The sequence below is a fragment of the Bombus pascuorum genome, unplaced genomic scaffold (genome assembly GCF_905332965.1).
Source record: "Bombus pascuorum unplaced genomic scaffold, iyBomPasc1.1, whole genome shotgun sequence".
Taxonomy (NCBI): Eukaryota; Metazoa; Arthropoda; class Insecta; order Hymenoptera; family Apidae; genus Bombus; species Bombus pascuorum.
This window is the reverse complement of record NW_026869742.1, coordinates 237,693-381,871: the sequence shown is the minus strand read 5'-3', so window position 1 is coordinate 381,871 and position 144,179 is coordinate 237,693. Positions and strand designations below refer to the sequence as shown.

The 144,179-nt window shown below is 34.4% G+C and overlaps 16 protein-coding genes across 16 annotated transcripts; 14 read left to right on the top strand and 2 right to left on the bottom strand.

Moving 5' to 3' along the window:
* Nucleotides 1-24,555: 24,555 nt before the first annotated feature.
* Nucleotides 24,556-58,644, bottom strand: LOC132915756 (uncharacterized). Its single transcript, XM_060975565.1, has 7 exons — nucleotides 58,466-58,644; nucleotides 58,212-58,381; nucleotides 27,526-27,624; nucleotides 26,858-27,454; nucleotides 26,115-26,815; nucleotides 25,361-25,585; nucleotides 24,556-25,273 (listed from the first exon to the last, which is right to left on the bottom strand). Exons 1-6 carry the CDS (start codon nucleotides 58,642-58,644, stop codon nucleotides 25,418-25,420), a joined length of 1,914 nt encoding a protein of 637 aa, XP_060831548.1. The 3' UTR covers nucleotides 24,556-25,273; nucleotides 25,361-25,417.
* An 11,421-nt stretch (nucleotides 58,645-70,065) lies between these two features.
* Nucleotides 70,066-70,726, top strand: LOC132915762 (uncharacterized). Its single transcript, XM_060975572.1, has 2 exons — nucleotides 70,066-70,248; nucleotides 70,367-70,726. Exons 1-2 carry the CDS (start codon nucleotides 70,191-70,193, stop codon nucleotides 70,708-70,710), a joined length of 402 nt encoding a protein of 133 aa, XP_060831555.1. The 5' UTR covers nucleotides 70,066-70,190; the 3' UTR covers nucleotides 70,711-70,726.
* An 850-nt stretch (nucleotides 70,727-71,576) lies between these two features.
* Nucleotides 71,577-75,422, top strand: LOC132915761 (sterol regulatory element-binding protein 2-like). Its single transcript, XM_060975571.1, has 4 exons — nucleotides 71,577-71,759; nucleotides 71,878-72,185; nucleotides 74,621-74,776; nucleotides 74,854-75,422. Exons 1-4 carry the CDS (start codon nucleotides 71,702-71,704, stop codon nucleotides 75,205-75,207), a joined length of 876 nt encoding a protein of 291 aa, XP_060831554.1. The 5' UTR covers nucleotides 71,577-71,701; the 3' UTR covers nucleotides 75,208-75,422.
* Nucleotides 75,423-77,387: 1,965 nt separating this feature from the next.
* LOC132915775 (sterol regulatory element-binding protein 2-like) lies at nucleotides 77,388-78,209 on the top strand. The gene is made up of 2 exons (XM_060975582.1): nucleotides 77,388-77,568; nucleotides 77,646-78,209. Exons 1-2 carry the CDS (start codon nucleotides 77,449-77,451, stop codon nucleotides 77,997-77,999), a joined length of 474 nt encoding a protein of 157 aa, XP_060831565.1. The 5' UTR covers nucleotides 77,388-77,448; the 3' UTR covers nucleotides 78,000-78,209.
* Nucleotides 78,210-80,179: 1,970 nt separating this feature from the next.
* Nucleotides 80,180-81,001, top strand: LOC132915776 (sterol regulatory element-binding protein 2-like). Its single transcript, XM_060975584.1, has 2 exons — nucleotides 80,180-80,360; nucleotides 80,438-81,001. Exons 1-2 carry the CDS (start codon nucleotides 80,241-80,243, stop codon nucleotides 80,789-80,791), a joined length of 474 nt encoding a protein of 157 aa, XP_060831567.1. The 5' UTR covers nucleotides 80,180-80,240; the 3' UTR covers nucleotides 80,792-81,001.
* A 1,970-nt stretch (nucleotides 81,002-82,971) lies between these two features.
* LOC132915772 (sterol regulatory element-binding protein 2-like) lies at nucleotides 82,972-83,793 on the top strand. Its single transcript, XM_060975579.1, has 2 exons — nucleotides 82,972-83,152; nucleotides 83,230-83,793. Exons 1-2 carry the CDS (start codon nucleotides 83,033-83,035, stop codon nucleotides 83,581-83,583), a joined length of 474 nt encoding a protein of 157 aa, XP_060831562.1. The 5' UTR covers nucleotides 82,972-83,032; the 3' UTR covers nucleotides 83,584-83,793.
* A 1,710-nt stretch (nucleotides 83,794-85,503) lies between these two features.
* LOC132915774 (sterol regulatory element-binding protein 2-like) lies at nucleotides 85,504-86,325 on the top strand. Its single transcript, XM_060975581.1, has 2 exons — nucleotides 85,504-85,684; nucleotides 85,762-86,325. Exons 1-2 carry the CDS (start codon nucleotides 85,565-85,567, stop codon nucleotides 86,113-86,115), a joined length of 474 nt encoding a protein of 157 aa, XP_060831564.1. The 5' UTR covers nucleotides 85,504-85,564; the 3' UTR covers nucleotides 86,116-86,325.
* A 1,710-nt stretch (nucleotides 86,326-88,035) lies between these two features.
* On the top strand, nucleotides 88,036-88,857 carry LOC132915773 (sterol regulatory element-binding protein 2-like). The gene is made up of 2 exons (XM_060975580.1): nucleotides 88,036-88,216; nucleotides 88,294-88,857. The coding sequence occupies exons 1-2, from the start codon at nucleotides 88,097-88,099 to the stop codon at nucleotides 88,645-88,647; spliced, it is 474 nt and encodes a 157-aa protein (XP_060831563.1). The 5' UTR covers nucleotides 88,036-88,096; the 3' UTR covers nucleotides 88,648-88,857.
* Nucleotides 88,858-90,827: 1,970 nt separating this feature from the next.
* LOC132915766 (sterol regulatory element-binding protein 2-like) lies at nucleotides 90,828-91,646 on the top strand. The gene is made up of 2 exons (XM_060975575.1): nucleotides 90,828-91,008; nucleotides 91,086-91,646. Exons 1-2 carry the CDS (start codon nucleotides 90,889-90,891, stop codon nucleotides 91,437-91,439), a joined length of 474 nt encoding a protein of 157 aa, XP_060831558.1. The 5' UTR covers nucleotides 90,828-90,888; the 3' UTR covers nucleotides 91,440-91,646.
* Nucleotides 91,647-92,118: 472 nt separating this feature from the next.
* Nucleotides 92,119-95,173, top strand: LOC132915760 (sterol regulatory element-binding protein 2-like). The gene is made up of 4 exons (XM_060975570.1): nucleotides 92,119-92,301; nucleotides 92,420-92,727; nucleotides 94,376-94,531; nucleotides 94,609-95,173. Exons 1-4 carry the CDS (start codon nucleotides 92,244-92,246, stop codon nucleotides 94,960-94,962), a joined length of 876 nt encoding a protein of 291 aa, XP_060831553.1. The 5' UTR covers nucleotides 92,119-92,243; the 3' UTR covers nucleotides 94,963-95,173.
* A 2,852-nt stretch (nucleotides 95,174-98,025) lies between these two features.
* LOC132915771 (sterol regulatory element-binding protein 2-like) lies at nucleotides 98,026-98,848 on the top strand. The gene is made up of 2 exons (XM_060975578.1): nucleotides 98,026-98,207; nucleotides 98,285-98,848. Exons 1-2 carry the CDS (start codon nucleotides 98,088-98,090, stop codon nucleotides 98,636-98,638), a joined length of 474 nt encoding a protein of 157 aa, XP_060831561.1. The 5' UTR covers nucleotides 98,026-98,087; the 3' UTR covers nucleotides 98,639-98,848.
* A 1,518-nt stretch (nucleotides 98,849-100,366) lies between these two features.
* On the top strand, nucleotides 100,367-101,377 carry LOC132915764 (sterol regulatory element-binding protein 2-like). Its single transcript, XM_060975574.1, has 2 exons — nucleotides 100,367-100,739; nucleotides 100,817-101,377. Exons 1-2 carry the CDS (start codon nucleotides 100,620-100,622, stop codon nucleotides 101,168-101,170), a joined length of 474 nt encoding a protein of 157 aa, XP_060831557.1. The 5' UTR covers nucleotides 100,367-100,619; the 3' UTR covers nucleotides 101,171-101,377.
* Nucleotides 101,378-101,815: 438 nt separating this feature from the next.
* LOC132915755 (uncharacterized) lies at nucleotides 101,816-102,509 on the top strand. The gene is made up of 2 exons (XM_060975564.1): nucleotides 101,816-102,032; nucleotides 102,151-102,509. Exons 1-2 carry the CDS (start codon nucleotides 101,816-101,818, stop codon nucleotides 102,492-102,494), a joined length of 561 nt encoding a protein of 186 aa, XP_060831547.1. The 3' UTR covers nucleotides 102,495-102,509.
* Nucleotides 102,510-110,086: 7,577 nt separating this feature from the next.
* LOC132915778 (putative serine protease K12H4.7) lies at nucleotides 110,087-112,504 on the bottom strand. The gene is made up of 8 exons (XM_060975585.1): nucleotides 112,347-112,504; nucleotides 112,077-112,277; nucleotides 111,768-112,003; nucleotides 111,552-111,687; nucleotides 111,168-111,481; nucleotides 110,961-111,093; nucleotides 110,707-110,876; nucleotides 110,087-110,634 (listed from the first exon to the last, which is right to left on the bottom strand). The coding sequence occupies exons 2-8, from the start codon at nucleotides 112,205-112,207 to the stop codon at nucleotides 110,525-110,527; spliced, it is 1,230 nt and encodes a 409-aa protein (XP_060831568.1). The 5' UTR covers nucleotides 112,208-112,277; nucleotides 112,347-112,504; the 3' UTR covers nucleotides 110,087-110,524.
* A 2,948-nt stretch (nucleotides 112,505-115,452) lies between these two features.
* On the top strand, nucleotides 115,453-116,742 carry LOC132915754 (uncharacterized). Its single transcript, XM_060975563.1, has one exon. The coding sequence runs from the start codon at nucleotides 115,453-115,455 to the stop codon at nucleotides 116,740-116,742; it is 1,290 nt and encodes a 429-aa protein (XP_060831546.1).
* A 156-nt stretch (nucleotides 116,743-116,898) lies between these two features.
* Nucleotides 116,899-120,672, top strand: LOC132915753 (uncharacterized). Its single transcript, XM_060975562.1, has one exon. The coding sequence runs from the start codon at nucleotides 116,899-116,901 to the stop codon at nucleotides 120,670-120,672; it is 3,774 nt and encodes a 1,257-aa protein (XP_060831545.1).
* The last annotated feature ends 23,507 nt before the right edge of the window (nucleotides 120,673-144,179 follow it).

The window sequence follows — 144,179 nt, the reverse complement described above, 5'->3', positions numbered from 1 at the left end:
AGTTTAGTTTAGTTTAGTTTAGTTTAGTTTAACACCGAATTTATTGATAACACGATATTATACTGACATTATTATTCTGTTGGAAATAGTTCTTAAAATGTAGATATTGATAAATAGAGTAACATTAAAAACACTAGTTATTATTATTAAACAAATATATTATTAGTAATTATAGTAATACTAGTACACACACACACACACACACACACACACACACACACACACACACATGTATATGTACACATTATTACATTTTTAATATACCATTTTGCGAATGAAAAAGCTATTTACAAAAAAATACTCGTAATAAATAAAATCTTCGAAAATTTACCTAGAGATTTCATGGAATACATGTATACACACGCCCATCATTGCATTCTTAGTACACGGTTCTGCAAAGGCAAAACGCTATTTACAAAACGATATTCGTAGAAAATAAAATTATCAAAAATTCATCTACGCATTTCGTAGAATACATGTATACACACGCACACTGGTGCATTCTTAGTACACGATTTTGCAAAGGTAAAAGCTATTTGCAGAAAAATATTTGTAATAAATAAATTCTTCAAAAATTCATCTACGGATTTCATAGAACACATGTATACACACGCGCACTAGTGCATTCTTAGTACACGATTTTGCAAAGGTAAAAGCTATTTGCAGAAAAATATTCGTAATAAATAAAATCTTCAAAAATTTATCTAAATATTTCATAGAATAGTTTAATAAGAAGGAGTCGAATATACATTAAAATACGAAGTATTTCCTCCGTCGTTGATATCTAATTTGCTATCCCGTAGTCCCGTAATTGCCTCGACGCGCGTACCTGGCATTTTTCCCTTCGAATAAAATTTAAAGGCGAACAGCAATGGTGAACGTCGCGCGAAAAGCCAAAGAATGTAATCCATGTTACACGAAGTGATCGTGCAGGAAACGTACAGGATTTTGCGTGATCCCTTAGCTGTGTACGGAAAAACAAGTTCAGTTAACAGCTATTCCCGAGTATTGAAATCTAAAAGAATTCAGTTAGACATTCGATGCCATCATAACCACTCTTTAAATTCATAAGATAAATAAAAAATAACGTATAAATTTAATTTTATATCCTAATAAACAAGAAATATAGATATAGGTATGATATTTATGCAAATGAAATATGCAAAGTATGTCGGAAAGATATTTGATATATGTTTATGTTATCGAATATTATCTAGAATATTTTGTTCAGATTTGCAATTATCAATTGACGACGTTTACATCTATTAAGATATATCCAACGTCTACCTATCTTTTAAAATATTCGTTTATAGAAAGAATTTCCCGTACATGTTTCTTCACTAAAAAGGGAACGCCCAATAGGCCTCATAAAAAATATAATCTAGCAAACACGATGTTGGCACCCTGCGAGGGTAGCTACCCTCAAGCTATATTTTATTTTTATCCTTTTTTTTTTACCAACAAGTTGTAATATTTTACCAAATATCCTTCTGGACAAATTGAAAAAACCAAAATAAAATAAGATAAAATAGAAAAAAAAAACATGTTTCTTGTTTGCCATACAATTTACGTTGCAGATTATGATGCTATGAATTTGATCAAATAGAACTGTCCTGATTCGAAACAAACCCACGGCACGTTATTTCTAACCAAACACTACAAATCGCAAAAAATGTATGATTTCATTTGGTCTGTATCATTTTATATATCTTGAACTATATATAATTTGATGAAATAAATAATTCATGCAATTACGTGATGATATGGAAGTATATCCTCTTACAGTACTTTTACAGGTTTTATTCAATTCTCTTAATCGATATTTCCGATACGGTTTCGAAATGAACGAACGCGCTAATTGTATGCAATTTACAAAGCAGAACTTTAAAGTCCACTCGTACGATTACCTGCCCGGTGAATTATTCTGTTATTTCATTCTGTTTGAAACGCGCGAGCCGAAAGAAAAAAAACATCGTCGACGGGAAAATCAAGTTTCTGCGATGTTTCCCTCCCTTTCTTCTCTGCGAATCACGATAATGTGTTATGAAACGCAACATCCAGTAAAGCCAGGAAAGGGAAAGCCAGGAAAGGGGAAGCCAGGGTAACCTTATCCGATACTATAATTTGAATTTGATTATTTGAATATTTTATTATTTGAATTTTTGATTATAAAATCGAAACGCAGTATCGAACGTGAAAGATTAAGCTGTAATCGGTTTGGATCGTTTGATCCTCCTTTTGAAAATGTGCCCCCGCGAGAAAGGAAATCATTACTTTGAAATTCTGTCAGTCGCCAGACTTTATTTGATTTTAATTTAGCATGCACTCATCGTGTCGTTCAGCTTGCAATTATTTTCGTACCGAGTGTGATAAAATACGTAACGTAATTGTAAAAGACGACGAATGCTCTCGAGAGACTAAAGGCGTAGGATGGAACTAAGTTTTCGAACATAGTCTTCTTCTTTTTTTTTCTTTTTCTTTTTTTTTCTATTTTATTTTATTTTATTTTGGTTTTTTCAATTTGTCCCGAAGCATATTTGGTAAAGTATTATTTATGATGTTTTAGTGATTAGGGAAAAAAAAGGAAATATAGCCTGTGGGTAGCTACCCTTAGCGGGGTGCCATCTCCGTGTTTGCCAGGTTATAAAGTTTATGGAACATACAGTGGCTTACAAAAATGGATTTATGAATACATTACGTGTTATACGAAATTTTTTGAAATTTAGTCAGCCCTGAAAGAAGATAAATCTTTTCTAAATTATCCGATTTTAAGAGAAGAGGATATTTCCTTCATTTCATACTTTCATTTCATACTTTCATTTCAGACTTTCATAAATTATATTTATACTCTTTCCTACGAACTGAAAATATCTCAAAGCTTTAAAATCTCACATTTCTTCTTCCATGTTATCTCGAGATATAGTATGATGTAAATAAAGTCGTGGAGCTTTACGTGCAACTAATTGCGTTGATCGTATTCGTATTTTACTTATTTATACATATGAACGTTTTTAAATTAACGTAGAAACCAGCGCAACCTTTATGATAATATAAATATACTTTTTTTCAGTAATAACGTGATAGACTTTCCTGAATTATAAATTAAATTATTTAATTATAAGTAATATTTAATATATATTTATTACTATTTTAATAAAATTATGACTTTCAATGCCGAGTTGCTCAACATCGAAATACATTCTCATTTTTGATCGTGTTCAAAGTATAACTCGTACTTCGTTATTCGAGATATTTCAATATCTCGTTATACGTTAAACGTAACATTTTCAACATTTCAGCTTTATAATTTTACATTGAAATATACTAAATAGAGTAATAAAAAGCGTTCTATATTTCACTTAACAGAGTAATAAAAGTCGATGCATCATATAAATGCACGTCTGTACGTCTTAATAGTCCCTGCATTCTGCAAAGTTCATGCATCACATACTATTCATCATGTCCGAGCAATTACTTCCTGCTTATATCTTACCCATCGATCCTTTCGATAGAAGAATGTTTGATATCAAAGAGCTACCTATATTCGGTATAATTAAGCAATTAAATAGAAAATTCTATTACAATTTAACGAAAAAAAAAAAAAAAAAAAAAAAGAAAAAAATACAGAAAAATACAGAAAAATAAATACAGAATTATAAAGATACGAGAGACAAGCTAGGATAATTCAACCAATTCTGCCTCGAAGAATAGATCGATCGAGGATAATTGATAGGCACGTCACGGTCTCTACGTTTCTTCTTAACAATCTATCTATTTAAGGTGCAGTGAGATGAAAGTCTATGTACTCGTACAGTGATTTATGAAAGTACTGAAATATTTATCACAGACGATTTCGACTACGTTGTATCTACAAATATTGTTGTACAAAAGTTTTGAAAATTAATGTTGCAATATAATACTACAATTGTAAATGAAAAATATATAGATATGTGAGTTACAAGAAATTTATTGTTAACACACATATTTAGGTTAAAAAATTGAGCACAGCACGAGCAGTTGTTTAAACGTAATATTTACGTGTCGCCGCGCCAAACAGCGAAGCTTATTAACAATATGAATAATTGACCGCACGAACATATCAATGTACCATTTGCGAAATGCACGTTTGCAATTGTCTTGTAGCTTCTATGTAGGTATGTTTCAAATTTTACCAACAATGGTATCATGACTGTAATCATTTATGTTTCAATGTTTCGTTATAGTATTGTAATATTTTATAACAAACATCAGCGTAAGAAGTATTTGTATAGTAATTAATTTCAGCAAAACTATCGTAGAACATCGTTTATTAATAAGAAATATAACGGATTCGATATTGAACATATTCTTACAAGCCTTTAAAATAATTATCATAACAGAAAGAGCGATGTATCTATGTATTCTGTGAAAATGTTAACAAATATTTAAAAAATTCTACAAACATGTACGTAATAAATATTACCTTGTATTTGAGCAAACGAAATTTATTAATTTTAGCTTCGTTCCGCTAAAATTAATTAATTTTTTACTATAATTAATTTAATTAATTTTAAATGTTGGTTTTATTCCGCTAAAATTAATTAATTTTAAATGCTAGCTTTATTCCGCTAAAATTAATTGATTGTAACTTTATTCCGGTAAAATTATTTTATTATTTAGTCGGTTTGTCCTTCGATTTTGTTACGGTTTAAAACCGCCGTAGTATTGAATTTATCAAATTAAAAAGGACTTATAATAATAATCTGAAATATCTTTTCGTTCTTCTCATGTAAGCTCTTTGAATTATTTCTTGACCTGAATCGGATGCAAGATAACAATCCAAAGCAATAATACTATTGATACGTAAGCGTTCAACTTGTTAGGAAACATTTAAAACCACCTACGCAATAGTTAAACAAAAGACGTTATTGGAAATATACGAGACCGCTTGAAAGAAAAAATACCTATATTTCCAGGAACCCATATTTTACAAAGAAATGATTTAGAGAGAGAGAGAGAGCTCTTTTCGAAGAACGGAAAAATATTTCGCGTATTTATTCGTCAATTTGATAAATTCAATGCCAGTTTTTAGATATTTTTTAATATTTTCACAAGGAACATAGATATCTTATGTTCTGTTTTCTGCAAATTATTGTGCAGACTCCTAAAACTATATACATATTTTTTTAGTTATTAAAATTTCCTTAATAAGCGATATTCTACATTTTCTTTTCAAATCAATTACTGTACAAATATTTTTTACTTTGGCTGTATTCCATTCGCTTCCTACGTTCGATTGCACGTGTAGTATTGCCTTTGATATCCTTTACATGTCACTACGTCTAAAGTAAAGGAAAAGCAGAATACAAACAGGAAGAATATTTTCGCTTCTCGATTCGTTCCGTTCATTCTTTTTCATATTCTTTCGTAATACGGTGCAAATGAAGCGTGTTTTTTGCGTAGCAGTCAATATTTTCAACTCGTTTAAAATCGTCAAAGGATGGAAAATCGAGAGATAGCCGTGTGACCAACAATTAGCAAATGCAGCGTTAGCAGCTGCTGGTTCGCCTATGACAGCATTGATCGAAGAACCAGACGGTATCGATAAGGTTCACTCTTCATGGAAAAATTACACGATGCAGGGAAACTCGTTACAAAGATTATGCATGATCAGACTGAATGAAGAAATTTTTTATTGGAAGAATCGAGGGAGCTAAAGTAATGGGCACAGTAGCCAACTCCACTAAAAAGCAATTATAAAACTCAATCAAGTTCAGTTTCGATATCCAGACAATCTTTGAACTGTTAATCAAACGACCGCCCTTCCGGACGAAGCAGTCATCCGATAACAGGACACGATATCAAGTATACATCAAAGTAACAGGCCAAATTAGGTTCAAATGAATGTAGGCTTCGCCGCTGTTAGGTTGAAATATTTTCTTAAATAATTGGAAGCAAATTACGTGAGGTCTTTCATAAAGAAGTTAAACAGACTTTATCTGTATCAGTGAAATTGAGTTCAGTGGAGAAGACTAAGCCAAGATACTGATATATTACGTCTTTTTGCGTGAGGAGGGGAACATGCTGTGTTACGCATGCCCAGTGTGACCCGCGCCGCTGGGTTATGTGGGGGACTCGGGCGGATGTGTTGCCATACCCCCACTAAAAACCTCTCCCTCCTACTTCCACTGCTTCAAGGGCGGACAAACCCCGGTAATACCTGTCGGCATTCATCAGGGTCGTCCTTCCTTTCATGCCCCATTGTATCTTCTTCTTCGGGCAGTTGCTACTCGTGTCATACTCTTAGCTAGTTCAAATACTGGGCTGATGTAAAAAAAAAAAAAACCAAACACCACACACGGAGTTCCCAAGCGGTCACCCATCTTAGTACTATCCATCCGTGCTGCCCAGCGCGTTGCTCAAAAATTTCGTGATCGGACAGGAACGAGAGTGCTTTTTTTTTTTTTTTTTTTTTTTTTTGTAACGTTTATTGTCCAAGAAGATGAGTATTACATGTGTATGTTATTCACAATAAACAATGAATTTCGGTTGTAGGGTGGATTAGGCAAAAGTACCGATACGCGTCGGTACGACGTAGCCATGGTCTAATATGTGTCGTGGGTTTTCGGTTTTTGCGTTTATTTTTTTGTTTTTTTTGGGTTTAAGTCGCATTGGTGCGTGATTTTTGTGTATTCTTGTGTGGAACGAGAGTGCACTTATCGCGGTTTGGGCGTTGGCCACTGATAAATTGCATCCGAAAGCAAGAAGGAACTGCAAACTAAACAAAAGACGATTCCTATGAAATTACTCCCTGGTCTCAAAGCCAGATATATTGTCAATTTGCCATTTAACAATAGCTGCTATTGCTCACCAATTTTACTAATACAGTCATGATGATCCTATCTCGTTACAGCGTACATGAAATTTCAAAATGTTTCATATGACACACGTACCTAATACATACATTAAAGGTGTCTATGAACATTCAAATACTTTCACTATACACACCTGATGAAGACAAACGAGAAAAGTGTCATGAATTTGTATTGAGGGAAGTTAATGATCGTTCCTCCACCCTGATACGGACTTCCATTGCGCGAATTCTGTCGGCTGATCTTTTTAAATTTCAATCAAGATGTTCGCCGGCCGACTGTACGAGCCATTCACTCGTCACTGCCGGTGACAACATTCGTTTCTTGCGTGACGTGTTATCGATCGCGAATTTTAGGTAGTTCTTGCGCTGGAAGTCTGCGGTTAACACGTATAGTTTCTTTCGCAAGCAATTATTAAGACATTAAGCCTCGTTGCAGCATGCAAGGATGCACTTTAAGAAAATTTTCGTAAGGAACTTTATGATAATTGAAGAAATAATACGTACATATATCAGCAGTTCTAAATTTCTGATATATGAAAGACAGTGGGGTGAATAATTTGTGCGATACACTATACAAGTCATTTATGAATAAAAATTGTATTATCGAAAAATTTATTTTGAATGTTAACGTATGTGATAAGTTTAATTTTGAGCGATTATGCTAGGAGCAATGTGGTAAGGTTGAAGATTGAATGTATCGATCGTAGTAAATTGCTACCTATTGTATACATTATATTTTATACTTCTTTTTGATGGTACGTATTTATAAAAAGGCTGAACTCCTCTTAAATGGCATAAAAATGAATATTGTTACGTCGACCGACTCTCTACCTGAGCCGGACCTCACATCGCGGACGGATGGCAGCCAGATGCCCGCACATCCTTATCGCATACTCTTGAAAACACTCGCAGCCTGACTATAAATCTCAGAAAACTCTGGCGAAAGTCTTTCATCGCAAACAAGGACTTTTCCACGAAAGCGTTTTCTAAGGTTTCTGGTTAACGTCTGGAAAACACGTGAACGCTAAGTGTTCACACGTGCGATGCCTCCTACTCCCAACTTTCCATCGAGGGTGGCTAATACCCTTCCTAGTCCATCGATAGTCTTACTAACCAATAGAAACAATTTCTATTACCCTCACTTCTCCAACCAAAAACTGTCATCAACAAATCAGATGATTCCGTGCGTTAGACACACCCTTCCTTAGCTCACCTCCGACACAGCATCGTCACGATCAAGTCAGTTCGTCTTCGTCGTCAATTCAATCAACACTTCTACCACGATCGCTCAGTCCAACGAACTCACTGAGAAGCATCGCAAAGTCGCAATCTAACATTCTAACCGATCAGTCGCAGTCGAAAACTCTCTGTACGGTCGCGTCCAAATTAATCACATTGTATAATATCTAACTCGAACACTCTAGTGGTAACTTCCGATACTATTTAAACCGACACCTTATATAATCTGTAAGTGTTATTGTGATACAAATATATATTTATTCTACAATCGTAGAATAAGTTGCATTCAGTAAATCACCCCGGTTATCCTAAACGAAACGCGGGGAGCGACCATTTCGCGACGTCGATTAGCCGAATCGTAGCGAGAATTTACGACTCTCGCTGACGCGTTTCCTCGCGACCGCGTCTCTCCGCGAACGGTCGCAACAAATATAGACAGTTATTTTTATGATTTCTTTCTATTAAAATTACGCAACTGATATACGTAACGTTATGCAATATCACGTAACTGATGATAGAAATTGTTTACTTCCTTTTCACAAACCTTTGACAGTATTCCAATTTAAATATGATGTTCCATCAAAGAGAAACTACGATTTTAACGCAATTAATTAAATAATAAACCAGATGTAGATGCTTTTTTGAATAAAAATAGTATAACGATAAAAAAAAAAAGATCTTAATATATAATAATAAAATTTCTTTGAATTTTTCGAAATATTCGATAACTCATTGAAATAATACACTTGTGTAGCTTGTATGATCTCGTAAAATTTTGTGCAGCCCTAATCAATAAACATTTCGTAGGATCATTCACAGAATTGCTTTTATGAAATTGTGCTTGAATTATGCCATGTGTAAAACCGGATGTTTAATTAAATCCTAACTTCAAACAGTACGTAATTCTGGGCCGTAATTTATATGCATATATTCTGATATATTTGATGATGTATTAAGTGAAGTACCATTTTAATTTTCAATATCAAACTCATTTTTAAAATCAATTTAATTTCACGATACAAAAATTGGAATAACAAAAATTGTGTAATCACTTCGATGTATTTCAACTGAAATGCAATACTTGCCTTTCGTGTATGTATAAGATCTAATATTATCTTTTAAAAGGGTGAACAATTGTTTCCTTGAAACGTTAAGTTTAGTATTTCGTAATTTCACAAAAATTCATAATAAGACAATTATTTTTCTATCACGAAAACGCAACCAACTCTTGTTAACAGGCTAATATTTAAAAAGGTAATAAAACAATATTTGATGCAACAGAATACTCGTTGTGAGTTTATGAGATCATTCTGATCTTCTAGTATATACAAATGTCCCAAGGGTTTATTTAAATTCCGATCCGTTAAATTTGCATTGTACTATTAAGTAAAGCAAGTGGCACATTAGCGATATTTAGATAAATGATCTCGTACTTCCTGTTATTTCAGGGCTAAAAGAAATTGGCTTCCGTAATTTCATTTACAAACACGAGAGACGAAAGGAATTTGTCCCGCTGTCGGTGTATCTATGCTATTAATCACACGGTTAAATCCCCGGATTTAATCCAAATGTGCTTAAAAGTGAAACTCCTCTATTAATATCTCCGTGGAATTTTATTTTTAGCTCTTTTCTTTTGCTGTAAATCTAACGGATAAATCGATTACTTTGATCTTAAAATTCTGCGAATAAATTGTTTAAAGTCAAAATATATGGACATTACGTCCGATCAAAAATATTATGAAAATTATAATTATGGGTTGTTCAGAAAATTTACAGCGAAAGTTAAAAAAGTAAAAAAAGAAGTTAAACGAATAATATATGCACCGATTGAGTAATATATTATAGATGACTTTTAATATTTATAATTTCATGAGTCTTCCTTGAAAAATTGTTCGCCTTTTTCGGGAATAAATAATAATTTTTGTAGACTTCTAAAGTATCTCGTTTCTCACCGTCGTTTTTTGACTAAGCTTGCTACGTAAATGCTACGATAAATAATAATAAGATTATACTATATTCAACGAATGAAACAGCTAAACAGCAACGATGGACAGCTAAGAAGTAAGAATTTCTTTAACATCGTCTGTCACTAAAAGAAAGAAACCAGTTTTATTAGCGAATTTTGGATATTTCTCCTCGATTCTCTTTCGTATTCAGTTCGAAATAACATTTGTTCGAGCATTTCGTTATTTAATGGAAGTTCACAACAAAGACGCTACGATGGTTTCGAACAATACGAAATAGAATTCGAAATGTAAATGAATATATTTACGTAAGTAGATAAGCATGTAGGTGTGTGTAAGCAACTTTGTAGTATAATATATTCAAATAATGTCAAAGCTATTCTCTGTTATTTAACTATAACAAAATGAAGTATAATAGAAAGTGCAAATTGTACCTTGCAATACAGATTTTTAAAATAAAACGAAGAGCATAATTGAAGGTGATCTAATTTGTTCTATCGTACTCTCGACCTTTATTCTTACAATTTAAATTACACGATTCATTAAATCATATAACGACGTACATTTTCCTCGCTTTCTCAAACAGTTCATGTCCTTGGTATTTTACAAAGTAGCGTAAAATAGACTCTTTTTTTACCAGATAATTATGAAAATATAATACAATAACTGTTTTATTATAATTTATACAGGCATATACTTTTAAATAATAGAAATGTAATTTTTCTTAGCAACATTAGCGAATCCTTGCTATAATAACTTCAGCGTGAAGATCCGTTTGATACCTTTCATTTAACACCCTTTAATACGTTTTATTCAAATTTCATTGACTGTTCGTTAAATATACCTGTAACGACTAATGATAATACATATTATGCGAGTTAATTAATGCACGATCGCTTGTATCTCGAGTACGAAAACAATTATTCAAATGAAATGAAAACAAAAGATAAAGTATAATATAATAAATAATGCAATAACACTGTATCATGAAGACGAATAAAAGCATAATTTATTGACTACAAACTTTCAATATAATCGTCGTTAACATTGATACGTTTTTGACGCGTAACAAATTTTTTTTATTCCGTCAGCGGAATTCTGCTGGCCTATTTTTGATGAAAGATTTCACAGCTGTCTTCTGCCCATCGTCGGGCTTCAAATGAACACCCTTCGATATCTTATTTAACTTCAGGCAAGGAATGGAAATTCGATGAATTTTTGTACGTATAACAGACAGTTGAGATCGGGTTGTCAGTTCACATCAGATATGGTTTTTCGATCGGTTCAGAATCTTTGCCGAATTAATAATAACCGAAAATAGCTTTCGCACAGTGCCGTATCTTCTGAAAATTCAACTGTCACGCGTATGATTACTTCCTTTATTTGTTCGTTCGTTCCGATATTTGTAGTTAGGAAAAATGAATTTAAATATTATTATCGGCGTCGTAGAAAGACAATCAACAGAGGAAATTGGTTATTTCTTATCGTAAAAGATCAAATGAGTTTGTATCGAATTCTCATGTCTCAACCAAGAAGAGATGAAATAAGAGTTTTTAATTATTTCCGGATGTCAATATTTTGATAATCTGTTAAAAAGAGTGGAAAAAGATTTAACAGAAGAGAACACAACTATGAGAACAAGCATCGGTTCCGAAGAGAGATTGATGATATGTTTGAGGTAAGTAAGTTTTATTAAATTTTATACTTAGTTTTATAATTAACTATAATGGCGATGTATTGATGATTTAATCAATGCAGACTGTTATCTTTATAAGGTTTTTATTCATAAAATTCATTTGGTGGTCTGGAAGCCAACCAGCCAATTTCGACTTGTTGGCAACGTCGTTCTAATCGAATCTCCCGAACGAAATTGATTGAACATAAAATATAGTCAAAATTGAACTGACTAAACTTTACTACGTGGCGAAGTTTACTCAACTGAGCAAACTCGGTGATGCGCTTTAATTTCTAATCTCACTAGTGATTTCCATGAAAGGCTCTTACAAACAATCAAAAAACACTTCCTGCAACAAATCCACCGCTCACTCAAATCATACCTAAGCAACTTTACAGTAAAAATAAAAGATGTATATTCTGAATTAAAGAAACATCAAGGCATCAAACACATTGTTACGACCTTTCCCGGCGAGAGCCGGTCGTGGGGGAACGCGTCAGCGAGAGGGGTAACTACGATTCTACTAATCGATGCTGCGAAATGGTCGCTCCCCGTGCGGTTCCGGTAGAACCGGGGTGGCTCAATGAATGCAGCTGTGTTCTACATTCACATGCTTCTACACATATTCTACTCTCAACTGTAGAATACAGTAGCATTCATATATATATATATATAACTTATAAGTATATATAAGTATATATGTATATATATAAGTGTTAATCTCATATAAATATAAATATAAATATATAAATATATATATATATATATATATATATTTTTATATCAGATTAATACTTACAGCTTATACAGAAAGTATTGGTTTTAATCGTATCGGAAGTTACCGATAGAATGTTCGAGTGAGACCTTGTAAAATGTTACTTTTCGGAATGACAGTTCGCTTTAGACTGACTATCTTAGACCGATTCTTTGTTTTTCGGGAAGACAATACCCACCACCCTAGGATTACGACACCGCACGCGCCAATGATCACGTAGGCCGATTTCTTTATAAAAACGAACAAATCGCAATCGATCTTTCTGGAAGTCGCGGCCAAGTGGCAACCAGACGCTCGTCGATACATTGTATGTTCATTGTATACCCGCCGGGAATGTAATACAGGAGACCCCGGGCGATGATTAAAAATATGATTCGTAATGAATTCGCGGCGCAAAAACATCCTACGTGGCGAAAAGACCGTTTCTGCAGTAACCATAAATGTGGGTCGTAGAGATTATTGAAGGTGCAGACACGTGGATGCCCGCTTGGCCCGGGCGCATGGCGCGCGGCGAGGCAAAATCCCACTCGACGTTACGCCCACCACAGAAAATAAATTAAAAGTCTACAATACAATGGTAAAATCAATTTGGACGTACTGAATACCACTATGGGGGACAGCAGCAATAAGCCACATGGATAAACCAGAATTTCTACAATCCCAGATACTGAGAACAATAGTCAACGCCCCATGGTATGTCAGAAACGAGGATATACGCAGAATTAAAAATACCAACGGTGAAGGAGAACATTTTGGCAGGTATGCAGAAAAATACAAAAGACGAACGACAACACCTCGAAACCAGCGGGCTGCTGAAGCGAGCAAAATTCTCACAGAAAGAAGACTAAAAAGAACTGACCTCGCTGAAGAAATAAAATAATCAAACTCGTATTCCGCTGGAGGTAGCCACCCACATGTTATTTAGCAGTTAAATTAAGAAAATTTACCAAATGTCTAGCTCGACAAATTGTAAAATACAAATTAAATAATAAAAAGAAGAAACTAATGATTGACTTCCGACCTTAACTCGAAAAAGCTAAAACTGTTGTTCTGCTCTCACCCGAGATCACGTCAACGAAATAATACACACGATGGAAAATAAACAATACTGTACAGCCGTATTCCTGGACATAGAGAAAGCATTCGACAAAATAAACCACGAAAGCCAACTACACTCAAAGAATAATTCCTGGAACAAGTATACCAAATAATAAAATCATACATAAGCTTACAGAACCTTTACAATAGAAGTAAAGAACGCACATTCCGATGTCAGACATCAAAGCAGGGGTTCCGCAATGAAGCGTCCTAGGGATCGTACACGCTACATACACGGCCAACATACCAACAACTACCAATAGCAAAATATTGAGATTCGCGGACGACACAGCCGTACTAATCAGGCATATTAACCCTGTAACAGCAGCCAAATTGCTACAAAAACAGAAAATTAGATACAAGACAAACGAATTAAAGCTAACCCTAACGAACGCAATCACGTCACATTCATATCACGCTGAGAAAATAGATAACAGCTTCCCGAACGGCACGCAAATAACGCCAACAAGACAAGTCAGCATATCAAATCAATAGTAGACGAAATGCAGGCAGCAAGAAGACAAATGGGCAAATGTTAACAAGCCGAAAATCCAAATTGAGCACAGAAAACAAACTAAAAATATACAAAATAATCATAAAACCAATCTGGATAAAATCTAAACAAAATCGAAACAATTCAAGCCAAAATCCTTAGAACAATAGTAAACGCCCCGTGGTACGTTAGAAACGAGGACATACGGAAAGACCTTGGAAATACCAACGGTCAAGGAGGAGATTTCAGGTGGCAGCTGAAACGTGCAACACAACGAACATCGCAAGAAGAGTAAAAAGGAAACACCCAATAGACCTCATACAAGATATAACTTATTTATTTTTATTTTATTTTTTTATTACCAATGAGATATAACACTTTACCAAATGTCCTTCCGGACAAATTGTAAAAAGCAAAATAAACTATTAAAAAAAAAAGAAAAAAAAAGACCGTGAGGAAGACCGGGAGTGCTCGATATCACTAATTGGCTTGCTCGCCTAAAAAACGAGGATGAATCAGGAATCCCTCCTTTCTGGAACGCGAGCGAAGTGATTCGAGGAGTGGTCGAACGTGGCGGCCTCTCCGGTTACTGTGAAATGATTCCTCCGAGTCTCGATAATTGCCCCTGGTACTTGACACCAGTCGAGATCCCTTGGAATTCTTAATTTATGGCGCGAATACGTATGGCAAGAAAGAAATCGACCTTTCTATGCGTGAAGTGTCAGCTTATATAATCGCCGAGAGACTTTAACACCGGATTAAACAGCACAGCGAACAGATCGCTAATAAAATTAATTTAGTAATGCAACATGTAATTCATCTTTTAAATATTTTTTGATTACCTGTACGAAACACGTACTTGCATTAAATATTTTGTAGCTTTTACGTAAATTATTGGTTTTCTCTTATATTCATTATTGCATGATAATCCCCATAAAATTCAAAGCATTACGTATTCTATACTTGATATATTGTTAACATCAAGATCTGTATTGATTGTATGTGAAGTTTGACCTACATACCTTGATGGCTGAATATCGTGCATTCTACTTATTAAATAAATAATTATTGAAAGAGTACGTACGTACTCGTATAATCTGTACAGAATGCATCACAGCTTGTTTAAAATTATATTCTCGAATAATTAACAAAACAGTGGATGTTAATTGAAGTAAAGAAAGAAAGTGCGGAAGGGATTATCTACTTTCTAGGTAAGCATAATAGATTAACAATTAACAAACAATTCAGGATGCAGGAAATCCTATTATAATAAAATACATGGCTATTCAGTGAAAACATTATAAATATTTATTATTATATGTTTAAGATGACTATTCATGCTGTATATTAATTATTTTTTAAATATACAGAGTGTCTAGAAATTTCTGTCATTTGAAATAACTACCAAACGCGAGAGTAAATAACACGAAGAGGTGTTTTTTAAGCTTTTTTTTACGTGGATTATAATAAATATAAAAATTCCAGTTAAAAATTTTCACGTCGCGTTTTTTAAATGGAACATCGTATTTTTGTTCTCGTACGATGAAAGGGCCGAGGACGAATTCGATGCCCTGTTTTCAAGTGGTATTTAATTAACGCAACGTCGCAACAGAGGAAATGTCGAAACACACAAGGGCTGAGTTTTTTGTTTCTCTATTTTTTCACTTTACATCGCACGTTCGAAATTCGCATATCGGTTGAAACGCTGCAGCACTCTGTTTGAAAATGGAGAACAACCATTTGTTTCGATACACCTACGCGTGTGACACCATACGCGAAAAGCATTGTCTACGAAACAGGACCAACAGCTCTTGAAAATAGGAAGAATCGAATTACTGATACACATGCAAGTGTAGTAGAACAAATGGTTGAAAAATTTGTCCGTTTCAACGATACTTTTTCTATAGCGACGTTGCATCAATTCAAAATTATTTGTCAGTAGCGTTTTGAATTTTTCTTTTTTTTTTTTTACTCTGTTATGACATGCGAATTAAAATGTGATATCCCATCTAAAAGATGCAAAACGACCTTCGACTGGCTTTGAAAATTTTTAACTTTAACATTTTACATTTTTACACTTCTTATTACTATTTTATTTTATTTAATTTTATTTTTAATATTTTTTTTCCACTTATTACATTTCTCCGTATCATCTACCGTTTGGCAGTTATTACCAATTGCAGATATTTGTACAGACGTTACATATTTGGTGTAAACATTTGGCAATCTCTGTGTACATTTTCACATTCGTCTCGATCAATATAATCACGATAATTGCGTCTCATTGGTGTATTAATGACATTTCAGTGTTTTATATAGGATACAGAATGTATGCGAAAATGGATTGATAAATAACGCTCACGCGTCACGTAGCTCGAGGACAAAAATAGATGCAATGGTACCGGTAAACCGGGAGCTTGTAGCTTCATTCCTCCCCTATACCATACCAAAAATCAATAACTGTACATGACGCAATTACAGATACCGTTTATGGGGAAGTTGAATATTGACACGATGTCAACGAGACTCAAGCAACGTGCAATAATCGATTTAATAACGAGAAACGTTATAACCGTTATATTATAATATTATTACCGAATCGATAATGAATAGCCGAGAGCAGCAGTTCTGTATTTACGCCTTACCTTCAGCTGCCGAACATATGAATTAATGGATTCAATATAGTTTGTAATAGCAATTACCATAAAAGCTTATTCACACTATGGTGGATCATTCATTCACCGCACAAATTATTTGTTTTGCGTAGTACCGCATGACACACACATTTCATATGCGGGCGCACAGTAAAGTTAAATTATTAAATGAATTTACACAAGCCAAGTTCAATTACAATTGTATGTAACACCTTTTCCGAGGAATCAATTGCCAGTATCCTTCCTTAACAGAGTTGCCAACATGTTCAAAGCAAATTGGAAATCTCAAATTGCGCTCTGCCATGGTATTAGTTTAGAATATTGCCGTTATTATTTGAACTTAGTTAGTTAATTGGGAAGCGAGAAACTACAGGCAACTATAATCGAATTTCACTTAAGTGAATTCGTTTAATTATCGCGTTGTATTTGGCGCCCCTTTCTCAAGATCGATTGGCGAATGTTTAAGGCATCTAATACCAACGGACAGAATGTAAATTTAATTCTAACAAAAGGGGAAGAATTAAGATTTATAATTATGCTTAAACATATTATAATATAAGGCATTCAATAATATTCAAATTGCGACTTCTAAACGGATTACAGATTTTTCCTGACAAAGTTCCACCGTTCCCTCGAAAGCCCGTCATAATTCCTTCGGGAACATCTCTTAAGCGTTTCAATGAAATTGTCGAGCACAGCACTCTTCTGGTCCCCAGCAAACTCAATTTCAATAGAACTACATTTAGCATTAATTATATGCGTAAGATGGGATTTATTCAAATCATGTCGTATAATAAATATTCACAAGATATATGTATACATTAAATATATTGTAATATCTGTTTTCAGCAGTTTCGCTACTTTTATATAAAACAATATAAAAATGTAAATGTATGTAAGGTGGTTGAAACGACATAGCGAGATCATAATATCGGTCAATAACTATTTAAATATTTTTGTGCTAAATATATTATTAAAAAAAATATATATGTTTATATGTACTTGTATTAAATATTTGTAAATTCTATATACATTATTAGATTGATTGCAAACTTTACCGATGACCGTAATAGTCGTCTACGTCGGTTAAAACTAAATCATAGATATTTATGCAAATTTTTGTAAATTTCAATATTAAATTTTTGTAACTTACAGAATGGAATTTAAAAAATGTTGCATCTACTAAATATTATAAAATCTACTATGTTCTCAATGGAGTTTACAATAAAACTTTACCGTTGAACAACGATCGTCTAAATAAACATAAGTCTGGCGATGTAATTAAACCTGTGTTTTATTTTGAACTACTGATAACGATGAAACTTTTCATGTTGACGATGGTATAAAGAGATACGTGCATCCGCAAAACGAGCAAATGTAGGAAGCGAGTAAATAAATTTCAGAATTGTTAAATATGAAAATTACCGTTACACTGTGGATTTTATCCAACGTCATGTATTCTGAACACGACTAAAGGATTAAAACCCCGACAGATATTTGTTTCGTCCGAAACAAATATATATATATGTATATATATACAGAGAGAGAGAGAGACAGAGTAACATAGATATGTATAGTAACATAATCTCTAAGCGACCTTCATCTCGTGAAGTTTATGCCTATCGAGATCGCAGGTTTTAGCAAACGTGGACGTTGAAACCAAAGAATATAAGGAAATATCTTCTATTGCAGTAATATCATTTATCCCTTACTTTCTCTTAGATTATCGTCTTTCACTTGCTTCGGCTAATTCATTACGAACGGTACTCGACTCGCTGACAAATTGAAAGCGATTACGTCTTCGGATCCTCTCGCGTGTCGTTTCAGATTTCAGGTTTAATTTTCCAAACTAAATTCCACTTCAGGATCTTCTTACGTTATATACATAATCCTATTTTATCATTAATTATTCGAGGCGATAGAAAGCAGAAATGTATGTAGTTGTTCGTGTGCTAAAATGGCCTTGTAAATTCTAAAAAAAAAAAAAAAAAAGAAAAAAAGCCTTGGAAAAATGAAAAAACCATTCTCAATACTGGCCGAATTTCATGTAAAATACTGTTCACGTTGTCACAGTTGAAAGAGATACTTTAGTGGACTTACTCGGATGGATCACCTAGCAGATTACTACACACATACGTTCATCCATATACACACACACATACGCTTCTACTATCGTGAAACATATTTTGCGTTAGTTAAAAACTACGCGTAGGAGAAGAAAACATTTTTCCACACAGTTGTTTGTAATACAATTTGGACGAGATATTTTGCAACGCAATATCCTTTACATGACGCTTTGTACGAGATAGCTCGCAGAGAAATATCGCTCATGTGGCGCTTTGAACGTGATATGTATGTTACACGTTTTTCACTAGAAAGAAAGATCTCGCAAATTCGAGGAACGAATCTCGCAGAATGATTCGCAGAAAAATTAATTTGTAAAATACTGCGTATTTATGAATATAAAAGAGCATCGGTTTCCACGAACAAGTAATCCTATTCCTTTGTCGTATGAAATAATTCAAAGCACGGTATTATGCATAATGGTACGTTACAATCGTTACAAAAGTACCTCGTTTTTTCTACGTAATTCATTCTCCTCACAACGTACGCAGTATTTTGTAGGATGGCATTTCTTTATCGTAGGAGCTATTTTCTTAGGGAAACATCGAGATTTAATGCAAAAGAGGAACTTTTTCTGAGATCTTTTTGTTTTGCGATAAAAATTTTCAACTGGTGTAAAATACTTCTTTAATGATCCAGAAATAATGTCTTCTTTTATCTCGCGAAAAGTTTTTCCATCTTCGTGACAAGAGAATATTACAAGACAATTAAATATCGTTATGTTAAGCAAATGTAGAAGATACTTCTCGTGCCATTTCATAAATTTACTTATGGTCAGATTCTCCCGTAAAATTTGATGGATTTCATTTGCTCCACTCATGTATGTGTTATAATCTAGAACGACATTGAGTTTCTGCCGGTATTGTCCCGTACCGTGATCGATATTAGTTGACATCACCAAGCGAGGAGAATGTACAGTAGCAAGGGTTGATACTAGCTTCTTGTCTTCCCACGCACAAAAAGCCACCGTTTCGCTATATCTGACTAGCATTTGTCCTTTTTTCAATTTTTTTATATCTCTTGCAATCGTCCCGTAACGTGGCATTTCCTTTCGTTTTAGACGTACAATACCGCAAACGTTAGTTCCATTTTTATGTAATATTTCGTACAAGGCAGGAGACGAATGGTAATTATTGAGGAACAGAGTTCTTCCTTGTTGAAGCAAATGTTTCGTTAAATGTAATACAATTGAACCGTAGGCATCAAGTGGTTTGGAATTCAAGTCACGTAGCAATTGTCCACTTCGAATTGTATACATAGCCAGTTTCACATTCAGCCAAAACAAAGGTTTTTAGTCCAAAAGTTGCTCGTTTGTTAGGAATATACTGGTTATATGGCAGTCTATCTTCCCATAGCATCACGCTTTCATTAACGACGATATTTCTTTCTGGCCGATACGCGCTTTGAAAGCGTAACGGTAATCTGTCGATAACAGGTTGTACTTTGTACGTTACATCGATGTCTTTTCCATTTATTTTTCTCATTATCCTCGTCGTTAAAATTTAAGAATCGCAGGATTCGCAAGAATTTGTCTCGTGACATAACGTTTCTTATAAATTGAAAGCTGTACATGGGATCGGTATTCCAATACATAGAGATCGTAGGTAAATGGACTATACACGTGTAAATAATAATAGGGATGGCGGAATACATATCAGTAACGGTAATATTATAAGGAACCCTGGAGAAACCGTATTTCTCGAACGAAGCGAAGGAAATATCCCGCGTATTCGTTTATTAGTCAACGATATTGCGTCGACATATGTGTCTCTTTCGTGTTCCAAAGCGATTAACAACATTTGAACCTGAGATATTTTGTTCAAAGCATCGCATGAATAATATACCGTGAGGTATTTCGTATAAAGCGTTATACGAAACGACATTGCGTTGTAAAATATTTCCTTCTCAAATACGAGAGGATTAAAAGGATAAACATAACAAATGGAATATTGAAACGACGAACAGAATAACAAAATAACTGTTTACTTGGAGGTATAAAGTCTGATGAATTTGTTTTGTCCTTGTTTATCTTATCGATTTGAATTAAACGTAATTACCTTTACGTAATTATTATGAATACCTTGTACAGAAACCACTGTACGTTTCAAAAGTCTAAGAAATGAATTTTCGTTTGCAAATTTCACCTATAAATTAGTATACACAAGCAACTTGTACATGCAGATAGAGAAATTCCACTTATTTCCTTGCATTTTGTTTTAAGGATGAAAGGATAAAATGGCTGAACGTAATAATCCTTCTTTCATACCAATTTAATGTAAGAATCGTATCGTTGAATAAACACAAATACCTACAAATCGAAAAATTCTGTTTAAATGAATATGTATGTATACATGCATTTACAATCAAGTTCCATGAATTCGTATCCATGAATTGAAATTATTTTCATATATTCGAGAACAAAAGGACACGTATTTATACGTAACTATCGATACTATCGATTTATACGTAGCTATATATAAGGAAAAAGTATGCTTGTTTCTTTCGTGAAATGCAGATATACACAATTACGTATAATTTCATGGTAAATAAATGTTTAAATAAATATTGCAGAGAGTAATTAGTCGATATACCAATAAGTATTTAAGTATTTATAAATATCGTGTACCAATAAGTATTTATATTTTATTTATTTCATATTTTTAATTTTCTCTTTACGTCAAAAGTTCTCTTCTCCTATCTCAATTATCCCAGAACTTTTCAGGTTTTTCGGCGAAAAACTTTATTGTATAATTTCTTGTGTCGACCAAAGAGTTACGGTCTTTATCATTAAGGGAATTTTGTAATGACCTGAATAGGGGAAAATTTGAGGGTCCAACGTCTGTTGAACACGGTGGGCGTGCTTCAACATCTTTTGTCGAGTAATCAAAGACGCGCAAAGCCACGCATTGTTCTGACGAAACTGAAACTTCTGGACGTTTTTGTTCAATTGCTGTCTCTAATTCGTCTCATTGCGAGCAATATCCTTCCGAATTTATCGTCTGGTCGTTTGTCGTCATAAACAGCGGATATATTGTTTCCTACTTGTGTAGCATTTTTGCCTTTTCGGTAAAAGAAAAGCATCAAATGCCTATAATGCACTTTGTTTCCTTCCATATTTAGATTTGAAACTAACAAAAATTAATGTATTCTAAGCAAGACTTTTTCTAAAGATGCATCAAATATCACCTTTTACGATATGTACACAATTCATTTGTTTTCAATCATTCTGATATATTCAGACCTGTTTTAATGCCACCTACTGAACATCGGCACGAAATTTCCCAACAACCCAATGTATCACGTAATATATAATTTAAATATCTTTATAAAACAATCTCGTAACTCCTGTATATATTGCGTATGATGGAGGCAGACATAGTTTTGCTTCTTTCTCCTTTTTATAATTTATCACGTGTCTGATAAAATCTCATACGAATAGTTCATAGAAATAACTCAAATCTAATTTCTATATCACAATATCGAATCTTGATTCTGTAAGTATGATAATATAACCATAGTGTTCAAAGAATAGGAAATCAAAATATATGACTATTTCAGCTTGTTGAAACAGTTTAATAATATGTAAAAATACAATTTTATAGTTTACATGTACATCTATGTTTATATGTATGTAAGTACATATATACCATTGATCGTTTTAGATAATAAATGCTGTAAACATACTGTAAAATAAAAATAGGGATAAATAGAAGCTTTTTAAGTTTATGTAATATGTAAATAGCAAATCTGAAAGATCCTAAAAAGTGTATCAGAAAAAGTATAGAATCCAAAAATGACCAAATATTATTTCATTTTATAAGAGTTTTATTTGAAGAAGCTATTACATCTTTATATACTGTAACATTAAATTTGAATACAAGTTTATCTTAGGATAAGTTAAGTTAGTAATTTTGTTATATACGTACATAAAATAATACAAAATATATAAAACTAAATTCTATTTGTTTGTTGCTCATATTCTGGAAATATATAAGTGGAGTATAAACATATAAACATATTGTGGAGTTCTCTGATTTTAATACCACCCAATATCGATAAATGTTATATATATATATATATATATATATATATATATATATATATATGCAGTATCGAGGGAAAACCCTAAGAAATTGAGATCTACTTGACCATGGATTGTTCACGTCTCTGAAACTTGTGCGTGCCGGGCATACCGGAGTCATGCTATAAGGGGAGGCCGTTAATTAATTGAGAAGCGAGTATTGTCAGGTTGCCAAGGAGTGTGGTCAGCGTGAAAAAGAGCGTTGGAACCGTTGTAACGAGAGTAGCGAATGACAAATGGTGACTACGTGTATATAGATTGGCCGTACATCATACTTGATTTTGTGTTGACGTGAACGATATTAAAACCTACTAGCACTATACTCTCCCCCATTACATTACACGATATACACACGTGTACACACACACACACACACACACACACACACACACCATATCATATCATATATCGTGTAATGTAAAACTTATATACTCCTCTCCGTACCTCTCTGTACCCCTCGGATCAATCTTTGTTTTTAAAGAGAGCTAATCATTTACTTCATACCTCTATTAAGTACACGCCCTTGCCCTGACCGTGACCGCGTCCCATTAATCTAGGGCATCCATAAATCTAGGGCACCCATAAATCTAGGGCACCCATATTCGGATTAAATCACAAATAATTATTTCTCAGCTTTATTATTTAAATACAGCTATAATAATAATAAAAAAAAAACTGGACTAAAGTATCGGGGACCTTTCCAAACATTTCAAAAGAAAAAGTCCAATGTCCTTTCATCTCCGACATATATGTATATATATATTAAAATGTCACACCTACTTTTATCATCAAGTGACATTAAAATCAGAAAATCGAGCAAAATGTCATAATCCACAATTATGCTTGTTTCATCTTTAGTTAAAAAACACAATGTATTGCGTTATCACATTCTCTGCAATTTCCGTATTATTAGCGAGAAGGGAGGTAGTATATTCAGGTAGATTACGAAAGGAACTAATATAATTGTGCTCGACAGAGATGTAACAGGTGCAACTACGCTGCGTGTTATTCATAACGAACAGTGCTTCGGCATCTCGAACATCTACACATCTTGATTTGCAAATAGCTATGCACAGTTGCAACAGATTTAATAAGGTCTCAGAACACTTAACTCGTCCTTCTACGTTTTACAACTTGCAAGATCTCTACGTTGAAAGATACATTATCAATTTGCCAATAAGTTACTTTCAAACACAAACTTATTATTTGTATATTAATTGTTGTTAATATTTTCTCTCATTATAGATATACTTATTATTTTTTTTTTGCATCGTAATAATTATTATTACGCGTTTTCTTATTATCTGAATGATATAATTTTATTACAATTATTAAGTTGTAAATACTGAATTTATTCAAAAATAATGAAGCAAAGATAATTGTTCAGAATCAATTAAATGTATGAAGCAAATTCAATACATTGTACATTATGCATCGCAACATTTCTTTCGTTACAAAAAAAAAAGTTATTAATTCATGAATTTAATTAGTACTGATTAGTATTTTCCTTCTCAACTATAAACGAGTTATATAAGACCTATGCTTAATGAAAGGATATATCTGTTACCCACATAAACTCGTTATTCTCGATAAATTGCAGACATTCGATATTTTATTAAGTTTCCTCATCCACTAGCAGCAAATCATCAATAATGAAAGTTCGTTATTGATCCAAGAATTGATATATCATAAAGAGTATGTGCGTATAGCAGCATCGAGAAAATGTTCAAAATCGTTTCTTTTTTCTTTTTTCTTTTTTCTTCGAAAACGAAGCGTCTTCGACTTGTTTTCTCACGATTGTATGAAATAGATACAATGGCTCATAAAAGTATTTTGCAACTACTATTTTTATGATAGAAAAGCCAAAAACCAATCTGAAAATATACATAAAAGTTATTTACAAACATATATTTAATAAAGATTAGCACACAGCATTAATAGCCTCCTTGGTATGCCTAGAAAAAATCTCAAAAGTGGTTCCAGTAAATATTTAGGCTTATTTCATACATATGGAAAATGTTTGATGAAATGTTAAATGACTGTTTAAATACTTTATTGATTTCTACAAAATATCTGCATACTTGTGTTAGGTGTTTTGTAATATCTATGTATATTTTCAGATTTGCTAAAAACTTTACCAATATAGCTATGACAATCGGATTTTGTTACAATACTAATGACATTTCAAAATGTTTCTTTCAAGACATATAGTATATTCATAAAAGGTGTCTTCTGCAAGAATATGAATACCTTCATGAGCAACTGTATAAAAAGAATGCCGTTACTTGACTCCTATTTTAATCTTCTAAAAGCTTTCCTGATCTTTCGTGGATTGAGTAATCGAGTGGGACTGATCATTGGGCGGTAATTGATGGTGACAGTATTTTGTTGTACTAGAGTAGACGCAGTATTTCGTTGTACTCGAGTAGACGCAGTATCTCGTTGTACTTGAGTAGGTGCACTAAAACAACACATGGCAACACATTTTTTTATGGAAAAAAGATCCTGCTATTAATGTGTAAAATAATTTTATATTTTGTAGATACTTAAATTCATAAACACTAAAACGGAACGATGGTCTAGTATTGGGATTAAAATTAAATCCTTCGGACTGGATTGAACCAGGTTCCTAAAAAGGAAATCATATATTAATCATAATAATGTTAATCATTTGTAAAACACAATCACTAACATAGTTGGTATCGCGAACCTCTAATATACTACAATACAATTTTGTAAATTTCTTTCTATACCGCTGTAAAAGTGCTTTCAACAATAGGAATACGGTAACTCTTATCAGGTCATCGCATTATTCGAAATACTGTTTATCGATAAGTCATGATAGTCATATCTTATGATAGTAGCAATGGAATTTGAAAATGTTACGTATAACGTATATAATATTAGGTTGTCCGAAAAGTTTCTTTCGTTTTATAAGGAAATAATTGATGCACATTTTCTGTTTTATATTATTTTACTGAATTTTGAATGAAACGAAAGAAACTTTTGCGACAGCCTAATCTATTGCTAAAAGATTTTTACGAGTGTTCGGTGTGTACAGAAGAGTGTACAAAGGGTGTACAGAATACAACAGAATAAATCGATTATCGAATATGCTAGGAATTTTTTCAGTGACTTAATACTTTTAGTTTACTTACAGCTGTATGATCTCCTGGTGACGAATCAAAATTAAACGCGCATTCTAGAGGAATAGATGATGAAGTAGACAATTGTTGACTTTGGGTAACAGGTTGCGATATAGAAAATGAACTTGTAGTTGGACATTGCGGAAATGCTGCTAGTTCCGGATTAGGTCCGTTAAATGTATAATCGGTGGAATCAATCGATATTTGAATCTGAGTCGATACAGGAGGTATCATATTCGTAGGAAAATTGAATCGAGTCCCAGGCATTACAGCCGGTTCAGTAGGAATGGCGTTAAATATAAATTTTTGATGTACACGTATAAGAGGCGTTGACTCGCCGGTAGACGTTCTAACAGTACTATCACCAGATACTACTGATTTCACTGACAATGTGCCACGTACAGTTGGCATCCCGAGTGTTGTATTATATGTTGTTTCTTTTTGGTTTGTTGGTGTTGAATCGCAAGCTGCAGGTTTATTTTCTAGCACCGGAGAAGTGCAAGATTTACGTGAAATTGCGCCACCAAATTCACATTGTTTATTAGATAAACTAAAAGTAGTTGGTACCAAAATCGATGATTCGGGTGTTCCAGAATTATGCAAAGTTTGTGATGCATTAGGTACTTGGAATGCTGGACTTGATAATGTTGTTGTCGTTGTTGATTTCCACCAGAAAGGCGTAGATCTACTTTCTGCGTTATCACACGCTGACTCTTAATTTTTTGACGTTGGAGAACCAAGAAACTGGGTCGTACTTGTGTCACCAAATGAATATTGTTTTTTAGATAAATTAAAAGTAGGTGGTTTTAAAATTGATGATTTGGATGTTCCAGATTTATGCAAAGTTTGTGCTGCAGTAGGTACTTGGAATGCTGGACTTGATAATGTTGTTGTCGTTGTTGCTTTCCAACAGAAAGGCGTAGATCTACTCTCTGCGTTATCACGCGCTGACTCTTTACTTTCTGACGTTGGAGAACCAAGAAACTGACTCGTACTTGTGTCACCAAATGAATATTGTTTTTTAGATAAACTAAAAGTAACTGGTGTTAAAATTGACGATTTGGGAGCTGGAAATTCAAGGTTATTCCATTTATCGGTCCATTCTTCTTGGCATGCACGTGAAACTGGTTCAAGTGTTTGTGCAGTTTTTACGTATTTATTATTTGACAATGTTAGAGCATTAAAAGCGTTGGAAATATGTAATGTATCTACTATTGTACTAGAAGTCTTAATCGCTGGAAATTCTGGCATTGAGTCTTTCTTCAGATTTTCTGAATCTTGCTTTACATCGGCCTTTGCATCATCACCTTCAATTCTTCGAAATTTATTTCTATTTTCTGAGATCGACGAAGCTGTATTTTCAGCTGTCTTTGCTGTATTTGTATTTTTTTCCTCCTTCAAACATTGTCGCATATAAAGTTACTTTTAGATATTGTAACATCAATCTCCTGTTGGCCATCTCTGTTAATATCAAATTTAACATTGGCAATATTTGCAGAGATAGATTTAGTCGACGTTGTACCTGGAAATGATTAAATCCTGATAGCAATATTAGCAGTAGAGTTAGCTATATTACAATTTGGACAAAAATAACAGAAATAATCGAATTAACAATTAATGCAGTGAACTGTATAGAAAATGTTTTATTATATATTTCACATATTTTTATAATGTCTTCCTTTTTTAATTGTCCTCGTAATATTATACAAATTCGGAAATTTTAAATTGTACAAAATAGTAGGTCACATTAATATTCGGACCGTCTAAACCAGAATTACTTTTTAGAAATTGGACCAGAGGACTTGAATTTCTTGGAGAAGTTAAAAGGATTAGATTACCAAATGATATGGAAGATAGACTTGGAAAGAAATTGCAATTAGTTGGGATTGCGAAGAAAACAGTAATAGTCATTTGTCATGACATTTTTATCTAAACCTGTAATGACTATTACGATCTTCTAACGATACGTTTCGTAGACTTATGTAGGTTATGTACATGCTTCAAGTTTCATCGAAATCAATTGATGCAGAAAGATGTAAGAATTGTTAGATAGATGTAGAATTGATAGATGTGGAAAACAGGTTTCGTTATTTGCAATTTTATAAATATTGCAGTTTTCGCCATTATGAATATTTAGTTTATACCAATATTGATCGACGAACATTGAGCGCACAGTAGGGGTTAATTAATCAAAATGAAACATTTCATACCACATTATTTACGACGATTAAAAGCAGTTCAGTGAGCATTTAAAGGATTAATCAATTAGAATATAACACGATTTACATATCCACATTTAACACATAGTTAGACAAGCAGAATACACAAATCTGTAGTTAACAGTTATTTTTTTTTTTTTTTTTTTTTTTTTTAAATAGTTTATTTAGCCAATATTTGATTTTTTGTACATTTTTGAGATTCACAATAAACAATGAATTGAGTATAGTGTGTTTAGGCAAAAGTACCGATACGCGTCGGTACGACGTAGCCATGGTCTAATATGTGTCGTGGATTTTCGGTTTTTGCGTTTATTTTTTTGTTTTTTTGGGTTTAAGTCGCTTGGTGCGTGATTTTTGTGTATTCTTGTGTGTGTTGTATTTTGTCCTGAAACTTGGCCGCAAAACAGGACTCCTCGGTGTATTACTTTTATGCGTTGTGGGATTTTGGGGGGGGGGATGAGAGGAAAGGGGAGGGGTAGTTAACAGTTATAAATCAATATGAATGATATATGAAATTCGAGATAAAACACAGGATAACCGAATAAGCCAACGCCCAAATCACGTTGAGTACACTCGTTCCCGTCCGAACACGAGAAACTTAAGCAACGCTGGGCACGGGTGGGGTAGTACTAAGATAGGTGACCACTAGGAGGAGGGAACTGCGTGTGGTGTTGGTTTTTTCAGAGGAGATCAGCCCAACATTGAACTGGTTGAGAAGATGAAGCGAGCAGTAATTGAACGAAGAAGGAGATATACGGAGCATGAAAAAGGACAACCCTGATGATTGCCGACGCCCCGGGTATTTTTACTGGGGTTGTCAGCCCTCAAAGCAGAGAAAGGAGGGCGGGGAAGGGTTTTTAGTGGGTATGGCAACAACATCCGCCCGAGTCCCCCACATAACCCCAGTGATGCGGGTCAATGGGTATGCGTAACAGCATTTTTTTCCCCTCCTCGCGCAAAAAAAAGAAAAAAAGGACAACCGAATAAAATAGCCAAGCATAATATGATAGTTTGATAATGGAATCTTGAAGCAGTTTCCTTCGTTCAATGTTACACTATTTTCTTTTACTATTTATGAACAAGGCAATTGTCGAAATGATTGCAAAATGTATTATAATAAAACAGATCGTATTTTTACGGATTGGCAGTTGTGACCAATTTGTAGATTTGTTTAACAATTGCAGTGACATCGTGATGAATTGTGGGGATACACTCCGGCATAATACAGGCTCAGAATCGCGTAATGATAGAAAAACTTTTCCTCCTTTTCCTTTTTTTTTTTTTTTTTTTTTTTTTTCGAGTTTTTAAGATCATCATTTTCCGAAAATGGAATTCTATCGTATGTTCTTTTATATTTTCTCTAATCGTTACATTTATTTATTCTTTATAGAATAATATTAAGATTCTTTGCCTTAAAATGCCTTCGTACTTACGTAACTCATTTTGAGATAGCAGAGGCATGATCATTATGAATATGTTTTCACACACGGACAATAATTCAGTCACGTAGCAGGTGGCAGGTAGCAGGTACATAAAACATATAATTTAACAAACACGAAGATGGCACCCAGCTGGGGGCAGCCACCCACCTGCTATATTTTATTTTTATTCTTTTATTACCAATAAATAAGATATAATATTTTACCAAATGTCCTTCAGGACAAATTGTAAAAACCAAGATAAACTAAAAAAAGATAAAAAAAATAAAAAAAACGTAGCATGCAGAGCTGAATTTTATCTGTCCACTTTGAAGAATCACTACGGTTGAAACGAGGATAAAAAGTCGCATTTATGTTGTTTCATTTTAGTACACACAAATGGAAACAGCGTTTATCCGTCGCATCTGTGCGAAGTGAAATATAAATTCGCCGAAAGCGACGTTTTCCGACGAATCGTCCGCTGTATCGATCCGCAGTGAGAGAGTGTAAATTTGACTTTACTTAGAACTCGCAACTACGAAGGAACAGTAAGTAATTCCAACATAGAAATTCTCCACGAATTCCAATCTCAAACCTTAAGATCCTTAATAAATGCACCTTTGTACGTAAACCCTCCAATTAGTCAACTACTCGAGTTGTTGGAACAGATCCGCAGGCTAAAAAGACATTATATCTTATATCTAAGCACTAGATTCAAATAGAATCAAATATATTATAAATACTTCTTAATCATGTTATAGTACCACGTCAGATAAATTTATTTAAAATTCTCTAACGAGAATTGATTGTAAAATAAACGCAAATTAAAAAAAAAAAAAACATATAACTTGACCAAACTACTGACCGCGTTTGACTGACCGCGTCTATACAAAGCATCTGTCGATAACTGCTGCTTAAAACAACTGCAAAACGATTGACAAAGGAAACTAATGTATAAGCATCTTTTGTGTGCTTTATTGATACCGTTCAACGTTCAATATTTTTCATCATATAATTGCAATCCTCTAAAGTTACCTCGAGAATATCGGTATTAAATAACTATTTAATTATTTAGTTACAACTAAAAGTTCCTAACATAATTACAATGTTTCATCTACTTTGTTACAAATGCGTAGCTGATAAAGTTACCTTATTGCAATTACGACGCAATAACTGCAAAATAAAGACTGTACGTATACTTGTATTATAAAAATCGTGCAAATAGAATAACAACGGATTGGTGTCCATTTTTTTTTTTTTCTTTTTCGATTACCGATAACTGATAAATTAACGTATTACGAACGTTTTACAGATTAAAACCACTAACAAGCTTTAGGATTTTTATCTGATTTTAGTAAGCACGGTTACCTTCGAATAACAGTAATCCTGTTTTCAACTGTGCATTTTTACACCCGGATGAATATATACTGGAGCAATCGCTTGATGTAAGTTTACCGTTTGACAAGGCACATCCTTGATAAGATCCTACTTACTACCAGTATTATATTCCACTAATTATGGATTAACGAGGCAGCCATTCTACATGGCAGTATAAGCAGGAAATGTAGAGTAGGATTCGTTTATACGATACTAGGTTAAAATTGACTTGAACTTCCCTTGAAAGCTTAAAATGGAGTTAAAATCTTTGCCAAATATGTCTTGAACTTGTATGATTCTGAATTATTTATTAATTCGGTTTGGTTTCTAAAGTGGGAGTGAACGATCGATAAAAGGTTCTACATCCTGAAATAAGTCAAGAATTTATAGAATGTGTTTTCACACGGCGCTTAAGTGAATACAGGCAAAAGTGAATCAATAAGAGAAGTTATTCTGCATTTCAAACTAAATCGAAAATGTAGAATAAAATTTCATAGTACCGTTTCTGGGAAAATAAGATTTGAAAATTTATCGAGTAGACGTGCAGCAAGTCGATTCTTAATTCAACGCATTAAACTCTATTTTCTTAAAGACGAAGCTTTACATAGAAGAAACTTATTTTACATCTTTATTTTCGCAAGCATTAGCCAAATTCACATACATTAAACGAATTCGATTCTCTTGAAAAATCAGATAAATGGAAGAATGTTATTCTTTACTGCATACTTTTTACTTATTTTTGGAGATGGAATACCTCGTATTCCACATCTATCCTTCAAATTTTATTTTCCGTATAATATCTCGTATAATTTCTCGTACTAAGATGCAAGCAAGATGCTAGCAAGCCGCCCTTGAGAGAAGGTTGTTAGCGGGAAGCGTCGTTCCGAGAAAAGTAGATTTCCCGTACCTCCTCTTAGATGGATGGTAGATTTAAGGACTTATTAAAAATAAAGACTATTTGTCCGTTTGAAGGATTTTAATTAACGAAATTCTAAGAATTATAGCGGGTGTTCGGTCTAGCTGAACATGTCCCGTGGAAATGCATCGCCATCTGGTATAATTATCTTGCCCGAAGAATAGGGTCTGTGTGTGGCGAGCCTCGGGGTAGATATCCATTACAACGTTCACTGTCAAGTATCGCTACGACTATTTCTTTTTAAAGGGAGCTATACAATTATTCTGTACCTTTGTTAAGTAAAACGTTTATTCCGTGGTCGTGGCTGCATCTGACAACCAGTTATCGCCTCGAATCCAAACTCGTTATCGCAAATCTCAGACAATTATAATCCATTTAATTCACAAAGGTTTATAATAATCGGTTTAATTTATAAAGACAGTATTGGGATATTTTTCAACGAATTCCAAGGGGGGAGGCCCGGTGTCCTTTCATCTCCGACATATTTATATATATTGAGGTTTTCACGTACGAAAAGTTAAATTTATATATATATATATTCTATACAATATTCTATAGAGTAACATTAGAAAGCGTTTTGCAATAATATCTTCAATCGTAGTAGTGTACATATTCTTCCACTTAATTTCAATTTCGATTATGCTTTGTGAAAAGGCAGTAGTTCCTACGCTCGATAAGAACATAAAATTACAAATTTCACGTTTTCAACATTAACTGATAATTTAACGGGTAAAAACAATTTTAACGAGCGTTCGATCTAATCTTCAAATCACGTGTTTTTCTATAAATGCATCGAACCACTCCGATACAATGATGGAAAGATTTTACGATAAAATACAAATATACATAAATATCTTAATAATTACCGTTAATAATTACCTAAATCGTCTAACAATATAATCACGCGCTATCCATTGCAACACGAACCAAATACGCTTAACTTTCAGATTGTAGAAGTTTGATAAAACGTTTTTTCATATATATATATATATATATATATATTTCGTTGCATAATTTCGATACGAGATTAAATATTTCTTGTTTGAAGTAAAAATAGCAAATAAAAAGATTAATTACTCCAAGTAACTTTATTTGAAAATAACGCTTGAAAACGAATTATTATTGCTAGAATTGCATTTAATATCGTGCAAATATACATACAATTTCGCCATTACTAGCTTTATTACACATTCTGCAGTAGGTATTCTCAGAAGTAGGTATTTAAACTAAATACTGCGAGATAGAATGCTTGTCTTGTGAACAATTTAAGTTTCCAAGTCTGTGCAAATTATTGCGAAGCTTATAAAATGAGGTATGTGAGATATTCATAAGCTTATTCCACGGAATTTAATACAATTTAATACTGTAAATTTAATGCTTGAAAAGAGGAAGGTTTTTCTTCGAGTCGGGTTGTATACTACCGCATAAAAATTTAATCCTCCAATTACACCACATTAACGTTTAGATACATTATTTCATTATATATTTCGTCATATACTTTGCAATATATATCGCAAGATATATTTTATTCGCAACATTATCTATTTAGAAGTATTAGGACATTCGTGTGAAATTTGACGATTAACATGCAAAATATAAAAGTCAGAGTATCAACAGAAATCCACTTATATTTTCTCACGTGATCTGTAATTAGAGGTAACTTCAAAATCGTAATTTTATTTTTATACTTCCATGTATAATTCGTTAATTATTATAATAATCTTATAATATAGAATCACTTATTAATCAATCAATAACCGATGTATACATATCTTGTAGTTTTATCTTTGTATCATCATTTCGTAATATGTTGGATGTAATTTACGATAATGTTATTGTATCTTTATGTTAAATAATGTATTCTACTTATTAACTTGCAGTATGATATGATTATGTATTATAATTTAGTCGCTGGAACCGTGTCATTTGCTATTGCCAATAATTAAATTCTGGACGTTTGTGCATATTAAATTTACAGAAAACGTATGATATATATACGCATATAAAATATGCGCAGTACGTCGGCAGTACGTCAGTACATCATACAAGCTAATATGTCAAACATTATTATACATATAATATTTAACGATCAATATTTAACAGCACTTCTATAATTATTCTGATATGCGCAGTTTGCGCGATAAATTATCAGGTATTTGCCCAAATTTGTAAATGTCAACTGATGAAGTTTATGCAGAACAAGGACGTAAAGTTGGATATTCACTATTATACACGTATAAGATGACAGTTGGATACTGTTGAAAATATTGATGATAGAAAAAAATGTTAAGAAAATCAAAAATATTGCACGGGGAAGAAAATTTAGTGTAATTGAATTTTTTGCACGAGGGCATTTCAAGTTCGCTAAACATAATGATGAATTCAACGACTATACTCATTCAAGATCATTCAAAATCAATCTAAGTCACAGAAAATTTGGTGGTGTTCGTGGTCGATTTTACGAAGCCCACAAGGATTCTCTGTTGCTCGGTACATATTTCCTTGTTCCTTTGATTTTGTTAGTTATGGTACACGGTCGCTATCTACGAGGTTCCGTGAAAGGAAATCTACGTGGGCCATTCGTTTACCTTCTCGGTACATTATGTCAAAAGTAAAATTTTGTAAATAAGCCCACCACCTGTAAACCCCGTCATTCACTTTATTACTGGTTCCCTTCAACGAATTACAATCAATAACAACAAGAAATTCCCGTCCATGTAGATAGTGACGAAAATGTTTAACGGCGTTTACAACTGCCAACGTCTCTAGTTCATACGAATGATACGTAGAATCCACAGGACTCGTTTTCTTACTATACTATACTATTCTATTAGTCGGTTTTTACCGTCGACCTTATTGGTCAAAATAGCCCCGTATCCACGCGATCTAACGTTAGGATGTAATTCTATCGGATAATTAATTAGGGTTGAACATCATTTACGCCAGTTCATCAGTCAGGACGGAAATTACCTTTTGGCTTATATTTTCATGTTTATCTGTCCAATTTAAGGTAAGCAACAAGATACGAGTAGGCGAAGTCGCCCAAGACCTTGGGAACAGCCAAACGACGTCGTTACGTACTCGTATTGCCCGTTGGGGGTGAAAACTGCTGTATATTCTGTAGAATTAGGATGAATGGGAATTTCATGGAACCCGCTGGCCATGTTCGGGCTAATAAGAGGTAGAAGATATCGATCCGCGACAGTATTTTTATTTAGTTCCCGAAAATCTACGCACAATCTGTCCGAGCCGTCCTTTTTCTTTACGAGTTTTCTTTACATAACCGTGAATTACTAGGCCTTATAATTTTTACTCTAATTAATTCGCTTATTCTATCACGCATTATTCTTCGCTCTTTCTCGCTCAATCTATAAGGGCTTCTTCCTTGCGCGGCAACGTTTGGATCAATAAACCGTATTTCTAGCTGGCTCGTATCTACACGAGAGCGTGGGAAGCCCGTAACGAATGAACTTTTGAACTTTTCGAGAACAAAGATCAAACGACTTTAACCATGATCAAGTACCTCGGTATCAACTTCGTAAACATCGATCTTCTTCTCAGCGGTTTTGTCACAGACATTAACAACTTTTGTTTTACAAATAGCAAGACATTTCTGTAATATTCACGTTAAAAGCTTGTCTCAAAATTTCACGATCAATCATGATATCATATTCCAAGTAAGTAACTATCAGCAAGGACATGAAAAATGATCTCCCATGTAAAACCATTAATACATACTGTGAACAAAATTTGTGATGTACATTTAATACAATGTTTTCTATCCCTCGCAGTATTACTAAATTACTCATTCTTTTGCCGGAAAATTTTGGGGCTACGGATTCTTCAATTAGTGAGCATTCAGCTCCCGAAACAAAGTTAAATTGGAACGATTCACCCAGATGATTTAATCTACCAATTGGATCTTCCTCTACGCGGGAGTCTACTCGACGTTCGTTATTACAATCGTAGTTTTTCCTCCACAATAACGGACAATTAGGCGCGACATATCCCTTCTAGCGGCACTTGAAGCAAGATGCCGTCGATGATGTGGCTGATCGGTTTTCATCAGAGTTTCGTATATTCTTCACCTGCTCCAATTTTATCCTCTTGCGACAACCCGACATTCGATGTCCGTAGTGGCCACAGTGATGGCACTTTATCCGGGGCTTTCTGACGAAGCCGTCGACTTCTCCTCGTCGCAGAGAAATCACATTTCACTCTGAAATTGATCTTCCGTCTCTATGTCATTCGTGAGTGCTAGTCGTTCGGAGAGTCGATCTTGTAGACCGAGGCAAAGAGCGGCGGCATTAATTATTTCGGCCGTCAATAAATTTTGCCATCTTGTCTTCAGAAGGGAACGGAGACGATTACCGTAAGCTCCTGAGGATTCGCTCTTCGATAGTCCTTCCTTGTATATCTCCATTAGCGCCGAGGTCGCCGTCTCTTGGCCACCAAAACGCGTGATGAAAAGTTCATTAATTACCGGCTAGGTAATTTCTTCATCGTTCAGTACTTGCGTAATCCAATGCGCTGCAGAACCCTCTAAAGCACGATTCAAGGCAGAAAATAACTCGCTGCCTCGTAAAGGATTTTCTTTCATCATTAGGTTAACGATTATGCACCATGCAGCCGGGTCGGCGCTCACGATACCGGGGTTAAAACGTGGTAGCGTTAAATTTCCAAGTCCGCCGCTCGATCTTTGCTCTCGCGGCTGAGTCAACTCGCGCACAATAGGTCACGAGCTGTTGCATCGTTACAATCGGCACTGATCCCACTTCTGTGATGTCGGGTTATCATTAAGATTAAAGTTGTCACACAATCGAGGTAACGTTTATTAACACAAGTATGGATGTGACAATAACTATATAATAAGTATGGATGTTCGATAACGAATCCGCGGTCAACGGGATAACAGATGTACTTTGCTTAGTTTTTTTCATTTTCAATAACTATCATCGACGATGGAAATTCTTTTTGACTAAGAATAATCACTAGCGTTATCGGCGATAAAAACATTTTTGGATTATTTCTCACCAAATGGTTGGCAAAGCTGATATACATCTAAGAACAATTTATTTGTTATATATATGCAAAATGGACAGGATAGTCGTAGTACAATCGGAAACAGGCTGATTCTACATGAAAAAATAAGTCGAAACTGTACAATAAAATTTGTTCATATGACGCTTCGTTTCTGAGAAAATCAAATTTGAAAATTTGTCAAGCATACTTTAATTTTCCTATGTTTTTCCTATATTTTTTTTACTTATTTTCAAATGAAATTTAAATCCCTGTCGATTATTTACTCTTATCCGGAATTAAGCAAATTTAGGTATATTTGTCAAATCTTCAAAGTCGATTTTCTTGAAAGCGAAGCCGCAGACGAACGAATACCATACGAAATTGCTTTCATATTTTCCACGTGGAATCACCCCTGCCCGATCCTACTACGACTACCGCTCCATCTCGTGTAATAAAATTTTTCGATATGAAATAGCATTTATATTAACTTTTATTCTTACAGTAGATTTCAATTTAATATCTATAATTCGAGAGGGTAACATTTTTGTCCAAATATTGGCTTCGTAAAGACGTCAAAATCCGTAAACGTCAAGCTTTGACAAATAATTTGAAACTTGGTAAACTAGATTGAAGATCTTTCAATTCGTTACGTTTCTACGTTCTCGTGATCCCACGAAAAACAGTTTACAAGCTTGAACGTTCCGTCTCTCATGCTACAACCCCTAGTTAACTCCCCAATCTAATTTTTCTGCGCTGATTTGATTCGCTTGCCGAGCGGATTTCAAATTGTATCTACCGATCGATTTGTTGACCAGGCACGTTTCACTTTCGCGACACGACGACTGCGTTTATTCGCAGCAAACGTATTACGTTACATGGAATGTAAAAGCTCCAACACGATACGAGAACAAAGAGGGGCTCTAGTCCCGTTGAAAATGTTTCCGCGGTCGAGGCATACGAGCCGACTCTCCACCTCACTCGCTTTTTCCCTGCCTCGTCCATGATAAAACCAATAGATCGCCTTGGTCGAACAGGAAAAAATTTGATCTCATCTTGTTAATATGAACGTTCCTCCTCCTTAAGCACCAAATGCCGAAGATTTTATGGAAATGGCACGGCTGTTATATTCCTTCGAGGGGGAGCAATGATCGCATAGGCACTATCGGTTTCCATTATACGTCTCGATTCCATATTGTCGATCGCCTATTTGAGGGGGTTGAACGATAGGCGGAAGTATCAGAGGTCGAGGGTTGAAGCTTAGGGAAACGGAGATTGTAACTACAGGTCGGTTAGAGGTATTGCATCGTAATGTTTCGTTGCAGTGTACCGTTGCTCGTAAGTATAGTTCATAAACGTTGGTTAATCTGTGACGATATCATTGATAGCTGATAATGTATCTAGGCAATTGAAACGATTTGCGACAACATTATTTAGATTTATTTGAAGTGTAGAAATTAATGGTAAATATGATTATAATTAGAAATCTAGTATAGTAATTAAAAAAACTATTGGCACATACTGTTATTCTCCAATGAAGCAGTTTTCCGTCAGATTTTGTTCGTCAAATTTTTGTAACCATATTAAAGTACTACTGATATGAAAATGATATTGATAATGAAATGTAGTATATTTTGACCTAATTAATTAGCATGTAAATGCTGTAATAAATAGAATGGTATGCCGATAGTTTCTGTAGCCACGTGTGCCTTTTTATGCAATCACCAAACTATAATAATAAATTATCTATTAAAAAACAGCAACATTATATTTTCCTATCTAGCGTGTACAATTTGCTATTTAAATATCGCTGATTTTAATATCGGAAGTCAAATTACAACTGAAAGAGATCTGCAAGATTTCTCTTTATCTAATTTATAATCAAAAGATTAAAAAGTTAAAAAATTTGTAGCTGAAGACTTCGTCAATAGTTTTGTAATATTTTACGATTACAAACACCAGTTTTATTGTTGCGTATTAGCTTCGAAAAATTAATTCAATCCGACCATAATATATTATTATATGAAACTAAAGTAATTACGAATGTAGTTATAATAATTTATTCTTAATTTTGTAAAATATACATCAAAAATAAACAAGTGTCTTAATACTTTTTAAGAGTAATGCACACTTTGGTCGATTTGTATGAACAAGACACAAATGCTACTAAAACACATGGTAGAACAAATAAACATCCAGGACCACTTTATTCTCTGTTACAGTCATCCCTGAATATCATAACAGCCTGTTATGCCCGGAGCTATCAAATATTATGGAAGAGTCTTGTTACCGAAAGAATCCATTGTTTTTAGCTCACCCGGTGATAAAGCTATATATACAGTAGATATGATGGAAACGGATTGAATAAATTGATAGATAGAATATTGCGATTAACCGAGGCAATAATATTTAATGTTATTTAACACCTAGATCAATCACGTATTCAATTCAATCAGTACGACACTGATATAGTTTTAAATGAATAATTATTCCACAACAGGATTATGAAAGATGATTAATTCATACGTTTTAGTAACATTCGTGCATTGTCAAAACAAATCAATTAACATATCCAAATACATAGGAGCGAAATCCTACGTAAACATTACAATTTGGTTTAGACACATGTTTAATTTCAGAATATTATAATTTTAATTGATGTTCTACACTTTATACGACGTATGTTATTAATAATAACATGCACAGATTTTGTTATATAGTATACTTTAATGTCACGATCGTTTATCATATATATGTGAATTTTTAACAAATTAAAAACGGATAAAATGTAGAATATAGATAAATAAATATGACGGATGTAAGTGCAATGAAACAAATCAGCCTATTTCTACAACAAACTGAAATTTAACTTTCAGAAAGACTTTTAACAAACTAGGATTTAACCTAGCCGTTTAGAATGTTGTTCATCCTTATAAAAAGTAACCAATTTTTGTTCTCTTTCCATCAATCACGTACGTATTACGCGCAAATTCTGTCAAACATTTTTAAATACAAAGTGTAAGAATTGTCGATATTTCCAGGGAAATTCAAATTACTTTTCACTGAAATTTCATTGAAGCTTTGGAACGAAATATTTTATTTTTTGTTTCGACATAAATTGATTTATTTTTAGACATTTACAATTTCTATTTATTTGACAATCATCAAATAACGTGTCACACAAACTGTTGTCGTTTAATATTTTGCGACAGTGCTTAAAGAATTCATAGCTAGAAGATAATGTACGCATTATAGGACTGTGTAAAATAGTACGTAGCAATTGAAATGCTGCACAAAGGAAATTATTTGATCGTTGACCCAATAGAAGTGAAATAGAAATAATTATGTCGTGTCTTATTATCGAGAAATAACCCTTTATCCTTGTTGAAAAATGTATAATAAAATTGGCCAAAATGTACGCCATGCTGTTGTGAGAAATTTATACGTTTCTAAAGGATATTCCCGCTTTAAAATTTCATTAGTTACCGCTAAGGACATTTCATTAAATCTTCCGACGAGAAGAGTAAACAGAAAAACAAATTTAAAACCAGAATAATTATTTGCAGAAAGAGAGGAATGTGTTTTTCGATCAAATATGAGAGCATATACATCAGAAAATTTAGTCCACCGTAAAACCAGAGAAAATTAATACCGCTGCAAAACAAATACACGTAATCCCCTCAGATATTAAACCGCCAATGTAATTTATTTTTGCTCCTCGCTACTTTTAATTTAGTTTTTATCTTTCCGCTAAATTTCATAAGATTTTTCATAAATTTTCATAAATTTTCACAAGTCTAATTTCCATATGTGCATAGTATTATAATATTTATACGTATCTAATATTTGCGTATTATTTTTCTATATTATATTATATTATATTAATAAATATTTTTACGTTATCCCTTTTATACGTATACACCTGCTAAATACTATAAAAAATACTACACTTTGAATGTTTCAAATATTTGTATATCGTCTCTTCAATTTTTACGTCTTTAAAATTGAACATTATTGATTATGACATTATTTCCTATTATATCCTATTATGGAAATTGTTAATTTTAGAGTCATCATTCTTGTGGATCTGAATACATTTCTATGTGTACATTATTTTCGTTATAGTCTCCCTATTATCGTATTACAATAGACAGATCCATTGGTTATAAGTTAGACATATACGTACATTCTGCCTGTTTATTCTTTCCAATTTCAAATCTTAGTGCACAAATTGCAGATTTTTCGTATCTGTAGTCAATGATTGACCGGATTTGAAAGTAGTATATAAAAACTGACTGTTGCAGTTTTTCAGCAATGTCATATGATTCTTACAATATGACGACCAGATGCGTAAGTAGATGTGTAGAAAAAAAGATGAAAATAGTATAATAAATAGGAACAAGTTATATACATAAATAGATAATATATACACTATATATATATATATATATATTGCTCTCAACTGTTACAAAGACTTCGCGATATCAATGCTAGTAATATTTACTTATATTTTTATAATTATCGATAAATGTACTACAGAAATTGCGAACCACGCGAATAAGTGATCGCAAAAAAAAAAAGAAAAAAAGAAATTTTTTCAGGAAGTACCGAACCCTCTGATAATTCCTGTAAAATTCTACCGTAATTCAACACTCACTTGTAAAATTCTACCGTAATTCAACCCTCACTGTGTTGCTTCCTACGCGCGAATAGAAGCTGGAGGATGCGCCAACGCGGTATGGATGACGGAAGGGGGAAGTTATCGATCGTCCGCCGCAAACACGGTCGAGGAGGCACGCTTCAAAAAAAACGTCCAAGCTATTGATGTTTAGAATAGTTGCGAAAGAACGTTTATGCAATACCTTAAGGACTAGAGACGATATTCTTTCGCTTTACCGACCATAACAGAGCCGATCCTCGCTGTCGAAGATTATACATTCCGTGAATCGACGAGCTGGCCATCGTTGACGTAATTTAACACCGTATCAAAGACCTTAAAAGTATTATAGTTCATGTCAAACGAGCATCTAGTATCGAGATAACGAACCATTATTTTCCTATAGTACGTCATCATACGCCGTTTTATAATAGGTTCGATCGCGCGATGTAACACGATTTTGGTACCGTTTATCGTCTCACATGCGAAATGAATTTTACTTTTACTATGCATGACTTTCTGTATCAAGACTCTGATGAATTTTAACCTATTAACTAGGGTCATCCTTTGATCAAAAACTTCTATAACCGATCAAAGTCAACGACAAAACCAGCACAGCATAGACGCAATAACTTATATTATATTATTATATTATAATAATATAATAATTTTTGTAACCTCTATATAGATTTTCAGACTCGTTACAAATTTGAGCAGCGTAGTCACGATATATTTGTGTTTTATTACAATATTGGCGAAACTTCAAAATGTTACGTATAGCAAATAGAATATATGTGAGTCGCAACATGTGGACCATTTTGTCGATTTACATCAACAATTCACGAATGTTACTAAAATATATAGATAAATGACAAATTAATAATCAAAGCCATATTTATTATCTTCTTGTGGAATCATTAGATTTTTTAAATTACGCATAACGGTTGTTACGTCGAGTGACACCCTCATCGACCGGATCATCTACCGCGGGCAGACTGGCAACCAGATGTTCGCACATTGTCACGGCGCCCCTTCAATGTCGTGTTTCTAACCGTCGCTAGCGGTCCGCCGGCGTCGTATATCAATACAATGTATCGACGAGTGTATGGTTGCCACCTGGCCGCGAGTTCCAGAGACTTTTATCTCTTGTGACGCTCATATTAGTGTATGACTAATCGTTGAATATAGACGATATTTTAACCTATTAACACAGTGATAAATTCATTAAACCGCTCCGGTTATCCTAATCGAAACACGAGGAACCACTACTTCGCGGTGTCGATTACACGAATCGTAGCGAGAATTTACCCCTCTCGCTGACGCGTTTTCCCCGCGACCGCGTCTCTCCGCAAACGGTCGTAACAACGTTCGACGAGATAAATACGTCACATAAATACGTGATAGATACGTTTGCATATGGCCTTATACATAAATATGCAAAACATGCATCATACAAAGAACGTGAAATAAAACAATACATTTTTATAGTCTGCTAATCATTCTAACAAACTTCTATCTTTATATATTTCATTTTATTTATTATTTATTTATTAATTTCGTTCTCCTATTTGCATTCTATAAAAAAGCACATTTGCATAAACATCAGCAGTGTCATAACATGTACAACGTACATATCTATAAAAATGTTCTATGGTAAATGTCGGAAAACTTTCATGAGCCACTGTGTGTAAGTAATACTTGACGTAACTGACAAGCAAAACATACATGGTGAACAATGAAAAGAGAGAAAAAGGAAAAGAAAAGGAAAAAAAGAAAGAAAGAAAAGGAAAGAATGAAAGAAAGAAAAGGAAAGAAAGAAAGAAAGAAAAAGAAAGAAAGAAAGAAAGAAATATTATAATGCAAACTGTAACAGCAGGTAGAACCGCAGAAAAATTCGACTCGATAACCGCAGGAATATCAATGAGCCGGTCGCATTCTTCGATTACAAATAGTTGTTATTGTGACACACGGCAAGCAGAACGTAATTTGCGTTGCTCGTTCGCGATGTGACTGTTAAAACAAACGAGTAACCGGCCCGTGGCTGTTCACTTCGAGAACATCAGAGCTCGTAATGGATGACAGCTATTAGTGTCTGGTGCACGCCCGAAAATTGCTGGCGTTAACTTTATCATCGTGGTCAGTGAAACTGTTGATTATTGTCGGTTACGGTTTAAACGGTATTGGACCATGCTGCAACAAATCATTGGAACGCATCGATTGCCCGGCTAAGCTTCACGCAATTGCTTTTTTCACGCACCGAGTGTGCCGATGGATACGATTAAAAATCAAATTTCGAATAATTTCATACTGGCCAAGGCAGATAGAAAATTGTTAACCTGTTGATAACTAGGTCATTTCTTAACCAGAAACGTCTACAATTAATGAATTAAAAATTTACAAAAAGAATCAACCTCGGTTAAATTAATTATAGTATTTGCAAATATACGTATATACAGTGCTGGACAAAAGTATTGGCACAGCATGATTGTTATGATAGAAATGCTTATAACTACTAAACAAATTGATTTAAACAAAAAACTTTTTGACGTATTTATTTATTATCTATTCTAGTTTATTACATAACAAGAGCAACAATATAAATAAAATAATACGCAAAATAATAACAAAAATATATTTTTTGAACATTTTATGGGTGGACAAAACTATTGGCACAGTAGAATATTTACGCTTATAACTAATTACATAATAAACTTCTAATATTTTGTTGGCAGTCCTTTTCTTTTAAGGACTTCCTTTAATCTTCTGGGCATCGAGTGGACTAATTTTTTAGTGAATTCAGGTACAATATTGCTCCATTCCTGCAGAAGAACTTTCTTCAGTTCAGACTTGCTTGTGATATTATGTTTCCTAATTCTTTTTTCCAATTCGTTCCACACGTGCTCAATGGGATTCATATCGGGACTTTGAGGTGGTGTGTTTAATGTGTGGGCAGTATTATATATTATCCACTGACGAACAATATACGCCATATGTTTAGGATCTCGATCCTGCTGAAAATAGAAATCCCTGGGGAGGTTTAATTTTTGAGTACTTTTCAAAAGATTTTGCTTGAGTATATTTAAATATACATATTTATCCATTATCTCATCAATGAATATAAGTTCTCCTACACCCGATGATGCCATACATCCCCACACCATTAAACCACCACCCCCATGTTTCATGGTGGCTTGCAGATTCAGTTCGTCCATCTCTGTGTTGGGTTTTCGCCATACTAATATTCTGCCGTCAGATTTAAAAATATTAAACTTACTTTCATCTGAAAACATGATCTTTTCCCAAAAATCAGTATCTTTCGTAACAAACTCTTTCGCGAATTCCACTCTTTTCTTTTGGTTTATTTTACTGATGTAGGGCTTTCTTCGTGCTGCACGGGCAGAATAACCGGCATCCTTCAATACCCTACGTACAGTTTTGGTACTTACTTCTTTTTCACACTCAGCTTTTAACATCGAAGCAATTTCAGTCGAATTAGTTTTTGGATCCTTCTTTACAATATTTACGATTTTCCTTTTTTCTCGAATTGTTACCATAGAAGGGCACCCACTCCTAATTTGATTCTCTAGATTTTCTTCACTTTTAAAGCGTTTTATGACTGAACGCACAGTAAAACGACTTCTGTTTATGATTTGTGCAATTTCGTTGTAAGATTTATTCATCTTATATAAATTTAATATTATTTTTCTTTCTTCAATTGTGGTTTCTTTCGTTTTTCTAGACATTATTACTCTTTCTTGGTTTTTTGTTGTTTAATAACTGAAGTCTCCAGTTTCACTGATCGAGTGTTATAATTAAGAAGATTAAAGGAAGTCCTTAAAAGAAAAGGACTGCCAACAAAATATTAGAAGTTTATTATGTAATTAGTTATAAGCGTAAATATTCTACTGTGCCAATACTTTTGTCCACCCATAAAATGTTCAAAAAATATATTTTTGTTATTATTTTGCGTATTATTTTATTTATATTGTTGCTCTTGTTATGTAATAAACTAGGATAGATAATAAATAAATACGTCAAAAAGTTTTTTGTTTAAATCAATTTGTTTAATAGTTATAAGCATTTGTATCATAACAATCTTGCTGTGCCAATACTTTTGTCCAGCACTGTAAGTATTGTATACGTATGTACATATGTATGTACGTATGTACATCATTCGACAAGTAACGTCGAATTTTTAAAATGTAAAAATTTAGTTACATTCATTGACGAGTATATACCATTTGTTTCGTTCCTGGAACATGTTCTGCCACTGAGGTAATTTTTAAATCCCTCTTTTATAAATATAAATAATGGAAAATATTCCTCTTAACTGGAAATTTTTCCGTAAATGAAACCTGTTAACGTAGCGCTTGAAAATAATAGCATTTATTCTTTTAATTACCAATTCTCGGTTTCTGCAGTTACCATTTCATTTTTATATTGAATTTCTATATTGAAAACATTGATACGTATATTAAATCCCAAATTGAAAACGATATTGATACAATATTTAGCTATTAACCGGTGTATACGGCAGTACACAATGTAGAATATACTAAATTTCATTTTTGGAAGAAATAAAAATTACTCTATAACTTTGAATAAAATTTATATTTAATGCACTAAAATATTGTTTTAAACGAAATAGTTTACTTTCGTAATTTTAAATATACACAAATTCATGTTGTTTCGTATAAAGGAAAAATCAAGCTTTGACTAACAAAACTATAATTATTTATGTTTCGGATCAGGAATCGTAAACGAGCAAGTGAGATTTTTATCGGCAAAGCAAAACTTATAATTTGATAGCAAAGGAAGACTATTTTTTAAAGCTGTATAAACCTGCAATATCCTAGTGATTCGATATATGTATCAATATCTTGAATATAAAAATTGTTTTATTTAGGTATAAGATAAAAGTTTGAATATCTAAGCTTAAATGAAGAAAAAAAAAAAAAAGAATTTAGTATATCAACTGAGGTTTTATTCCACGTTTTCATCTAATCGGTGACTCTACTTAATGTTTTCATCGAAGGTTGGAAATTTTAATCACTGTCCGATTTTATGATAATATTTTCACCTAATATTAATATTCGGATATTAATCCATCGTAACCAAGTCGTCCATAGTTCATTTACGCGACTAAAGCGCAAATGTCGTCACTATATTCAAAATGCCGCTGATTGGAAAATTAACGGTGTACACGGCAACCGATCAATATGCGTCCTGTACAAACCACTTTCAGATGGATGCAAACGAAATCAGAGTTAAACCTATACTGAAACGGTTCGGTGCAATCAAAACGCATAAACGCTTGTAGTTTTAGTAGCTCATCGAAGTGATATAATTTACGGGAGACGTCATTTCGACGTATTTCGAATTTCATGCGGAAAATTACACGAGCCATTTACATTTCTCTGCCATTAACTTTTATCCATTTAGCAATATAAATGTATATCGAAATTCATTTTTTGCAAAGCTTTCCAAAGTTTCCAAGCTTTCTGTGTAGTATACCTATATCTATACGCGTCTATTTGACGCATTCGAAATGTGCGTAAACCTAGTGTTAAAGTTGTTATATTTTAAAATCAAACAAACGATCATCTCCAATCAATTTCCTTAATCCAACAGTTCTCGGGGAAATAAAGAATATCTAAGTTTTTCAAGTTGGAACTAGATGAACAATCGGAGACAGATACGGCAATCCCATTTACACGTTTTGCATCGTTTTGATAAATAGTTACACGAGATATCTCCTCCACAGTGTCACCCGAGGAATATTATCTCGACCATTTATTAAATATTTCAGCCATAGAAACGAAAGAGTAGCTGCTGTAATTAAAAAAGAAAATCGTACAATCTGTGTAACCTAACCCCTCCCTATCTCATAGGTACTATATCTTAAAGGAAAAGCTTCTTATCGCTAAAATTTACTCGAAGATGTAATTTAATTTAACAGGAATAAAAAAGTGAAACACAGCGCACAGATTAGTTGATGACACTTTTGTCACGACATTACGACTGTTCAAAATTCTACAGATATTATCAATATATACATAAACAAGTATACACATATACGTAAATATTTCTGTTTTTTATAAAGATAAGGCTCATAACCGCCAGAAATAAAATTTGAATCAAAAATGTTATCCAAATAACATTTTCTAAAGTAAATATCTACAACAAATATTGCAAGAATTATCCGGTTCTAAAATTGTTTGTTCGCTGATATTTCAAGTAGCGCACGCTTTAAATTCTTCCTCCATTTCAGCAGATCTCGAATTTAATTTATTACGAATACAGAGCTTTATCGAAGTGTTGCTTCCTGACCTAAATAATATAATCAACCATAAGGAAACCTTAAAGGAATTTAATAAAACAAAGTCGTAAGAAAAATTAAACAAGTTACCTACCTATTATTGGCATAGACATGATACTTGATACTTAAAACAATTCATGGTAATTATTTAGAAAGCTGCCGCCGCCTTGAATTTTTATGCTTTTTTAATATATTGTCGGGCTCATGATTCTAAACAACTTTTTCCTGCACGTATAACCGCTGCTCGGTCTTAATATCCGAGACATTTGCAAAAATCTGTCGATATTACAGTGAATTGTACCTGTTGCACGATTATGCGCCCGAGACAACGTATGCTGATTGTCGACCGCTGTGAAGTCTAATCCAATAAAATAACAGCTAACCCAAACCTAATTCTCATCTTTTGTTTATAGTTTATATGTATAGGTTAGAATTAGGTATCATTTTATCAGGCCATTTTATCACCAATGAGATATAAGACTTTACCAAATGTCCTTCAGGGCAAATTGTAAAAACCAAAATAAAATAAAATAAAAAATAAATATAGCATGTGGGTGGCTACCCCCAGCGGGGTGCCAGCTTCGTTTTTTCTAAGTTATATCTTTTATGTTTTGATTACATATGTAGATAAAAATATAAGCAACAATTTTTCAATAGTAACGGTAACAGGAAAAAAATGAAACTATAAACTTAGTATCGTAAAAACATCGTATCTATAATAATATTAATTAATATATATTAATTAATATAATTAAATTAATCATTGGTAGAAATTGGTATCAACAAAAATCTATTATATTTACATTTATTGTTTCTAGCCAATATACTAACAATATAACTTTTATATAATATAACTATAATAATTTATTATAATATAACTTTTGGAATATTTAGAATTGGATTTTATTCCAGTTGTTAGTGAGTAATATCCATTTTCCATGTCGTTATTTCGTATAATGTTCTTTTTTAAGTATTTATGACAGTGAAAAGATTTTTCTATGATAGTATTTACGTTAATACGTGATCATGTTTATGGTTGAAATAATAACGTTCTTTGAAACCGATGGGCTACATATCTGGCTAATGCGTCTGACAGCGACGAATACTCTCATGCGAGTAAACACTAAACGACCCGGTTTTCGGACGAAAAACAATACAGATTGGAATTACTTTGCGTACATAATACACGAAAAAACTGAATCATGGTTGAACGAGAATTTTCAGATAATATATTATCGTTTTCGAATCGGTAAAAAAATTGATGGAAAACCAATTTGTCTTTTAAACTTATATCGGTATATACACTTACATATGTGGAACGCATAATAATAATATTTTTTAGTGAGTGTTACTGGTGTGCACTTTTCACTCACCACTGAATCCGGCTCGAAGAACCAAATGTTACAACCGTTCGCGGAGAGACACCGTCGCGAGGAAAACGCGTCCGACGGGAGGCGTAAATTCTCGCTACGATTCGGTTAATCGATGCCGTGAAATAGTCGTTCCCCTTGTTTCGGTTAACGTAACAGGGGTGGTTTAATGAATGAAACCTGTTAACACTGTGTTAACAGGTTGATATATCGTCTATATTCAACAATCACTTATACAATAATATAAGCGTCACAAAGTATTTGGCGATACGTACAATTAATGTGTTACAGAGAAATTCTACCCGACTTTACGATGTCTCTCGATGAATTCGTTGGATTAAGCGACTTTATTCGTCAGTATGCAGCTCTCAATGTATGCGGTTATACCTTAGAAACTGATTGATTTACGGGTAGAGTGGTTGTTCCACTTATTGATTGCTTGGACAATCAGAACGAACTAATAATAATATTGTGGCATTTTTTAAAGATATGTTTATGATTTTTAAAGCTACTTTCTATTAAATTCTAACGTAATGATAGAATAATGAAGTTAATATTGGTAATTGTTTTCATTCCTTTTTTCCTTTATTATTTTGATACCCTTTCTTGTATAGAATTTTGATATTAAATAACTTCTCATACCTTTGTTGAAATATCGTACATATAACATTTTGTATTAATATCTGTATTTTGTATTATAATTGTTTCAATATTGGCTATATTAAAGATTGATATGACAATTACAATGTTTTGAAATAAATTGGTATATGTATCATCCTTTTTTAACAAAACAAGGATAACGATATCGACATGTGCTGAAACAACATGTCAAAAGTTACCAGTGTCCATATAAAAGATCTAATTTTCCAACGTTAAATAGTTGTAGCGCATAGATCATGGTTTCAGTGTTAGGAACCCTTAATTAAATCCATTACGGAATACAGTTTCTGAAAAATAAATGAAATTTATGTTGCAATGTATATAACGAGGAGAGATTGGAAACCTAATCGCATTAAGCGTATACTTTGTTTAAGTATAATGAATGAAGATTGAACAATTAAACTTTATATTTAAATTTTATTTTTGATATACATATTTTTTATGAAATGAAATAAACACAAGAAAAAATAATGAAATTATGAATAATTCCATCAAGAATAATATTAATATTATTATTAAATTTTATTATTGTTAATATAATATATAACATATATAATATAAATATTATTATTAAAATTGATATTATTTTAATTTTATTTAATTAGGTAGCAATTGAATTTATTTTATAATTTTCGAAGAAAAAAGCTACATTGTTACATGTTTTTAAATTTAAAAAATTTTTGTTATGTACATTTCATAGTTACATTATTTAATATAGTTTTTCATATTACAAACCTTTTAATTTTTACTCAGTTTTTTTTTTTTTATTAAATGTAAGTTTAGTCATTTACGAGTTTTTAACTTCTTCTTTAAATTAAATAATTATGGAATTAATTATTAAGTTACAATCCACTTTTATAAGAACATATTTTACCTGAAAGAAGGATCGCAATTTCAATTCATAAACTGAAAGACTGAAAAATTTCCCAAACAATTTCTCATATTCTTTCATTAGAACTTTTAATACAAAAATTCTCCAAATAATTTTAAAGCATTTAGTTGTTACTTGAATTTGATCAAAAGAGAATGTTCCATTTCAGTCCTTTAAATTTCTTTTTTTTCAATGTTCATCTTTTCAGAAAAATATTCGTAGATGACTTCTTCCATTTCGAATTTGGGACAGATTTTGCATGCGCATTAAATGATTATAAAACCAACGATTTTTGTACAATCTATATCAATACAATCTTAATTTTGGGTCAGCTTATCAAATTATGTAAAGCATATAAAAGCCTATGGTTCACACCACTTTGTTTTTAATATACATATGTATGATTAATGCATGGAAATATGTCTTCCATTAAGTGAATTATCTTCTTGAACTGAAAAATTAAAATTTTGTATTGAAATTAAAACAAAGTTCGCTGTTATAAAAATTTATTTCCATTTTTAGTAATGTAGAGATTTAATGTTATTATCTATTGTTAACAAACTTTACATTCGAACAGAATGATCTTATGTATTTATTTCGAATAGCAATGAATTGTTATTTATCTGATCTTTAATATATTGGCAAAGCATATTTACCTATATCTGTAGATTTCAATCTATCGTGAACAATTCGAAAATTTAATTAACAATTAATTTTTTTGAAGAAAGGTCAAATTACAGTTATTCAGATTCTTCTCGCCTCTACTTTTTATTCGTGTTTAAAAAATTTCGCTTACATTGTTCTTAAGGTATATCCTTTCAAAGTCGGGTAGAATTTCTCTGTAACACATTAATTGTACGTATCGCCAAATACTTTGTGACGCTTATATTATTGTATAAGTGATTGTTGAATATAGACGATATATCAACCTGTTAACACAGTGTTAACAGGTTTCATTCATCAAATCACCCCTGTTATGTTAACCGAAACAAGGGGAACGACTATTTCGCGGCGTCGATTAACCGAATCGTAGCGAGAATTTACGCCTCCCGTCGGACGCGTTTCCCTCGCGACGGCGTCTCTCCGCGAATGGTCGTAACACATATTATCATATTATTCTCGTAAGTTACTTACACAACTTATTATATACCTGTGTTTTGAGAGTTTCGTATAATAAAAACAATAAACATTTTTTGTTTCTAGAAGTTACAATGATTGTCGCATTCCTACCTTAACTTTTACTCTATTAACGAGCAATCGTCTTTCGAAACACATCGCAGCTCATAAATATGTAAATGCATAATGTCTATAATCATCATAAATGAGAAAATTACGTTTTTCTATAAATGTGTTTTTCAATCTATAAACTCAGATTTGATGTTCTCGCGTGCCTGTTGCTCTGCAGCGCATATGTATGTGCTCACTCGTTAAAGCATATATACGCACACAAGCACACCCATATGCGCGCACATACTCCCACGTTCGAAGTGGAAATCGCGTATTACACGGGGGTAGACTAGAAAAGGAAAACCACGTCGAATGTCAGATTTGCCTGACAACAGGAGCTTGCAAAGTATGTTTCCATGGTATCCACGGTATCCATGGAACTCATATACGCACACAGGCAAAGGCACTTTTTAAATCTGAGAAAAAATTAGGCGAGGGTTGCGTGGGGTTAATAATGGCCATTCGCGCGATCCTGATTGGTCAATACTCGCTCGTGCGCGTTGCTGCTTTTTCGCAAACGGTGCAAGCAGGCTCCGTGCGCTGTGCTCTGTGTTCAGTCGAGTTCAGTCGTCTGCCGAAGAAGGAAGCCAGCTGGCGGAAGCTGAGGAAACGTCAAGCGACTTCTCTTCCTTCTAAGTCGTCATAATTGCCACCATTGTAAGTAATGTTTTTTGTCAGTTTGCTAATTTTTTTATTTTCAGCGGTATATATTTCAGAAATCAGTCGATACTTTTTGTGGTAAAGTGTACATAATTTTGTATTTCCTGATTGGGGGTCACTTTATATGTTTGATTTACTCATCCACAGTGAATAACGCGGTCAAATCAAAATAAGTGGAACATTTGAGACATTGAGAGAAGGTAGAAAATTGTTTGAAATTGAAATCCTCCCATTTTCTCTTCGGCATCATCGACCCGTTTCATAATATCGAAATTTACCTATCAAAAATTTATTGTTAGTAAAAAGTTTCAATGTGTGCCGTAGAAATCGGCTAAAAAGAATATTTCTGTCACTCTCGATCCTGGTGAAAATAGCTATAGAAATGTCCCAGAAGAGCCTAAGATATTTCTAATTCTTGAGAAAATTATTATTAGTTATTAGTGATAAGAAAAATTGTGTTATTACGCGACTGTAAAAACTTCCGATTTCGGAAGAATTTAACGCGATAGACGAAGAGATTAATGGAAAATTGCCTTCTTTGAAAAGTAGATTAGAAAAATATGTAGGTGATAGTTTTTTTTTTTTTTTTTTAAATAGTTTATTTAGCCAATATTTGATTTTTTGTACATTTTTGAGATTCACAATAAACAATGAATTGAGTATAGTGTGTTTAGGCAAAAGTACCGATACGCGTCGGTACGACGTAGCCATGGTCTAATATGTGTCGTGGATTTTCGGTTTTTGCGTTTATTTTTTTGTTTTTTTGGGTTTAAGTCGCATTGGTGCGTGATTTTTGTGTATTCTTGTGTGTGTTGTATTTTGTCCTGAAACTTGGCCGCAAAACAGGACTCCTCGGTGTATTACTTTTATGCGTTGTGGGATTTTGGGGGAGGGAGATGAGAGGAAAGGGGAGGGGGGTGTTAAATTATATTATTTACAATGATTACAGTATTTACATATTTACAGTACTTACATCTAGATTACACGGTGGTAGGAATGGTTTTTTGTCGAATTGGTAGTTCTCACTTATATTTTCTTATGGGTTTGGAATCCACCAATATTTTTTTGTGTTTTTTCTGTGTTTGTCTTTAGTGTCTTTTTGGGGGAGGGCCATGTTGTACCTCCACCTGGTGTCTGCAGTCAGTCCGTTTAAGTTTTCCTCGTAGAGTATTGTCTTTATCCCTATTTTTCTTTTTATGTGGAAAATTATCGGGATATTGTTTTGGTCTTGGAGGTAATTTTTTTCGTCTAGGTATAGGAACGCTTCTGGGGGGATGTAGCCTGTTGTCATTGTATTTTTGTAATATAGTACGTTTGGGTATAAGCCGCTGAAGATTAGGCTGTTTTCTTTTATTTTTGACGCTTGTGCGAAATGATTTCTTGCTAGTTTTAGTATGTGACAGTCAATGCGGTGAATGTTGGCTAGGTCGTAAATTTTTTTGTTTTTTATATATTTTTTGTATCCGCTCTGTTCGGATCTGTACGCATTTTGGCAAGCTCTAATGCATTTTCTTTCGAAAACGCGGATTCTCTCCATTAGCGATGCTGGTATGTTGTACCAGATTGGGCAACCGTATGTTATAATTGGTCTAATTAGAGTTTGGTAGCATAATGTTTTTACATTGCTCTTGAGATGTTTCGAGTAAAATTAGTCTTTTTGCTCTCCAGAATGCTTTATTGGCCTTGGCGAGTTGGGTTTCTATGTGTTGTTTGTAATTTAGTTTGTCATCTATGTTTATGCCTAGGTACTTTACGCAGTTTTTGTGTGGTATGATTGACTCTTCGAATGACTTTTCTTTTAATTGGAAATTTTTGCAGTGTTTTCTTTCTGCTGGGCCGATTTCGCTGGTTTTGGGTTTGAACAGTATGCTTTCGCATTTGTTTGCGTTGATTCTTAGTTTCCATGTGTGGTAGTAATCATTGATTTTGTCGAATAGTTCTTGGAGGTCTGTGTTTATTGTTTTAGTTTTGCGGCCTGTTACGTAGATGATTAGGTCGTCTGCGAAGGCTATGGAGCGTTTGTGGGTAGATTTGTTCATGTCGAACAGGTTTAATATGTCATTGTTGTATATGTTGAAGAGTAGCGGGGAGTTTACAGTTCCTTGTTGGAGTCCGTTTTTTATGCTGAATTCTTTGTTCGATGCATGAGAACCCTCGGTCATTAGGAATGTTCTGTTTGTGATCATGTCCCATACTATTTTGATTAAGTATCTCGGGAAGTTTTTTTTTATTAATTTATAAATGAGGCCTGTGATCCAGACTGTGTCGAAGGCTTTTTCGAGATCTATTAAGCAGGCGGCTACTCGTTGTTTTGCGTTTAGTGCCCAGCAGATGTCTGACGTGAGTTTGTTTGTCGCGTGTAGTGTGGAGTGTTTGTGTCGGAAGCCAAATTGGTTTTCTGATATAATGTTTTTTTTTTTGCAGAATGTAGTTAGGGGGTTGTTGATGACTACTTCAAATACTTTGCTTATGTTGGGGAGGAGACTTATTGGTCGTAGGTTTGTGAGTGATGAGCCGTCTTTATTTTTTTTTGTGATTGCTATTATTTTGGCTTTTTTCCACTTTTTCGGGAAGTATGCGTTGTTTAGCGCATTGTTGAATATTACTGTGTAGTACCATTTTATTTTGTTCGGTAGGTGCTTAAGTGAGATGTTCGGGATGCCGTCGAAGCCGGAGGATTTTTTATTATTTAGCTTGGCGAAGATTTTGTTTAGTTGGTTAAAATTTGTAAAGTAATTTATTTCTGTTTCTGGTTGTTTGGGATTGTCTGAGGTGTTTTCGTTTGAGAACGTGCAGACTGTTTTGTTTAACGTTATGTCTTGTTCTATTTCGTTTTTGAGTTTGTTCGTTTCTGCGATGATGATTCTGTTTAATTCTTCTCGGCCCATGTGTTCGTTTTGGGTGTGTGTTTTGGAGAAGTGGGTGCCTATGATGTCTAGTTTTTCTGTTGTTTTAGTTATTATGAAGTTATTCTCGATGTCTTTGCTGGTGTTGTGTATCTCTATACCTGCTTCTTGGATGAGGGGAGCTTTCTCTGGGGGCAATTTGAGCGGAGTGCTGGGGTTTTGTTCTTTCGGTCTGAAGATTTGATTTATTTGTGGGAACATGTTGGCTGAGTCGTTTTTGGAGATATTTTTTATTTTGTTTGTCCAGTAGAGGTTTATAGAGTTTGCGAATTCTTGTTTCTGTTGTAATTTTATTTTGTGTAGTAGGTATTTTAGGTATTCTAATTCCTCTCTTTTGTCGTAAGAGTAGTTGTGTTTTATATTGTTTATTTTGGAGAGTATGTAGCTTTTGTCTCGTTGTAGTTCTTTTATTTTGTTGTTGATGTATGGATCGCAAGAGTTTTTTTGTTTGAAGGTTGGGACGGATTTTTGGAGTGCGCTTTGTATGTGTTTTTCGATTTCGTCTATGTATGTGTCGATTTGTCTGTTTGTTAGGTTGACGTTGTTGTAGATATTTAGGTCGCATTTCTGTTCGAGTAGTTTTTGGAATTTTTTCCAGTTTGTCTTTTTGTAGTTGTACTTGGGGGTTTCGGTTTGTGTTTCAAGTGTTAGGTAGTCGGATGTGTTTTTGTTTATCTGTAAGAGTATGGCTTTATGGTCGCTGTCGTAGTCTAGGGTTTTGAGCGTGTTATTTGGTCGTAAGTTTTGGATTTTTAGTCGTGCATCTGTTAGGCATATGTCGAGGTATGAGCCTCCTTTTGGGTAGGAGGGTAGCTCGGAGCTGTAAAGGTTTGTTTTGTAGTGTATGCTTTTATTGTCTAGCCAGTTTCTGATGAAGTTTCCTTTCGTATTGTTTAGTGGGTTTTTCCAGCTTGTGTGTTTTGCGTTAAGGTCGCCGGCTATTATGTGGAAGTTTTCTTGTTTGTCGAGCTGTAAAAGTTCGAAGAGGTTATTGAATTCGTCGTTAAATTCTTTTTCGTTTCCGTAGGTTGCGTAGGCTGCAGTGATGAGTAAGTTTTCCTTTTTGTTTATTTTTATTTTTATGGTTGTCGTCTCCAGGGTTTTAAAACTTGTTATTTTGTCGTTTTGGATTTCTTTGAATTTCAGGGGGTTTTTTATGAGGATTGCCGTTCCTCCTCCTTGGATAGCGTTTGGTCTGTCGTGTCTTATTATGGAGTAGTTTTTGAAGGATACTTTGTGTCTTTTGTTCAGTTTTGTTTCTGAGATGAGTACGATGTCGGGGGTTTCTTTGTTTATTAGGGTTAGCATACTGTATCTTTTTTGGTTTGAGATTAGAGAGTTTGCATTTATTGCAATTATTTTCAGGTGTTTTAAATCTAATTTGGATGTTTTATGCTGTGTTTGTTGGTTTGGTGTGTTTTGGCTAATTGTCGACTGCGATATCTAAGGAGTTGAAGATGGTGTTGAACCTGTCTTCATGCGATGATATTGCATTTTTTAATTCGTTGAGTTGTATTTGTTGTTGATTTAGTGCTTGGATGAGACTTTTTTTAAAATCTTCGAAAGCGTTTAATATTATTTGTTGAGGGATGAACTCGGTTGTAATTGGGATTTGGTTTGCCCGCGAATCTAGTTTTGGGTTTATTGTGTGTGGGGGGTTTTCGATTTCCTGCTTTGGTCTTGCTTGTTGTTTCACTGCGTCCGAGAACTTTAGTTCTGGGGTGTATTTTCGGCTTATCTGGTCTAGTCGTTTGATTTTTGTTTCTTTGTCTTTTTTAATTTTTTCTGAAAGTTTTTGGCGCAGCTCTATGATTTTGGGGCACCCTTTGTATGACGCGGGGTGTCCGTAGCTTTTGCAGTTGACGCAGAATATTTTATCCTTTGTGATTGAATCGTCTTTTTTTATTTTGCACTCGCCTGGGCCATGGGGCTCGGTGCATTTTACACAGCGGTAGATTAGGTTGCAGTTTTGTGCTGTGTGGCCTAATCGTTGGCATTTGTGGCATTGGGTAATGTCATTTTTTCTTATTTTTTCCCACGTTATTTTGTAGTAGCTTAGTCTATTTATTTTTTGTAATTTCACGACGTTGCTATTGGGGGATACCTGTACTATGTATATTGGGAGCAGTCTGTTACTTTCCCTTGACTTTCTTGTCGAGAAGCGCGATACTTTCGTAAACTGTATGTCGTCTATTTTTAATGCTTGTAAGTCTTCTAGTATTTCTGTCTCTGTGAGGTTAATGTCTAGTCCTTTTAATAGGAACGTGTGTTGTCTTTGTGCTTTTGGTGTGTATGTGTAGAACGTTGTGTTTGTTGTTATCAGTAATTCTTTTGCTTTAATGTAGTCGTTTAGATTATGTAGGTATAGAGCGTGTTTGTTCGCGTGTATTCTGTTAATGTGAAAGTTTCTGATTTTGAGAGCGTCTTGTAAGAGAGCAATGGTGTCTTTTGGGTCTTGATGCGTTATGTTGATTGGCGGGGGCCTGTTACCTTTTGTGGGTGAGGGGGCGTCCTGTTGTTCCTCTGTGGGGTGGTTGGTGGGCTGTTCCTGTTGTGCTTGTTCCATCGGTGTCTTTGTCGGTGGGGGTTGCTCTTTTGGTTTGATCAGATGAGTGTGTTGATTTTGTGGTGTCGGCGGCCTCCTAGGTGGGGCGAGGGGGCTGTTTGTTCGTGTGTCGTTTGATTTTTCTTGGGTGTGTGGTGTTCCCAATGTGGACGTAGTCCTCCTGTTTGCTTTGATTCGCATTTCATTGTTCTTCCTTCTTATGGCTTCCACGATCGCATTTTGTATTGTTGATTCTTTTGTTGACGTTGCTTGAGTGCGAATCTGTTGTTGTGGTAAGGTGGTTTCCTGTGTTTGTAACACTTCAAATCTGTTTTTTGTTGGTATCACTGGTGAGGGAGGGCTTCTTGTAGTTTTCATGGTTTTGCTTTCTTTGGCGGTGGGATCTTGTGTATTGTTTTCTTCTTGGATTAGAACGAGATCTTCTTCTGTGTTTTCCGGGTTGTCTGGTAGTCTTTTGGACCTTCCCACTAGTTTTGGTTGTGGGTTGAGTTTCCGCGTTTTTTGCGCGGAAAGTCTTATGCTAATGTTGTTTTCTTTGTCCGTTTTTGGCGAGATTGCTTTTCTTTTACTCGTTTTTTTTGTTGGGATTACGGAGGGTTCCGTTTTTTTGCTTTCTGCTTCATTATCGATGTCGCCTATTTTTTTATTTATTTTGTTGTTATTTTTTTTTCCTATTTATAGCGATGGTGTCACTAATCAATTTTCCACTTTCTGTCACTTTTTTCTTTTTTTTCACTTAGACTTTCTCTACGCGAAAGATTGTCTAGTTGGCGCGCGCACTGTTCGGGTCTGGGTCAGCTGTCCCTTTTTTTTTTTTTTAGGGCTGAGAGGTCCGTTTGGCTCGGAGGTTCGCAGTCGACTCGGTAATGGCAAAAGTATGCTCATAGGAATGACATTTGAAAGAGGATATTCCCGAGACTTGTTTCATAAGTTTACAACTTACTGGTAAGTTCACAACTTACTGAAAAACAAATATCGCGCAGCTACAGATTTACACGATTAGACCCAGTTACCACGCAAGCTTGGTAAATTGCTGAAACCATTCACGTTCCGCGATGATTGAAACAGAACCTTCAAATATTTATCGCGCTGCAATGTCGCTGGCCAAAGTAACAGAAAACGTCGAAAGTTTGATATTTGGCCAACATCGATGAACGTTCGAACAATAAAACGAATCTTCGAAACAATTTTCTCGATGGCTGCATTTGAAAGATATCAAATTTTAATCATACTAATAACATATATAGAGAATCGGTTCTTGTATTACTTGGGTTCGTGATGATATCGTGATGAAAAAATTGCAGCGATATGGATCCCAAACTAATTTAGATACTCGTGAGCTCAAGCGTTCGCCAGTGAAGTATTTCATCGCACCAATTGATTTTCTAATGCAAAAAAGGTTTATTTACTGTTTAGGACGCGATACTTTATTTTAAGTATCATGTCTCCGTCAATCAGACGTCTTACCATATGAACTAACATTTTAATACAAGAAAGCTTTATTTCTTGTTTCAGATATGATATTTCCTTAAGAGTATATAACTACTTTTTAATCATTCCAAAGTTTAATCTATTAGATGGAGTATTAAATTAGTATAATCAACACAGATAACGAGATTAGAAAATTATATAAAGATCTTTCCCACTGTATATCTATACATAAAAAATAACTGAAAATGTATTAATCTATTAAAGTGCATCAATCTACAGATAATATTATTGTATATTGCATAAGATCTTCAGTTAGGTCATATAAAAAGCAATTATATATTGCTTCTCGCAAATATGTGCAGAAAAATAAATCTCTAATCCTTGACAGCAATTCAGCCTAAACGCCTTAGGACTCGAATTATCTCCACGTAATAAAAACTATATTTATACGTTTTAAACAAAACCACTTGTTTCGCGTTATCGCGGATTGCGTTTTTGCTATAAGGTACACTCATACATCACATAAATAGAAATTATATTCGTGACAAAACTTTGTATTAATTTTAGATTTAATTGTAGTCTGTTAGATAAAATTTTAGTTGTAGGTCTACAAGCAGTTTATTAGGAAATTACAATAACATGAGAAAATTAGATTTTACACTGTTGTGGTTAACCATCGTGCGATAGAAATAGATTACGGATAGTATTTAATAACCTACAAAAAGATACAGAAGAGGGTGAAGGATATAACATGTATCGGTGAAAGCAGGCTATTAACGTTAACCTTTTACGATTAAAGTAGAATATTTAGAAATATTATCTTTTTCCAATTGTTACAATTTCTAAATAAACTTTCAATGTTTGTATCAATTTTTTCCTTATTTCTCTTTGTACATAAAGAACTTTGTTTATTTGATTTCTTGCTAGCTTGATAGCTTCAACATTAAGTCTCTTTCAACACAATTTTCAAAACTAATTAGGCGTATTATATTTTACATTGAAACTTATTCAAACTCGTACTACGTACTTGAAATCAAGCAATCACCAATCATTGTAAAATGTGTTAGATGCTAGATAAAAATTATTTGCACTATTTTTATATTTATTTCCAGAATCGAATAACATTGAATTCATGTATTATAAATTATCCCCGATATTCTGCAACTCGCTGAAATTTATATACATTTTTATTCTTGTTTGAAATTTCTCACATGAAATATGTATTTCATAATTGTTCAATTAAAAACATTTTATATCAACCTATGAAATTCTACAAAATTAAATGAAAACAACAACATTCAGTTACCAACTATCAATCACGTCTTTACATTTCCTACATCAACAATTATTAGCCGGCGGCGATTTTCGTATCTCCCTATAGAAAGTCGCGGATGAAATTTACATGTTATATAGAATTATCATAAAGAGACTTTTAAGGGATTTGTAGCGGGACGATATTTCCCGAAAGTAAAACACACCGAGACTCGAAAGTCGTATTTTCTGTGCACGTCTCAAATTGTATTTCTAGGAAGAAATTTCTTGGTTGTCTACGCTTTTTACAAACGCACACTAACAGATAATTCAGAGAAGAACAGAACTTCACATAATAATGCGTATTACGAATAACATTTTGGACGCCGAAATTACTGATGTTACATATTTCACATTACTTTTATTCGAAAAGCATTTTACGCAACACAATAGTTTCTTAAGAACTTTGTAAGAAAGGCTTTTCCGTAATTAATCGAAATCGAATCGAGTCGAAGTCGAATCGACTGTGACTATAGGGATTACACGTTAAGATTTTAACTTTGAAGATGAATCCATTCCTAAGGCTAGACTTTCTAAAAATTCAATCGTGAATAAATAATATACTAAATAACGCGTTGTCCAAGTTTCAAAGAGATCGTAAGAAAGTCGTTCTAAGCTTCGAATACCGTAATACGATAAAAAGAGCGCGGCCACAAAAAATAACAGAATAAGTAGAACGCGATTTCACGTTTTTGTGATCTTTATGCGAAGTAGTTGAAGTAAGCGATTCGAAGATATAAAGCCTTTTGAGAGTTGATAAATGTTTTGTGGGAAACGAATAAGATTGGTTTAGTTATCTATATTAATTTGTCTTTGTTAATATTATTAGTTTGCATATAGTTAATGTTAGTAATACTTTTTAAATGTTCAAGAAATCAATAGAAACGTGCATTTAATTCTGATATGAAATGGAAAGGTAGTTTTAATGTAAAGTCGATTGACAAATTATTATTGAATTTTGAAATTACTCTTCCATAAAAAATGTCACTTAATGTTTCAGAACTCATTTGAAACGTGTAGGTAGATATTGTTGATTTAATATTATTTTAAACCACAGATGATGGAAGCACGTAATAAAGGAAGGGTGAAAAGGTTATAATCTTACAAAATGTGATTGAAAAGTAGGAAAACACGATAAAGGAAATTTTCATAATTCTTTTAGCAAAGAGGAAAAATTCTATGAAGCGATTTTGTGTGACGGAAGAGTTGCAATGCAAAGTATAACTTTATTATTAAGTCATTTTGTATGGAAGAAAGTTTTTTCTGTTTCGAACTTTCAAAATAATACACAGTTTTATTGAATATTATGAAATGCTAGTAACGAAGAATAAACGCATATATAGTTACTTATTTTTAATTCGTATTACCATTTATCATTTTCATTTTTAAATTTATATTATTGCTTACTATCTTCATTTTGTATGAAAAAATGTTTATTTCTTTTTAAATAATTCGCAGTTTTACTAAATATTCTAAGATAACAGTTGAGAAATACAAGCGCACGGTTGCTCATTATTGTCTTTTATCTTCAGTTTTAAATTTGGATACTTATATTTCTTGTATCTTGATTATTATTCGGATTACAAGCAAAATAAATGGACCTATTCCATGATTAAATCACATTCTGTTAACTAATTGCCAGAGTTTTAAAAAAGCTGGTGCTAAAATCGAATGTAAAAAAAAACTCGTGGCAACTCGCACTCCCTGATTTCTCGATTCATACCCTCTGACTTCTTCACTAACGCACGTGTTCCGCGTCCGCTCGTGGCCAGGGTCACGTAGGCCTTTTTTACCAAACTATTTAATTTAACGACCGACGACACATTTGTCACGTAAAATCACAAGTCACAACTCAGATTATAAAATATACAAGAAGGTTTGGCCGAAACACAACTATTAACTTTCTTTTTTGTCGCACTTTATTATGCACTTAATAATTACAATTGCGTATACACTGAGTTGGCACTATGGGTCCAGTCCAGTCGCGGGGAGACGCGTTCGCGTTGAGGCGCGTCAACGGCACTCGTAAATTCCCGTTACGATTATACGAATCGACACTAGCAACACTATCTCGACAACGCAACTCGCACTCCCTGATTTCTCGATTCATACTCTCTGGCTTCTTCACTAACGCACGTGTTCCGCGTTCGCTCGTGGCCAGGGTCACGTAGGCCTTTTTTACCAAACTATTCAATTTAACGACCGACGACACATTTGTCACGTAAAATCACAAGTCACAACTCAGATTATAAAATATACATGAAGGTTCGGCCGAAACACAACTATTAACTTTCTTTTTTGTCGCACTTTATTATGCACTTAATAATTACAATTGCGTATACACTGAGTTGGGGAGACGCGTTCGCGTTGAGGCGCGTTAACGGGAGTCGTAAATTCCCGTTACGATTATAGGAATCGATACCGCGAGCAGGGCGATCCCCTTATTTCTTTTGGGATAATAGGGGTGTTTGTGGTTGAATAACTGTAGTCTACAGTTATATAACAGAAGTATATTTACACCAGATTACAACCCGTAGACCGTATAGAGAAAATCTTGGAGGTCGTCGGACAGTACAATGTTTGACCCGAGGGTGGATAGCGTTTGCGCGTTGAATGCCGTGAACGTGACTGAATAGTAGACTTGACTGGCCGATGTGTAGAAGAACAGTCCGAGGTATGTTAGAGCAAAGTACTTGACTGACCGAGGAGTGTAAGAGCAGTGACTTGACTCTCCGAGTAGTATTTAGGGGGAAAGCTCGATGTGGGTGTACCCTTTCGGAACCAAGCACGCGGATTCGTTGCTCACACTTTTCGTTAGAAAAGTGAGGGTAACGATCCGTGATGCCCATTGGTTATATTGGTTATAACCAGCTGTTTCGCGGGGCACAGCTGCTTTCTCCGAAATTAGCAAGAGTGTGCAATAAACCTAAGGACCGTTCAAAGGACCATCCATAAACCGAAAAGACTTGTGTGAATAGAAGTTAAGCTGGAAAGCTTCGGTTTATGGTGGTTCCTTGGGTTTCTTGCAGGTCAGTGTAACGAGGGGTAGGCCTTGGCGGCCAGCCCGAAAGGAGGGACGTCGCACGGACCATCTCGCGCGACGTAACACATATATTCAAGCGTAGATAAAAGACAATAAACTTATCTTCTTCAGTCTCCGTAATTTTTGTCTTGCACTTACGTAACAAGGTAATGGAAAAAAAAAAATAAATGAAAAAGGAAAAGAGTACTGATTTTAATGTGTATACCTACTTTCATAAAAAGCCTTTAAAGTATCTTATCGTAGAGGTAATAAAGATTTCGCTTTAAAGCCTACATGCAAATCTACTCAAGCTTAAACCACGCTTCAATTGAATACTTAGGATAAAAACGATATACACTTTTTGCTGCTGCGCAGAAAACAGTTTCTTTCAAAATATGATAGTAATGATTCTGTTGAGAATTGTGGATCTTAGTCGCCGAAATAAATGTATAGAACCATTTACATTACACGTAGAAATGATATTAAAATAGTTTCATATTTATTTAATATGTGATTTACAAAATATTCGTAGATACCCATTGCACGTGTCTCAGCACATCTCACTATCTTTTTCCCGCCATGCGTATGCAACAGTTGCATTCCTCTGTTCTGCGGGACACTGCGCATGCACGTATTCCCCCCCCACACACACTCATACTTATATGCGTGTCGCTGCTTCGCAGCTAATCCGGAGTAACAAACAAAATTACATATATCTCAATAGATTCGTCGTTACATAACGAAACTTCATCGTATTCTTTCCATATTTCAATTCGAACATTTTTAACTGATAATGCAAGTGATCTTCCGTGTAAATTGTGAAAATCGTTAAAAGAATGAAATTTTACATTAAAATATTAAAGTAACTATGGTAAAAAGAATACAGTTTCAATCGAACAGTAAATATGAAATTGTTAAGATAGTAAATTATTTATACAAGTATGTAAATTCAGTGCAAACTTCAATTAAACGTAGTAACTAGTTTGTGAATCAACAGGTGTCACCTGTTCATTCAACAGGTGTTCCCATCAATGCATCAATGAATCAAACGTACTATAAACTCTTATAATCCAAGTTACAGTACCGCGCTAAAATAATTTACTTCTAGTTCTCAATGAGAATTGATTGTAAATGGTCTACCAAATAAAAAAAATTCTATTATCACCTTATGAAACGAAAGAAACTTCTCGGACAACCTAACATAATCGTAATCGCTTACATATTTCAATCTATTTGAAACAACTTTACATCTGAAACCATCATCGAATTCCTCCTCTACAAGTTTCATAGTATCTGGCAATGATAATTTTTTCAAGTCAGACTTGGCATAATAAGCATGAAACGCTGTAAAAGAGGAACAGGCGATAAAATCGAATCTCGCGAATAAATCGAAATGTTGCCTAAGCATGAAACAGTGTCACTTCTTGTCGAAGAAGCTGGTTGCGTATAGCGAGGTGTGGCAGTTAGGAGCCTAATTAAAAATACTTGCGTCACGAGCCAACGAAGACAAAAGGAACTTATGAATTACACGGAGAATCCTTCAGCGACCACCGCAGCTCGGCTACGAAGCGCGGATAAAAAGTCCATGCGAATGGTATGAAAAAAGAAAAGAGTCTCTGTAGTTTTTATCCTCAATGGTACGTTGTCACAATTACGAAAGAGCAAACGAGAATAAAATTGTATGTTTGAGTTAGACACGGAGATTAATTAGGTTTTTACCTGGCCTCTGGAATTTATTAGTGGGAGGCTTTGGGAATGGTTGTGGAAAAGATGGAACGTAATATGCAAATGTACATAGAATATCGGAAGTACATGTTTCGATATTCAACAAGTGAGACAAATTTATATCCAGGCCTGTTTCCCTTACGCTCATACAAGTATAAATTTTCAATCTAATCATGAAACTTGATTTCTAAACATCAACGATAAAGTGTTTCAGCGTTTGTATGAACTTTCCCGAATATTAAATTTGTGCTTTCAGCAGCTTTTACGATGTATTTTTCAAGTTGGAACTCATAAAAAAGATGGTAGCTTTTAATACTATTATTTAATATTCATAGCAGTTTAAATATTCAACAGACGTGCAATTATAGTAAATTTCTACTCTTTTCGCGTACTCGACATTCGTTCTTCTAAAATTATTCCTACGATATGATCAAAGGATAAAAAGTTTGCCTTTATCCGTTGATTTTGATTGGTCAGAAAGCTGATCAAAAGATTGGTTTCAGTCAATTTCAGTTGCCACTTTGTCTACCGACTTCGTTCTCTAACATTGGTTCCAACTGTTTAGATGAACCTGATGAGGAGGACAGTGTGGATGAAGGAATTGGATTACCGCCGACGTACGAGGCGTCGAGTAGCTCAAATGACTCGAGTAGCTCGGCTGGCCCGAGTGGCTTGGCTGGCCCGAGTGGCTCGGCTGGCCCGAGTGGCTCGGCTGGCCCGAGTGGCTCGAGTGGCTCGAGAATCGTCCAACAATTATGACAATATGCAACCTCGTAACGAAGTGGTACGTACACAAATCTATTTACGATCAATTTCTCATCCTTTTTTTCGCTTTTTGTACTTCAGCAAATTGACTTTTCTGATCACGAGATGATCAGAAAACGAGATGATCACTGTCCATGAAACGATGCCAAACGGTTCTTATTTTCATATTCTGTGTAAAATAAAATATCTTGATACTTTGAAGAATAAAAGATAAAAAAAAGTAAAAAAGAATAAAATACTTTGATAATGTTTGCGTCCACCAGGATTTATACATATGAAATCCAACAGAGGTTTGCTCCTGCTGTCAAATGAAATGTTTACACATATCGTTGGATAAAGGGCTTTGAAAAATGCACCGGATATAGGATATTCGTTGGATCTGTCGCAATATCGTCTAGCCATGTTTATGCCAATTACAATTGCACGACGTGAAACTTTTATTTACGAATGTAAGCTATGTGCGTGATAATTTAGGTATTATTCTAATATCATTAGGTTATTTTTATATACAAGCTTTAATAATTTAATATTTTTTACTTTAACATAGCTATTTCTATCTTCTAATATTTTTGATTTTAATATAGAAACTGGAATCTTGACTAATTTTATCAAATATTATGTATTCAGGGATACTGAAAGTAGTATATCACTTAAGTTAAGCAGTTGGGGGAAATTTTTCTTGAAACAACAATTTTTAGTTACCGATGACATGATTAAATATTGTCAAATAATATTGAAATAATGATATTTTACAGACATGGAAGTTTACGAAAAATTCGTTAATTCAACGTATTTTTTCAATATTTCTTTACTTTCTCTTATCATTTCATATATTTATGTTCATTCTATCGGCATTCTATATTGAATCAAATTTTAGAAAAAGCGACATAAATATTCTGCAGAAATTGGAAATTGCACAGTTGGAGCAAGAAAAAATGTTGATAACGTTGAATAGAAGTACGAAAAAGAGTTAATAATCTCAGAACTAATATGTTTTTAATCTATAACAAAAATGATCATTTCATTAATTATTGATGGTAGTAGATATAATAATCGATAGTAGTAGAATGTAATTTACTAAATTGGTTTTCTATATTTATATAAACTATATAACTTGCTGCAACTTATTGTATATTTCTTAAACTTTTAGAAAGGAATTATAAATTGGTAATTTTAATCATTCGAGTAATTCTAGCATCAAAAGTTTCTTAACATATATTTCATTTTTATGTAAACTGTATGAAAAATTAAAAACTAGTAATTTTGATGATTCTAATAATTCCACCGCTTCGAGGATATATCTTTATTAATAATTTGTGCATTTGTATGAACTATATCATTTATTATATGGTCATAAAACGCAATGGTAAGAAAAATTGCGGGTTGATAATTTTAATCACGCTAGTAGCTAAAGCAAATCACATTAAAACAAGCTTCACCGTGTAAAAACTCAATAATCTCGTTGGTTCGATCCAGTGTCGGATAGTATCACGGATTCGAAACAAGTTCCGTCATTTTATCGACTGGATTATTGCGTTACGATCTTGCTACCTTACAAAAGTTTCCGTAAACTGTGCGTCACCGTGTCGAGAGCAACAGGCGTGTCACGTTCCGATAATGATATCGGCGTAACGCTCAGCGAGCGAACACACGGATGAGATAGAAGGTCAATAACGAACGAATAAACGAACGAAAGACGATCTGAACGAGGTTCTGACGACAATTCCACCGTTGAAATGAAATACGTGCAACGAAACGATTATAAAGTTCATTGCCAACGGTTTGGTGGTTACACGTTAAAGGGATTGGATAGCAAGTTTTGGATCTATACTGGGTGTCCCAATTAAACGTAATATCTACCTTATTTACGATTGTATGCAAATACTTCTCAGGACAAAGTTGAACCATTTCAATGGGCATGTGTGTAATGCTAGAAAGAAATTTTTCGTTTTCTTTTCTTTTTTTTTTTTTTTTTTTTTTTTTTTAGGAGATTTCTAGTCGTTTCAAGTTATCGGTATTTTCGTTAAACAGAGCTCCATATATTTGTTTATACCAATGGATTGTTCTCTGCGCGAAAGTATCAAGGTAATTGCGTAAGAAATGCTTGTTTAAAAGATATTCCGATTTTATTTAATTTCATCGAATGTAGCGTAGGAAAGACAGGGAAACATAAACCGTGTATCACTTTGCGCCGTTTTACGAGTTTTACAAAATTAAGGTCAAAATTAAGGTCTTTTAAACTAAGCATTTTCAGATACCTTAATACCTTAATACTTTTATATAAAGAATGAAAAGTGTATCGATCACCCCTTGAAATCTCGTGAAACATCATCGTTGCGAGCTACCCTTGAAATACAATAGTTGCCTTCAGAAGTGTTTTTTCGCACAATCGTAAATAAGGCAGATATTTAGGTGATCTCGTTTGTGAGACACCCTGTATAAGTTCAATTTGTGGCCGTAGCTTTCAACATTGTTACAATATCGACATCGATACAAAGTACGCATTGGTTCTGAAACGTTAACACATTGTGTACTGGAATTACATTTTAAGCGTATTGCAATTACGATATTGAGTATTTTCCGATATTTTTGATCCTTTGCGTGTGATCCTTTCGAGCATACATGTACAATTTTTATAAATATGTGTATTTCAATTGTTGGAATTCTTACATTACTCGAACTACGAGAAGTCTTCTTCTTTTAAAAGATTGATGGAAAATTAGTTGGACATTATATTCTGACTACCTTGATTTTCTCAATGAGGAGTTGACGAAATATTTTGTTCTAGAAAGGAAATGTACTAATTTTCATGGGCCGGAAATAAGATTCAATAGGATTCAAAGGATTATTTCATATAGATATCTACAAATTTTAAACAAATCGAAATCTCACTAAATTGTAAATGATCAAATAATGAATTATATATGTAGTAACTTTAAGTGTATTGTTTAATTCTCACAAAATTAAAAGTGTCTGGTAACAATAGTTTTTATGCATATATTTATGCAATTGCTTACTTGTTACAAGTTTGCTGTTCTATTTGTGTTGCATGAAATATAACTATGCAGTACATCTAGAACGCAAATCCTGTGGCAGGTCTCAGCGTCATATGTGGTAGATAAATATTTATATATATATATATACAGTGCTTGTCCCATCGATACAAATAAATAGTAATCGAACGGAGCCAAGTCTGGTGAGTAAGCCGCATGCGAAAGTATTTCCCAACTGAACGCTTCGATCGTTTCCTTGACCGGTTTTGCTGTATGCGATGGTGCATTATCATGGAGCAAAATTACTTTGTGTTGCCTTTTTTCATATTCTGGTCGTTTTGCACGCAAAGCTTGATTCAAATCGATCGTTTGTTGTCGGTAGCGCTCAGTATTAACGGTTTCGCCAGGTTTTAACAGCTCATAATAGATCACATCCTTCTAATCCCACCAAACACAGAGCATCGTTTTCCGTCCATAGCGATTTGTTCTTGTAGCCGATGTCGGTGGTAAAGCTGATATCAACTGGTAAAGCTGATCCTTTATCGTATGCTTCACGTGCATATAGAGATTATTTAATCGGACATTGTTTACGTATTTTAACCGGTACTGTTGGAGATGCTCATTTATCTTCAATATTAGAATATGGACAAACTATTATGGCTTCTGCTGGAATAGATGCTGGATTTTTATGTACTGACAAAGTTACAGTTACACGTAAGTTTAAATAATATCTTGTTTAATGAGTTCATTGGTGGTATTGGATGGCATTAAATTTCTTTCTTCCTTTTTTTTCTTTAACTAATAAATAGAATTTGGTGAATCAATGTTTTAGATTGCGAAGATGAAATTGGATTATGGTGGGGAGCAGTTATATATCTAGCAGCATGTTGGAAATTGAAAGAAGACGATTCACAAGCATGGAGCATTGTTGAAAGCAAATTTCCTTATGAAAAATGTTATCAACTTTGCAATAATAATAATAGTATTAGTCCACTACCATATATTGTTTTAAATGCTTTGCAAGCAACAAAAGCGACTACTAAATCAGTCTCTATGCGTTTTATTGATCAGGCAGGAATATTGCTTGAACAATGTTTGGTTTATTATAATTGCAAGCAACAGTCATCCCAAAACGTTTTGGTAAGATATTTAAATATTATGTTTATAATATATTAATATATTCAATTCTTTTATACAAAAATTATTATAATTACTTATATCTTTTTGCAATGCTTTTATTTTACACAGATAATAAATTTAGAAATTATGAAGTAATAAATTATATAACATATGATTCGAATACGGAAATAGAATATTTAATTTTTTTTATATTTTTTGAAATTTATGATTTTCGAAAAATCTGTTTTTATGTTATTTATCTTCTCAAAATGAATATCATTACACTTTTTTTCATAAAACGAAAGAAAATGATCAAATAATGAATTATATAAGTAGTAACTTTAAGTATATTGTTTAATTCTCACAAAATTAAAAGTGTGTGGTAACAATAGTTTTTATGCATATATTTATGCAATTGCTTACTTGTTACAAGTCTGCATAGTAGCTGTGTTGCATGAAATATGACTATGCAATACTTCTACAATGCAACTCCTGTGGCAGGTCTCAGCGTCATATGTGGTGGATAAATATTTATATATATACAGTGCGTGTCCCATCGATACAAGTAAATAGTAATCGAACGGAGCCAAGTCTGGTGAGTAAGCCGCGTGCGAAAGTATTTCCCAACTGAACGCTTCGATCGTTTCCTTGACCGGTTTTGCTGTATGCGATGGTGCATTATCATGGAGCAAAATTACTTTGTGTTGCCTTTTTTCATATTCTGGTCGTTTTTCACGCAAAGCTCGATTCAAATCGATCGTTTGTTGTCGGTAGCGCTCAGTATTAACGGTTTCGCCAGGTTTTAACAGCTCATGATAGATCACATCCTTCTGATCCCACCAAACACAGAGCATCGTTTTCCGTCCATAGCGATTTGTTCTTGTAGCCGATGTCGGTGGTAAAGCTGATATCAACTGGTAAAGCTGATCCTTTATCGTATGCTTCACGTGCATATAGAGATTATTTAATCGGACATTGTTTACGTATTTTAACCGGTACTGTTGGAGATGCTCATTTATCTTCAATATTAGAATATGGACAAACTATTATGGCTTCTGCTGGAATAGATGCTGGATTTTTATGTACTGACAAAGTTACAGTTACACGTAAGTTTAAATAATATCTTGTTTAATGAGTTCATTGGTGGTATTGGATGGCATTAAATTTCTTTCTTCCTTTTTTTTCTTTAACTAATAAATAGAATTTGGTGAATCAATGTTTTAGATTGCGAAGATGAAATTGGATTATGGTGGGGAGCAGTTATATATCTAGCAGCATGTTGGAAATTGAAAGAAGACGATTCACAAGCATGGAGCATTGTTGAAAGCAAATTTCCTTATGAAAAATGTTATCAACTTTGCAATAATAATAATAGTATTAGTCCACTACCATATATTGTTTTAAATGCTTTGCAAGCAACAAAAGCGACTACTAAATCAGTCTCTATGCGTTTTATTGATCAGGCAGGAATATTGCTTGAACAATGTTTGGTTTATTATAATTGCAAGCAACAGTCATCCCAAAACGTTTTGGTAAGATATTTAAATATTATGTTTATAATATATTAATATATTCAATTCTTTTATACAAAAATTATTATAATTACTTATATCTTTTTGCAATGCTTTTATTTTACACAGATAATAAATTTAGAAATTATGAAGTAATAAATTATATAACATATGATTCGAATACGGAAATAAAATATTTAATTTTTTTTATATTTTTTGAAATTTATGATTTTTGAAAAATCTGTTTTTATGTTATTTATCTTCTCAAAATGAATATCATTACACTTTTTTTCATAAAACAAAAGAAAATGATCAAATAATGAATTATATATGTAGTAACTTTAAGTATATTGTTTAATTCTCACAAAATTAAAAGTGTCTGGTAACAATAGTTTTTATGCATATATTTATGCAATTGCTTACTTGTTACAAGTTTGCAGTTCTAGTTGTGTTGCATGAAATATAACTATGCAGTACATCTAGAACGCAAATCCTGTGGCAGGTCTCAGCGTCATATGTGGTAGATAAATATTTATATATATATATATACAGTGCTTGTCCCATCGATACAAATAAATAGTAATCGAACGAAGCCAAGTCTGGTGAGTAAGCCGCGTGCGAAAGTATTTCCCAACTGAACGCTTGTCTGGTAACAATAGTTTTTATGCATATATTTATGCAATTGCTTACTTGCTACAAGTCTGTATAGTAGCTGTGTTGCATGAAATATGACTATGCAATACTTCTACAATGCAACTCCTGTGGCAGGTCTCAGCGTCATATGAGGTGGATAAATATTTATATATATACAGTGCGTGTCCCATCGATACAAATAAATAGTAATCGAACGGAGCCAAGTCTGGTGAGTAAGCCGCGTGCGAAAGTATTTCCCAACTGAACGCTTGTCTGGTAACAATAGTTTTTATGCATATATTTATGCAATTGCTTACTTGCTACAAGTCTGTATAGTAGCTGTGTTGCATGAAATATGACTATGCAATACTTCTACAATGCAACTCCTGTGGCAGGTCTCAGCGTCATATGAGGTGGATAAATATTTATATATATACAGTGCGTGTCCCATCGATACAAATAAATAGTAATCGAACGGAGCCAAGTCTGGTGAGTAAGCCGCGTGCGAAAGTATTTCCCAACTGAACGCTTGTCTGGTAACAATAGTTTTTATGCATATATTTATGCAATTGCTTACTTGTTACAAGTGAGCACTCTAGTGGCATTGCATGAAATATAACTATGCAGTACTTCTAGAGTGAAACTCCTGTGGCAGGTCTCAGCGTCATATGTGGTAGATAAATATATATATACAGGGTAGACGAAATAAAATGTTATAGACTGTTTTCTTATAAACTATTGTACATATTTTCTTTCTTTCCTAAATTAAACATGATAGCGGGGTAATCATTTGGAGTGCAATCAATTTTTTTAAGACTACTAAGAAAAGTTTAAAGGCAGCCTCCTTCATTTATCTTAAATGCATTTTCTTCGTTTAGGTAACTCATATCAAACAGAGTAACATTTACTTAAAACATTTCTTTTTATTCTGCACAATTAAAGAGATTTAATAAATAATTCAATGCAGTTCTAGATACATTTAGAGACAAGAATATATTTCAACTCTTTTTATAAACATATTTTTTTACCTATTTGTTTGATAATAGAAAGGTAATTTCTTGAAATATTTTATGAACAATGTAAATTTTAAATTCTTTAGAGAGATGAACCGTACTATTTAATCATCTTCTCATATGATGATTAAATATTTAATATATCCTACAATAAAGGAAAATATAAACTTAAAAGTATTTACTGCGCATACACATTGGTTATTTCATTAACGCTATGAAATGCTTAAAACAGTATTTATGAAAGACTTAATAGGTGTTTAGAAATCTAAAGACATCATTTTAAACATTTATTAAAATAATTTTCACTTTGGAATACATTTATACATATATTTTTCCCCTCCTTTCTTCTCTGTTTACCTTCTGGAGTTTCTCTTGAGAGAAACACGTATTTTTTACCATAACTCTTTAACTGTGCAAAGTCAAAAAATATTCAAGTTAAATATTATTCTTATATATATTTAATAAGATAAATATTAAATATTATAAATATTTAATAAGAGCTCTTTGAATAAAGAAATGTTAATATCTCACTCCATTTGAAATTAAAGGGATTCTCTTTACCTATGTATAGTAGTCTTCCTAAAAAATTTTTTACATACCAGATGATTTATCAACTCCTTTGTCCTTAATTTAAAAAGAAATGAAATGATTTCTAAGAATTTGGCTTATAATATTTTACAGGATGGTAGAAAATGGAATCAAAACTTTTTCTTAGGGATAGATAGCATTTAACAGCTCCTGAATCCAACAAATCAATCAAATCTACAAAATTAATAATAATTTTCTTATTAGCTTTGATTATTGTTTTAGCTTACTCAATTGTGGATTTGTGATTGGTTACTTGAAATGCGAACTACACTTTGGCAGGAATTAGATAACGATTTAGAAAAATTAACTACAAATATATCTCTTGGAGGTTTTCAACGTGATTTAGCTTGTTTGAGACAATTATGTCAACATATTCCAGTAAGTTTATATATATTTTCTAATATTATAATTTATAAGTTAATTATTGTTTTTAACAATTGTCACGTACTTTTTAGTCTACTTTAGCAAGAGTATTTGTTTATGAAGCCACAACACGTATAATGGCGGGAGCAACACCAGTGAAAACTCAAATATTGTTAGACCGTAGCTTACATCACAGAAATTCACGTTCTTCAATTATCCGTGGAAAAGATCGTTCACAAGATCAATATACTGGAGAAAGAGAACACGCGGTAGCTTTATGTTTAGCTTGCCGACATTTACCTCCACTATTATTAGCCTCTCCTGGAGAACGTGCAGGCATGCTTGCAGAAGCTGCTAAAACTCTTGAGAGGGTAGGAGATATAAAGAGACTTCAAGAATGTTACAAATTAATGAGGCAATTAGGACCAGCTATCTCTGCTAACTGATATATTACTGGTATAAGAATATACCTCATTCAATCTTGTCTTTTACATGGGTTTATCTTTTTCATGACTCATTATTGTACCAGGTATGTAAATATGAAACCGGAATTTTTATATAGAAAATACACGTTTATTGTATGAAAATGATTAAAAATATTTTATTCGAAGTATTGCCCATCGCTAGCTATACATTTTTCCCACCTGTCTGGCTATTGGTGGATGCCACGTCAAAAAAACTGTGTCTCTTTTTAGGCAAACCAGTCATCGAGCCATTTTCGTAAGAAGCGAAGTGCTGGTCAGAAAGTGCGTGTCCCATCGATACAAATAAATAGTAATCGAACGAAGCCAAGTCTGGTGAGTAAGCCGCGTGCGAAAGTATTTCCCAACTGAACGCTTGTCTGGTAACAATAGTTTTTATGCATATATTTATGCAATTGCTTACTTGCTACAAGTCTGTATAGTAGCTGTGTTGCATGAAATATGACTATGCAATACTTCTACAATGCAACTCCTGTGGCAGGTCTCAGCGTCATATGAGGTGGATAAATATTTATATATATACAGTGCGTGTCCCATCGATACAAATAAATAGTAATCGAACGGAGCCAAGTCTGGTGAGTAAGCCGCGTGCGAAAGTATTTCCCAACTGAACGCTTGTCTGGTAACAATAGTTTTTATGCATATATTTATGCAATTGCTTACTTGCTACAAGTCTGTATAGTAGCTGTGTTGCATGAAATATGACTATGCAATACTTCTACAATGCAACTCCTGTGGCAGGTCTCAGCGTCATATGAGGTGGATAAATATTTATATATATACAGTGCGTGTCCCATCGATACAAATAAATAGTAATCGAACGGAGCCAAGTCTGGTGAGTAAGCCGCGTGCGAAAGTATTTCCCAACTGAACGCTTGTCTGGTAACAATAGTTTTTATGCATATATTTATGCAATTGCTTACTTGTTACAAGTGAGCACTCTAGTGGCATTGCATGAAATATAACTATGCAGTACTTCTAGAGTGAAACTCCTGTGGCAGGTCTCAGCGTCATATGTGGTAGATAAATATATATATACAGGGTAGACGAAATAAAATGTTATAGACTGTTTTCTTATAAACTATTGTACATATTTTCTTTCTTTCCTAAATTAAACATGATAGCGGGGTAATCATTTGGAGTGCAATCAATTTTTTTAAGACTACTAAGAAAAGTTTAAAGGCAGCCTCCTTCATTTATCTTAAATGCATTTTCTTCGTTTAGGTAACTCATATCAAACAGAGTAACATTTACTTAAAACATTTCTTTTTATTCTGCACAATTAAAGAGATTTAATAAATAATTCAATGCAGTTCTAGATACATTTAGAGACAAGAATATATTTCAACTCTTTTTATAAACATATTTTTTTACCTATTTGTTTGATAATAGAAAGGTAATTTCTTGAAATATTTTATGAACAATGTAAATTTTAAATTCTTTAGAGAGATGAACCGTACTATTTAATCATCTTCTCATATGATGATTAAATATTTAATATATCCTACAATAAAGGAAAATATAAACTTAAAAGTATTTACTGCGCATACACATTGGTTATTTCATTAACGCTATGAAATGCTTAAAACAGTATTTATGAAAGACTTAATAGGTGTTTAGAAATCTAAAGACATCATTTTAAACATTTATTAAAATAATTTTCACTTTGGAATACATTTATACATATATTTTTCCCCTCCTTTCTTCTCTGTTTACCTTCTGGAGTTTCTCTTGAGAGAAACACGTATTTTTTACCATAACTCTTTAACTGTGCAAAGTCAAAAAATATTCAAGTTAAATATTATTCTTATATATATTTAATAAGATAAATATTAAATATTATAAATATTTAATAAGAGCTCTTTGAATAAAGAAATGTTAATATCTCACTCCATTTGAAATTAAAGGGATTCTCTTTACCTATGTATAGTAGTCTTCCTAAAAAATTTTTTACATACCAGATGATTTATCAACTCCTTTGTCCTTAATTTAAAAAGAAATGAAATGATTTCTAAGAATTTGGCTTATAATATTTTACAGGATGGTAGAAAATGGAATCAAAACTTTTTCTTAGGGATAGATAGCATTTAACAGCTCCTGAATCCAACAAATCAATCAAATCTACAAAATTAATAATAATTTTCTTATTAGCTTTGATTATTGTTTTAGCTTACTCAATTGTGGATTTGTGATTGGTTACTTGAAATGCGAACTACACTTTGGCAGGAATTAGATAACGATTTAGAAAAATTAACTACAAATATATCTCTTGGAGGTTTTCAACGTGATTTAGCTTGTTTGAGACAATTATGTCAACATATTCCAGTAAGTTTATATATATTTTCTAATATTATAATTTATAAGTTAATTATTGTTTTTAACAATTGTCACGTACTTTTTAGTCTACTTTAGCAAGAGTATTTGTTTATGAAGCCACAACACGTATAATGGCGGGAGCAACACCAGTGAAAACTCAAATATTGTTAGACCGTAGCTTACATCACAGAAATTCACGTTCTTCAATTATCCGTGGAAAAGATCGTTCACAAGATCAATATACTGGAGAAAGAGAACACGCGGTAGCTTTATGTTTAGCTTGCCGACATTTACCTCCACTATTATTAGCCTCTCCTGGAGAACGTGCAGGCATGCTTGCAGAAGCTGCTAAAACTCTTGAGAGGGTAGGAGATATAAAGAGACTTCAAGAATGTTACAAATTAATGAGGCAATTAGGACCAGCTATCTCTGCTAACTGATATATTACTGGTATAAGAATATACCTCATTCAATCTTGTCTTTTACATGGGTTTATCTTTTTCATGACTCATTATTGTACCAGGTATGTAAATATGAAACCGGAATTTTTATATAGAAAATACACGTTTATTGTATGAAAATGATTAAAAATATTTTATTCGAAGTATTGCCCATCGCTAGCTATACATTTTTCCCACCTGTCTGGCTATTGGTGGATGCCACGTCAAAAAAACTGTGTCTCTTTTTAGGCAAACCAGTCATCGAGCCATTTTCGTAAGAAGCGAAGTGCTGGTCAGAAAGTGCGTGTCCCATCGATACAAATAAATAGTAATCGAACGAAGCCAAGTCTGGTGAGTAAGCCGCGTGCGAAAGTATTTCCCAACTGAACGCTTGTCTGGTAACAATAGTTTTTATGCATATATTTATGCAATTGCTTACTTGCTACAAGTCTGTATAGTAGCTGTGTTGCATGAAATATGACTATGCAATACTTCTACAATGCAACTCCTGTGGCAGGTCTCAGCGTCATATGAGGTGGATAAATATTTATATATATACAGTGCGTGTCCCATCGATACAAATAAATAGTAATCGAACGGAGCCAAGTCTGGTGAGTAAGCCGCGTGCGAAAGTATTTCCCAACTGAACGCTTGTCTGGTAACAATAGTTTTTATGCATATATTTATGCAATTGCTTACTTGCTACAAGTCTGTATAGTAGCTGTGTTGCATGAAATATGACTATGCAATACTTCTACAATGCAACTCCTGTGGCAGGTCTCAGCGTCATATGAGGTGGATAAATATTTATATATATACAGTGCGTGTCCCATCGATACAAATAAATAGTAATCGAACGGAGCCAAGTCTGGTGAGTAAGCCGCGTGCGAAAGTATTTCCCAACTGAACGCTTGTCTGGTAACAATAGTTTTTATGCATATATTTATGCAATTGCTTACTTGTTACAAGTGAGCACTCTAGTGGCATTGCATGAAATATAACTATGCAGTACTTCTAGAGTGAAACTCCTGTGGCAGGTCTCAGCGTCATATGTGGTAGATAAATATATATATACAGGGTAGACGAAATAAAATGTTATAGACTGTTTTCTTATAAACTATTGTACATATTTTCTTTCTTTCCTAAATTAAACATGATAGCGGGGTAATCATTTGGAGTGCAATCAATTTTTTTAAGACTACTAAGAAAAGTTTAAAGGCAGCCTCCTTCATTTATCTTAAATGCATTTTCTTCGTTTAGGTAACTCATATCAAACAGAGTAACATTTACTTAAAACATTTCTTTTTATTCTGCACAATTAAAGAGATTTAATAAATAATTCAATGCAGTTCTAGATACATTTAGAGACAAGAATATATTTCAACTCTTTTTATAAACATATTTTTTTACCTATTTGTTTGATAATAGAAAGGTAATTTCTTGAAATATTTTATGAACAATGTAAATTTTAAATTCTTTAGAGAGATGAACCGTACTATTTAATCATCTTCTCATATGATGATTAAATATTTAATATATCCTACAATAAAGGAAAATATAAACTTAAAAGTATTTACTGCGCATACACATTGGTTATTTCATTAACGCTATGAAATGCTTAAAACAGTATTTATGAAAGACTTAATAGGTGTTTAGAAATCTAAAGACATCATTTTAAACATTTATTAAAATAATTTTCACTTTGGAATACATTTATACATATATTTTTCCCCTCCTTTCTTCTCTGTTTACCTTCTGGAGTTTCTCTTGAGAGAAACACGTATTTTTTACCATAACTCTTTAACTGTGCAAAGTCAAAAAATATTCAAGTTAAATATTATTCTTATATATATTTAATAAGATAAATATTAAATATTATAAATATTTAATAAGAGCTCTTTGAATAAAGAAATGTTAATATCTCACTCCATTTGAAATTAAAGGGATTCTCTTTACCTATGTATAGTAGTCTTCCTAAAAAATTTTTTACATACCAGATGATTTATCAACTCCTTTGTCCTTAATTTAAAAAGAAATGAAATGATTTCTAAGAATTTGGCTTATAATATTTTACAGGATGGTAGAAAATGGAATCAAAACTTTTTCTTAGGGATAGATAGCATTTAACAGCTCCTGAATCCAACAAATCAATCAAATCTACAAAATTAATAATAATTTTCTTATTAGCTTTGATTATTGTTTTAGCTTACTCAATTGTGGATTTGTGATTGGTTACTTGAAATGCGAACTACACTTTGGCAGGAATTAGATAACGATTTAGAAAAATTAACTACAAATATATCTCTTGGAGGTTTTCAACGTGATTTAGCTTGTTTGAGACAATTATGTCAACATATTCCAGTAAGTTTATATATATTTTCTAATATTATAATTTATAAGTTAATTATTGTTTTTAACAATTGTCACGTACTTTTTAGTCTACTTTAGCAAGAGTATTTGTTTATGAAGCCACAACACGTATAATGGCGGGAGCAACACCAGTGAAAACTCAAATATTGTTAGACCGTAGCTTACATCACAGAAATTCACGTTCTTCAATTATCCGTGGAAAAGATCGTTCACAAGATCAATATACTGGAGAAAGAGAACACGCGGTAGCTTTATGTTTAGCTTGCCGACATTTACCTCCACTATTATTAGCCTCTCCTGGAGAACGTGCAGGCATGCTTGCAGAAGCTGCTAAAACTCTTGAGAGGGTAGGAGATATAAAGAGACTTCAAGAATGTTACAAATTAATGAGGCAATTAGGACCAGCTATCTCTGCTAACTGATATATTACTGGTATAAGAATATACCTCATTCAATCTTGTCTTTTACATGGGTTTATCTTTTTCATGACTCATTATTGTACCAGGTATGTAAATATGAAACCGGAATTTTTATATAGAAAATACACGTTTATTGTATGAAAATGATTAAAAATATTTTATTCGAAGTATTGCCCATCGCTAGCTATACATTTTTCCCACCTGTCTGGCTATTGGTGGATGCCACGTCAAAAAAACTGTGTCTCTTTTTAGGCAAACCAGTCATCGAGCCATTTTCGTAAGAAGCGAAGTGCTGGTCAGAAAGTGCGTGTCCCATCGATACAAATAAATAGTAATCGAACGAAGCCAAGTCTGGTGAGTAAGCCGCGTGCGAAAGTATTTCCCAACTGAACGCTTGTCTGGTAACAATAGTTTTTATGCATATATTTATGCAATTGCTTACTTGCTACAAGTCTGTATAGTAGCTGTGTTGCATGAAATATGACTATGCAATACTTCTACAATGCAACTCCTGTGGCAGGTCTCAGCGTCATATGAGGTGGATAAATATTTATATATATACAGTGCGTGTCCCATCGATACAAATAAATAGTAATCGAACGGAGCCAAGTCTGGTGAGTAAGCCGCGTGCGAAAGTATTTCCCAACTGAACGCTTGTCTGGTAACAATAGTTTTTATGCATATATTTATGCAATTGCTTACTTGCTACAAGTCTGTATAGTAGCTGTGTTGCATGAAATATGACTATGCAATACTTCTACAATGCAACTCCTGTGGCAGGTCTCAGCGTCATATGAGGTGGATAAATATTTATATATATACAGTGCGTGTCCCATCGATACAAATAAATAGTAATCGAACGGAGCCAAGTCTGGTGAGTAAGCCGCGTGCGAAAGTATTTCCCAACTGAACGCTTGTCTGGTAACAATAGTTTTTATGCATATATTTATGCAATTGCTTACTTGTTACAAGTGAGCACTCTAGTGGCATTGCATGAAATATAACTATGCAGTACTTCTAGAGTGAAACTCCTGTGGCAGGTCTCAGCGTCATATGTGGTAGATAAATATATATATACAGGGTAGACGAAATAAAATGTTATAGACTGTTTTCTTATAAACTATTGTACATATTTTCTTTCTTTCCTAAATTAAACATGATAGCGGGGTAATCATTTGGAGTGCAATCAATTTTTTTAAGACTACTAAGAAAAGTTTAAAGGCAGCCTCCTTCATTTATCTTAAATGCATTTTCTTCGTTTAGGTAACTCATATCAAACAGAGTAACATTTACTTAAAACATTTCTTTTTATTCTGCACAATTAAAGAGATTTAATAAATAATTCAATGCAGTTCTAGATACATTTAGAGACAAGAATATATTTCAACTCTTTTTATAAACATATTTTTTTACCTATTTGTTTGATAATAGAAAGGTAATTTCTTGAAATATTTTATGAACAATGTAAATTTTAAATTCTTTAGAGAGATGAACCGTACTATTTAATCATCTTCTCATATGATGATTAAATATTTAATATATCCTACAATAAAGGAAAATATAAACTTAAAAGTATTTACTGCGCATACACATTGGTTATTTCATTAACGCTATGAAATGCTTAAAACAGTATTTATGAAAGACTTAATAGGTGTTTAGAAATCTAAAGACATCATTTTAAACATTTATTAAAATAATTTTCACTTTGGAATACATTTATACATATATTTTTCCCCTCCTTTCTTCTCTGTTTACCTTCTGGAGTTTCTCTTGAGAGAAACACGTATTTTTTACCATAACTCTTTAACTGTGCAAAGTCAAAAAATATTCAAGTTAAATATTATTCTTATATATATTTAATAAGATAAATATTAAATATTATAAATATTTAATAAGAGCTCTTTGAATAAAGAAATGTTAATATCTCACTCCATTTGAAATTAAAGGGATTCTCTTTACCTATGTATAGTAGTCTTCCTAAAAAATTTTTTACATACCAGATGATTTATCAACTCCTTTGTCCTTAATTTAAAAAGAAATGAAATGATTTCTAAGAATTTGGCTTATAATATTTTACAGGATGGTAGAAAATGGAATCAAAACTTTTTCTTAGGGATAGATAGCATTTAACAGCTCCTGAATCCAACAAATCAATCAAATCTACAAAATTAATAATAATTTTCTTATTAGCTTTGATTATTGTTTTAGCTTACTCAATTGTGGATTTGTGATTGGTTACTTGAAATGCGAACTACACTTTGGCAGGAATTAGATAACGATTTAGAAAAATTAACTACAAATATATCTCTTGGAGGTTTTCAACGTGATTTAGCTTGTTTGAGACAATTATGTCAACATATTCCAGTAAGTTTATATATATTTTCTAATATTATAATTTATAAGTTAATTATTGTTTTTAACAATTGTCACGTACTTTTTAGTCTACTTTAGCAAGAGTATTTGTTTATGAAGCCACAACACGTATAATGGCGGGAGCAACACCAGTGAAAACTCAAATATTGTTAGACCGTAGCTTACATCACAGAAATTCACGTTCTTCAATTATCCGTGGAAAAGATCGTTCACAAGATCAATATACTGGAGAAAGAGAACACGCGGTAGCTTTATGTTTAGCTTGCCGACATTTACCTCCACTATTATTAGCCTCTCCTGGAGAACGTGCAGGCATGCTTGCAGAAGCTGCTAAAACTCTTGAGAGGGTAGGAGATATAAAGAGACTTCAAGAATGTTACAAATTAATGAGGCAATTAGGACCAGCTATCTCTGCTAACTGATATATTACTGGTATAAGAATATACCTCATTCAATCTTGTCTTTTACATGGGTTTATCTTTTTCATGACTCATTATTGTACCAGGTATGTAAATATGAAACCGGAATTTTTATATAGAAAATACACGTTTATTGTATGAAAATGATTAAAAATATTTTATTCGAAGTATTGCCCATCGCTAGCTATACATTTTTCCCACCTGTCTGGCTATTGGTGGATGCCACGTCAAAAAAACTGTGTCTCTTTTTAGGCAAACCAGTCATCGAGCCATTTTCGTAAGAAGCGAAGTGCTGGTCAGAAAGTGCGTGTCCCATCGATACAAATAAATAGTAATCGAACGAAGCCAAGTCTGGTGAGTAAGCCGCGTGCGAAAGTATTTCCCAACTGAACGCTTGTCTGGTAACAATAGTTTTTATGCATATATTTATGCAATTGCTTACTTGCTACAAGTCTGTATAGTAGCTGTGTTGCATGAAATATGACTATGCAATACTTCTACAATGCAACTCCTGTGGCAGGTCTCAGCGTCATATGAGGTGGATAAATATTTATATATATACAGTGCGTGTCCCATCGATACAAATAAATAGTAATCGAACGGAGCCAAGTCTGGTGAGTAAGCCGCGTGCGAAAGTATTTCCCAACTGAACGCTTGTCTGGTAACAATAGTTTTTATGCATATATTTATGCAATTGCTTACTTGTTACAAGTGAGCACTCTAGTGGCATTGCATGAAATATAACTATGCAGTACTTCTAGAGTGAAACTCCTGTGGCAGGTCTCAGCGTCATATGTGGTAGATAAATATATATATACAGGGTAGACGAAATAAAATGTTATAGACTGTTTTCTTATAAACTATTGTACATATTTTCTTTCTTTCCTAAATTAAACATGATAGCGGGGTAATCATTTGGAGTGCAATCAATTTTTTTAAGACTACTAAGAAAAGTTTAAAGGCAGCCTCCTTCATTTATCTTAAATGCATTTTCTTCGTTTAGGTAACTCATATCAAACAGAGTAACATTTACTTAAAACATTTCTTTTTATTCTGCACAATTAAAGAGATTTAATAAATAATTCAATGCAGTTCTAGATACATTTAGAGACAAGAATATATTTCAACTCTTTTTATAAACATATTTTTTTACCTATTTGTTTGATAATAGAAAGGTAATTTCTTGAAATATTTTATGAACAATGTAAATTTTAAATTCTTTAGAGAGATGAACCGTACTATTTAATCATCTTCTCATATGATGATTAAATATTTAATATATCCTACAATAAAGGAAAATATAAACTTAAAAGTATTTACTGCGCATACACATTGGTTATTTCATTAACGCTATGAAATGCTTAAAACAGTATTTATGAAAGACTTAATAGGTGTTTAGAAATCTAAAGACATCATTTTAAACATTTATTAAAATAATTTTCACTTTGGAATACATTTATACATATATTTTTCCCCTCCTTTCTTCTCTGTTTACCTTCTGGAGTTTCTCTTGAGAGAAACACGTATTTTTTACCATAACTCTTTAACTGTGCAAAGTCAAAAAATATTCAAGTTAAATATTATTCTTATATATATTTAATAAGATAAATATTAAATATTATAAATATTTAATAAGAGCTCTTTGAATAAAGAAATGTTAATATCTCACTCCATTTGAAATTAAAGGGATTCTCTTTACCTATGTATAGTAGTCTTCCTAAAAAATTTTTTACATACCAGATGATTTATCAACTCCTTTGTCCTTAATTTAAAAAGAAATGAAATGATTTCTAAGAATTTGGCTTATAATATTTTACAGGATGGTAGAAAATGGAATCAAAACTTTTTCTTAGGGATAGATAGCATTTAACAGCTCCTGAATCCAACAAATCAATCAAATCTACAAAATTAATAATAATTTTCTTATTAGCTTTGATTATTGTTTTAGCTTACTCAATTGTGGATTTGTGATTGGTTACTTGAAATGCGAACTACACTTTGGCAGGAATTAGATAACGATTTAGAAAAATTAACTACAAATATATCTCTTGGAGGTTTTCAACGTGATTTAGCTTGTTTGAGACAATTATGTCAACATATTCCAGTAAGTTTATATATATTTTCTAATATTATAATTTATAAGTTAATTATTGTTTTTAACAATTGTCACGTACTTTTTAGTCTACTTTAGCAAGAGTATTTGTTTATGAAGCCACAACACGTATAATGGCGGGAGCAACACCAGTGAAAACTCAAATATTGTTAGACCGTAGCTTACATCACAGAAATTCACGTTCTTCAATTATCCGTGGAAAAGATCGTTCACAAGATCAATATACTGGAGAAAGAGAACACGCGGTAGCTTTATGTTTAGCTTGCCGACATTTACCTCCACTATTATTAGCCTCTCCTGGAGAACGTGCAGGCATGCTTGCAGAAGCTGCTAAAACTCTTGAGAGGGTAGGAGATATAAAGAGACTTCAAGAATGTTACAAATTAATGAGGCAATTAGGACCAGCTATCTCTGCTAACTGATATATTACTGGTATAAGAATATACCTCATTCAATCTTGTCTTTTACATGGGTTTATCTTTTTCATGACTCATTATTGTACCAGGTATGTAAATATGAAACCGGAATTTTTATATAGAAAATACACGTTTATTGTATGAAAATGATTAAAAATATTTTATTCGAAGTATTGCCCATCGCTAGCTATACATTTTTCCCACCTGTCTGGCTATTGGTGGATGCCACGTCAAAAAAACTGTGTCTCTTTTTAGGCAAACCAGTCATCGAGCCATTTTCGTAAGAAGCGAAGTGCTGGTCAGAAAGTGCGTGTCCCATCGATACAAATAAATAGTAATCGAACGAAGCCAAGTCTGGTGAGTAAGCCGCGTGCGAAAGTATTTCCCAACTGAACGCTTGTCTGGTAACAATAGTTTTTATGCATATATTTATGCAATTGCTTACTTGTTACAAGTCTGCATAGTAGCTGTGTTGCATGAAATATGACTATGCAATACTTCTACAATGCAACTCCTGTGGCAGGTCTCAGCGTCATATGAGGTGGATAAATATTTATATATATACAGTGCGTGTCCCATCGATACAAATAAATAGTAATCGAACGGAGCCAAGTCTGGTGAGTAAGCCGCGTGCGAAAGTATTTCCCAACTGAACGCTTGTCTGGTAACAATAGTTTTTATGCATATATTTATGCAATTGCTTACTTGTTACAAGTTAGCATTCTAGTGGCATTGCATGAAATATAACTATGCAGTACTTCTAGAGTGAAACTCCTGTGGCAGGTCTCAGCGTCATATGTGGTAGATAAATATATATATACAGGGTAGACGAAATAAAATGTTATAGACTGTTTTCTTATAAACTATTGTACATATTTTCTTTCTTTCCTAAATTAAACATGATAGCGGGGTAATCATTTGGAGTGCAATCAATTTTTTTAAGACTACTAAGAAAAGTTTAAAGGCAGCCTCCTTCATTTATCTTAAATGCATTTTCTTCGTTTAGGTAACTCATATCAAACAGAGTAACATTTACTTAAAACATTTCTTTTTATTCTGCACAATTAAAGAGATTTAATAAATAATTCAATGCAGTTCTAGATACATTTAGAGACAAGAATATATTTCAACTCTTTTTATAAACATATTTTTTTACCTATTTGTTTGATAATAGAAAGGTAATTTCTTGAAATATTTTATGAACAATGTAAATTTTAAATTCTTTAGAGAGATGAACCGTACTATTTAATCATCTTCTCATATGATGATTAAATATTTAATATATCCTACAATAAAGGAAAATATAAACTTAAAAGTATTTACTGCGCATACACATTGGTTATTTCATTAACGCTATGAAATGCTTAAAACAGTATTTATGAAAGACTTAATAGGTGTTTAGAAATCTAAAGACATCATTTTAAACATTTATTAAAATAATTTTCACTTTGGAATACATTTATACATATATTTTTCCCCTCCTTTCTTCTCTGTTTACCTTCTGGAGTTTCTCTTGAGAGAAACACGTATTTTTTACCATAACTCTTTAACTGTGCAAAGTCAAAAAATATTCAAGTTAAATATTATTCTTATATATATTTAATAAGATAAATATTAAATATTATAAATATTTAATAAGAGCTCTTTGAATAAAGAAATGTTAATATCTCACTCCATTTGAAATTAAAGGGATTCTCTTTACCTATGTATAGTAGTCTTCCTAAAAAATTTTTTACATACCAGATGATTTATCAACTCCTTTGTCCTTAATTTAAAAAGAAATGAAATGATTTCTAAGAATTTGGCTTATAATATTTTACAGGATGGTAGAAAATGGAATCAAAACTTTTTCTTAGGGATAGATAGCATTTAACAGCTCCTGAATCCAACAAATCAATCAAATCTACAAAATTAATAATAATTTTCTTATTAGCTTTGATTATTGTTTTAGCTTACTCAATTGTGGATTTGTGATTGGTTACTTGAAATGCGAACTACACTTTGGCAGGAATTAGATAACGATTTAGAAAAATTAACTACAAATATATCTCTTGGAGGTTTTCAACGTGATTTAGCTTGTTTGAGACAATTATGTCAACATATTCCAGTAAGTTTATATATATTTTCTAATATTATAATTTATAAGTTAATTATTGTTTTTAACAATTGTCACGTACTTTTTAGTCTACTTTAGCAAGAGTATTTGTTTATGAAGCCACAACACGTATAATGGCGGGAGCAACACCAGTGAAAACTCAAATATTGTTAGACCGTAGCTTACATCACAGAAATTCACGTTCTTCAATTATCCGTGGAAAAGATCGTTCACAAGATCAATATACTGGAGAAAGAGAACACGCGGTAGCTTTATGTTTAGCTTGCCGACATTTACCTCCACTATTATTAGCCTCTCCTGGAGAACGTGCAGGCATGCTTGCAGAAGCTGCTAAAACTCTTGAGAGGGTAGGAGATATAAAGAGACTTCAAGAATGTTACAAATTAATGAGGCAATTAGGACCAGCTATCTCTGCTAACTGATATATTACTGGTATAAGAATATACCTCATTCAATCTTGTCTTTTACATGGGTTTATCTTTTTCATGACTCATTATTGTACCAGGTATGTAAATATGAAACCGGAATTTTTATATAGAAAATACACGTTTATTGTATGAAAATGATTAAAAATATTTTATTCGAAGTATTGCCCATCGCTAGCTATACATTTTTCCCACCTGTCTGGCTATTGGTGGATGCCACGTCAAAAAAACTGTGTCTCTTTTTAGGCAAACCAGTCATCGAGCCATTTTCGTAAGAAGCGAAGTGCTGGTCAGAAAGTGCGTGTCCCATCGATACAAATAAATAGTAATCGAACGAAGCCAAGTCTGGTGAGTAAGCCGCGTGCGAAAGTATTTCCCAACTGAACGCTTGTCTGGTAACAATAGTTTTTATGCATATATTTATGCAATTGCTTACTTGCTACAAGTCTGTATAGTAACTGTGTTGCATGAAATATGACTATGCAATACTTCTACAATGCAACTCCTGTGGCAGGTCTCAGCGTCATATGAGGTGGATAAATATTTATATATATACAGTGCGTGTCCCATCGATACAAATAAATAGTAATCGAACGGAGCCAAGTCTGGTGAGTAAGCCGCGTGCGAAAGTATTTCCCAACTGAACGCTTGTCTGGTAACAATAGTTTTTATGCATATATTTATGCAATTGCTTACTTGCTACAAGTCTGTATAGTAGCTGTGTTGCATGAAATATGACTATGCAATACTTCTACAATGCAACTCCTGTGGCAGGTCTCAGCGTCATATGAGGTGGATAAATATTTATATATATACAGTGCGTGTCCCATCGATACAAATAAATAGTAATCGAACGGAGCCAAGTCTGGTGAGTAAGCCGCGTGCGAAAGTATTTCCCAACTGAACGCTTGTCTGGTAACAATAGTTTTTATGCATATATTTATGCAATTGCTTACTTGTTACAAGTGAGCACTCTAGTGGCATTGCATGAAATATAACTATGCAGTACTTCTAGAGTGAAACTCCTGTGGCAGGTCTCAGCGTCATATGTGGTAGATAAATATATATATACAGGGTAGACGAAATAAAATGTTATAGACTGTTTTCTTATAAACTATTGTACATATTTTCTTTCTTTCCTAAATTAAACATGATAGCGGGGTAATCATTTGGAGTGCAATCAATTTTTTTAAGACTACTAAGAAAAGTTTAAAGGCAGCCTCCTTCATTTATCTTAAATGCATTTTCTTCGTTTAGGTAACTCATATCAAACAGAGTAACATTTACTTAAAACATTTCTTTTTATTCTGCACAATTAAAGAGATTTAATAAATAATTCAATGCAGTTCTAGATACATTTAGAGACAAGAATATATTTCAACTCTTTTTATAAACATATTTTTTTACCTATTTGTTTGATAATAGAAAGGTAATTTCTTGAAATATTTTATGAACAATGTAAATTTTAAATTCTTTAGAGAGATGAACCGTACTATTTAATCATCTTCTCATATGATGATTAAATATTTAATATATCCTACAATAAAGGAAAATATAAACTTAAAAGTATTTACTGCGCATACACATTGGTTATTTCATTAACGCTATGAAATGCTTAAAACAGTATTTATGAAAGACTTAATAGGTGTTTAGAAATCTAAAGACATCATTTTAAACATTTATTAAAATAATTTTCACTTTGGAATACATTTATACATATATTTTTCCCCTCCTTTCTTCTCTGTTTACCTTCTGGAGTTTCTCTTGAGAGAAACACGTATTTTTTACCATAACTCTTTAACTGTGCAAAGTCAAAAAATATTCAAGTTAAATATTATTCTTATATATATTTAATAAGATAAATATTAAATATTATAAATATTTAATAAGAGCTCTTTGAATAAAGAAATGTTAATATCTCACTCCATTTGAAATTAAAGGGATTCTCTTTACCTATGTATAGTAGTCTTCCTAAAAAATTTTTTACATACCAGATGATTTATCAACTCCTTTGTCCTTAATTTAAAAAGAAATGAAATGATTTCTAAGAATTTGGCTTATAATATTTTACAGGATGGTAGAAAATGGAATCAAAACTTTTTCTTAGGGATAGATAGCATTTAACAGCTCCTGAATCCAACAAATCAATCAAATCTACAAAATTAATAATAATTTTCTTATTAGCTTTGATTATTGTTTTAGCTTACTCAATTGTGGATTTGTGATTGGTTACTTGAAATGCGAACTACACTTTGGCAGGAATTAGATAACGATTTAGAAAAATTAACTACAAATATATCTCTTGGAGGTTTTCAACGTGATTTAGCTTGTTTGAGACAATTATGTCAACATATTCCAGTAAGTTTATATATATTTTCTAATATTATAATTTATAAGTTAATTATTGTTTTTAACAATTGTCACGTACTTTTTAGTCTACTTTAGCAAGAGTATTTGTTTATGAAGCCACAACACGTATAATGGCGGGAGCAACACCAGTGAAAACTCAAATATTGTTAGACCGTAGCTTACATCACAGAAATTCACGTTCTTCAATTATCCGTGGAAAAGATCGTTCACAAGATCAATATACTGGAGAAAGAGAACACGCGGTAGCTTTATGTTTAGCTTGCCGACATTTACCTCCACTATTATTAGCCTCTCCTGGAGAACGTGCAGGCATGCTTGCAGAAGCTGCTAAAACTCTTGAGAGGGTAGGAGATATAAAGAGACTTCAAGAATGTTACAAATTAATGAGGCAATTAGGACCAGCTATCTCTGCTAACTGATATATTACTGGTATAAGAATATACCTCATTCAATCTTGTCTTTTACATGGGTTTATCTTTTTCATGACTCATTATTGTACCAGGTATGTAAATATGAAACCGGAATTTTTATATAGAAAATACACGTTTATTGTATGAAAATGATTAAAAATATTTTATTCGAAGTATTGCCCATCGCTAGCTATACATTTTTCCCACCTGTCTGGCTATTGGTGGATGCCACGTCAAAAAAACTGTGTCTCTTTTTAGGCAAACCAGTCATCGAGCCATTTTCGTAAGAAGCGAAGTGCTGGTCAGAAAGTGCGTGTCCCATCGATACAAATAAATAGTAATCGAACGGAGCCAAGTCTGGTGAGTAAGCCGCGTGCGAAAGTATTTCCCAACTGAACGCTTCGATCGTTTCCTTGACCGGTTTTGCTGTATGCGATGGTGCATTATCATGGAGCAAAATTACTTTGTGTTGCCTTTTTTCATATTCTGGTCGTTTTTCACGCAAAGCTCGATTCAAATCGATCGTTTGTTGTCGGTAGCGCTCAGTATTAACGGTTTCGCCAGGTTTTAACAGCTCATGATAGATCACATCCTTCTGATCCCACCAAACACAGAGCATCGTTTTCCGTCCATAGCGATTTGTTCTTGTAGCCGATGTCGGTGGTAAAGCTGATATCAACTGGTAAAGCTGATCCTTTATCGTATGCTTCACGTGCATATAGAGATTATTTAATCGGACATTGTTTACGTATTTTAACCGGTACTGTTGGAGATGCTCATTTATCTTCAATATTAGAATATGGACAAACTATTATGGCTTCTGCTGGAATAGATGCTGGATTTTTATGTACTGACAAAGTTACAGTTACACGTAAGTTTAAATAAAATCTTGTTTAATGAGTTCATTGGTGGTATTGGATGGCATTAAATTTCTTTCTTCCTTTTTTTTCTTTAACTAATAAATAGAATTTGGTGAATCAATGTTTTAGATTGCGAAGATGAAATTGGATTATGGTGGGGAGCAGTTATATATCTGGCAGCATGTTGGAGATTGAAAGAAGACGATTCACAAGCATGGAGCATTGTTGAAAGCAAATTTCCTTATGAAAAATGTTATCAACTTTGCAATAATAATAATAGTATTAGTCCACTACCATATATTGTTTTAAATGCTTTGCAAGCAACAAAAGCGACTACTAAATCAGTCTCTATGCGTTTTATTGATCAGGCAGGAATATTGCTTGAACAATGTTTGGTTTATTATAATTGCAAGCAACAGTCATCCCAAAACGTTTTGGTAAGATATTTAAATATTATGTTTATAATATATTAATATATTCAATTCTTTTATACAAAAATTATTATAATTACTTATATCTTTTTGCAATGCTTTTATTTTACACAGATAATAAATTTAGAAATTATGAAGTAATAAATTATATAACATATGATTCGAATACGGAAATAGAATATTTAATTTTTTTTATATTTTTTGAAATTTATGATTTTCGAAAAATCTGTTTTTATGTTATTTATCTTCTCAAAATGAATATCATTACACTTTTTTTCATAAAACAAAAGAAAATGATCAAATAATGAATTATATATGTAGTAACTTTAAGTATATTGTTTAATTCTCACAAAATTAAAGGTGTCTGGTAACAATAGTTTTTATGCATATATTTATGCAATTGCTTACTTGTTACAAGTGAGCACTCTAGTGGCATTGCATGAAATATAACTATGCAGTACTTCTAGAGTGAAACTCCTGTGGCAGGTCTCAGCGTCATATGTGGTAGATAAATATATATATACAGGGTAGACGAAATAAAATGTTATAGACTGTTTTCTTATAAACTATTGTACATATTTTCTTTCTTTCCTAAATTAAACATGATAGCGGGGTAATCATTTGGAGTGCAATCAATTTTTTTAAGACTACTAAGAAAAGTTTAAAGGCAGCCTCCTTCATTTATCTTAAATGCATTTTCTTCGTTTAGGTAACTCATATCAAACAGAGTAACATTTACTTAAAACATTTCTTTTTATTCTGCACAATTAAAGAGATTTAATAAATAATTCAATGCAGTTCTAGATACATTTAGAGACAAGAATATATTTCAACTCTTTTTATAAACATATTTTTTTACCTATTTGTTTGATAATAGAAAGGTAATTTCTTGAAATATTTTATGAACAATGTAAATTTTAAATTCTTTAGAGAGATGAACCGTACTATTTAATCATCTTCTCATATGATGATTAAATATTTAATATATCCTACAATAAAGGAAAATATAAACTTAAAAGTATTTACTGCGCATACACATTGGTTATTTCATTAACGCTATGAAATGCTTAAAACAGTATTTATGAAAGACTTAATAGGTGTTTAGAAATCTAAAGACATCATTTTAAACATTTATTAAAATAATTTTCACTTTGGAATACATTTATACATATATTTTTCCCCTCCTTTCTTCTCTGTTTACCTTCTGGAGTTTCTCTTGAGAGAAACACGTATTTTTTACCATAACTCTTTAACTGTGCAAAGTCAAAAAATATTCAAGTTAAATATTATTCTTATATATATTTAATAAGATAAATATTAAATATTATAAATATTTAATAAGAGCTCTTTGAATAAAGAAATGTTAATATCTCACTCCATTTGAAATTAAAGGGATTCTCTTTACCTATGTATAGTAGTCTTCCTAAAAAATTTTTTACATACCAGATGATTTATCAACTCCTTTGTCCTTAATTTAAAAAGAAATGAAATGATTTCTAAGAATTTGGCTTATAATATTTTACAGGATGGTAGAAAATGGAATCAAAACTTTTTCTTAGGGATAGATAGCATTTAACAGCTCCTGAATCCAACAAATCAATCAAATCTACAAAATTAATAATAATTTTCTTATTAGCTTTGATTATTGTTTTAGCTTACTCAATTGTGGATTTGTGATTGGTTACTTGAAATGCGAACTACACTTTGGCAGGAATTAGATAACGATTTAGAAAAATTAACTACAAATATATCTCTTGGAGGTTTTCAACGTGATTTAGCTTGTTTGAGACAATTATGTCAACATATTCCAGTAAGTTTATATATATTTTCTAATATTATAATTTATAAGTTAATTATTGTTTTTAACAATTGTCACGTACTTTTTAGTCTACTTTAGCAAGAGTATTTGTTTATGAAGCCACAACACGTATAATGGCGGGAGCAACACCAGTGAAAACTCAAATATTGTTAGACCGTAGCTTACATCACAGAAATTCACGTTCTTCAATTATCCGTGGAAAAGATCGTTCACAAGATCAATATACTGGAGAAAGAGAACACGCGGTAGCTTTATGTTTAGCTTGCCGACATTTACCTCCACTATTATTAGCCTCTCCTGGAGAACGTGCAGGCATGCTTGCAGAAGCTGCTAAAACTCTTGAGAGGGTAGGAGATATAAAGAGACTTCAAGAATGTTACAAATTAATGAGGCAATTAGGACCAGCTATCTCTGCTAACTGATATATTACTGGTATAAGAATATACCTCATTCAATCTTGTCTTTTACATGGGTTTATCTTTTTCATGACTCATTATTGTACCAGGTATGTAAATATGAAACCGGAATTTTTATATAGAAAATACACGTTTATTGTATGAAAATGATTAAAAATATTTTATTCGAAGTATTGCCCATCGCTAGCTATACATTTTTCCCACCTGTCTGGCTATTGGTGGATGCCACGTCAAAAAAACTGTGTCTCTTTTTAGGCAAACCAGTCATCGAGCCATTTTCGTAAGAAGCGAAGTGCTGGTCAGAAAGTGCGTGTCCCATCGATACAAATAAATAGTAATCGAACGAAGCCAAGTCTGGTGAGTAAGCCGCGTGCGAAAGTATTTCCCAACTGAACGCTTGTCTGGTAACAATAGTTTTTATGCATATATTTATGCAATTGCTTACTTGCTACAAGTCTGTATAGTAGCTGTGTTGCATGAAATATGACTATGCAATACTTCTACAATGCAACTCCTGTGGCAGGTCTCAGCGTCATATGAGGTGGATAAATATTTATATATATACAGTGCGTGTCCCATCGATACAAATAAATAGTAATCGAACGGAGCCAAGTCTGGTGAGTAAGCCGCGTGCGAAAGTATTTCCCAACTGAACGCTTGTCTGGTAACAATAGTTTTTATGCATATATTTATGCAATTGCTTACTTGCTACAAGTCTGTATAGTAGCTGTGTTGCATGAAATATGACTATGCAATACTTCTACAATGCAACTCCTGTGGCAGGTCTCAGCGTCATATGAGGTGGATAAATATTTATATATATACAGTGCGTGTCCCATCGATACAAATAAATAGTAATCGAACGGAGCCAAGTCTGGTGAGTAAGCCGCGTGCGAAAGTATTTCCCAACTGAACGCTTGTCTGGTAACAATAGTTTTTATGCATATATTTATGCAATTGCTTACTTGTTACAAGTGAGCACTCTAGTGGCATTGCATGAAATATAACTATGCAGTACTTCTAGAGTGAAACTCCTGTGGCAGGTCTCAGCGTCATATGTGGTAGATAAATATACAGGGTGCGCCGTTAGAATCCGGACAAAAGAAGTTTTGTGCAGAAAGTTGTTTATTTAAGTCAATACACAAAAACACATGAAAATGTTGTTATATCTCATTTAAAGGGTCCTTGCTGAGAACTTTTATTCTATGTAACCACCCTCTGCCTCTATGACCTGCTCTATTCTTGCTCTAAAGCGCGAGCACGCTGACTTCAACTGGTCGCGTTTAATTGTCGCGAATTCTGACTCGATAGCAGCTCGTAGGGAGTTGACGTTGGGGTGCCTGTATTTATTAGTTTGTCTCTCGATAACGCCCCACACGTAATAGTCCAATGGGTTTAGGTCGGGACTGTTAGGAGGCCAGAAATCTTTCGACCAAAACATGTCCACATTGTCAGAGAGCCAATTTTGAACAAGATGACTTGTGTGAGCAGGTGCGCCATCTTGTTGAAATAAATACGGCCTTCCAGAAGCCGTAATTTCCATCCACGGCTTTATTACTGTCTTCAGGACCTCCAAATAAACCTCCTTTGTGATTCTTTCGCCTTTTTGGAAGAAGTGCGGAGGCATGACGTCGCCCTCACTTGAGACAACGCTCAAAACGTGAACACTTGCTGGAAATTTGGTTTTGCCCACAACAGGAACATCTTCGAGATTGTGGGCCAGCCAACGGTCGTTCCTCCGATTCACTTTGGCATCCACCCGGCGCGAAGACTTTCTATAATCGCCGCTCTTCTATCGTATTCCGGGTTTTGCTTAACGAGTTCTGTCATTTTGAGGTTATAGAAGACTTATTGACATATTTAACTAACTTCAGAGTCAATCAGCACAAACATCTGAATTCTAATATGGTGGGAACTACAAATTAAATTCTGTCCGAATTCTAACGGCGCACCCTGTATATATACAGGGTAGACGAAATAAAATGTTATAGACTGTTTTCTTATAAACTATTGTACATATTTTCTTTCTTTCCTAAATTAAACATGATAGCGGGGTAATCATTTGGAGTGCAATCAATTTTTTTAAGACTACTAAGAAAAGTTTAAAGGCAGCCTCCTTCATTTATCTTAAATGCATTTTCTTCGTTTAGGTAACTCATATCAAACAGAGTAACATTTACTTAAAACATTTCTTTTTATTCTGCACAATTAAAGAGATTTAATAAATAATTCAATGCAGTTCTAGATACATTTAGAGACAAGAATATATTTCAACTCTTTTTATAAACATATTTTTTTACCTATTTGTTTGATAATAGAAAGGTAATTTCTTGAAATATTTTATGAACAATGTAAATTTTAAATTCTTTAGAGAGATGAACCGTACTATTTAATCATCTTCTCATATGATGATTAAATATTTAATATATCCTACAATAAAGGAAAATATAAACTTAAAAGTATTTACTGCGCATACACATTGGTTATTTCATTAACGCTATGAAATGCTTAAAACAGTATTTATGAAAGACTTAATAGGTGTTTAGAAATCTAAAGACATCATTTTAAACATTTATTAAAATAATTTTCACTTTGGAATACATTTATACATATATTTTTCCCCTCCTTTCTTCTCTGTTTACCTTCTGGAGTTTCTCTTGAGAGAAACACGTATTTTTTACCATAACTCTTTAACTGTGCAAAGTCAAAAAATATTCAAGTTAAATATTATTCTTATATATATTTAATAAGATAAATATTAAATATTATAAATATTTAATAAGAGCTCTTTGAATAAAGAAATGTTAATATCTCACTCCATTTGAAATTAAAGGGATTCTCTTTACCTATGTATAGTAGTCTTCCTAAAAAATTTTTTACATACCAGATGATTTATCAACTCCTTTGTCCTTAATTTAAAAAGAAATGAAATGATTTCTAAGAATTTGGCTTATAATATTTTACAGGATGGTAGAAAATGGAATCAAAACTTTTTCTTAGGGATAGATAGCATTTAACAGCTCCTGAATCCAACAAATCAATCAAATCTACAAAATTAATAATAATTTTCTTATTAGCTTTGATTATTGTTTTAGCTTACTCAATTGTGGATTTGTGATTGGTTACTTGAAATGCGAACTACACTTTGGCAGGAATTAGATAACGATTTAGAAAAATTAACTACAAATATATCTCTTGGAGGTTTTCAACGTGATTTAGCTTGTTTGAGACAATTATGTCAACATATTCCAGTAAGTTTATATATATTTTCTAATATTATAATTTATAAGTTAATTATTGTTTTTAACAATTGTCACGTACTTTTTAGTCTACTTTAGCAAGAGTATTTGTTTATGAAGCCACAACACGTATAATGGCGGGAGCAACACCAGTGAAAACTCAAATATTGTTAGACCGTAGCTTACATCACAGAAATTCACGTTCTTCAATTATCCGTGGAAAAGATCGTTCACAAGATCAATATACTGGAGAAAGAGAACACGCGGTAGCTTTATGTTTAGCTTGCCGACATTTACCTCCACTATTATTAGCCTCTCCTGGAGAACGTGCAGGCATGCTTGCAGAAGCTGCTAAAACTCTTGAGAGGGTAGGAGATATAAAGAGACTTCAAGAATGTTACAAATTAATGAGGCAATTAGGACCAGCTATCTCTGCTAACTGATATATTACTGGTATAAGAATATACCTCATTCAATCTTGTCTTTTACATGGGTTTATCTTTTTCATGACTCATTATTGTACCAGGTATGTAAATATGAAACCGGAATTTTTATATAGAAAATACACGTTTATTGTATGAAAATGATTAAAAATATTTTATTCGAAGTATTGCCCATCGCTAGCTATACATTTTTCCCACCTGTCTGGCTATTGGTGGATGCCACGTCAAAAAAACTGTGTCTCTTTTTAGGCAAACCAGTCATCGAGCCATTTTCGTAAGAAGCGAAGTGCTGGTCAGAAAGTGCGTGTCCCATCGATACAAATAAATAGTAATCGAACGGAGCCAAGTCTGGTGAGTAAGCCGCGTGCGAAAGTATTTCCCAACTGAACGCTTGTCTGGTAACAATAGTTTTTATGCATATATTTATGCAATTGCTTACTTGTTACAAGTCTGCATAGTAGCTGTGTTGCATGAAATATGACTATGCAATACTTCTACAATGCAACTCCTGTGGCAGGTCTCAGCGTCATATGAGGTGGATAAATATTTATATATATACAGTGCGTGTCCCATCGATACAAATAAATAGTAATCGAACGGAGCCAAGTCTGGTGAGTAAGCCGCGTGCGAAAGTATTTCCCAACTGAACGCTTGTCTGGTAACAATAGTTTTTATGCATATATTTATGCAATTGCTTACTTGTTACAAGTGAGCACTCTAGTGGCATTGCATGAAATATAACTATGCAGTACTTCTAGAGTGAAACTCCTGTGGCAGGTCTCAGCGTCATATGTGGTAGATAAATATATATATACAGGGTAGACGAAATAAAATGTTATAGACTGTTTTCTTATAAACTATTGTACATATTTTCTTTCTTTCCTAAATTAAACATGATAGCGGGGTAATCATTTGGAGTGCAATCAATTTTTTTAAGACTACTAAGAAAAGTTTAAAGGCAGCCTCCTTCATTTATCTTAAATGCATTTTCTTCGTTTAGGTAACTCATATCAAACAGAGTAACATTTACTTAAAACATTTCTTTTTATTCTGCACAATTAAAGAGATTTAATAAATAATTCAATGCAGTTCTAGATACATTTAGAGACAAGAATATATTTCAACTCTTTTTATAAACATATTTTTTTACCTATTTGTTTGATAATAGAAAGGTAATTTCTTGAAATATTTTATGAACAATGTAAATTTTAAATTCTTTAGAGAGATGAACCGTACTATTTAATCATCTTCTCATATGATGATTAAATATTTAATATATCCTACAATAAAGGAAAATATAAACTTAAAAGTATTTACTGCGCATACACATTGGTTATTTCATTAACGCTATGAAATGCTTAAAACAGTATTTATGAAAGACTTAATAGGTGTTTAGAAATCTAAAGACATCATTTTAAACATTTATTAAAATAATTTTCACTTTGGAATACATTTATACATATATTTTTCCCCTCCTTTCTTCTCTGTTTACCTTCTGGAGTTTCTCTTGAGAGAAACACGTATTTTTTACCATAACTCTGTAACTGTGCAAAGTCAAAAAATATTCAAGTTAAATATTATTCTTATATATATTTAACAAGATAAATATTAAATATTATAAATATTTAATAAGAGCTCTTTGAATAAAGAAATGTTAATATCTCACTCCATTTGAAATTAAAGGGATTCTCCTTACCTATGTATAGTAGTCTTCCTAAAAAATTTTTTACATACCAGATGATTTATCAACTCCTTTGTCCTTAATTTAAAAAGAAATGAAATGATTTCTAAGAATTTGGCTTATAATATTTTACAGGATGGTAGAAAATGGAATCAAAACTTTTTCTTAGGGATAGATAGCATTTAACAGCTCCTGAATCCAACAAATCAATCAAATCTACAAAATTAATAATAATTTTCTTATTAGCTTTGATTATTTTTTTAGCTTACTCAATTGTGGATTTGTGATTGGTTACTTGAAATGCGAACTACACTTTGGCAGGAATTAGATAACGATTTAGAAAAATTAACTACAAATATATCTCTTGGAGGTTTTCAACGTGATTTAGCTTGTTTGAGACAATTATGTCAACATATTCCAGTAAGTTTATATATATTTTCTAATATTATAATTTATAAGTTAATTATTGTTTTTAACAATTGTCACGTACTTTTTAGTCTACTTTAGCAAGAGTATTTGTTTATGAAGCCACAACACGTATAATGGCGGGAGCAACACCAGTGAAAACTCAAATATTGTTAGACCGTAGCTTACATCACAGAAATTCACGTTCTTCAATTTTCTGTGGAAAAGATCGTTCACAAGATCAATATACTGGAGAAAGAGAACACGCGGTAGCTTTATGTTTAGCTTGCCGACATTTACCTCCACTATTATTAGCCTCTCCTGGAGAACGTGCAGGCATGCTTGCAGAAGCTGCTAAAACTCTTGAGAGGGTAGGAGATATAAAGAGACTTCAAGAATGTTACAAATTAATGAGGCAATTAGGACCAGCTATCTCTGCTAACTGATATATTACTGGTATAAGAATATACCTCATTCAATCTTGTCTTTTACATGGGTTTATCTTTTTCATGACTCATTATTGTACCAGGTATGTAAATATGAAACCGGAATTTTTATATAGAAAATACACGTTTATTGTATGAAAATGATTAAAAATATTTTATTCGAAGTATTGCCCATCGCTAGCTATACATTTTTCCCACCTGTCTGGCTATTGGTGGATGCCACGTCAAAAAAACTGTGTCTCTTTTTAGGCAAACCAGTCATCGAGCCATTTTCGTAAGAAGCGAAGTGCTGGTCAGAAAGTGCGTGTCCCATCGATACAAATAAATAGTAATCGAACGGAGCCAAGTCTGGTGAGTAAGCCGCGTGCGAAAGTATTTCCCAACTGAACGCTTCGATCGTTTCCTTGACCGGTTTTGCTGTATGCGATGGTGCATTATCATGGAGCAAAATTACTTTGTGTTGCCTTTTTTCATATTCTGGTCGTTTTGCACGCAAAGCTTGATTCAAATCGATCGTTTGTTGTCGGTAGCGCTCAGTATTAACGGTTTCGCCAGGTTTTAACAGCTCATGATAGATCACATCCTTCTGATCCCACCAAACACAGAGCATCGTTTTCCGTCCATAGCGATTTGTTCTTGTAGCCGATGTCGGTGGTAAAGCTGATATCAACTGGTAAAGCTGATCCTTTATCGTATGCTTCACGTGCATATAGAGATTATTTAATCGGACATTGTTTACGTATTTTAACCGGTACTGTTGGAGATGCTCATTTATCTTCAATATTAGAATATGGACAAACTATTATGGCTTCTGCTGGAATAGATGCTGGATTTTTATGTACTGACAAAGTTACAGTTACACGTAAGTTTAAATAAAATCTTGTTTAATGAGTTCATTGGTGGTATTGGATGGCATTAAATTTCTTTCTTCCTTTTTTTTCTTTAACTAATAAATAGAATTTGGTGAATCAATGTTTTAGATTGCGAAGATGAAATTGGATTATGGTGGGGAGCAGTTATATATCTGGCAGCATGTTGGAGATTGAAAGAAGACGATTCACAAGCATGGAGCATTGTTGAAAGCAAATTTCCTTATGAAAAATGTTATCAACTTTGCAATAATAATAATAGTATTAGTCCACTACCATATATTGTTTTAAATGCTTTGCAAGCAACAAAAGCGACTACTAAATCAGTCTCTATGCGTTTTATTGATCAGGCAGGAATATTGCTTGAACAATGTTTGGTTTATTATAATTGCAAGCAACAGTCATCCCAAAACGTTTTGGTAAGATATTTAAATATTATGTTTATAATATATTAATATATTCAATTCTTTTATACAAAAATTATTATAATTACTTATATCTTTTTGCAATGCTTTTATTTTACACAGATAATAAATTTAGAAATTATGAAGTAATAAATTATATAACATATGATTCGAATACGGAAATAGAATATTTAATTTTTTTTATATTTTTTGAAATTTATGATTTTCGAAAAATCTGTTTTTATGTTATTTATCTTCTCAAAATGAATATCATTACACTTTTTTTCATAAAACGAAAGAAAATGATCAAATAATGAATTATATATGTAGTAACTTTAAGTATATTGTTTAATTCTCACAAAATTAAAAGTGTCTGGTAACAATAGTTTTTATGCATATATTTATGCAATTGCTTACTTGTTACAAGTGAGCACTCTAGTGGCATTGCATGAAATATAACTATGCAGTACTTCTACAGTGCAACTCCTGTGGCAGGTCTCAGCGTCATATGTGGTAGATAAATATATATATACAGGGTAGACGAAATAAAATGTTATAGACTGTTTTCTTATAAACTATTGTACATATTTTCTTTCTTTCCTAAATTAAACATGATAGCGGGGTAATCATTTGGAGTGCAATCAATTTTTTTAAGACTACTAAGAAAAGTTTAAAGGCAGCCTCCTTCATTTATCTTAAATGCATTTTCTTCGTTTAGGTAACTCATATCAAACAGAGTAACATTTACTTAAAACATTTCTTTTTATTCTGCACAATTAAAGAGATTTAATAAATAATTCAATGCAGTTCTAGATATATTTAGAGACAAGAATATATTTCAACTCTTTTTATAAACATATTTTTTTACCTATTTGTTTGATAATAGAAAGGTAATTTCTTGAAATATTTTATGAACAATGTAAATTTTAAATTCTTTAGAGAGATGAACCGTACTATTTAATCATCTTCTCATATGATGATTAAATATTTAATATATCCTACAATAAAGGAAAATATAAACTTAAAAGTATTTACTGCGCATACACATTGGTTATTTCATTAACGCTATGAAATGCTTAAAACAGTATAAAATTGTGTCAATTACAGATATCTTTCTGTAGCAATATTTCTGGGTAATAGAAACAGTGTGATTTCCAGCAAGGAAAAAAGATATTATTTCCATGAAAAGTAGACGAAGGTATTCATTGAGAATTTACCCCATTTTATTCATATGACATTTGACATTTCTAAAATAGTTTTTACATCACAAAAAAAAAAAAAAAAAGAAGAAGAAAAAAATCGTGAAGCTACCCAGAAAGATAACAAAATATTATCGAATGTGCCGCTTAATGATACGCTAATTCTATAATGAAAGCACAATACCTTTAAAATTTTCTTAAATTTCGTTATAAACTTTCAAAACTGCCTAATAAAATACTTCTTATGATATTTAATACGTGAAACAGTTCTCTGCCTACGTTTCGTTTTCTTAATTATATTCATAGAAATATGAATTTGTATAAATATCAACAGCCTGTACATGATCATTTCCGTTTTTTTTCTATATGGTTTTCTTTGATGTTTACTCGAATTTTCTCTCTCCTCTTTCTCTTTCTACCTTTTTTAGAAGCGTTCTTTTACTCGTCGATGTCATACCAAGCCTTGACATTGTTAATTAATGTAAGACCTAGGGGACGACTTCCAATGAACTTCGAGTGGCAATGCCGCCGTCGCGATGGATTCACGTTTCTTCGTTAGGTACGAACCGTGTATAGTAATTAATGACATGTTCCGCCGACTCATAGCGTTCTTTTTATTCGTTCTTTCTGCGATCTTTTTCTACCGTCGAGTGTACATAGAAGGTATGAGCCGTTTCGTTAAGCTCTGTATGTGCATTCGTTTCCATAGATTTTCAAATGTTTTATGCTTTTTCAAATTCAAAAGTGTCGTGGGAATTAAGGGAAATCCTCCAATGCTATTTGGAAATATTGATTTTCTCATTTAATTTATGCGTTTTTCTTTCTTAATGAGAAAAGTTGGTGATATCTTCAAACCTTTATATCTCTATCTTCAAATAAGGTTAATATAATATAAGGTCAATAATAAGGTTTAAGGTTAAGGACGCTGCGTTCGCTTAACTTCAAATTTTAAATCGAAATCTAATAAATATTTAACAGAATTTTTTCTCACTATATTTTGAACAATATTACACATTTCTGAAATCAATTATTTCATATAGAAGGACGTAGCAATATCAAAGTTTAAATTACTATAATCCTACTAAGATATCTCGTTACTGTAACTTCTTCAACATCCCCGTAAAATAGCTGAAAATGAAAAAGATATATCTGCCTGTAACAACGTATATTCGTATTAACTACCTTATCCAACTGTCGTGGCATTGTTTCGCACAAGAATATAACATGGAATGCAATCATACGAGACTAAACGTATGAATTTTCTCTTTCCGTTCCAGATCGCAGACCATTACCCTGATGTATGCATGATCCGTGTAAGCGGATATAAATATCGGCGCGAGAACAACAACGAGGTCCACCGACCTCCGGTCCTCGAAATATTTTATTCTCCGCTGCCCGAAGGAAGCGAGATTGTATTGGATTTCGAACAAATAGCAACCGGTGGAGTAGTGGCCGCTCCGGCCACAATTAGGACACATAACAGAAGGGGTAAGGTCCTTCGGCTTTACATTTTTCTCTTATCTTATTTTCAAACAACTTATAGGTAGGCCAAATATAAAATACTGTGTCCGGACGGACACGATTTTCTGATTACAGGTGTGCAATACCACGGACCGGAACGGCTTATATGACAAGAAGTTCGCCGTATTAGTACTAAATGCTTTAGATGTAGATGTTTTAGATGTAGATGTTATACATACATGTTTTGCGTGTTAAAATAAAATATAATAAAATGTCGTGTAAGTGTTGTAACCGTAGGATTTGATGTTTATTACTGTAAATTACTGTATAGTTATGCAAAATAAAAGAAACTCCTACGGTATGTCGATTTTCTTTCGATTTTCCCTTTATCATTATATTATCTATATTATATATGTGTAATATACGTCATGGTTCTAAAGCAACAGAAGCTTCACAGTAAAAATCAAGGACGCACATTCCGAAGCCAAAGACATCAAAGCAGGTGTTCCACAAGGAAGCGTCCTAGGACCCATACTATACACACTATACACGGCCAACATTCCAACAACTACCAATAGCAAAATACTGACATTCGCGGACGACACAGCCGTGCTAGTCAGACACACTAACCCTGTAACAGCAGCCACAATACTACAAGAGCACATCACAAAAATAGAAAAGTGGCTACAAGACAAACAAATCAAAGCTATCCCTAACAAATGCAACCACATCACATTCACATTGAGAAAACAGATAACACCAAACATCTTCCTGAACGGCACGCAAATAACACAAACAAGGCAAGTCAAATACCTTGGACTTTACATAGATACACACTTCACATGGGGAGCACGAGGCGGGTATGGGTTCTCAGTGCGTAGCATCATACCCTGAGAAACCCCGATGTATCTGATGTTCACCTATAGTCGGGTGGCGGCTGGCCGGCGCTGTGGCGCCCGTCAGATCGCTGATCCGGTGCGGAGAACTTCGGAGAAGTTGGTGGGCCCATATCTGTCAAGACCACTCACCTCGCCTTCACGCGGGGCTCCCCGTCACCCTGCATCGGTCCCGACCGGGGTAGGGTGCGAAAGAGTGAGTGGCACCAAGACGAGAAAGCACCAAGACGATAAAACAAACCCTTTATGATGGAGATAATGATGATATGTCGGAAAATATAAATAATGAAGTTTACGGTGCAGGGGAGGGATACCCCAGTACCGGCGCAGACGTGGGTGGACAAGCGGGCTCCGCTGTGTCGTTAGCTTGTGACCGTGGCCGGATGGGGGTGGACCACCAGGCCCCCATTCATGTTATCACGACTGGTGAGGAGGAAGAAGGAGACATTGAAATGGAAGAGGCTCCGATAGAATAAGCTACATCAAAGGAAGGTACCGCGAAGGCGGATAGGAAGGAACGGGACAAGGAGAAGCGAGCCGAAAAAGAAAAGATAAGAAGCAGGAACGGAAGTAGAAGTAGTAGTCGGGAGGGGAAGTTGTCATCATCCTCCCCACCCGCAGTAAAAACGCTGACCGCTGTGGACGATAGCGAGATCTTTCGGGTCCCCAGAAGAGTAGGGGAGAGAGGGAAATCAAAGGATGGAGTAAGATCGAGGGATAGTTCCAGAGAACAGTCGAGAGCGAGAGCTGACTCGATATCTGAAACCCGATCGGAGGACGAGGAATCAGTGGCCTCGATCACCTCCAGGGGTAAGATGCAGAAGATAATCGGACCGGAAGTGTCGGACCGGCTGAAGGCCTCACCAAGGGATGTCGGCGCTGAAGTCCTGCGCCATCAGGCAGAAGTCCTAAGGGTGGCAGTCAGGTCCTCTAATCTAAAGGGGACGTACATTAGAACCCATAGAGACGCTACGGAATACACTGTTGCGGCATGGTCTCACCAGACTTCCGCCTTTCCAATGCCGGACTTCCTAGACGAAAGGACGAGGGAGGCGTGCAAGGCGAAGTTGGAATCAATGGAAAGAAGGATTGAGGACATGGTAAGAACAATGAACGAGTTCCAGAAGGGAACAACAGGGGCAGCGGTACCAACGGAATCGGACAGGCAGAGCAGCCCAATAAAGGATCGCGGAAGAGATGATGTAAGGCCTGAAATGGAGGCCCTGAAAAAGAAGTTTGAAAGAAGATTGAAATGATAAAAACATTTTGGACATTAGCACCACAGTCGACCTGGTGTAATCAGTACAAAGAGGAAGTCTTCGGCTAATGTACCCACGATGCCATTACACAGATGTATGTAACATTACTCTTCCTCGCCGATAGTCGGCATTCTAACTATCGGCCTTCGGCACGACGTTTTTTCGGTTATAAATATGATATTTATAAATTTATTTATAAATATGATATTTGTAACCGAAAAAACTTCGTGCCTGTTGAAATTAACATTTCACAGGACGACTATTATCTGATTTAACAAAATCGTCCTACCGATAAATTTCTAGTTTCAAAATTCACTAAAAAAATAAATATCATATTTATAACCGAAAAAACTTCGTGCCTGTTGAAATTAACATTTCACAGGACGACTATTATCTGATTTAACAAAATCGTCCTACCGATAAATTTCTAGTTTCAAAATTCACTAAAAAAATAAATATCATATTTATAACCGAAAAAACTTCGTGCCTGTTGAAATTAACATTTCACACGATGATGATTATCTGATTTAACAAAACATTTCTACCGATAAAACATTAGTTTTCTAGAAAACTACTTCTGTACATCAATTTAACAAATTACCATTCAATAGTCTTATTCGACTAATGTTCTATATAAAATAGAAAAATTGTACAACTTATCATTTTGTCAACCTACAGATATTACCAGTAAATCATTATGCATAAAGGTCTCGAAGTTGAAATAATAATAAATATTTGTTAAACTATTCACACGGAAATCGCGGCAGAAGCAGCAAGCATTACCGACACCGTGCATCTCCAGATTGCAATACCGTGGCCAGCTTTGGAAGCAGTTCCTCTGAGAGTCGAGGAGGACTGAATCGATATTACCGTCAAGCTTGGGAAAATCTGCATGAGACGGCCGGTCATAAGACCAATCATCCTCCTCTTCGTCGCAAGGAGACCCTGGATGAACCAGGATACCGAGAAAATTACCGTGGCAACAACACCGAGAGAGATGGTTCAGAATTAGTTGCGAGCGATGTAGCCACGTACCCGTCTAACAAGCACGCCAGCATTTCTGACAAGAAACGCCATCATCATCATCATCATCATCACCACGGTAACTCTACGCCCGAGTGGAGGCAGTCTCAGTCTCATCACAGATACTAAACATAAAATCGGTTACCTAGAACCGTTTATTTTTTTGAGATTTTCGGTGAATCGATTATTGTGACGAGTCGCGATTAGATCACGAGCAAGTTGTATTTTTTATGCTGTATGCATATTTTATAAATGGTGACGCACTGGAAGATGATGACTTTATGTTAGGAAATACGTACAAAATGTAAGGTAAATTTCCTTCAATATAGAGTTTTAATTTCAGCAAATGTATTTTTGATTATTTGTTGAAAGATATAATTAATTGAATGTTTATTTGGTAATATTTGGATTTAAAAATATTTGTACAGACAAATTTGTTTACATAAGTGAAATACTTCTTGTGTATGTGTATTTTTATATATAAGAACATCTCTTTTTTATTTCTTCAATACAGTAGTATGTGAATTTTATATATTGATCTGATTCTTTAAGAAAAAAATTGATGAATTCATACATTGCTTTAATTTCAATTTTAATTTCTAAATAACTTTATTTTTTATAGAAAAGCACATCTATCTCAAAATCTTTTGAGGTGGATCGTTGACATTTTCTATAATATTCTAGATCTAAATTACACATATACATTTTGAAACATGTATAAAATCTTGTGTTTAAAATTCAACTAACTGTTTCTAGTAATTCAGCTAATTCTGAGTTAGAATATCAAAAATGTATATTGTTTTCCATTTACAATTCAAAGTTTACTTAGAAGAATGTATATTTAACATGAATTATAAATCTTTGTCCCAAATTTTTTCAAGAAATATGTATATGTATATCTAATATTCTTAGAACAATATTTTGTAGTCATTTGACGAAGAAATTAGTAAAATAAAATATTACCAAATGCATATATATCATAACAAACGTTTGACAAATATTTAAAATCATTTTTTTTTAGAAATAAAGTTTCATGTGGATAAATTTTCTTATATTTCATCTTCTTTTTAGCATTAAATCACCATCCATCCATGTATTCTGCTATATCATTTATGAAATAATTTGTAACTCCATTTAAAATGGAAACTTAAAAGAACATGGTGAACAATTCAAACGTTGCGTAGGAGAATTTTTAAGCGTGATTCATAGATAGAAAAACTAATTCATCCTACATTTATTGTTCTGTTATACAGTAAATTATTTACGACTACCTTGTTACGTAATGTAAATACCGTATACTGCAGTAGCGTAAGTCAAAGATGAAAGTTGTGAATGTAGGAGGATCACGAGTTGATCGAAGGATATGCCAAAAAAATGAGAAAGTAATATATGTATATGTATAATTACTGATCAAACGAATTCTAATAATTTTTAAACGAATTCGATACAAACTATTATAAGAATGTTCGATTATAATAGGATTGACAATATTTTATGAAAATCATACGCATACTCGGTTGATCAATATCTGTAATGGGCACCTTGGCCTCGCCTTAAAGGAATCGAACAAACTCATAACGAAACGATATTCGAAGATGGTACCGTTAAGGAAAGGCCGACGCTATACATATCAGAATCAAAATTCATTTAGTTATGGTGCTCATTTTAAGACACTTTGCACTTATTCAAATTCATGTCGGATCTGTTTTTGCAGATTTTAAAACACCTTAATTAATTATTTGTGTTTAGTATTATTTTAACCAGTTGAACATCTTTTCTCATGCTTGTCAAGAATAAAACATATATAATTAATAGATATGTATTTATTCATTGACTGACGTAAGATATTCGTAGTAAGTTTGTACATGTATTTATTTAATACTTCAGTAATCTACAAAAAATTGTAATAGTGCCATTATGGGCAAACTTGTTTAATTGTATCTATACATGCATTCTAGTTGTTTAAACATAAACACAGAATGGTGAACACTCGTGTATCTTCAGTAACTTGTTATGTACGTACATAGTTAGTTTTAGTCTTAGTTATGCACGAATTGTTTCAACTAAAAATATTTATGTATCATAATTGTTTCACAGAAGTTCATAAAGGAAAATACAAATTGTTCAAAAAGTTAATAAGATAAATTTAATTCTTTTAATACATCATTTTTGTTTAAAAAAATAAAAAACTACTTATCATAAAGTAGTTAAATGTAGCACACACAGCGTTAAAAATATCATATTTAATTATGCAGCCATTCATCTATTAAATGTCCAACCTCAACTCTGGCAGCTTTCAACTGAAGTGGATCATTTTTGGAAGGAGGATACATGTTGGCACAATGAGCAGTACCTATGGTCATAATAATAAATAAATTTTTTGTATTACACGAAAAATGAAAAATTTCAATTAATATGTACACACCATCAATATAAATGACAGGTATTTGCGGATTTGCTGATTTTGTAATTCCCAAAACATGCCAAGGATCAATTGATCCATGTACAAATACTACATTTGTAGTCTTTAAATCTAATCCTCCATACAGAATATTTGTTCTATTCACTGCCGAATTCAGCAAATGAATATTGTACCTGTTAGAATACGGAAATGTTATAATTTTATAGCTAATGATTTATCATAATTGAGAAATGTATTTATCGTAATTTTAAATAAACCTTGGGCCAAATATATCAATGCATTGTTGCACAAAGAAATCTACTGGGAAAGTTTCACTAAATAATTTTGGGCGTGCTGTCGAAGTTTGAAAGAATCCAAATTCTGTACACGTTTGGTACGTCCATTGACGTCCTACAAGAAATATATTTTAAAATACAATAAATAAAAATTAAAACAGCAATAGTATAAGTAAAAAAATACATTACCCCCTTCTGCTTCTTCGCTAGCCCATGTTATGTTCCGAAGATTATGAATCATTTTATTATACATATAATCCAAACACTTTTTTTCTGATGCCTGTAATATTTTAGTGCTCAAAATTGCAAGTCTGTCAATAGCAATACCCAATGTTTCGTTCGTTAATATATCGCAGGCACTATCGATAGTTAAATTAGCCATTGCGGAATTATTACGATTGTCTTTATTGTACTGTACAATACCAGCAAAGATGCTTGCTATTGTTTCATACAAATTCGAAATATCATTACGTTTGGTATGTTCGTTGATTGGATCACATAAACTATAAGTAAAAATAATTTTTCAATAATGATATATTTGATTTGTAAATGAAGAATTTTACTTTTACTTACATAAATTTTTTAGCTATTCCTTGTTGACCGATAGGACGATGTAACATTATATGAAATTGTTTGTTTGCTTCTAGTATTGCATTTACACATGCTTCAGAATATTCTTTGAGGGCATTTTCAACAACAACAAAGTATTCTATAAAGTATAATTATTAATATAAAACACTTCTGTTTTAAATAAAATATTTTTTATATTTAAGTGTATCTTATATTTACCCTGAAAATCAATTTCTGCTAATAAAGGACCACTAGCAGAAACAGCCCCGTGTACTAAATGAGGATATTTATTACGCAACCAAGCAGCTAATGATCCAGCATATGATCCTCCAAATGCAATCCATTTAGTACCAGCTGGTAACTTGTAATTAATATTCATGAATTCTATAAAGTAAGCCAAATCTGCAAGTGCCTGTTGCGATGAAAGATACATTAAATTTTTCACGCCGAGATCCCTGCAGATAACAAAAACGTAACATTATAACTTAAAATGTATCAATTATATATTTTATAAACAATGTTACATACGAAGTAGGATGACTTTGTCCATAAAAGCGGTGTTCCACTTGAAAACATAGCGCCCCAAATTGCTTAGCATATTCGATCCATTGACCTTCTGCCATCCATTTAGCATTTGCTGCAGCTTCACCACTTATCATCAAAAATACTGGACCACCTTTCTTATAGTGCTCTCCAACCTAACCCCAACCTAACGTTTACGAAATATCTCTGAAAAAATAATAAAAAGATTTATATTATAAAATAAAAATTAAGAAATATTTAATATATTCTTATTACCTGTTGCCAAACACGCGCATCAGTTGGATCAAAGTGATCTAGAAACTGTGTAAACCATTCAGCACTTGGAAGTTCATGATCTTCAGATAAAATTGGAGCACCTAGATTACCATATTTGCTTCGACCCCTCATAAAAGTCTACTAGTAAAGAAGACAAACGGGCATTGCTGAAAGAAGAAACAGTTGATATAGATATATCAAATGCCAGTTAAAAGTAGTTCAATTGTTTTATTATCAGAACCTACGCAAAGCAATATTATTCCAAATTTAATGTAATTTTTATATAGGTAATAGTTTGCCAGAAAGAGTGCAGGTCGTACTTTATGAACAAATAATATTTCCTTTGTGCATCAAAATTGAAGATTGTGAGGCTGAACTGAACAAGTGCCTTGTATATATCCTGTTTATTAAACTATGAATTTGATAACTTAGTGTAAAGATATAGAAGGGATTCGGAAATTCAAATAGTTCACTTTATTCAACACACAACAGTTATACACATATGTTATACTCTGAAGACCTCGTAAACCTACTCGCATCTTATTTAAAATTGTTGAAATGTACAGACATAATAGACATATAGACAATAGTTGACATGTACAGTGATTCACGAACATGAGTTTGGATCTTATTAAATTTACTTTATAATATAACAGTATTTGAATTTATATTTATTTTTTTAAACTCTTTTTAAACAGTTTCTAGGGGTTCAATTTCGAAAAACGCCCAAACACGTGTTCGTTTATTTCTAGTGGAAAGTTTGTACGTCGAATTTCAGGTTTCTAAACTTAGTGGACATAGAGATACGGTTACCCTGTAAAAAATTAGACCTCTTTTTGCCCCTTTGGGATCTGTAGTTTCCATAAATTATTCTTTACTTCATGTCTACATCATAAAAGAAGTATACTGTGCAAATTTAAGGTACACTGGTTTCTAGGCACACTGGTTTGGACTGTGCGATTGACGAGTAGGTCAATCATTTCTGTAGTATAGAAAAAGGCATAGAATTTATTATTCTTTATCTTTATATTAAAATAGAATTATACTATTAAGCTTTATGGAATCTATATTCGACACAATAGATCTTTATATTAAAATAGATATATATATATATCTATATATAAATACATATATATATATATATATATATATATATATATATATATATGTGTATATATGAATGCAACTGTATTCTACAGTTGAGAGTGGAATATGTGTAGAAGCATGTGAATGTAGAACACAGCTGCATTCAATGAGCCACCCCGGTTCTACCGGAACCGCACGGGGAGCGACCATTTCGCAGCATCGATTAGTAGAATCGTAGTTACCCCTCTCGCTGACGCGTTCCCCCATGACCGGCTCTCGCCGGGAAAGGTCGTAACAATGTGTTTGGACTAGTTAACTAGTTAACCAGTACATTTGTTTTCTTTTTATCCGTATTTTGTAGTTTCCGTTTTCTTAGTGTAAATGTAATGTGGTTGCATTTACTGGGGTTTTTATTTATTTGTTTTTGATTTGTAGCCATTTTTCTATTTTTGTGATGTGCTCTTGCAGTAATGTGGCTGCTGTTTCTGGATTAATGTACCTGACTAGTACAGCCTTGTCGTCCGCAAATGTCAGTATTTTGCTGTTGGTAGATGTTGGCGTGTCGACCGTGTATAATGTGCATAATATCGAGCCTAAGACGCTTCCTTGCGGTATCCCTGCCTTGATGTTTTTTTAATTCAGAATATACATCTTTTATTTTTACTGTAAAGTTGCTTAGGTATGATTTGAGTGAGCGGTGGATTTGTTGCAGGAAGTGTTTTTTGATTGTTTGTAAGAGCCTTTCATGGAAATCACTAGTGAGATTAGAAGTTAAAGCGTGTTACGTCGACCGACTCTCTACCTGAGCCGGACCTCACATCGCGGACGGATGGCAGCCAGATGCCCGCACATCCTTATCGCATACTCTTGAAAACACTCGCAGCCTGACTATAAATCTCAGAAAACTCTGGCGAAAGTCTTTCATCGCAAACAAGGACTTTTCCAAGAAAGCGTTTTCTAAGGTTTCTGGTTAACGTCTAGAAAACACGTGAACGCTAAGTGTTCACACGTGCGATGCCTCCTACTCCCAACTTTCCATCGAGGGTGGCTAATACCCTTCCTAGTCTATCGATAGTCTTACTAACCAATAGAAACAATTTCTATTACCCTCACTTCTCCAACCAAAAACTGTCATCAACAAATCAGATGATTCCGTGCGTTAGACACACCCTTCCTTAGCTCACCTCCGACACAGCATCGTCACGATCAAGTCAGTTCGTCTTCGTCCTCAAATCAGTCACTACGTCTACAACTATCGCTCAGTCCAACAAACTCACTGAGAAGCACCGTAAAGTCGCAATCTAACATTCGAACCGATCAGTCGCAGTCGAAAACTCTCTGTACGGTCGCGTCCAAATTAATCACATTGTATAATATCTAACTCGAACACTCTAGTGGTAACCTCCGACACCATCTAAACCGATCTCTTATATACATTGTAAGTGATTCTGATATAAATATATATATTTATTCTACAATAGTAGAATAAGTTGCACTCATTGAATCATCCCGGTTATCCTAAACGAAACGCGGGAAGCGACCATTTCGCGGCGTCGATTAACCGAATCGTAGCGAGAATTTACGACTCTCGCTGACGCGTTTCCTCGCGACCGCGTCTCTCCGCGAACGGTCGCAACATTTGGTCCTTCGAGCCGGATCACGTGTCAGTGAAAAGGTGGACTTATCAGTGAACATACAGTGCCACGTGAATCCATCATAATTGGCGGAAGCGTTACCACTCCAGCGAGGCCAGGCGCATCACCTTCGAAGAGGTACAACCCGTTGGTCGAAGAACGCAACCACTCAACCTCCCGCCGCAGCGGGACAATCAGCAACATCGCAAGTACAACCATTTCAACTTCTCTACCATTGTGTCACCTTCGGGAAGGATCACCTTTCTCGCGAAGCGCACATCAACCACAGTCCGCTGCATAGTAACAAGCGATATCTTGCCGTCGGAACAACGTCGGTCTCATACCGCAACTCCAAGGTAAGCCCAATCAAAGTATCGAAATCAGCAATGGCGCCCAATCTAGAAGAGCGCACAAAACAGTTGATATTAAAACGAGAGGCGTTCAGAAAAGAATTAGAGGTAGCTCGCGCAATACTCGACAGTTATGAGGAAGGGGGCCCTATCCACACCATCCAACGTACTTTGAAAGAGTTAGAGATAGAATTCGCATCATTCAAAAAGAATCAGTGTGACCTAGACGATAGGGAAGAAGGCCCGACACAGCAAGATCGCGTGAATTTACAACGGACATTCTATACTATCTTCGGGGACGCGTCGGCCATCATTGACACCGCAACGAAACAATCAGAGCCGACGATCCGAGTTCCGACTTCGAACATTTCCTCGCCGGAACCCATCGAGTTGCCAAAAATTCAGTTACCCACGTTTTCGGGTGCTTACGAGGACTGGCCAGGTTTCGCGAATCAATTTCGTAACACGGTTCACGACAACCCACGAATCGACGACTGCAAACGTTTGACATATCTTCGATCCTGCTTAACGGGCGCCGCGGCGCTAACCATACCATCTTTGAATAACGTAGCAACCAATTATTCCGCCGCGTGGGCAATACTAGAGAAAAGGTATAACAGGCCAGAGAAGATCGTGCAGAGACACCTGCAAGAGATATTCAACACAGGCCTCGCATCGCGCACAGCACACCTAGACCTGCAATCCTACGCGACCAAACTAGAATGGCATTACAAGGCATTAGAGTCGCTCGGACATTTGACGGCAGACTCCGTGCTATTATATCTATGCACCTTTAGATTAGACCGGGATACCGATCTCATCTGGAAGGATAAAACACAACACACACCGTTCCCCACATTCACGGAATTCCTCAATTTCTTGAACGATCGGAGTCTACTCAGCGAACCCTCAAGGACGACGCGCCAGCCACGCGGGCAGGCGTTTGTCACATCACGATCGTCATCAATTTGTCCAATGTGTAGCGGACCGCACAAGATCTGGACTTGTAGAACCTTTAGAACGAAAACCATCGAAGAGCGCATCAGGGCCGCCGAAGAAATATCGGCATGCACCAACTGTCTGACGACAGGACATACACTCCCACAGTGTTCCGCCGGATCCTGTCGCATTTGCGGACAACGTCATCACACCCTTCTTCATAGATCCGATGCTCAGACTACGGATCGAACCAATTCCAGCAACGAAGAGCCCGCAACGACACCCCCAGGCAAAGGCAGAAGTCCTTCGAAACACCCAACTAGTACATCACCGAATCAATCGTACCCTAGTCCAGTATCCGATATCCAACAACAAATCACACAATGACAACCACAGACCGACGCGACTCGGAAAACCGAATCACTGCTCATAGACTTTGTCACCACATTACCCAACGACCTGTTAATATCTGCACGCATCAACATTTTAAACGATAGAGCTCAACCAGTTCGCTGCCGAGCATTGTTAGATACCGGTGCTAGTATGAATTTTATTACCGAACGCCTTGCAAACTCTTTAGGACTTCCGCAACAGAAGTGTTCCATCTCAATCAAAGCCCTCGATGTTTTATCCACGACGTCAAATCGTTTTATTACAGCCACGATCACATCCACTAACGGAACCTACCAACGCACCTTAACATTTCTCATCATACCAACAATTTCGACATCCATTCCGGATCAACCAATAGACCGATCAACAATCCCAATACCCAAGAATATCCATCTTGCCGATCCAACATTCCATTTACCATCCCCAATCGATATTTTGCTGAGCTCAGGGCCCACCATTGCATCACTATGTGTCGGCCAAATCAACCTTAATCCGCCAACAGGCCCCGACCTCCGTTTACAAAAAACACACTTCGGGTGGGTCATCGGGGGGAGCCCGGTCTTCCCGTCAACGGCCAGGGCATTTCACACCTTCACAGCAGATCTTGAAACGGATCTTACTCGCTTTTGGGAACTCGACGAGGGACCACAAACAAAACACGTGTCAGAAGCGGATCGACGATGCGAGGAACACTTTCAAGCGCACGTCCAACGCACCAGCGAAGGGCGATACATCGTCGCACTCCCGTTTAACGACAAACTTTCCTCACTCGGATCAACTAAAACAATGGCGATGAAACGACTCGCCTCTCTTCAGCGCCAATTCCAACGAGATCAGAAATTCGAAGCAGCATATCGGGCGGTAATTCAGGAATACTTGGAATTAGGGCACATGACGACAATCGCATCACATCACCAATCAGCCGATGAACACTATCTGCCACATCACGGCGTAATCAAGGACTCGAGCACATCTACAAAGCTCCGCGTCGTGTTCGACGGATCCGCACCGAGCACCACCGGAGTTTCTTTGAACGACACCCTTCACACAGGACCGAAGTTACAAGAGGACTTATTCGATATTCTCTTGAGATTCCGCTCTCATCAGTATGTTCTCACGGGTGATATCGAGAAGATGTATCGACAATTTCTCGTACGCCCGGAAGATCGTAAGTATCAGAAAATTTTGTGGCGCAATTCGAACGGCGAAATCGAAACTTATCAACTCAACACCATCACGTTCGGCCTGTCGGCCGCACCCTACCTAGCTATCCGATGTCTCAAACAATTGGCAAACGATGAAGGACATCGATTTCCGCGAGCTTCGTCAGTCTTGCAGCGGGATTTCTACGTCGACGACGCCCTTACCGGGGCTGACACGATGAGCGAGGCGTTGTCAATCAGAACAGAACTCACCGAACTTCTCCAACTGGCCGGCCTGAAAATCAGAAAATGGGCATCCAACAACCGCGAACTACTCAACGGACTATCGGACCACGACATAAACCAAAACCTACAATTGGGTGAGTCCCAACCATTAAAGACACTTGGAGTTTATTGGAGGTCCTCCGATGATTCAATCCTTTACTCAGTCGCCGCCATGGCCAATATTCCTCACGTTACCAAACGATCGATCAGCTCCGTAATCGCTAGGATTTACGATCCTTTAGGACTACTCGCGCCAGTAATTGTTCGAGCAAAAATATTACTACAGAGAGTCTGGGCACTGAAGGTCGATTGGGATGAATCACTTCCCGCAGATTTCCATTCCGAATGGAGCCGCTATTATTCCCAATTAGCGCTCCTGAACAATATCTCGTTCCAACGCAAGGCAATAATCGGATCCGCAAAAGAAATCGAAATGCATGGTTTCTGCGATGCAAGCGAGAAAGCATACGGAGCTTGCGTTTATCTACGAACCGTTAATCCTGACGGCCACGTGCAGGTCCAGCTTTTAGCTGCAAAATCAAGGGTAGCCCCGCTCAAGTCCCAAACCATTCCTCGGCTTGAATTGTGCGGAGCCCTTCTTCTTACGTCCCTGATGTCTACCATACAACAGGCTCTATCGCGCAATGTGTCTCGAGCCGTCTACTGGACCGACTCCACCATCGTCCTCCATTGGATAAGCACGTCTCCTCACACACTGAAAACGTTTGTGGCCAACCGAATCTCCGAAATCCAGACTAGAACTAGTTCGCACGATTGGTGCCATGTTCCGACCAACGACAATCCCGCGGATCTAATCTCGCGAGGACAAACGCCTGAAGAATTTCTACGCCCGACTATTTGGCAACACGGTCCTGAATGGCTCCAACTATCTGAAGAACACTGGCCGACATGTACACTGCCACCACTAACGGAGTTACCGGAACAAAAACGAGCAACCTGTATGGCCGCAACCCCCTCCGATCATGGATTTCTAGAAAGGTATTCATCTTGGCCTAAGTTGATCCGGATCATCGCTCGCTGTCTCCGTTGGAAACATAAAAACAATCCGACTACACCCATCACGGCAACTGAATTAAATACAGCCCACAACAAGATCATCAAACTATTGCAAGGCATCTATTTTTCCGCAGAAATACGTGCGCTCCAGAAGGATCGAGACGCAACAATAAAGGGAAAGCTCACGCGACTCAACCCGTTCATAGATAAGGAAGGCATATTACGCGTAGGCGGCCGACTTAGTCATTCACTGATACCTTTTCCTCAAAAACATCCGATAATCTTGCCCAAGTCATATGTTACAGCACGCATTATCGATCATGCACACAACGTCCACATGCACGCAGGAACACAAGCTACGCTGTACGCCGTACGACGAAGATACTGGCCCATCGACGGTCGAAGTCAAGTTTGGCATACGATCAAGAGCTGCGTCCGTTGCTGCCGCGCTCATCCACCGCCGGTGGATTACATTATGGGTGATCTACCTGAGGCGAGAGTGACCGAGTCACGCCCATTCACGAACGTCGGCGTCGACTACTGCGGACCATTCCACATCAAGGAAAGGAGAGATCGCAACCGCCGCCAGGTCAAGGCATATGTTGCCATCTTTGTATGCTTAGCGGTTAAGGCGGTGCATATCGAACTCGTCGGCGATCTCACTAGCGAGGCCTTCATCGCCACACTCCGAAGGTTCATCGCTCGACGCGGGTTTTGCTCTACCATCCATTCGGACAACGGCACAAACTTTGTTGGGGCGAACAACGAATTACGTGAGCTTCACGAACTCCTACGATCGAACGATCATAATTCCAAGGTGGCCTCATTTCTGTCAGATAAGCACATTGAATGGCATTTTATTCCCCCTCATACCCCGCACTTCGGCGGACTCTGGGAAGCAGCGGTAAAGTCATTTAAACGTCATCTCAAACGCGTAATCGGCAACGAGTTACTCACCTTCGAACAATTCAACACCCTCATTATTGAGATCGAGGCAATCCTCAACTCACGACCGTTAACTCCGATATCCTCCGATCCGAACGATCTCCTAGTCCTCACTCCCGGCCATTTCCTCATCGGCGATTCACTAATGAGTTTACGGGAGCGAGATTTCAGAGACGTCCCTTCCAATCGGCTCTCCAGATGGCAACATCTTCAGCAGATCAGGCAACATTTTTGGAATCGCTGGCATAAGGAATATTTAAACGAATTGAGCAACCGCAGCAAATGGAACAAAGGTGGGCACAACATCCAGGAAGGCGCAATCGTCATCCTCAGAGAGGACAATGTGCCCTCTATGCAGTGGCCTCTGGGACGAGTTATCAAGGTCCATCCAGGCGACGATGGTGTCATCCGAACGGCTACGATTCAAACGGCGAAAAACATCGTGGATCGAGGCATCAAAAGACTTGTCCCACTGCCAATCCATCCTGACTTCGAGGAATCCGGACAATCAGCAGTTGAGACGAGGGGGCATTAGGATCCCAACCAACGCCGCGACACCCAACGTTCATTACCTACCAAGGAACATCACTGGGAGAACTCGAGTCGGGCGACTCATCGGGGGGAGCCAAGCCTCCCAATCAACTACAGAACCCCGCATCGTGTCAAACGAAACAGCATCAAGCAACACTGGAATTCCGTTCAACGCTACCTCTTGGATCAAGCTGGTCCACTACATTCCAGGACCGAGACGGTCCACGATCATCCAAGGACACTTCCTGGGTCAATAATCACAACCGCAAGTTTCCGTACAACCACAAGGATCACGACGGTCGAGACTCCGACTCCCGAACAGGACATAAACAACATACTTGTCAAATTATCATAACTCTGTTATTTTTCCAGATATAATCTGGACTCTCCGAATGGAACAGCATCCATTCATCAGCCTCGGAATCAACCACTGCAAACCATTTTATGTCAACGAGCAACGGGATCGCAACCGCCACAAAATCCAGAGTCATCGCTCTTCGACAGGGATGCTCCATCCAACTGTCTCCAGCTAGCATCAAGCGGATGGTACCACTACCGAGCAGATCGACACCAGATGACTCCGACCTGATCAGCAGCAACGCGATCTAATGCGAGATCCACCTCATCTAATCAATCACATCATTTTGATCGGTACCCTCTCAACGGGGGGAGGATGTTACGTCGACCGACTCTCTACCTGAGCCGGACCTCACATCGCGGACGGATGGCAGCCAGATGCCCGCACATCCTTATCGCATACTCTTGAAAACACTCGCAGCCTGACTATAAATCTCAGAAAACTCTGGCGAAAGTCTTTCATCGCAAACAAGGACTTTTCCAAGAAAGCGTTTTCTAAGGTTTCTGGTTAACGTCTAGAAAACACGTGAACGCTAAGTGTTCACACGTGCGATGCCTCCTACTCCCAACTTTCCATCGAGGGTGGCTAATACCCTTCCTAGTCTATCGATAGTCTTACTAACCAATAGAAACAATTTCTATTACCCTCACTTCTCCAACCAAAAACTGTCATCAACAAATCAGATGATTCCGTGCGTTAGACACACCCTTCCTTAGCTCACCTCCGACACAGCATCGTCACGATCAAGTCAGTTCGTCTTCGTCCTCAAATCAGTCACTACGTCTACAACTATCGCTCAGTCCAACAAACTCACTGAGAAGCACCGTAAAGTCGCAATCTAACATTCGAACCGATCAGTCGCAGTCGAAAACTCTCTGTACGGTCGCGTCCAAATTAATCACATTGTATAATATCTAACTCGAACACTCTAGTGGTAACCTCCGACACCATCTAAACCGATCTCTTATATACATTGTAAGTGATTCTGATATAAATATATATATTTATTCTACAATAGTAGAATAAGTTGCACTCATTGAATCATCCCGGTTATCCTAAACGAAACGCGGGAAGCGACCATTTCGCGGCGTCGATTAACCGAATCGTAGCGAGAATTTACGACTCTCGCTGACGCGTTTCCTCGCGACCGCGTCTCTCCGCGAACGGTCGCAACAAAGCGCATCACCGAGTTTGCTCAGTTGAGTAAACTTCGCCACGTAGTAAAGTTTAGTCAGTTCAATTTTGACTATATTTTATGTTCAATCAATTTCGTTCGGGAGATTCGATTAGAACGACGTTGCCAACAAGTCGAAATTGGCTGGTTGGCTTCCAGACCACCAAATGAATTTTATGAATAAAAACCTTATAAAGATAACAGTCTGCATTGATTAAATCATCAATACATCGCCATTATAGTTAATTATAAAACTAAGTATAAAATTTAATAAAACTTACTTACCTCAAACATATCATCAATCTCTCTTCGGAACCGATGCTTGTTCTCATAGTTGTGTTCTCTTCTGTTAAATCTTTTTCCACTCTTTTTAACAGATTATCAAAATATTGACATCCGGAAATAATTAAAAACTCTTATTTCATCTCTTCTTGGTTGAGACATGAGAATTCGATACAAACTCATTTGATCTTTTACGATAAGAAATAACCAATTTCCTCTGTTGATTGTCTTTCTACGACGCCGATAATAATATTTAAATTCATTTTTCCTAACTACAAATATCGGAACGAACGAACAAATAAAGGAAGTAATCATACGCGTGACAGTTGAATTTTCAGAAGATACGGCACTGTGCGAAAGCTATTTTCGGTTATTATTAATTCGGCAAAGATTCTGAACCGATCGAAAAACCATATCTGATGTGAACTGACAACCCGATCTGAACTGTCTGTTATACGTACAAAAATTCATCGAATTTCCATTCCTTGCCTGAAGTTAAATAAGATATCGAAGGGTGTTCATTTGAAGCCCGACGATGGGGAGAAGACAGCTGTGAAATCTTTCATCAAAAATAGGCCAGCAGAATTCCGCTGACGGAATAAAAAAAATTTGTTACGCGTCAAAAACGTATCAATGTTAACGACGATTATATTGAAAGTTTGTAGTCAATAAATTATGCTTTTATTCGTCTTCATGATACAGTGTTATTGCATTATTTATTATATTATACTTTATCTTTTGTTTTCATTTCATTTGAATAATTGTTTTCGTACTCGAGATACAAGCGATCGTGCATTAATTAACTCGCATAATATGTATTATCATTAGTCGTTACAGGTATATTTAACGAACAGTCAATGAAATTTGAATAAAACGTATTAAAGGGTGTTAAATGAAAGGTATCAAACGGATCTTCACGCTGAAGTTATTATAGCAAGGATTCGCTAATGTTGCTAAGAAAAATTACATTTCTATTATTTAAAAGTATATGCCTGTATAAATTATAATAAAACAGTTATTGTATTATATTTTCATAATTATCTGGTAAAAAAAGAGTCTATTTTACGCTACTTTGTAAAATACCAAGGACATGAACTGTTTGAGAAAGCGAGGAAAATGTACGTCGTTATATGATTTAATGAATCGTGTAATTTAAATTGTAAGAATAAAGGTCGAGAGTACGATAGAACAAAGGAGATCACCTTCAATTATGCTCTTCGTTTTATTTTAAAAATCTGTATTGCAAGGTACAATTTGCACTTTCTATTATACTTCATTTTGTTATAGTTAAATAACAGAGAATAGCTTTGACATTATTTGAATATATTATACTACAAAGTTGCTTACACACACCTACATGCTTATCTACTTACGTAAATATATTCATTTACATTTCGAATTCTATTTCGTATTGTTCGAAACCATCGTAGCGTCTTTGTTGTGAACTTCCATTAAATAAAGAAATGCTCGAACAAATGTTATTTCGAACTGAATACAAAAGAGAATCGAGGAGAAATATCCAAAATTCGCTAATAAAACTGGTTTCTTTCTTTTAGTGACAGACGATGTTAAAGAAATTCTTACTTCTTAGCTGTCCATCGTTGCTGTTTAGCTGTTTCATTCGTTGAATATAGTATAATCTCATTATTATTTATCGTATCATTTACGTAGCAAGCTTAGTCAAAAAACGACGGTGAGAAACGAGATACTTTAGAAGTCTATAAAAATTATTATTTATTCCCGAAAAAGGCGAACAATTTTTCAAGGAAGACTCATGAAATTATAAATATTAAAAGTCATCTATAATATATTACTCAATCGGTGCATATATTATTCGTTTAACTTCTTTTTTTACTTTTTTAACTTTCGCTGTAAATTTTCTGAACAACCCATAATTATAATTTTCATAACATTTTTGATCGGACGTAATGTCCATATATTTTGACTTTAAACAATTTATTCGCAGAATTTTAAGATCAAAGTAATCGATTTATCAGTTAGATTTACAGCAAAAGAAAAGAGCTAAAAATAAAATTCCACGGAGATATTAATAGAGAAGTTTCACTTTTAAGCACATTTGGATTAAATCCGGGGATTTAACCGTGTGATTAATAGCATAGATACACCGACAGCGGGACAAATTCCTTTCGTCTCTCGTGTTTGTAAATGAAATTACGGAAGCCAATTTCTTTTAGCCCTGAAATAACAGGAAGTACGAGATCATTTATCTAAATATCGCTAATGTGCCACTTGCTTTACTTAATAGTACAATGCAAATTTAACGGATCGGAATTTAAATAAACCCTTGGGACATTTGTATATACTAGAAGATCAGAATGATCTCATAAACTCACAACGAGTATTCTGTTGCATCAAATATTGTTTTATTACCTTTTTAAATATTAGCCTGTTAACAAGAGTTGGTTGCGTTTTCGTGATAGAAAAATAATTGTCTTATTATGAATTTTTGTGAAATTACGAAATACTAAACTCAACGTTTCAAGGAAACAATTGTTCACCCTTTTAAAAGATAATATTAGATCTTATACATACACGAAAGGCAAGTATTGCATTTCAGTTGAAATACATCGAAGTGATTACACAATTTTTGTTATTCCAATTTTTGTATCGTGAAATTAAATTGATTTTAAAAATGAGTTTGATATTGAAAATTAAAATGGTACTTCACTTAATACATCATCAAATATATCAGAATATATGCATATAAATTACGGCCCAGAATTACGTACTGTTTGAAGTTAGGATTTAATTAAACATCCGGTTTTACACATGGCATAATTCAAGCACAATTTCATAAAAGCAATTCTGTGAATGATCCTACGAAATGTTTATTGATTAGGGCTGCACAAAATTTTACGAGATCATACAAGCTACACAAGTGTATTATTTCAATGAGTTATCGAATATTTCGAAAAATTCAAAGAAATTTTATTATTATATATTAAGATCTTTTTTTTTTTTTATCGTTATACTATTTTTATTCAAAAAAGCATCTACATCTGGTTTATTATTTAATTAATTGCGTTAAAATCGTAGTTTCTCTTTGATGGAACATCATATTTAAATTGGAATACTGTCAAAGGTTTGTGAAAAGGAAGTAAACAATTTCTATCATCAGTTACGTGATATTGCATAACGTTACGTATATCAGTTGCGTAATTTTAATAGAAAGAAATCATAAAAATAACTGTCTATATTCATTTTTATGCCATTTAAGAGGAGTTCAGCCTTTTTATAAATACGTACCATCAAAAAGAAGTATAAAATATAATGTATACAATAGGTAGCAATTTACTACGATCGATACATTCAATCTTCAACCTTACCACATTGCTCCTAGCATAATCGCTCAAAATTAAACTTATCACATACGTTAACATTCAAAATAAATTTTTCGATAATACAATTTTTATTCATAAATGACTTGTATAGTGTATCGCACAAATTATTCACCCCACTGTCTTTCATATATCAGAAATTTAGAACTGCTGATATATGTACGTATTATTTCTTCAATTATCATAAAGTTCCTTACGAAAATTTTCTTAAAGTGCATCCTTGCATGCTGCAACGAGGCTTAATGTCTTAATAATTGCTTGCGAAAGAAACTATACGTGTTAACCGCAGACTTCCAGCGCAAGAACTACCTAAAATTCGCGATCGATAACACGTCACGCAAGAAACGAATGCTGTCACCGGCAGTGACGAGTGAATGGCTCGTACAGTCGGCCGGCGAACATCTTGATTGAAATTTAAAAAGATCAGCCGACAGAATTCGCGCAATGGAAGTCCGTATCAGGGTGGAGGAACGATCATTAACTTCCCTCAATACAAATTCATGACACTTTTCTCGTTTGTCTTCATCAGGTGTGTATAGTGAAAGTATTTGAATGTTCATAGACACCTTTAATTTTATTAGGTTTTTTTACCTTTTATTAGGTACGTGTGTCATATGAAACATTTTGAAATTTCATGTACGCTGTAACGAGATAGGATCATCATGACTGTATTAGTAAAATTGGTGAGCAATAGCAGCTATTGTTAAATGGCAAATTGACAATATATCTGGCTTTGAGACCAGGGAGTAATTTCATAGGAATCGTCTTTTGTTTAGTTTGCAGTTCCTTCTTGCTTTCGGATGCAATTTATCAGTGGCCAACGCCCAAACCGCGATAAGTGCACTCTCGTTCCACACAAGAATACACAAAAATCACGCACCAATGCGACTTAAACCCAAAAAAAAACAAAAAAATAAACGCAAAAGCCGAAAACCCACGACACATATTAGACCATGGCTACGTCGTACCGACGCGTATCGGTACTTTTGCCTAATCCACCCTACAACCGAAATCCATTGTTTATTGTGAATAACATACACATGTAATACTCATCTTCTTGGACAATAAACGTTATAAAAAAAAAAAAAAAAAAAAAAAAAAAGCACTCTCGTTCCTGTCCGATCACGAAAGTTTTAAGCAACGCGCTGGGCAGCACGGATGGATAGTACTAAGATGGGTGACCGCTTGGGAACTCCGTGTGTGGTGTTTGGTTTTTTTTTTTTACATCAGCCCAGTATTTGAACTAGCTAAGAGTATGACACGAGTAGCAACTGCCCGAAGAAGAAGATACAATGGGGCATGAAAGGAAGGACGACCCTGATGAATGCCGACAGGTATTACCGGGGTTTGTCCGCCCTTGAAGCAGTGGAAGTAGGAGTGAGAGGTTTTTAGTGGGGGTATGGCAACACATCCGCCCGAGTCCCCCACATAACCCAGCGGCGCGGGTCACACTGGGCATGCGTAACACAGCATGTTCCCCTCCTCACGCAAAAAGACGTAATATATCAGTATCTCGGCTTAGTCTTCTCCACTGAACCCAATTTCACTGATACAGATAAAGTCTGTTTAACTTCTTTATGAAAGACCTCACGTAATTTGCTTCCAATTATTTAAGAAAATATTTCAACCTAACAGCGGCGAAGCCTACATTCATTTGAACCTAATTTGGCCTGTTACTTTGATGTATACTTGATATCGTGTCCTGTTATCGGATGACTGCTTCGTCCGGAAGGGCGGTCGTTTGATTAACAGTTCAAAGATTGTCTGGATATCGAAACTGAACTTGATTGAGTTTTACAATTGCTTTTTAGTGGAGTTGGCTACTGTGCCCACTACTTTAGCTCCCTCGATTCTTCCAATAAAAAATTTCTTCATTCAGTCTGATCATGCATAATCTTTGTAACGAGTTTCCCTGCATCGTGTAATTTTTCCATGAAGAGTGAACCTTATCGATACCGTCTGGTTCTTCGATCAATAATGCTGTCATAGGCGAACCAGCAGCTGCTAACGCTGCATTTGCTAATTGTTGGTCACACGGCTATCTCTCGATTTTCCATCCTTTGACGATTTTAAACGAGTTGAAAATATTGACTGCTACGCAAAAAACACGCTTCATTTGCACCTTATTACGAAAGAATATGAAAAAGAATGAACGGAACGAATCGAGAAGCGAAAATATTCTTCCTGTTTGTATTCTGCTTTTCCTTTACTTTAGACGTAGTGACATGTAAAGGATATCAAAGGCAATACTACACGTGCAATCGAACGTAGGAAGCGAATGGAATACAGCCAAAGTAAAAAATATTTGTACAGTAATTGATTTGAAAAGAAAATATAGAATATCGCTTATTAAGGAAATTTTAATAACTAAAAAAATATGTATATAGTTTTAGGAGTCTGCACAATAATTTCCAGAAAACAGAACATAAGATATCTATGTTCCTTGTGAAAATATTAAAAAATATCTAAAAACTGGCATTGAATCTATCAAATTGACGAATAAATACGCGAAATATTTTTCCGTTCTTCGAAAAGAGCTCTTTCTCTCTAAATCATTTCTTTGTAAAATATGGGTTCCTGGAAATATAGGTATTTTTTCTTTCAAGCGGTCTCGTATATTTCCAATAACGTCTTTTGTTTAACTATTGCGTAGGTGGTTTTAAATGTTTCCTAACAAGTTGAACGCTTACGTATCAATAGTATTATTGCTTTGGATTGTTATCTTGCATCCGATTCAGGTCAAGAAATAATTCAAAGAGCTTACATGAGAAGAACGAAAAGATATTTCAGATTATTATTATAAGTCCTTTTTAATTTGATAAATTCAATACTACGGCGGTTTTAAACCGTAACAAAATCGAAGGACAAACCGACTAAATAATAAAATAATTTTACCGGAATAAAGTTACAATCAATTAATTTTAGCGGAATAAAGCTAGCATTTAAAATTAATTAATTTTAGCGGAATAAAACCAACATTTAAAATTAATTAAATTAATTATAGTAAAAAATTAATTAATTTTAGCGGAACGAAGCTAAAATTAATAAATTTCGTTTGCTCAAATACAAGGTAATATTTATTACGTACATGTTTGTAGAATTTTTTAAATATTTGTTAACATTTTCACAGAATACATAGATACATCGCTCTTTCTGTTATGATAATTATTTTAAAGGCTTGTAAGAATATGTTCAATATCGAATCCGTTATATTTCTTATTAATAAACGATGTTCTACGATAGTTTTGCTGAAATTAATTACTATACAAATACTTCTTACGCTGATGTTTGTTATAAAATATTACAATACTATAACGAAACATTGAAACATAAATGATTACAGTCATGATACCATTGTTGGTAAAATTTGAAACATACCTACATAGAAGCTACAAGACAATTGCAAACGTGCATTTCGCAAATGGTACATTGATATGTTCGTGCGGTCAATTATTCATATTGTTAATAAGCTTCGCTGTTTGGCGCGGCGACACGTAAATATTACGTTTAAACAACTGCTCGTGCTGTGCTCAATTTTTTAACCTAAATATGTGTGTTAACAATAAATTTCTTGTAACTCACATATCTATATATTTTTCATTTACAATTGTAGTATTATATTGCAACATTAATTTTCAAAACTTTTGTACAACAATATTTGTAGATACAACGTAGTCGAAATCGTCTGTGATAAATATTTCAGTACTTTCATAAATCACTGTACGAGTACATAGACTTTCATCTCACTGCACCTTAAATAGATAGATTGTTAAGAAGAAACGTAGAGACCGTGACGTGCCTATCAATTATCCTCGATCGATCTATTCTTCGAGGCAGAATTGGTTGAATTATCCTAGCTTGTCTCTCGTATCTTTATAATTCTGTATTTATTTTTCTGTATTTTTCTGTATTTTTTTCTTTTTTTTTTTTTTTTTTTTTCGTTAAATTGTAATAGAATTTTCTATTTAATTGCTTAATTATACCGAATATAGGTAGCTCTTTGATATCAAACATTCTTCTATCGAAAGGATCGATGGGTAAGATATAAGCAGGAAGTAATTGCTCGGACATGATGAATAGTATGTGATGCATGAACTTTGCAGAATGCAGGGACTATTAAGACGTACAGACGTGCATTTATATGATGCATCGACTTTTATTACTCTGTTAAGTGAAATATAGAACGCTTTTTATTACTCTATTTAGTATATTTCAATGTAAAATTATAAAGCTGAAATGTTGAAAATGTTACGTTTAACGTATAACGAGATATTGAAATATCTCGAATAACGAAGTACGAGTTATACTTTGAACACGATCAAAAATGAGAATGTATTTCGATGTTGAGCAACTCGGCATTGAAAGTCATAATTTTATTAAAATAGTAATAAATATATATTAAATATTACTTATAATTAAATAATTTAATTTATAATTCAGGAAAGTCTATCACGTTATTACTGAAAAAAAGTATATTTATATTATCATAAAGGTTGCGCTGGTTTCTACGTTAATTTAAAAACGTTCATATGTATAAATAAGTAAAATACGAATATGATCAACGCAATTAGTTGCACGTAAAGCTCCACGACTTTATTTACGTCATACTATATCTCGAGATAACATGGAAGAAGAAATGTGAGATTTTAAAGCTTTGAGATATTTTCAGTTCGTAGGAAAGAGTATAAATATAATTTATGAAAGTCTGAAATGAAAGTATGAAATGAAAGTATGAAATGAAGGAAATATCCTCTTATCTTAAAATCGGATAATTTAGAAAAGATTTATCTTCTTTCAGGGCTGACTAAATTTCAAAAAATTTCGTATAACACGTAATGTATTCATAAATCCATTTTTGTAAGCCACTGTATGTTCCATAAACTTTATAACCTGGCAAACACGGAGATGGCACCCCGCTAAGGGTAGCTACCCACAGGCTATATTTCCTTTTTTTTTCCCTAATCACTAAAACATCATAAATAATACTTTACCAAATATGCTTCGGGACAAATTGAAAAAACCAAAATAAAATAAAATAAAATAGAAAAAAAAAGAAAAAGAAAAAAAAAGAAGAAGACTATGTTCGAAAGCTTAGTTCCATCCTACGCCTTTAGTCTCTCGAGAGCATTCGTCTACAATTTACAATTACGTTACGTATTTTATCACACTCGGTACGAAAATAATTGCAAGCTGAACGACACGATGAGTGTGTCACGTAATTTTTTAAGTAATTACACGACTGTTGATTTTTTTAGTATAGTCTTTATTCTTTAGACTCAGAGTTTTATTACAAAGGTCAATATTGTGACTGAATTGGAATTAGAAATAGAACTGGATTGAAATTAGAAATAGAACTGTCTCAACGGACTCGTACCATCAAAGAAGAAAGCTCGGTGTGGGTGTTCCCTTTGGAACTCAGAACGCGGATTCGTTGTCCACACTTTTTGGCGGAAAAGTGAGGGTAACGATCCGCGATGCCCATTGGTAAATGAATTAGATAGTAAAGACAAGGAGAGCTAGATATGGCTCGTGGGCATCCTTGTTCGTGGAAAAACTCTTATCTTGCCAGACACCCGCTTTCTCCGTATTAGGTAAGAGCGTGCAACAAACATAAACCGAAAATATTTACGTGAAGGAAACTGAAACTGAACGGATTCGGTTTATGTTTGTCTTCCTAGGCCTGTTGCGAGTTAATAGAACAATAGATAGGTCTTGGCGTCCGGACTACGTGGAATTTTACAAGGACCGTCACATCTGGCGTACCACATGGCAGAAAGGAAAGTTGGTACGTGACAAGTGCATGCTAAATTAAAATCAAATAAAGTCTGGCGACTGACAGAATTTCAAAGTAATGATTTCCTTTCTCGCGGGGGCACATTTTCAAAAGGAGGATCAAACGATCCAAACCGATTACAGCTTAATCTTTCACGTTCGATACTGCGTTTCGATTTTATAATCAAAAATTCAAATAATAAAATATTCAAATAATCAAATTCAAATTATAGTATCGGATAAGGTTACCCTGGCTTCCCCTTTCCTGGCTTTACTGGATGTTGCGTTTCATAACACATTATCGTGATTCGCAGAGAAGAAAGGGAGGGAAACATCGCAGAAATTTGATTTTCCCGTCGACGATGTTTTTTTTCTTTCGGCTCGCGCGTTTCAAACAGAATGAAATAACAGAATAATTCACCGGGCAGGTAATCGTACGAGTGGACTTTAAAGTTCTGCTTTGTAAATTGCATACAATTAGGGCGTTCGTTCATTTCGAAACCGTATCGGAAATATCGATTAAGAGAATTTAATAAAACCTGTAAAAGTACTGTAAGAGGATATACAGTGCTGGACAAAAGTATTGGCACAGCATGATTGTTATGATAGAAATGCTTATAACTACTAAACAAATTGATTTAAACAAAAAACTTTTTGACGTATTTATTTATTATCTATTCTAGTTTATTACATAACAAGAGCAACAATATAAATAAAATAATACGCAAAATAATAACAAAAATATATTTTTTGAACATTTTATGGGTGGACAAAACTATTGGCACAGTAGAATATTTACGCTTATAACTAATTACATAATAAACTTCTAATATTTTGTTGGCAGTCCTTTTCTTTTAAGGACTTCCTTTAATCTTCTGGGCATCGAGTGGACTAATTTTTTAGTGAATTCAGGTACAATATTGCTCCATTCCTGCAGAAGAACTTTCTTCAGTTCAGACTTGCTTGTGATATTATGTTTCCTAATTCTTTTTTCCAATTCGTTCCACACGTGCTCAATGGGATTCATATCGGGACTTTGAGGTGGTGTGTTTAATGTGTGGGCAGTATTATATATTATCCACTGACGAACAATATACGCCATATGTTTAGGATCTCGATCCTGCTGAAAATAGAAATCCCTGGGGAGGTTTAATTTTTGAGTACTTTTCAAAAGATTTTGCTTGAGTATATTTAAATATACATATTTATCCATTATCTCATCAATGAATATAAGTTCTCCTACACCCGATGATGCCATACATCCCCACACCATTAAACCACCACCCCCATGTTTCATGGTGGCTTGCAGATTCAGTTCGTCCATCTCTGTGTTGGGTTTTCGCCATACTAATATTCTGCCGTCAGATTTAAAAATATTAAACTTACTTTCATCTGAAAACATGATCTTTTCCCAAAAATCAGTATCTTTCGTAACAAACTCTTTCGCGAATTCCACTCTTTTCTTTTGGTTTATTTTACTGATGTAGGGCTTTCTTCGTGCTGCACGGGCAGAATAACCGGCATCCTTCAATACCCTACGTACAGTTTTGGTACTTACTTCTTTTTCACACTCAGCTTTTAACATCGAAGCAATTTCAGTCGAATTAGTTTTTGGATCCTTCTTTACAATATTTACGATTTTCCTTTTTTCTCGAATTGTTACCTTAGAAGGGCGACCACTCCTAATTTGATTCTCTAGATTTTCTTCACTTTTAAAGCGTTTTATGACTGAACGCACAGTAAAACGACTTCTGTTTATGATTTGTGCAATTTCGTTGTAAGATTTATTCATCTTATATAAATTTAATATTATTTTTCTTTCTTCAATTGTGGTTTCTTTCGTTTTTCTAGACATTATTACTCTTTCTTGGTTTTTTGTTGTTTAATAACTGAAGTCTCCAGTTTCACTGATCGAGTGTTATAATTAAGAAGATTAAAGGAAGTCCTTAAAAGAAAAGGACTGCCAACAAAATATTAGAAGTTTATTATGTAATTAGTTATAAGCGTAAATATTCTACTGTGCCAATACTTTTGTCCACCCATAAAATGTTCAAAAAATATATTTTTGTTATTATTTTGCGTATTATTTTATTTATATTGTTGCTCTTGTTATGTAATAAACTAGGATAGATAATAAATAAATACGTCAAAAAGTTTTTTGTTTAAATCAATTTGTTTAATAGTTATAAGCATTTGTATCATAACAATCTTGCTGTGCCAATACTTTTGTCCAGCACTGTACTTCCATATCATCACGTAATTGCATGAATTATTTATTTCATCAAATTATATATAGTTCAAGATATATAAAATGATACAGACCAAATGAAATCATACATTTTTTGCGATTTGTAGTGTTTGGTTAGAAATAACGTGCCGTGGGTTTGTTTCGAATCAGGACAGTTCTATTTGATCAAATTCATAGCATCATAATCTGCAACGTAAATTGTATGGCAAACAAGAAACATGTTTTTTTTTTCTATTTTATCTTATTTTATTTTGGTTTTTTCAATTTGTCCAGAAGGATATTTGGTAAAATATTACAACTTGTTGGTAAAAAAAAAAGGATAAAAATAAAATATAGCTTGAGGGTAGCTACCCTCGCAGGGTGCCGACATCGTGTTTGCTAGATTATATTTTTTATGAGGCCTATTGGGCGTTCCCTTTTTAGTGAAGAAACATGTACGGGAAATTCTTTCTATAAACGAATATTTTAAAAGATAGGTAGACGTTGGATATATCTTAATAGATGTAAACGTCGTCAATTGATAACTGCAAATCTGAACAAAATATTCTAGATAATATTCGATAACATAAACATATATCAAATATCTTTCCGACATACTTTGCATATTTCATTTGCATAAATATCATACCTATATCTATATTTCTTGTTTATTAGGATATAAAATTAAATTTATACGTTATTTTTTATTTATCTTATGAATTTAAAGAGTGGTTATGATGGCATCGAATGTCTAACTGAATTCTTTTAGATTTCAATACTCGGGAATAGCTGTTAACTGAACTTGTTTTTCCGTACACAGCTAAGGGATCACGCAAGATCCTGTACGTTTCCTGCACGATCACTTCGTGTAACATGGATTACATTCTTTGGCTTTTCGCGCGACGTTCACCATTGCTGTTCGCCTTTAAATTTTATTCGAAGGGAAAAATGCCAGGTACGCGCGTCGAGGCAATTACGAGACTACGGGATAGCAAATTAGATATCAACGACGGAGGAAATACTTCGTATTTTAATGTATATTCGACTCCTTCTTATTGAACTATTCTATGAAATATTTAGATAAATTTTTGAAGATTTTATTTATTACGAATATTTTTCTGCAAATAGCTTTTACCTTTGCAAAATCGTGTACTAAGAATGCACTAGTGCGCGTGTGTATACATGTGTTCTATGAAATCCGTAGATGAATTTTTGAAGAATTTATTTATTACAAATATTTTTCTGCAAATAGCTTTTACCTTTGCAAAATCGTGTACTAAGAATGCACCAGTGTGCGTGTGTATACATGTATTCTACGAAATGCGTAGATGAATTTTTGATAATTTTATTTTCTACGAATATCGTTTTGTAAATAGCGTTTTGCCTTTGCAGAACCGTGTACTAAGAATGCAATGATGGGCGTGTGTATACATGTATTCCATGAAATCTCTAGGTAAATTTTCGAAGATTTTATTTATTACGAGTATTTTTTTGTAAATAGCTTTTTCATTCGCAAAATGGTATATTAAAAATGTAATAATGTGTACATATACATGTGTGTGTGTGTGTGTGTGTGTGTGTGTGTGTGTGTACTAGTATTACTATAATTACTAATAATATATTTGTTTAATAATAATAACTAGTGTTTTTAATGTTACTCTATTTATCAATATCTACATTTTAAGAACTATTTCCAACAGAATAATAATGTCAGTATAATATCGTGTTATCAATAAATTCGGTGTTAAACTAAACTAAACTAAACTAAACTAAACTAAACTAAAGTAAAGTAAAGTAAAGTAAAGTAAAGTAAAGTAAAGTAAACTAAACTAAAACTAAACTAAAACTAAACTAGAACTAAACTAAATCGCAATCTGAACTTTAAAATAAGCAGTGAGAGCTTTATCAAAATCCGCTTTTCACGAGAAAGAAAGCTAACAGCTTGAGACGTAGACAAGCTTTTCCAATACAGATTGCAATGTCGATTCGCGGAAGCATCCAAAGAGGAAGTGGACGATTTCGATTCTAAGAAAGACGAAATGCAGCGATTCGATTCGAGGCAGAACGAAAGTAAGAGCAAACCGAGGCCAATTTATTTTTAACGCGTACCAGTATAGGATCATTGCACTTGCCAGCGGATATTATCTGCTTATAATGGAGGATTGATTACATTCCATTCGATCAGTTTCCATATCCCGCGATTTACCTTCCATTTTTAAGCTGTTTCAGCGAATGCAAATGTAGAATGCGTTCGTTCATTTGCATTGAAAATAATACGCGCTGATATTGGAATCTTTATTATTGTTATTTTATCATTGTCAAACCCATACATGTATATAAAACCTTATGTTTAAGATTTTAAATCCACAATTCTTTGATTTACCAAACAAATTACGGGACGAAAATTGCAATGGAACTCGGCGTACGATATTGCGCATGCTGATCTGCTAACCTCGTGCAAAATTCTGCCCGACAACGTGACGTACGAATACGATCTCTTGCTTTACAATAAAACGAATAGAAACTGTAAATGTATTACTTCGTGAAACTTACCTACCAATTACCAACACAGCGCTCAAAAACACAGGGGACCTATTAAGTACAATACGTATCAAGCAGTTAGCTAACTGTTGCAACCTCCTTGAAAACTTTGAAAAGTATGTACGTAAAATGTAAATACGGAAGTATGTGTGGCTGTTATAATATGGTACTAAATTGCAATAAAATTTATTTATTATGTTTTATTTTGTAATTTTATTACCGATAAGGCTCGTTATAACATAAAATATTGGTATTACCTCATGACGAGTACACTCACACAAGCAACTAACCGATCAATAAATTAGTTCCGAAGATAAATTCGATGCAACTTTTATGGTTCTTGCTGTACGGTTTTTTACAAGGTTTCCCTGCGGGCGTATTTGGTCGTGATGTTTTCATTGGTATTAATATCGATTCTGTACGTTCGCCCTTTGTTTGAATAAGATTTATTAATTAATTAAATAGGATCAAAAAGCATAAAGAGTCAGTTATCCACTGTATTAAAACCTGTCGAAACCTCCGATATTTCCTATATTTTTAACAAAGTTAAAACGCACGAGAGAATTTTAATAATAAACGTTTTTAACTTCTCTGATGTCATACACAATTTTGTTAATAATTTATTTTTCCACCATTCGCTCTTTACAGCTCATATTCTTTTTATCATATTTCATATATGGTGCTTTGCGTCGGCGTTTTAATCAATATTCTGAATGTTTGCCCTCAGAGAGCGTAATGTAATAATGAAAAATCAGTACGTAGGCGATTCGGTAGAATGTAAAGATATTTTTCGATAAAATATAGTAATAAAATAAATAATATATATATATATGTCGGGTTGACGTTAGGGGCGTATAATGAATCTTCACCAGTGTTGTTCATGGTTGTCGCACAGATATTTATTACACAAGTATGGCTGATACAAGATTTACAAACGGACGCGGTAGCTGGACGCTAATGACAATGGCCCTAAGTTCGATATAGCGAATCCACGGTCAACGGGATAACGAATATACTTTGCTTCAAAGTCTAAGTCGGACTCAACTTACTACTCGTGATACTAGGAACGCTTGATTGACTCTTAGCTAATCAGGTTACCAGAAAAGAATGACTTTCCGTCGCGACGACGCTGCAGAGGAAAACTATGATGGGGTGTGCCTAAGGGCACGAGATCATCGGATTCGTCAAAGAAAGCCTCCACTCGGAGGGTGAGGGAAATAGACGCTGCTGTTAATTGGTCAATTTCTATGTTGGCGGTTAGAAAAGGATGCTAGCCGCCCTAGAGAGAGAGTTCCTAGCAGGCAACGTCGTACGTGACCAAATCAGGCTTTCCCATAACTTCCCGCAATAGGCGACAGATTTACAGGCTGATAGAATAAAGACTGTTTGTCAATCTGAAGGACTTTAGTTAACTAAGTCCTAAGATTTGTAACGGTTCCTCAGGTTATCTGAACATAAACTGTAAACGATGCATCGGCATCTGGCGATCATCTGGCCCAAAGAATGGGGTCTGTGTGTGGCGAGCTGCGGGGCTGTTGGAATGTATTATTGTCAAGTGTCTGTACTGCCAATTCTTTAAAGGAAAGCTATGTTACTTTATATCTCTGTTAGGTGAAACGTTCATCCCGTGACCGTGGCTACGCTCGGCGACCGGTTGTCGCCTCGAGCCTAAACTCATTGTCTCAAGTTTCGAATGACTGTGTCTGGGTTATTTCGTAAATGCTACAGTATTGAGGCTTTTCCAAATAATTCCAACGGGGGGGACCCGGTGTCCTTTCATCTCCGACACGGCCATCCTGACTATCACACGTCCTCGGGTGTATCTAGAATATTGGGTTTCCCCAATGTTAGATTCGATATAACTGTCGTTATTTACAATTTAGTTAAGTATCAAAATAGGTCAAGGGTCCAGTTTGACAGCAAAAATTCTGGTCGGACGTTTGATAAAGAAAGAGTTAAAAGAGAGTGGAAATCCGTAACGTTACGATTGATATTCGAAGTGCTAGTCGCATTTTGTGAATCATCAGTCTGGGCGTAATGACATGATGGACCATTCTCGATCTCGCACCTGGACGACCCTCAGTTCTCTGGATCATGATACCACACTGAGCTTTTGTTCAAACACTATGTTAGATGTTATCTCCGTAGTGTTAACGATACTTGAATTGAATTCGGTAACGGTGTGTTGATCCCACACTTACTTTGTTTGGGCCGTATGCCCCCCGTAAGCGTGTGTGTGCCACTATGTTCGATCCGACACCTGATTACCGCACTGGACATGTATGAAGACATTGTCCTTTGCCATATCGCCACACTACGTTAGATGTTATTTCCATGATACTTGAATCGAATTCGGTAACGGTGTGTTGATCCCGCACTTACTTTGTTTGGGCCGTATGCCCCCCGTAAGGCGTATGTGAGCCACTATGTTCGATCCGACACCTGATTACCGCACTGGACATGTATGAAGACATTGTCCTTTGCCATATCGCCACACTGGCATATGCAAACTCTTTCTGCTAAGTGCTGTGGTCAGCATGATCCTCTGGGACCGAGGTACTCGCATCGTCATGGTCACTGTTCTCGTCATCACCGCAGACGTCCAACTCAATAGGAACGCGACTATCTGGCATTTTCTTTAACCTATCATGGCTGTATTTATATGACCGTTTGCCGTCTAGTATTTTTAAAATGTACCTATCTCCTTCCAAAATTTCCGCTATCACAAATGGACCGCTAAATTTCGGATCTAGTTTCGTTTGGTTCCTTTCCTCGTTTTTCTTTAATACAAAGTCACCGAGATTGAATTTAACTACTTTGGCTTTCGTTTTATCGAATCTTTCCTTATCATACTTAGCGCTATCTTCCATATTTCGTATGGCCTGTTGTCTTACGTTGCAGATATCTATTTCCTTTTCTTCGGTATTTTCAGATAGTAGTAACCCGTAGGGTCTCGCTGTTTTACCAATTAATAATTCTAGCGGACTCGATTTAGTCACACGATGAGTGGTGCAATTTAAAGCTAACTGTATTTCGCCGATCGCGTCTTGCCATGATCGCCCGGTCGTTTCTACTGTTGTAAACATATTCTTTAATGTACCCATAGTACGCTCTACTTGTCCATTCGCTCTACTAGCACCGGTTGCTATTAGGTGGAGTTTAATTTGTCTATCCTTACAAAAATCTTGAAATTCTTTGCCGGTAAAACATCGCCCTTGATCTGCTATTATCCGAGAGGGACTGCCGAATAGAAATATGGCGGACTTAAGTGCCTTAACGGTGCTAAGTGAGTCTATTTTACGAGTGTGGTGTAAGTATACAAATTTGGTAAAGGCATCGATCAGGACAATGACGTATTCTTTCGAGTCGTTCTTGCCGCTCAGCTTTCCCGTTATGTCTACGTGAATGGTATGCCAAGGTATGCTGGTCTTAGGTATGGGATGTAATTCAACTTGCACTTTGCCTGAATTCGCCTTAGAAATCTGACAAGCATGACAGTTCTCTACGAATTTGCGAACATATTTCGCCATCCCTTCGAACCAGTAATACTCGTACAGTTTCTCGAGCGTTTTATCCCAACCTAAGTGCATAATTGACTGGTGTATGTGGTTAATGACGGACCACCTAAACCCTCTTGGTACGATGGGCAGGCAGAGGGTCTTGCCTCTCCTTTGTATTTTACGGTAAAGGGTACCGGATCGTAACTCATACGTACTCGCAATGTCTTCCGCAAGCTCGTCGTTTCGCAGTTTGTTGACGATTTCAGAAATTTGAGGGTCGCGACGTTGTTCCGCTAGTAGCCAATCTTCCGAGATTTCGGCCAGATTAATTTTCTTTTCTTCGATCTTGTTGGTGGGGGCGCGGTCGGTGTCTACCGGTTTACGCGAGAAGAAATCTACGTGGGCCATTCGTTTGCCTTCTCGGTACATAATGTCGAAAGTGAAAGTTTGCAAGTAAGCTCACCACCTATGAACCCTGTCACTTAGACTTACTTTATTACGAGCTGCTTTTAACGAATTACAATCAGTGACAACGAGAAATTCCCGTCCGTGTAGATAGTGGCGAAAATGTTTAACGGCGTTTACAACTGCCAGGGTCTCTAGTTCATATGAATGATATTTGGATTCCGCGGGGCTCGTTCTCTTACTGTAATATTCTATTACTCAGTTTCTGCCGTCGATTTTGTGCATTAAAATAGCGCCGTATCCGTCCCAACTAGCGTCAGTATGTAATTCTATCGGGTAATTCGGGTCAAATATCATCAACACCGGCTCGTTGGTCAGGATGGAAATTATTTTTTGCCTTATGGTTTCGTGTCTATCTGTCCAAGTTAGGTTTTTAATACCGGAGGTAAGTGCGTACAACGGTTTCATTACCTGTGAAAATTACATTCTGCCTTAATTAATTCGCTTATTCGTTCGCGCACTATGCTTCGCTCTGCCTCGCTAAGCCTGTGGGGGCTTCTTTGTACGGTGATATTAGGATCAATCAAACGTATCCCTAACTGTCCCGTATTTACACGTGCACGCGGGAAACCCGTAATAAACGAACTTTTAAATTCTCCGAGGATGGAGATCAATCGGTCTTTATCTTTACCGAGCACCTCGGTGTCGACCCCATTAATATCGATTTTACTTTCGGCGGTTATATTGTAAACATTGGCAGCTTTTGCCCTGCAAATACTGAGGCTATCTTGGGTAATATTTACGTTAAAACCTTGGCTCAAAATTTCGCGGCCTATCATGATGTCATAATTTAGATAGCCGTCGGCAAGGATGTGAAAAATTATCTCCAACGCAAAACCATTAATACGTACTATGGATGCAATTTGAGACGTGCAATTAATACGGTGATTTCCTATCCCTCGCATTACTACTACGTAGGTCGTTCTTTTGCCGGAAAACTTCGAGGCTACGGACTCTTTGATTAGCGAACATTCGGCTCCAGAATCGAAATAAAACGAGAACGACTCACCCAGATGGCTTAATTTACCAGTTGAAGACTCCACCACGCAGGAGTTGACTCGACGTTCGTTATCAGGGTTGCGATTTGTTTTCTGCAGCAGCGGGCAGTTGGGTGCGATGTGGCCCTCTCCGCGACACTTGAAGCATGACACCTTGGGCGATCCAGCCGGTCGGCTTTTCTCCTGGCGTCGTGCAGTCTCCTGTCTCTCGGTTCTCATTCTCGTACGACACTCCGCTATCTTATGCCCGGGAATACCACAGTGACGACACTTGATCCGGGGGTCAGGTAGCTTCTGCCGTTTAACTTCGGGGCCCGTTGATGGATTTCCTGACGAAGGCGCCAGCCTCTTCTTCGCGTAGTGGAAAGCATTCATTTCCGTCAAAAATTGGTCCAGAGTCTTGATGTCGCTTGTAAGCGCTAGTTTCTCGACACGTTCGTCGCGCAGACTCAGGTGATGAAGAACGGTGGTGATACTTCCTTAGGTTCCGCACCCGCCTCTTGCTCTTTCAATTGACTCACGATGGCCAGAAGCTGCTCCTTAATTGTAGACGGTGGTGATCCCACTTCTGATGTCGGGTTGACGTTAGGGGCGTATAATGAATCTTCACCAGTGTTGTTCATGGTTGTCGCACAGATATTTATTACACAAGTATGGCTGATACAAGATTTACAAACGGACGCGGTAGCTGGACGCTAATGACAATGGCCCTAAGTTCGATATAGCGAATCCACGGTCAACGGGATAACGAATATACTTTGCTTCAAAGTCTAAGTCGGACTCAACTTACTACTCGTGATACTAGGAACGCTTGATTGACTCTTAGCTAATCAGGTTACCAGAAAAGAATGACTTTCCGTTGCGACGACGCTGCAGAGGAAAACTATGATGGGGTGTGCCTAAGGGCACGAGATCATCGGATTCGTCAAAGAAAGCCTCCACTCGGAGGGTGAGGGAAATAGACGCTGCTGTTAATTGGTCAATTTCTATGTTGGCGGTTAGAAAAGGATGCTAGCCGCCCTAGAGAGAGAGTTCCTAGCAGGCAACGTCGTACGTGACCAAATCAGGCTTTCCCATAACTTCCCGCAATAGGCGACAGATTTACAGGCTGATAGAATAAAGACTGTTTGTCAATCTGAAGGACTTTAGTTAACTAAGTCCTAAGATTTGTAACGGTTCCTCAGGTTATCTGAACATAAACTGTAAACGATGCATCAGCATCTGGCGATCATCTGGCCCAAAGAATGGGGTCTGTGTGTGGCGAGCTGCGGGGCTGTTGGAATGTATTATTGTCAAGTGTCTGTACTGCCAATTCTTTAAAGGAAAGCTATGTTACTTTATATCTCTGTTAGGTGAAACGTTCATCCCGTGACCGTGGCTACGCTCGGCGACCGGTTGTCGCCTCGAGCCTAAACTCATTGTCTCAAGTTTCGAATGACTGTGTCTGGGTTATTTCGTAAATGCTACAGTATTGAGGCTTTTCCAAATAATTCCAACGGGGGGGACCCGGTGTCCTTTCATCTCCGACATATATATATATATATATATATATATATAATGTATATATGATTATAGAGAGTATTTTCGCGGTATTGTATTTGTTATAGCATTTACATTTAATATACTTGTATTTTTATGCAAATTCACTTTCTTATGAACGAAACTAAAAATACCTTCAGCCACTAAATATTATAAAGAGCATTATACTTCGGATATTCTGTACATTTTTTACATTATATATACTACATGAATGTTTGGATTTTTATGATTTAGGAGACAGTTGTGCAATACATTTCGTCTTACGATTTTCTCTTTCTATTCCTATATCGCTTTCTTAGCTCGCTCGCGTACACTCCATCTTCATATCTCTATGTACGTTACACAGAATTGTTATATTTGTTTGTTTATTCAAATAAAAGTGCTAATATTTGGTGAAACAGCCAGAACTAATTTTAGTTCGTTGTCTGTAACAGTCGATACTGCGCGACTCTCCTCTGCACGATATATTGTAATTAGAGAAATGAAACTTCTGCGATCTTAATTCGATAGCCAGAAACTACAGTATGATATTAATTTTCTTCCACTGAAGAAAAAATGAGAAATTTTTGCCGATTTTGCCTTTTTATCGCTTTCGTATTGAATTGCATTGACCCGCGCTTCTTCTTGCACAGGCGCATGGCACCGGACCGAACGTATCCGCTTGCATCGATTTCCATAGATGCCTTTTTTTTTTAAAAGGTCGGCCAGGATTGATTAAATTAAATGAAACTCTCATTCACCCGAAATTTGCTAGCATTTCATAAGAATAAAAATTTGTTTCACCTACAAAGTATCATAATAAGTACTCTGCTTTCGATATTATATATATTTTTTCATATTATCTGCATTCTGTAGAATCTTAAAATTGAATAAAAAAAATGTCTGAACATATACAATATATACTGTAGATGAATCGTTTCTTAAAATTTATTTCTTCTATTTATGTTTATAAAAATATGAATTTGTAAATGATGAACCTAATTAGTTTTCCTAATACAATTACGAATGCTGTGATACGAATATTACGAGTGGTTGGCTCTGACGCGATTCCACAATCGGCCGGCAAAAAAGTAAAATTTTTACGTTAACTGATGGGATAATTGGACGAAGGGCCTACAGCAAAAGACGGAGAATGTAAATTTTAACGAATTTTGAATTTAACATTTTTTCATGTGCTGCCGTCTGTGCTCTTTATCTGTGGCTACGTTGTATTAATTTAAATAGAAATTTCTTCAGTCATATTCACTAGTCGTATGTCTAAGAAAGAAATGTCTAAGAAAGACAGATATCTCGCTC

Bases quoted from the DNA above. Each gene is read 5' to 3' on its own strand.
- LOC132915760 (XM_060975570.1), top strand. From the start codon at position 92,244: ATGGCTTCTGCTGGAATAGATGCTGGATTTTTATGTACTGACAAAGTT. The intron at 92,302-92,419 runs GTAAGTTTAAAT...TCAATGTTTTAG, and splicing joins TGACAAAGTTACAGTTACAC to ATTGCGAAGATGAAATTGGA. The intron at 92,728-94,375 runs GTAAGATATTTA...TTATTGTTTTAG, and splicing joins AGTCATCCCAAAACGTTTTG to CTTACTCAATTGTGGATTTG.
- LOC132915761 (XM_060975571.1), top strand. From the start codon at position 71,702: ATGGCTTCTGCTGGAATAGATGCTGGATTTTTATGTACTGACAAAGTT. The intron at 72,186-74,620 runs GTAAGATATTTA...TTATTGTTTTAG, and splicing joins AGTCATCCCAAAACGTTTTG to CTTACTCAATTGTGGATTTG. The intron at 74,777-74,853 runs GTAAGTTTATAT...CGTACTTTTTAG, and splicing joins AATTATGTCAACATATTCCA to TCTACTTTAGCAAGAGTATT.
- LOC132915772 (XM_060975579.1), top strand. From the start codon at position 83,033: ATGCGAACTACACTTTGGCAGGAATTAGATAACGATTTAGAAAAATTA. The intron at 83,153-83,229 runs GTAAGTTTATAT...CGTACTTTTTAG, and splicing joins AATTATGTCAACATATTCCA to TCTACTTTAGCAAGAGTATT.
- LOC132915756 (XM_060975565.1), bottom strand. From the start codon at position 58,644: ATGAAAACTACAAGAAGCCCTCCCTCACCAGTGATACCAACAAAAAAC. The intron at 58,382-58,465 runs GCGAATCAAAGC...ACGAACAAACAG, and splicing joins AGAAGGAAGAACAATGAAAT to CCCCCTCGCCCCACCTAGGA. The intron at 25,586-26,114 runs GTAAGTAAACTA...TTTCCTTTTTAG, and splicing joins CACCAGGAGATCATACAGCT to GAACCTGGTTCAATCCAGTC.
- LOC132915771 (XM_060975578.1), top strand. From the start codon at position 98,088: ATGCGAACTACACTTTGGCAGGAATTAGATAACGATTTAGAAAAATTA. The intron at 98,208-98,284 runs GTAAGTTTATAT...CGTACTTTTTAG, and splicing joins AATTATGTCAACATATTCCA to TCTACTTTAGCAAGAGTATT.
- LOC132915764 (XM_060975574.1), top strand. From the start codon at position 100,620: ATGCGAACTACACTTTGGCAGGAATTAGATAACGATTTAGAAAAATTA. The intron at 100,740-100,816 runs GTAAGTTTATAT...CGTACTTTTTAG, and splicing joins AATTATGTCAACATATTCCA to TCTACTTTAGCAAGAGTATT.
- LOC132915773 (XM_060975580.1), top strand. From the start codon at position 88,097: ATGCGAACTACACTTTGGCAGGAATTAGATAACGATTTAGAAAAATTA. The intron at 88,217-88,293 runs GTAAGTTTATAT...CGTACTTTTTAG, and splicing joins AATTATGTCAACATATTCCA to TCTACTTTAGCAAGAGTATT.
- LOC132915753 (XM_060975562.1), top strand. From the start codon at position 116,899: ATGAATTTTATTACCGAACGCCTTGCAAACTCTTTAGGACTTCCGCAA.
- LOC132915766 (XM_060975575.1), top strand. From the start codon at position 90,889: ATGCGAACTACACTTTGGCAGGAATTAGATAACGATTTAGAAAAATTA. The intron at 91,009-91,085 runs GTAAGTTTATAT...CGTACTTTTTAG, and splicing joins AATTATGTCAACATATTCCA to TCTACTTTAGCAAGAGTATT.
- LOC132915762 (XM_060975572.1), top strand. From the start codon at position 70,191: ATGGCTTCTGCTGGAATAGATGCTGGATTTTTATGTACTGACAAAGTT. The intron at 70,249-70,366 runs GTAAGTTTAAAT...TCAATGTTTTAG, and splicing joins TGACAAAGTTACAGTTACAC to ATTGCGAAGATGAAATTGGA.
- LOC132915776 (XM_060975584.1), top strand. From the start codon at position 80,241: ATGCGAACTACACTTTGGCAGGAATTAGATAACGATTTAGAAAAATTA. The intron at 80,361-80,437 runs GTAAGTTTATAT...CGTACTTTTTAG, and splicing joins AATTATGTCAACATATTCCA to TCTACTTTAGCAAGAGTATT.
- LOC132915775 (XM_060975582.1), top strand. From the start codon at position 77,449: ATGCGAACTACACTTTGGCAGGAATTAGATAACGATTTAGAAAAATTA. The intron at 77,569-77,645 runs GTAAGTTTATAT...CGTACTTTTTAG, and splicing joins AATTATGTCAACATATTCCA to TCTACTTTAGCAAGAGTATT.
- LOC132915755 (XM_060975564.1), top strand. From the start codon at position 101,816: ATGTCGGTGGTAAAGCTGATATCAACTGGTAAAGCTGATCCTTTATCG. The intron at 102,033-102,150 runs GTAAGTTTAAAT...TCAATGTTTTAG, and splicing joins TGACAAAGTTACAGTTACAC to ATTGCGAAGATGAAATTGGA.
- LOC132915754 (XM_060975563.1), top strand. From the start codon at position 115,453: ATGGCGCCCAATCTAGAAGAGCGCACAAAACAGTTGATATTAAAACGA.
- LOC132915774 (XM_060975581.1), top strand. From the start codon at position 85,565: ATGCGAACTACACTTTGGCAGGAATTAGATAACGATTTAGAAAAATTA. The intron at 85,685-85,761 runs GTAAGTTTATAT...CGTACTTTTTAG, and splicing joins AATTATGTCAACATATTCCA to TCTACTTTAGCAAGAGTATT.
- LOC132915778 (XM_060975585.1), bottom strand. From the start codon at position 112,207: ATGATAAGTGGTGAAGCTGCAGCAAATGCTAAATGGATGGCAGAAGGT. The intron at 111,482-111,551 runs GTAAGTAAAAGT...TTTTACTTATAG, and splicing joins GGAATAGCTAAAAAATTTAT to TTTATGTGATCCAATCAACG. The intron at 110,877-110,960 runs GTTTATTTAAAA...GTATTCTAACAG, and splicing joins ATTGATATATTTGGCCCAAG to GTACAATATTCATTTGCTGA.